Here is a 144,179-nt window from a genome sequence, read left to right on the forward strand (position 1 = left end):
TGCTGGGGTTTGGGGGTGCAGGGGGACATGAGTGGAACATGGGTGGGGGCCTGCTGGCAGGTGCCCCTGACTGCTGGGGGGTGGGGGTGCTGGGGGACATGAGTGGGGGCCTGCTGGCAGGTTGCTGGGGACGGGGGTGCAGGGGGACATGAGTGGAACATGGGTGGGGGCCTGCTGGCAGGTGCCCCTGACTGCTGGGGGATGGGGGTGCTGGGGGACATGAGTGGGGGCCTGCTGGCAGGTGCCCCTGACTGCTGGGGGTGGGGGTGCTGGGGGACATGAGTGGGGGACTTCTGGCAGGTGCCCCTGACTGCTGGGGGGTGGGGGTGCAGGGGGACATGAGTGGAACATGGGTGGGGGCCTGCTGGCAGGTGCCCCTGACTGCTGGGGGGTGGGGGTGCTGGGGGACATGAGTGGGGGCCTGCTGGCAGGTGCCCCTGACTGCTGGGGGCTGGGGGTGCAGGGGGACATGGGTGGGGGCCTGCTGGAAGGTGCCCCTGACTGCTGGGGGGTGGGGGTGCAGGGGGACATGAGTGGAACATGGGAGGGGGCCTGGGGGGTGGGGGTGCTTGGGGACATGAGTGGGGGCCTGCTGGCAGGTGCCCCTGACTGCTGGGGGTGGGGGTGCTGGGGGACATGAGTGGGGGCCTGCTGGCAGGTGCCCCTGACTGCTGGGGGTGGGGGTGCTGGGGGACATGAGTGGGGGACTGCTGGCAGGTGCCCCTGACTGCTGGTGGGTGGGGGTGCAGGGGGACATGAGTGGAACATGGGTGGGGGCCTGCTGGCAGGTGCCGCTGACTGCTGGGGGGTGGGGGTGCTGGGGGACATGAGTGGGGGCCTGCTGGCAGGTGCCCCTGACTGCTGGGGGGTGGGGGTGCAGGTGGACATGAGTGGAACATGGGTGGGGGCCTGGTGGCAGGTGCCCCTGACTGCTGGTGGGTGGGGGTGCAGGGGGACATGGGTGGGGTCCTGCTGGAAGGTGCCCCTGACTGCTGGGGGTGGGGGTGCTGGGGGACATGAGTGGAACATGGGTGGGGGCCTGCTGGCAGGTGCCCCTGACTGCTGGGGGGTGGGGGTGCTGGGGACATGAGTGGGGGCCTGCTGGCAGGTGCCCCTGACTGCTGGGGGGTGAGGGTGCAGGGGACATGGGTGGGGGCCTGCTGGAAGGTGCCCCTGACTGCTGGGGGGTGGGGGTGCAGGGGGACATGAGTGGAACATGGGTGGGGGCCTGCTGGCAGGTGCCCCTGACTGCTGGGGTGTGGGGGTGCAGGGGGACATGGGTGGGGGTCTGCTAGAAGGTGCCCCTGACTGCTAGGGGGTGGGGGCGCTGGGGGACATGAGTGGAACATGGGTGGGGGCCTACTGGCAGGTGCCCCTGACTGCTGGGGGGTGGGGGTGCAGGGGGACATGAGTGGAACATGGGTGGGGGCCTGCTGGCAGGTGCCCCTGACTGCTGGGGGGTGGGGGTGCTGGGGGACATGAGTGGGGGCCTGCTGGCAGGTGCCCCTGACTGCTGGGTTGTGGGGGTTCAGGGGGACATGAGTGGGAAATGGGTGGGGGCCTGCTGGCAGGTGCCCCTGACTGCTGGGTGGTGGGGGTGCTGGGGGACATGAGTGGGGGCCTGCTGGCAGGTGCCCCTGACTGCTGGGGGGTGGGGCTGCAGAGGGACATGAGTGTGACATGAGTGGGGGCCTGCTGGCAGCTGCCCCACACTGCTGGGGGGCAGGGGTGCAGGGGGACATGAGTGGGACATGGGTGGGGGCCTGCTGGCAGATGCCCCTGACTGCTGGGTGGTGGGGGTGCTGGGGGACATGAGTGGGGGCCTGCTGGCAGGTGCCCCTGACTGCTGGGGGGTGGGAGTGCAGGGGGACATGGCTGGGGGCCTGCTGGAAGGTGCTCCTGACTGCTGGGGGGTAAGGGTGCAGGGGGACATGAGTGGAACATGGGTGGGGGCCTGCTGGCAGGTGCCCCTGACTGCTGGGGGGTGGGGGTGCAGGGGGACATGGGTGGGGGCCTGCTGGAAGGTGCCCCTGACAGCTGGGGGGTGGTGGTGCTGGGGGTCATAAGTGGAACATGGGTGGGGGCCTGCTGGCAGGTGCCCCTGACTGCTGGGGGTGCTGAGGGACATGAGTGGGGGCCTGCTGGCAGGTGCCCCTGACTGCTGCGGGGCGGGGGTGCAGGGGGACATGAGTGGAACATGGGTGGGGGCCTGCTGGCAGGTGCCCCTGACTGCTGGGGGGTGGCGGTGCTGGGGGACATGAGTGGGGGCCTGCTGGCAGGTGCCCCTGACTGCTGGGGAGTTCAGGGGGACATGGGTGGGGGCCTGCCGGAAGGTGCCCCTGACTGCTGGGGGGTGGGGCTGCAGGGGGACATGAGTGGAACATGGGTGGGGGCCTGCTGGCAGGTGCCCCTGACTGCTGTGGGTGGGGGTGCAGGGGGACATGGGTGGGGGCCTGCTGGAAGGTGCCCCTGACTGCTGGGGGGTGGGGGTGCTGGGGGACATGAGTGGAACATGGGTGGGGGCCTGCTGGCAGGTGCCCCTGACTGCTGTGGGTGGGGGTGCAGGGGGACATGAGTGGAACATGGGTGGGGGCCTGGGGGGTGGGGGTGCTGGGCGACATGAGTGGGTGCCTGCTGGCAGGTGCCCCTGACTGCTGGGGTGGGGGTGCTGGGGGACATGAGTGGGGGCCTGCTGGCAGGTGCCCCTGACTGCTGGGGGTGGGGGTGCTGGGGGACATGAGTGGGGGACTTCTGGCAGGTGCCCCTGACTGCTGGGGGGTGGGGGTGCAGGGGGACATGAGTGGAACATGGGTGGGGGCCTGCTGGCAGGTGCCCCTGACTGCTGGGGGGTGGGGGTGTTGGGGGACATGAGTGGGGGCCTGCTGGCAGGTGCCCCTGACTGCTGGGGGCTAGGGGTGCAGGGGGACATGGGTGGGGGCCTGCTGGAAGGTGCCCCTGACTGCTGGGGGGTGGGGGTACAGGGGGACATGAGTGGAACATGGGTGGGGGCCTGGGGGTGGGGGTGCTGGGGGACATGAGTGGGGGCCTGCTGGCAGGTGCCCCTGACTGCTGGGGGTGGGGGTGCTGGGGGACATGAGTGGGGGCCTGCTGGCAGGTGCCCCTGACTGCTGGGGTGGGGGTGCTGGGGGACATGAGTGGGGGACTGCTGGCAGGTGCCCCTGACTGCTGGTGGGTGGGGGTGCAGGGGGACATGAGTGGAACATGGGTGGGGGCCTGCTGGCAGGTGCCCCTGACTGCTGGGGGGTGGGGGTGCTGGGGGACATGAGTGGGGGCCTGCTGGCAGGTGCCCCCGACTGCTGGGGGGCGGGGGTGCAGGTGGACATGAGTGGAACATGGGTGGGGGCCTGGTGGCAGGTGCCCCTGACTGGTGGTGGGTGGGGGTGCAGGGGGACATGGGTGGGGTTCTGCTGGAAGGTGCCCCTGACTGCTGGGGGTGGGGGTGCTGGGGGACATGAGTGGAACATGGGTGGGGGCCTGCTGGCAGGTGCCCCTGACTGCTGGGGGGTGGGGGTGCTGGGGACATGAGTGGGGGCCTGCTGGCAGGTGCCCCTGACTGCTGGGGGGTGAGGGTGCAGGGGACATGGGTGGGGGCCTGCTGGAAGGTGCCACTGACTGCTGGGGGGTGGGGGTGCAGGGGGACATGAGTGGAACATGGGCGGGGGCCTGCTGGCAGGTGCCCCTGACTGCTGGGGTGTGGGGGTGCAGGGGGACATGGGTGGGGGTCTGCTAGAAGGTGCCCCTGACTGCTAGGGGGTGGGGGTGCTGGGGGACATGAGTGGAACATGGGTGGGGGCCTGCTGGCAGGTGCCCCTGACTGCTGGGGGGTGGGGGTGCAGGGGGACATGGGTGGGGGCCTGCTGGAAGGTGCCCCTGACAGCTGGGGGGTGGTGGTGCTGGGGGTCATAAGTGGAACATGGGTGGGGGCCTGCTGGCAGGTGCCCCTGACTGCTGGGGGGTGGGGGTGCTGAGGGACATGAGTGGGGGCCTGCTGGCAGGTGCCCCTGACTGCTGCGGGGCGGGGGTGCAGGGGGACATGAGTGGAACATGGGTGGGGGCCTGCTGGCAGGTGCCCCTGACTGCTGGGGGGTGGCGGTGCTGGGGGACATGAGTGGGGGCCTGCTGGCAGGTGCCCCTGACTGCTGGGGAGTTCAGGGGGACATGGGTGGGGGCCTGCCGGAAGGTGCCCCTGACTGCTGGGGGGTGGGGCTGCAGGGGGACATGAGTGGAACATGGGTGGGGGCCTGCTGGCAGGTGCCCCTGACTGCTGTGGGTGGGGGTGCAGGGGGACATGGGTGGGGGCCTGCTGGAAGGTGCCCCTGACTGCTGGGGGGTGGGGGTGCTGGGGGACATGAGTGGAACATGGGTGGGGGCCTGCTGGCAGGTGCCCCTGACTGCTGTGGGTGGGGGTGCAGGGGGACATGAGTGGAACATGGGTGGGGGCCTGGGGGGTGAGGGTGCAGGGGACATGGGTGGGGGCCTGCTGGAAGGTGCCACTGACTGCTGGGGGGTGGGGGTGCAGGGGGACATGAGTGGAACATGGGCGGGGGCCTGCTGGCAGGTGCCCCTGACTGCTGGGGTGTGGGGGTGCAGGGGGACATGGGTGGGGGTCTGCTAGAAGGTGCCCCTGACTGCTAGGGGGTGGGGGTGCTGGGGGACATGAGTGGAACATGGGTGGGGGCCTGCTGGCAGGTGCCCCTGACTGCTGGGGGGTGGGGGTGCAGGGGGACATGGGTGGGGGCCTGCTGGAAGGTGCCCCTGACAGCTGGGGGGTGGTGGTGCTGGGGGTCATAAGTGGAACATGAGTGGGGGCCTGCTGGCAGGTGCCCCTGACTGCTGCGGGGCGGGGGTGCAGGGGGACATGAGTGGAACATGGGTGGGGGCCTGCTGGCAGGTGCCCCTGACTGCTGGGGGGTGGCGGTGCTGGGGGACATGAGTGGGGGCCTGCTGGCAGGTGCCCCTGACTGCTGGGGAGTTCAGGGGGACATGGGTGGGGGCCTGCCGGAAGGTGCCCCTGACTGCTGGGGGGTGGGGCTGCAGGGGGACATGAGTGGAACATGGGTGGGGGCCTGCTGGCAGGTGCCCCTGACTGCTGTGGGTGGGGGTGCAGGGGGACATGGGTGGGGGCCTGCTGGAAGGTGCCCCTGACTGCTGGGGGGTGGGGGTGCTGGGGGACATGAGTGGAACATGGGTGGGGGCCTGCTGGCAGGTGCCCCTGACTGCTGTGGGTGGGGGTGCAGGGGGACATGAGTGGAACATGGGTGGGGGCCTGGGGGGTGGGGGTGCTGGGCGACATGAGTGGGTGCCTGCTGGCAGGTGCCTCTGACTGCTGGGGTGGGGGTGCTGGGGGACATGAGTGGGGGCCTGCTGGCAGGTGCCCCTGACTGCTGGGGGTGGGGGTGCTGGGGGACATGAGTGGGGGACTTCTGGCAGGTGCCCCTGACTGCTGGGGGGTGGGGGTGCAGGGGGACATGAGTGGAACATGGGTGGGGGCCTGCTGGCAGGTGCCCCTGACTGCTGGGGGGTGGGGGTGTTGGGGGACATGAGTGGGGGCCTGCTGGCAGGTGCCCCTGACTGCTGGGGGCTGGGGGTGCAGGGGGACATGGGTGGGGGCCTGCTGGAAGGTGCCCCTGACTGCTGGGGGGTGGGGGTACAGGGGGACATGAGTGGAACATGGGTGGGGGCCTGGGGGTGGGGGTGCTGGGGGACATGAGTGGGGGCCTGCTGGCAGGTGCCCCTGACTGCTGGGGGTGGGGGTGCTGGGGGACATGAGTGGGGGCCTGCTGGCAGGTGCCCCTGACTGCTGGGGGTGGGGGTGCTGGGGGACATGAGTGGGGGACTGCTGGCAGGTGCCCCTGACTGCTGGTGGGTGGGGGTGCAGGGGGACATGAGTGGAACATGGGTGGGGGCCTGCTGGCAGGTGCCCCTGACTGCTGGGGGGTGGGGGTGCTGGGGGACATGAGTGGGGGCCTGCTGGCAGGTGCCCCCGACTGCTGGGGGGTGGGGGTGCAGGTGGACATGAGTGGAACATGGGTGGGGGCCTGGTGGCAGGTGCCCCTGACTGGTGGTGGGTGGGGGTGCAGGGGGACATGGGTGGGGTTCTGCTGGAAGGTGCCCCTGACTGCTGGGGGTGGGGGTGCTGGGGGACATGAGTGGAACATGGGTGGGGGCCTGCTGGCAGGTGCCCCTGACTGCTGGGGGGTGGGGGTGCTGGGGACATGAGTGGGGGCCTGCTGGCAGGTGCCCCTGACTGCTGGGGGGTGAGGGTGCAGGGGACATGGGTGGGGGCCTGCTGGAAGGTGCCACTGACTGCTGGGGGGTGGGGGTGCAGGGGGACATGAGTGGAACATGGGCGGGGGCCTGCTGGCAGGTGCCCCTGACTGCTGGGGTGTGGGGGTGCAGGGGGACATGGGTGGGGGTCTGCTAGAAGGTGCCCCTGACTGCTAGGGGGTGGGGGTGCTGGGGGACATGAGTGGAACATGGGTGGGGGCCTACTGGCAGGTGCCCCTGACTGCTGGGGGGTGGGGGTGCAGGGGGACATGAGTGGAACATGGGTGGGGGCCTGCTGGCAGGTGCCCCTGACTGCTGGGGGGTGGGGGTGCTGGGGGACATGGGTGGGGGCCTGCTGGCAGGTGCCCCTGACTGCTGGGGGGTGGGGGTTCAGGGGGACATGAGTGGGAAATGGGTGGGGGCCTGCTGGCAGGTGCCCCTGACTGCTGGGTGGTGGGGGTGCTGGGGGACATGAGTGGGGGCCTGCTGGCAGGTGCCCCTGACTGCTGGGGGGTGGGGCTGCAGAGGGACATGAGTGTGACATGAGTGGGGGCCTGCTGGCAGATGCCCCTGACTGCTGGGTGGTGGGGGTGCTGGGGGACATGAGGCGGGGCCTGCTGGCAGGTGCCCCTGACTGCTGGGGGGTGGGAGTGCAGGGGGACATGGCTAGGGGCCTGCTGGAAGGTGCTCCTGACTGCTGGGGGGTAAGGGTGCAGGGGGACATGAGTGGAACATGGGTGGGGGCCTGCTGGCAGGTGCCCCTGACTGCTGGTGGGTGGGGGTGCAGGGGGACATGGGTGGGGGCCTGCTGGAAGGTGCCCCTGACTGCTGGGGGGTGGTGGTGCTGGGGGTCATGAGTGGAACATGGGTGGGGGCCTGCTGGCAGGTGCCCCTGACTGCTGGGGGGTGGGGGTGCTGAGGGACATGAGTGGGGGCCTGCTGGCAGGTGCCCCTGACTGCTGCGGGGCGGGGGTGCAGGGGGACATGAGTGGAACATGGGTGGGGGCCTGCTGGCAGGTGCCCCTGACTGCTGGGGGGTGGGGGTGCTGGGGGACATGAGTGGGGGCCTGCTGGCAGGTGCCCCTGACTGCTGGGGAGTTCAGGGGGACATGGGTGGGGGCCTGCCGGAAGGTGCCCCTGACTGCTGGGGGGTGGGGCTGCAGGGGGACATGAGTGGAACATGGGTGGGGGCCTGCTGGCAGGTGCCCCTGACCGCTGGGGGGTGGGGGTGCTGGGGGACATGGGTGGGGGCCTGCTGGAAGGTGCCCCTGACTGCTGGGGGGTGGGGGTGCAGAGGGACATGAGTGTGACATGAGTGGGGGCCTGCTGGCAGGTGCCCCACACTGCTGGGGGGCGGGGGTGCAGGGGGACATGAGTGGGACATGGGTGGGGGCCTGCTGGCAGGTGCCCCTGACTGCTGGGTGGTGGGGGTGCTGGGGGACATGAGTGGGGGCCTGCTGGCAGGTGCCCCTGACTGCTGGGGGGTGGGAGTGCAGGGGGACATGGCTGGGGGCCTGCTGGAAGGTGCTCCTGACTGCTGGGGGGTGGGGGTGCAGGGGGACATGAGTGGAACATGGGTGGGGGCCTGCTGGCAGGTGCCCCTGACTGCTGGGGGGTGGGGGTGCAGGGGGACATGGGTGTGGGCCTGCTGGAAGGTGCCCCTGACTGCTGGGGGGTGGTGGTGCTGGGGGTCATGAGTGGAACATGGGTGGGGGCCTGCTGGCAGGCGCCCCTGACTGCTGGGGGGTGGGGGTGCTGGGGGACATGAGTGGGGGCCTGCTGGCAGGTGCCCCTGACTGCTGCAGGGCGGGGGTGCAGGGGGACATGAGTGGAACATGGGTGGGGGCCTGCTGTCAGGTGCCCCTGACTGCTGGGGGGTGGGGGTTCTGGGGGACATGAGTGGGGGCCTGCTGGCAGGTGCCCCTGACTGCTGGGGAGTTCAGGGAGACATGGGTGGGGGCCTGCCGGAAGGTACCCCTGACTGCTGGGGGGTGGGGCTGCAGGGGGACATGAGTGGAACATGGGTGGGGGCCTGCTGGCAGGTGCCCCTGAATGCTGGGGGGTGGGGGTGCAGGGGGACATGGGTGGGGGCCTGCTGGAAGGTGCCCCTGACTGCTGGGGGGTGGGGTGCTGGGGGACATGAGTGGAACATGGGTGGGGGCCTGCTGGCAGGTGCCCCTGACTGCTGGGGGGTGGTGGTGCTGGGGGTCATGAGTGGAACATGGGTGGGGGCCTGCTGGCAGGTGCCCCTGACTGCTGGGGGGTGGGGGTGCTGGGGGTCATGAGTGGAACATGGGTGGGGGCCTGCTGGCAGGTGCCCCTGACTGCTGGGGGGTGGGGGTGCTGAGGGACATGAGTGGGGGCCTGCTGGCAGGTGCCCCTGACTGCTGCGGGGCGGGGGTGCAGGGGGACATGAGTGGAACATGGGTGGGGGCCTGCTGGCAGGTGCCCCTGACTGCTGGGGGGTGGGGGTGCTGGGGGACATGAGTGGGGGCCTGCTGGCAGGTGCCCCTGACTGCTGGGGAGTTCAGGGGGACATGGGTGGGGGCCTGCCGGAAGGTGCCCCTGACTGCTGGGGGGTGGGGCTGCAGGGGGACATGAGTGGAACATGGGTGGGGGCCTGCTGGCAGGTGCCCCTGACCGCTGGGGGGTGGGGGTGCTGGGGGACATGGGTGGGGGCCTGCTGGAAGGTGCCCCACACTGCTGGGGGGCGGGGGTGCAGGGGGACATGAGTGGGACATGGGTGGGGGCCTGCTGGCAGGTGCCCCTGACTGCTGGGTGGTGGGGGTGCTGGGGGACATGAGTGGGGGCCTGCTGGCAGGTGCCCCTGACTGCTGGGGGGTGGGAGTGCAGGGGGACATGGCTGGGGGCCTGCTGGAAGGTGCTCCTGACTGCTGGGGGGTGGGGGTGCAGGGGGACATGAGTGGAACATGGGTGGGGGCCTGCTGGCAGGTGCCCCTGACTGCTGGGGGGTGGGGGTGCAGGGGGACATGGGTGTGGGCCTGCTGGAAGGTGCCCCTGACTGCTGGGGGGTGGTGGTGCTGGGGGTCATGAGTGGAACATGGGTGGGGGCCTGCTGGCAGGCGCCCCTGACTGCTGGGGGGTGGGGGTGCTGGGGGACATGAGTGGGGGCCTGCTGGCAGGTGCCCCTGACTGCTGCGGGGCGGGGGTACAGGGGGACATGAGTGGAACATGGGTGGGGGCCTGCTGTCAGGTGCCCCTGACTGCTGGGGGGTGGGGGTGCTGGGGGACATGAGTGGGGGCCTGCTGGCAGGTGCCCCTGACTGCTGGGGAGTTCAGGGAGACATGGGTGGGGGCCTGCCGGAAGGTACCCCTGACTGCTGGGGGGTGGGGCTGCAGGGGGACATGAGTGGAACATGGGTGGGGGCCTGCTGGCAGGTGCCCCTGAATGCTGGGGGGTGGGGGTGCAGGGGGACATGGGTGGGGGCCTGCTGGAAGGTGCCCCTGACTGCTGGAGGGTGGGGTGCTGGGGGACATGAGTGGAACATGGGTGGGGGCCTGCTGACAGGTGCCCCTGACTGTTGGGGGTGGGGGTGCAGGGGGACATGAGTGGAACATGGGTGGGGGCCTGGGGGTGGGGGTGCTGGGGGACATGTGTGGGGGCCTGCTGGCAGGTGCCCCTGACTGCTGGGGGGTGGGGGTGCTGGGGGACATGAGTGGGGGCCTGCTGGCAGGTGCCCCTGACTGCTGGGGGGTGGGGGTGCTGGGGGACATGAGTGGGGGCCTGCTGGCAGGTGCCCCTGTCTGCTGGGGGGTGGGGGTGCAGGGGGACATGAGTGGAACATGGGTGGGGGCCTGCTGGCAGGTGCCCCTGACTGCTGGGGGGTGGGGGTGCTGGGGGACATGAGTGGGGGCCTGCTGGCAGGTGCCCCTGACTGCTGGGGGCGCAGGGGCGCAGGGGGACATGGGTGGGGGCCTGCTGGAAGGTGCCTCTGACTGCTGGGGGTTGGGGTGCTGGGGAAATGGGTGGGGGCCTGGTGGCAGGTGCCCCTGACTGCTGGGGGGTGAGGGTGCAGGGGGAAATGGGTGGGGGCCTGCTGGAAGGTGCCCCTGACTGCTGGGGGTGGGGGTGCTGGGGGACATGAGTGGAACATGGGTGGGCGCCTGCTGGCAGGTGCCCCTGACTGCTGGGGGGTGGGGGTGCTGGGGAAATGAGTGGGGGCCTGCTGGCAGGTGCCCCTGACTGCTGGGGGGTGGGAGTGCAGGGGGACATGGCTGGGGGCCTGCTGGAAGGTGCCCCTGACTGCTGGGAGTTGGGGGTGCTGGGGAAATGGGTGGGGACCTGCTGGCAGGTGCCCCTGACTGCTGGGGGGTGGGGGTGCTGGGGGACATGGGTGGGGGCCTGCTGGCAGGTGCCCCTGACTGCTGGGGGGTAGGGGTGCTGGGGGACATGAGTGGGGGCCTGCTGGCAGGTGCCCCTGACTGCTGGGGGGTGGGGGTGCAGGGGGACATGAGTGGAACATGGGTGGGGGCCTGCTGGCAGGTGCCCCTGACTGCTAGGGGGTGGGGGTGCTGGGGGACATGAGTGGAGGCCTGCTGGCAGGTGCCCCTGACTGCTGGGGGGTGGGGGTGCTGGGGGACATGAGTGGGGGCCTGCTGGCAGGTGCCCCTGACTGCTGGGGGGTGGGGGTCCTGGGGGACATGAGTTGTTGATCAGTGGTCCAAGCTGACATGTGGCTTGGCTGGGGAGCATGCCCATGGTGGATGGGCTGCCTGCGGGACATGACCAGGGGTGCGGGGTAGTCCCCTGTGATGTGGGCTGCTTGCAGGGGCCGTGGAGGGTGTAGAGGGAACACCTGGGAGGACCCACACTGCCAATTCACGTGTAGGACTCCCCGCACACCCCTGAAATACACGTACCCCACTCGCACAGGGCCTATCGCGTGTGAAACTTCCCGCGCACCCCTGCAATACACGTACCCCACTCGCACAGGGCCTATCACGTGTGAGACTTCCCGCGCACCCCCAAAATACAGGTACCCTGCTCAAATTGCGTGTGAAACTTCCCACGCACCCCTGAAATACACATACCCCACTCGCACAGGGCCTATCACGTGTGAAACTTCCCGTGCACCCCTGAAATACACCTACCCCACTCGCACAGGGCCTATCGCGTGTGAGACTTCCCGTGCACCCCCGAAATACACGTACCCTGCTCAAATCGCGTGTGAAACTTCCTGTGTACCCCTGAAATACACGCACCCCACTCGCACAGGGTCTATCGCGTGTGAAACTTCCCACGCACCGCTGAAATACACATACCCCACTCGCACAGGGCCTATCGTGTGTGAAACATCCAGCGCACCCCCAAAATACAAGTACCCTGCTCAAATCGCGTGTGAAACTTCCCGCACACCCCTGCAATACACGTACCCCACTCGCACAGGGCCTATCGCGTGTGAGACTTCCCGCGCACCCCCGAAATACACGTACCCTGCTCGAATCGCGTGTGAAACTTCCTGCGCACCCCTGAAATACACGTACCCCACTCGCACAGGGCCTATCGCGTGTGAAACTTCCTGCGCACCCCTGAAATACACATACCCCACTCGCACAGGGCCTATCGCGTGTGAAACTTCCTGCGCACCCCCGAAATACACGTACCCTGCTCAAATCGCGTGTGAAACTTTCCGCGCACCCCTGAAATACACGTACCCCACTCGCACAGGGCCTATCGCGTGTGAAACTTCCCACGCACCCCTGAAATACACTTACCCCACTCGCACAGGGCCTATCGCGTGTGAAACGTCCTGTGCACCGTAGAAATACATGTACCCTGCTCAAATTGCGTGTGATACTTCCCACGCACCCCTGAAATACAAGTACCCCACTTGCACAGGGCCTATCGCGTGTGAGACTTCCCGCGCACCCCCGAAATACACGTACCCTGCTCAAATCGCGTGTGAAACTTCCTGCGCACCCCTGAAATACACGTACCCCACTCGCACAGGGCCTATCACGTGTGAAACTTCCCGCAAACCCCAGAAATACACATACCCGGATCCAATCGCGTGTGAAACTTCCCGCGAACCCCAGTAATACACATTCACTGCTTGCCGTGTGCTGTGTGGCAGCCCTGTATACTGGTACAGGGTTAGCACAGCCCTTTGCGCTGGATTGGGGATTTTGATGGCTTTTCCTTGCGCGAGGGGCGTTCTTGGGGGCGCTACTGGCGCTGCTGCAGGGTCGCTGCGCCACTGTGTGCTACGGCTGGTTTTGGTAGCTAAAATCCATGAATACGCTGTGCGCGGAAATGGATTTTAGCGCACGCGGCTGGCGCAGAGATTTGCACGCGCACACTGTGCGCCAGCCGCGTGCGCCACTTGTGCACGATATTCTATGAATTACCCCCTAAATATTTGCTGTTCTAAGTTCTCGCACTGTCTATGAAGCTGTTTTGCCTCATGACAGAGATTAGAATTCTCATCTCTGACCTTATTGATTGATTGCAATTCATTGATTTGTGTCTGACACTGATTAAGCGCTTTGTCCTTTTTGTCATTTTCTTCCAGTAATTTGATTATCTCCTGTTGCATTGCATGGAATTCTCTGTCTTTCTCCCTGATATCTTCTCTAAGGGTTTGTATTTCCGAAATAGCAACATCTTTGTCTTGTCTTATTTCATCTAAAGCTGCTTATAAAAAGGTTAATTCTTGTTCACTCTCATTAAATTTTTTCTCTCTCTGAGACAATTGAGTAGCCATATTGCTGCATTTAGCTTGCAATTCCATGTCTAGCTCCCTCTGTTTTAATTCTGCTTTTAACTACTGCCCCAGGTCACATTCATTGTCCAAACTGCAGTGTAACTTGCTAATAACGTAACTGTCATTCCCTTGCATCCTTATGGACCTATGTAGCAGGAAACACAATTTTGCGCTTAATCTGATGATGCCGTTTTTCTCCTCCTTGCATTCTGGTGCTCGGAATAGCCTCAGGAGGCACACCTGCACAATGCTACCTTCATCAAAAAATGTTTTCAAATGCCTCCCATTCTACCTTTGTGGTAATTCTGTCTTTCCATATTGTTGCATTTTCTGAGAACCAAACTGCATGGGCATAAAGTTTTGCCTCAAGATAGTTTGCCAATTCAGAAAACTGGATTTGGGACATGGTGACACTATTGTGTGAGTCAAATGAGCACACAGTACTGCACTACCTCAAAGCACTAATTAAATTAATGAGTGCACAATATGGTTATGCTTTAGAATGCAAGGCCACGCCCAGTAACTGTTTTAATGTTTCCCAATGGCCAACACACCAAATATACTGGATTTATTTTGGTTTTATATCTATTACTTTGACGTATTTATTTTACTATGGTGGTATTTTATAATTCTTGGTAATATATTGTGGTAACTCGTTGGGGTATTTTTATTGATTGAATTATTGATTGATTTGTTTATTTTTAGAGAGCGCCTTACACCAAGGCACTGTACAATGGAACAACTCATACAGAGAACAACAACAAACATTGGGAGCAATAATTACATTATGAATCATTCGACAACAAAACAGTGCAAAGAGAAATTAACTGAGGGGGAGGGGAAGTGGAGTGGGAGTAGGATTGGTGAGGGGGGTCCAGAGAAGGATAGAACGAGTGAAAAATGGAAGCGAGAGAGAGTGAAATAGGAGTGGGGAGAGAGGAGTTAGAAGAGGGAAAGAAGGGGGGAGGAAGAGAGGACAGGAGAGGCCTTCAAGGTGGAGAATGGAGGAGAAGGGATTTAAGGGAAGTGCGAAATGAGGGGAGGGTCGTGGAAGAGCGGATTGAGAGGGGGAGTGAGTTCCAGTGAAGAGGAGCAAGGAGTTGGAATCGGAAGACTAATTTCAGAATATCGGCTAATAATTGTTTTTTAACAGGGTCACTAACAACAAGCAAATTACTGGACTTAATAACTGTGGATGAATGGTTCATGCCCCATTGTGATAGCTTATGTACAATACCACACTGCACCCTTTTGGCTGAATTTCAACAATTGTGAAGCATGCAATTGAAATACCGCACATTCATCCAATCTCTCTTGCTAAACAGCTCACGGCAGCTACTTTGTTTTGAGATATCTCTTATCACACTTCTGTCTTTTTATGTATATCAAATAAAAGGGACTAAATGCAGCATAGATGCAATTAGACTATAAGTTACTTTATAATCTGTTTTTTTATCGTAAAATAGAAATATGCAAGTTATAAAGAGTAATAGTTATGCCCACGTTGTATTTCACAGTGCGAGTGCCTTGCAATAGCTTTCAGTGTTTTATGTGTGCCAAATCTTGCCAACTGTCCTTGGCAACGTGACACTTGGCAAGAGAAATACACTTTGAAAAGAATTAAAGAAAAGCAAAACTTTTCAAAACATAAATGCAGGGTTACATACATGTTTAAAAATAGACAGCACCTAATATAAAGTGACCTACTTAATCTCGACTGACTGACCTCATTCAAAACAGCAGCCTTTCACTTAAGCTCATATTTACCTAGATATGTTGGTGATATTTCTGATTCAGTTTGGCATGGAGATCTTCTCCAATCTTTCCGTCTGCCTCGCCCAGGGGTGTTCAGATAAGGACTGCTCCAGCATCAGATAGCCAGCCAGCACTGAGTTCCGTCTCTATCCAGCCCTCTGTTACTTCATCTCCCAGTGCCCGAAGATGAATGAATTACTCCCTCTGAAACCCCTTTTTATTAAATCCCCCTGTCACTCAAGGGAAACACCTCCCCTTGAGCAGATCACTCCTCTAATATGGCACTTGATTTCAAAGCTGGAGAGCAAAAGATACATCTCTCCTTGAGCTTTCTGCTCTACACATTGCCCTATTTTCAGTGGAACAGATCTTCAAATTCTTTTTATCACCCAGCGCAAATTCAGCCTGCATGTTTAATTTCCCATTTAAAAAGAGCATCCTGCATTTTCCCAATCACCTTCAACCTATTTCATCATGGAGTAATTTGCACTAAATGTTATTAAGGGATTCAGTTACGTGTTAACTGGGGTTGGGTTAGTATGTTAATTTATATTAGTATTATGTTCAGTACAACCCAGTCCATTTAAACATCATCCTGAAGCAACGTGCAATTTCAATCATGTGCTCTGTGCATTCGCATCTATTTAATTTTTCCTGAGACTCACACTCTTGAGTCCAGAATTGAGTTGAGTCCAGAAATGAGTTTCACTCCCTGGGCCCCTATTGCAGTTCAAACCCACGCTGACATGAGCATGCTAAAATGAGACTCACTGCTAAAATTCAGAGCCCCTACTCCTACAGAGCGTTATGCAATGTCTTTCTTCTTTCTCCAGTAGCGTTGATACTCTGTTTCCTCTTTGTTTCCCTATAGTTTTTTTATTGTGATGCACAATGGGATCCCGATATTTCCCTGCACGCACTGTGCTCTTTGAGAAGGAACGTAATGGTGTCACCTATCGGGTTCCGTCGCTGCTGTATGTTCCTCGCTCTGCCACTTTGCTGGCCTTTGCTGAAGAGCGACTGAGTGCTGATGATGCCCACGCCAACCTGCTGGTCTTGCGCCAGGGAACGTTCTACAAGACATATGTGGAGGTAAGAAAATCTCCATAGTTGAGGAAGCCACTGAAAGTATAAAGGAAATAATAGGAATGTGGTAGAGTGGTGAAAAAGCAAGAGAATAGGGTAGTGAAAGTGAAGCTGTGATCTTCAAAAATAACCTTACATTTTTCTCTTTCCAAACCTATAATTCCTTACAACAGCCCTGTAGTTTGAGACTCTCCCTAATTATGTCTCCTCTGAACTTCAGCCCCAACGTGGATAGCAAATGGATACTTGGACCGCTTGGCCTCATCTCTCCCCTACCCATCAGCCCTCCTGATTGTGTGATAGCTGGTGGCACTAATCAACCTAAGAAAGCAACAGCCCTGAGACTCATCGGGCAACCTAGGCTTCAGACAGCACTCCACTCCTAGATCTGGCCACACCTTTCACTTGGCGTTCTTCTTAACCATCATGCGTGTAATGCCCCCAATTGAGTAAACACTCCCAATTCTGACCTTCCTTCAGGAATATAACCCTAACTCCTTAGCATGAAACTGCCCACAGACTGAACTGGTGAAGTTATACTATCTCTGGAATGGAACATGCTTTGTTCAACCAACATGATACCAAAAGCTCCATTTATAAAAACATTGTACTCATTACTGACCTCTTTAACTCCCATTCTCCTCTATATTTAATTACACTGATGAAAACCTGAACTCAGCAAAATGACCGGCCATGCCAGTAACTAATTCACCCCTTCTACCTTTTTTTAGGGATTTAAGAATCAGTTGCATCTTTGAAAATCCTCCTAATTTCCTGAATCAACCCTGGTATATTTAAGCAGATCACGGCCCCCATCTCACAGGATATTGCCCTTCATTGCTGCCTTTCTGCTCAATGGGAAATATACACAATGTGAGTTGGTCCCAAATTCCATAACCTCTGCCATTACCTTTCTGGTGCTTATTAAGTTTAATATTGCTCTCAATGCTCATCAATACTCAATTCCATTAGCATAGAACTGTTAAATTGCTTTCAGACCAAGTCCTCACCAACAACCACCCACTTCCAATGATTCCTGCATCCTCCTCCCAGCATCCTAAGCAATAATGCTGTATCAATTGACCCTTGTCCCTCTAACCACACCCTTATCCATAGCTGCATTATTGTACTCACACCTTTATTCACAGCTCCCTCTCCCACTGGTCACCTCTCCTAATCGAACCATAATATCGACCTGGAAGCTCATACATCAGTCGATCCACTCTTTGACTGGTTCCAAAATGATGTCTACACTATCCCCACGTCACTCATTTTTCAAATGTTCAATTAAACTTTATTCTTCAAATCAAATGCCTTAGAGCCCCCACCTCAACCTTGGGCTGCCCCACCATCCAAGTACATGCTACAGACATGGGTATTTCATTTTATTTATGTATCTATATACAGGAGGAACAATGCTTTTTTGATCACAAAAGAAAGTACAAGTGATAAGAAATCAGAAGCTGTGAGTTTATTACAATGGGGTATTTTGGAGGGACATTCTGACCAGGTTGTGGAAGGGAATAAATGGAACAGTCACCGGGGACAATACATAAGTAGAAGTACATATATTAAGGACAATGAATTTTGGGCATTTTTAAGTGCAGATAGGTGGTACTGCAAGCTGTGCTTGGGATTTGACCATGATGGGTGAAGTGTTAGTGTGAATGAAGAGGAAGTGAGTGACAGAGGCAGGCTAGAGGTAAGGGAAACATGTTAGCTAGCAGGCAGATAAGGGGTATGTTAACAGGGTAACTAAAAGGCGAGGAAGTAGGCTTTTAGTTTGGTTTTGAACAAATCTGTGCGGACGGTTTCTCGGATGTTCAGGGAAGAGAATCCCATGCAAGTGGAGCAAGATGAGAGAAGGAGCAGAAGCGAGAGGAAGTTCATGGAGGGCGAGGAGCCACAAGGGTTGTTGAGGAGGCAGAGCAGAGATAACGAGAAGGCTTGTACAGTTGGGTAGAGGAGTGTAGATACAGTAGTGCCTTACCATAGATGGATTTGTGAACCAGGAGAAGACATTTAAATCTGGCCCTGTTTTGCATTGTCAGCCACCCAACATGGTAACGGTACAAGGAAGTAGGTGTGAAGTGAGTGAGTTCAAAGAGAGTACTTTCACCTCTGACCATTGAGAAAGAGCTGCACTCGAACACCTAATGAACTACTTACATGTTGTTTGATACCCTTGGACCAACCATGCCTTAGCCAAGTACTCTCCCCTTACAGACATACTTCTGCCTACCCATGGCAATTTTCCAGAACTCTCTAATTTCCCCTCACCCCAACATACAAAAACTCATGCAATGCCTGCATTCAGTTTTATTAATCACTTTGAAAATGAGCACCCTGATTCTCCCTGGAAACCTTCCTAGCACTCTCGACCCTCATTCACACTCTTGCCCTTTCTACAGAAAGCACCCTTATCCTTAGCTCGGCTAACCCATCCTTTGCCCCTTTTGACACTTGTTTGACATAGTCGTCAATCAATTCTGTAGATGCTTCAGTTATTTCATTATGTGACATTTTGTGATGTTCAGAATGTATTGGGGAAACAGGGAACATTATGGCTTTCTTGGATTGAAATTGTTTCAAGGGTTTGGATTGTGTGAGAGGATCTGCAAGTAATGTTGAAACATTTTCAGTGTTGTCTGTCAGTTCTTGTGGACTTTGTGTGATGTAACAATGCTCTATTGTTACTTTCCATGCTTCGCTCGTGATATTCAATTCAAATTCCAGCCACTGGACATCGGCATCCTGACTCTGGACCTTGGTACGAGCATGCTCAACCTCAAACATTAGTTGCTCCCAATTCACATTGGTTTGGCAAGCAAGATCATTTGTTAGTGGTGTGGTCTGACTCTTCATGCTGTTCTTCTTCGTAGGCCTCTAATTCATTAAACAAGAATTATTTATGTCACACTTACTGAACATATGAATATCAATCTTACAATCGAACACCAACTAAACAATTTCTAAACAACCACTTTAAAAATAACTGAAAAGCATTTATGGTATTTACTCCGGTTTTCATCACCCAACTGTAACAGAGCATTCACAAAAAGTTGTAAACAGTAGTAATAATATTCCATTTCACGAAACATACATACAATTACAACAAGAACACAATTTGAATATGGAAAGCGCTTCACAATCAGAGTACATTAAAGGTACAATAGCTGATAAATGGTGACTATCAGTATTATTTGAATACCTGTGGTCCATGTGTATCTTCCATCTCGACTGCTTCAGTAGTAGACTACTTGAACATAACAACACATTCAATACAAATTGGATAGTAGTTAGGGCATTAAATGTTTGATCACAAATATTACATCTTCATAAGTAAAGTTGCCTGATTGTTCATTTTCCACCATTAGTTATCCATGCAACACAAAAACAGTAAATCGCTTGAAGAGATTTTTAGTAAAAACATTAAAAAAGGTATTCTTTAAAAAGATAAAGTTACACAGTGGAAGTAAATATAACATTTTAAAATTAATTGATTTTGCATGTACCTGTTGAACTTCACAGGGAATTGGCGTTAGAGTTAGCACTATGCTGACATCCTTCAAAAATAAACAGATTCAATTATCAACACTAAAAATAAGATGCATTGTCATGTTGATTTTCCTGACTGGCACTCCACTCGAGATGTCGAGCAACATTATATTAATACATAGGTCATTTTGAGAATAACATTTTCCATGTCATTTTTCCACAATCATAGTATTTTTGATGGATTAAAATAGACAATTTAACACACTATAAATCAGTTCACAGACATGTCAGTATGGCTCACCATTTTGATATTTGAGGTGTCTATCGTTTCCTCAGTGGTAACGGTCTGGACTTCCATCAGTGTTGTCTACGTAATGGCAGACATTGTAATCATCATATTTTGTAAAATAACAATTTTTCATTTACTGATATTTAAGTTTTTAGAAATGCTCGCATTGCAGTGAACTTTTTGTGTATCTCAAAAGTATGGATTTAGTCATGAGCAAAGTGTACAATTTAAAAATATGTGTACATTTTAACACTGTAGATAAATTGGCAATAAAACATATATACCAATATTACACAAAAACCCAAACCAATTCATCTCATTAACTAATTGAAATAGAAGTTCAATAAATTGTCACATTTTTAAAAAAATATATATATATACACAACTGTGTCTATATGCAAGTAGGCCAATCTTTCAACGTTCCTTACTCACCTGCCTCAGTGTATGCTGAAATACAGTTGGAACAGCATTGGAAAGTAATTTGTGAAGGAGCCTGAGGCAACGCTTTTTGGTGACCTCTGCTGGTTTGTACATTTCTTCAGAGAAGTGCATGCTGCCCCTCTCGTCCTCGGAAACAAAAATGCATAACTGTACCAGGAGTTTTGACATGGCTGATATTAGAAAATTAAAATAGTTATGTATGATAGTGATTAATTCAACCAACACCAATCTTTCAAAAACAAAGTGCTGCACAGTTTGGTAACTGCACTATAACATAGTCTGACCAGACAGGCAAACAAAATACTTTAAAGTCAATTGTCTGTCACACCCAGAAATGTATTAGTGGTACACTGATCTTTGGTGCCACCGAAATATAAATGGGATGATCAAAAGATTAAATTCTACACTGTCATGTGACGTGCCAATTCAAGAGATGGTAATACTTTGAAAGGTTGATAATAGAGAAGCCATTCAGATACATGAATGTAAAAATTGGATGGAAATTGAGAAAAAGCACTATAAAAGTACCAAGTTGACCACGACGACACAGCCAAGAGTTCTATTACCTGTAATAGGAAAAATTTGACAAGGTGATTCAGCAAGGGGATAAGAAGCGGTGCGATGATGATATCTGTTTTAGACAGCAGAGAGGTTTTTTTGCTAAGTTTGAAGGAGTTTATAAATGCTTAGAAAAGTGGGTCTGTATGTGAATTTGTAGTGTGAACGGACTGCCCCTAAATTTAGTTGGACTTTTTAAAAGTTTTTTTTTGGGTATGTTTAAAGATTGATGGCGGTAAGGGTTTGATGGCATCAAATTTCAAAGAACAATGTGGGCATCCACAACCAACTATTGCAAGTGCATGCTCTCATGTGATTAGTGCCTTTGATAAGGGCATGGGTGTATAAGGATTAAGTGAGTGGAAGAGTACAGGGTCTTGTGAATGGTCACATACACATGTTGATTGCAGGGACAGGGTCTTCAAAGGGGAGTATGGTAGCAATGGTCCACGGAGGCAGGATTCCTTTGACTTCTACATGGTATTCAACACCATGTACCTTCCCATCCACCGACCTGCCTTGCGAGTGCACGGTCACAGGTGACAACTGCCATTAATACTGGAAGGGGGATGGATGTGGATGATGTTAGCGCAATAGGCCTGAAACCTTGTCAAAGGACGCAGAGATATGTTGAAGATATGTTTGCAGGGACAGGGTCTTCAAAGTGGAGTATGTAGACACTATGGGCCTCATTACACAGAATGCGGTAAGGGTTTACCGGTAAGGGCACCGGTACCGGTAAACCCTTACCGCCTTACTACAAGGTCCCTTTGCCGGACCCGACTTCAACGGCTGGTTTTAGCAGCCGTTAAGGAACGGGTCCGCAAAGGGACCTTGGTGCTAATTATGGTACCGCAATTTGCAGTACCGTAATGAGCTCCTTCCCCATTCCCATTGAGCCGTATGGTGGCAAATATGGGAATGGGGAAGTGCCTTGGTGAATGGGGAATTACCGCCCCCGCTCACCTTGGAGTAGGGCGGTAATTCCGGCATCCATAAAGGCGGACACAGTAAAATATTGGCGGCAACCATGACGCTAATAGCGCCATGGTTACCGCATACCGTGTAATGAGGCCCTATGTCTGCAGTGGCCATGTCGACAATGGTCCCTAGAAGCAAGACTCCTTTGACTTCTACATGGGTTTCTACACAGTGTGCCTTCCCATCCATCCAGCCCCCTTGCGAGCACACAGTCATATGATACTGGAGGCCGGTGGATGTGGATGAGGTGAGCTCAATAGGCCTGGAACCTCATCAAAGGACATAGAGACATTTTGATTGCAGGGACAGGGTTTTCAAAGGGGAGTATGGAGACACTGGGTCTGCTGTGGCCATATGGACAATTGTCATTAGAGGCAATACTCCTTTGACTCCTTTGACTCCTACATGCATTCGGCACCTTGTGCATTCCTATCCACCCAGCCCCCTTGCGAGTGCACGGTCACAGGTGACAACTGCCACAGATACTGGAGGGGGAATGGATGTGGATGAGGAGAGTGCAATAAGCCCCGGAACCTCATCAAAAGACATAGAGATATGTTGATTGCAGAGACAAGGCCTTCAAAGGGGAGTTTGAAGACACACTGTCTGCGGTGGCCATGTGGACAATGGTCCCTAGAGGCAAGACTCCTTTGACTGCTACATGGTATTCCGCACCTTGTGCCTTCCTGTCCACCCAGCCGACTTGCAAGCGCACAGTCGCAGATGACAACTGCCATTGATACTACAGGGGGGATGGATGTGGATGAGGCAAGTGCAATAGGCCCAAAACCTTGTCAAAGAACACTGAGATATGTTGATTGCAGGGACGGGGTCTTCAAAGGGGAGTATGGTGACAACAGGTCCTCGATGGACAATTCTTGATAGACGCTAGAACACGTTGAGTTGTACATTCACTTACAATGTGTTGGACCTGATGGCCCAAAAATAAAAAATAAAAACATTAAAGGCTTTGAATAAATGAGTGCATTGATAAGGGATAACTCTTTAGATACATTATGATATAGTTTGAATATGAAAAATTATTGATTTTAGTAGCAGTAAACTTTTTTGATGTAGAAGGTATGGCATATGTTTTAGAAAATTATATTTGGAGGTGTTGGTTACTTATAAATTACTTCAATTGTCATATTACCACATTGATTTTATTTACTATGACAGTTAAAGTGTTATCATTGTTAACTTGTTAACTGTTTCATTGAATGCTTTGTTTGTTCAGAAATAGAATGTATTCTAATATAGAATATATGTAGGCAAAAAGTAGCGTGTGAATAAATGAAAAGAATACCATTTTCATTTGACCTTTTAATACAAGCACAGATTATTTTTTATTTTCACTGCAGTTTATGCACCCTGATTTATGTTGTTGTCGAAATCTTGAGGTTTGAAAGGAAAACTGAAAAGTGTAAATGAAACACATAGTAAATTGAAATAATTAGAAAAAATCCAATGCACAATTATTATATGCATACTTTTTTTATTGTAAGTGAATCGTGTTAGTAAAATGCTAACTTTTTAAAGGAAAGGTTCATGGAATATACCAACTTCAAATTATACTGTGTTGTGGTCTGTATAAATCCGGTGTAGTGTCCGGAGTCACTAGGAAATTCTTCACAAATGGCCCGAACCACACAGGCAGGTATTATTTGTTGATCTCTGAATCCGAGTATTCCATAAATCCACCATGTGAACGCTCGATAGGCCACAAGCCTGTACCATCTGTGGAACAAATACAGAAAACGTTTTGTTGAATGAATTCAATATATGTATTGATCTTATTAGGACTTTCATCTAAAATGCAAGGGATTAGTATGTTTGAAAAAGTACCTTTGCGAGTAAAGTACTGAAGTACTGACAATACAATTCTTTTCAAGTAAGGCTGATCTAGAATAGTGTACACCGTTTCGAACAATTAAAGATAGGAACATAGGTAAATGTTTTTTTAACTTTAAAGGAAAATACATTTTAATGCTACGTCGGTAAATACAATGTGAAATAGCTTGGCCAAGCAGCCAGAGCTTTCTCTGCAACAGCAGTTCTCGACTAAAGTTGGCATTACCTCACATCGAAGGAAGGCACACAAAGGGAAACGTCTTCAATGCAAATAGGATCAGGATCCTTTGATTGATCTTCACGACTTACAGTGCATTTCCCATCTTTTTTGCCTTCTATCTCTCTCAAGCATTTCCTCTTCTGTACACTCCGGCTCCTATAGGTATTGTTGCCATAATTCTTGAGTATTGAAAAGCAACTGTGGGAGAAAAAGTTAAAGATTTGTAATTTGGCAAAAGTAAGGCAATGAAGTTTTAGTTTAAAATGCAAGGTTAAATCAAATTATTAGAAGAGACAGACATTTTTCCAAAACCCATAGAGAAAAAAGAAGTCATGTAAATATAAAAATGTTAAATGGTTTAATAAAGACATTTGTAAATTATATTTAAAAAGTTTAAATATAGGGGGTGCTGTTGCGCAGCTAGGAAATGGCTACCTGACCACAGGCCTCCATCTCGGGACACATCCTGAACAAGAAAAGATCCTTCATGGTGCTACCTTTTAGCATGGAGACAAGAATATCAACAGCGGAGGACTTTGGACAGGAGCTGTCTCGCTCTGGGCTTCTCCCGCTCTGCGGCGGCCGAAGATTTCAGGTTGACAGTTGCCCGACAGGACAGGGATCAGGGCCCGCATCAGGCTTCCTGCTGGGGGAAAGAGTGCGGCTCTGAAGGCCGGAATGTGGGCGGAGCCAGCTGTGGAATATCACAGTGGAGTCTTGTTTCACCTGCATTGCTGCTGCGCCGCCAGGATTGCCAACATCAACAAAGCTTGGAGAGGTCGGAGGAACAGACTGGGACCCCCTCCGACGAAAAAACACATACCGCCTCCTCTCTCAGTGGGATCGAGAACGGCAGTGGTGCGGGTGCCCTTGACTGCCTCACTGGGGACAGCAACCTACGCAGGAAAAAGTGCGTCCCTGCAGCGCTTCTTGTGTGGCAGGCCTTGTGCTACCTGTGAGGATGCCCCACTGATAGTGAGAGCGGAAAGAGATGCCGCGACTACCGCCCTATAATGGGGGACACGCAACATATTCGTACAACAGACTACAGCTGCGGGCGGAGGCCACTGCTGCTTTCTGACTCCCACCTAATATGACCACAGGAACCCAATACTCTTTGAGGCCCGCTCGGGGCAGGGTACCGGCGAAGTCGGGCACAGCAGTAATCACTGGAGGTATGTTATACGCGCATAGCCTTGCAGCCACGAGGGCAAAGACACCAGATGGCCAGCCCTGCGTAACTGGGAGAGTGCAGGCAAATCCCTATCCCCAGCGAGTCGCATGGTTCCCTAGGTGCTAGTACCCTCCTTATATTGGAATTATCTCTAGAATGGGCTGCTACATAACATTAACCATGGAATCAACGGATTGATCCGTGAGGGGCATAGCCTGAGCCCCCAGGCCTGGGATGCTGAAAGCAACACTAGCGGGGTCAGGAGAGGTGAATGTGTGGCTCCTAGTTCACGGAGCTAAGCTCTAAATACGAGGGAGGTAACAGTCCATCCTACTTCTTAAGAAGTGTAGCAAATGAGACACATGCAAATGGTAGCAGTGCAGAAACTCAGCATGGGCTGAAACTGCAGTAGCGTTCTAATACATAACTAATGTACATTTATCCGACCAGCAGACCCCATCCAAAATCAGCTCCAGGAACTGCGCAACTGTATGCATCTGCAGGGAACTGCAGACTTTACAACACTGACCCCCCAACTTCTTAACATTGTGCTAAACCCAATTGGGTCACGCTGCATGGGACAATTCGGTTGCATGGTGCAGGGCCTCCATCCAAGGGAGACTTCAATTCATCCTGAATTTCATAGTGTTAACCGGAAAAGACACGCACAATGAGCACTGGCTCTAAGGAGAGAGTTACCATTACACAGACGGCTTCCTTTAGCCCTGAGGCTTTATTCAATAACTAGCGAAGTATTGCCCTAAGTGAAAGGTAGAAAAGCCTAATTGTCAACCGGCCACAGAATCTTGAATCTCAAACGGGATAACACACAAGCAACGGCTAGAACACTTTCACCAACTAGACAGGAAAGGAGACTACCTGGTATTAATACTTGAGAGGAAGAGGCCGAACTGGCCCCCTACAAAGCTTTCCACTGTCTATATCCTTTTGGGAACTGCTGAGAAGACCTGATTCGGCCTAGTGGGTCATTCTCTGAACAACCCATTGACAATGACAAAAGGTGCAGGCGACAAGAAGAAAGGCCCCATGGATTCTTTCACCAACTCCTAGAACCCGGCGGCAAGTGTGGTGGCGTCTCTGGATAGCAATGCCCCATTAACATCAGCCGGTAATCCTAGAGGAGACCATCTACTATCAACTGTACAGTCAGGCTTGCTATCCGTGAATGTTAAACTTGATGACATAGTAGCAACAATTGGGTCACTGAAGGCAGAACTGGAGCAGGAGAGCGCTCGGATAACAGAAACTGAAGGCAGAATAAGTGTGACTGAGGACAAGGTGAATCAACATGATCAAGACATAACACACTTAAAGGGGGAGATGTCCAAGATAAGGGGCAAATGTGAAGATTTGGAGTTGAGGTTCAGGAGGAACAATGTACGAATTGTTGGAGTTCCAGAATCTGCATGCAAAAGATGGACATTTCCGAAGAGTCACTTTTGAAGACCCTATTTCCCACAGCTTCTTTTTCAGAACAGTTCTTAATAGAGCGGGCTCATCATACCCTGGCCCCGACCCAAAAACCAGGCCCCCCGCATACCATTATAGCGAAGCTGTTGAATTACTGAGACAGAGACTTAATCCTTAGAATGTTCAGAGAGCTGGGGACGTTGAGATATGAAGAAAGCAACATTCACATATATCCAGATTTTACTGCTGGCTCACAGGCCCAGAGGAGGTCATACGATCCGGTGAAGAGACAACTTAGACTAAGCTGGATTCCATACGCTTTGATCTTCCCGAGGGAAGGTGTGGATACAGTATGGTGGCAGAGCAAATTTTTTTGAAAACCCTACTGAGGCCATGTATTATGTTGAATCCTCTATCCCGATTCCACCTCGAGACTGAAATCTAGACCAAAACAAAAGACTGAGGCCGGATGACTAAAGAAGCAATCCTGCAGATTGAACTATGTCAACTGTTATATCCTTTATGTTTACATTACGAGACTTGGGTAGCACCAATACATTTGAGTCAGAAATGCACGGGCGGTGGCATGCGGCTATGGCTGGCATGATTGCTGCAGCATACGCACCTCAGGAAAGTTCCAAGAGTTACAGGGGTTACATCATCTAGTTGGGGTGGTTGGTGCGGGTGGTGGGATGGGTCCAGACTTTATTCAGTCCTAGCTATAAACCTGAACCGGAGTTTGATTGGTCTGGGTTGTTCATTGGGAGATGTGGCGTGAACAGCTTCCCCAATAAGACGGTTGATACGTTTTGGGGGTGGGAAGGCAGGGGGGGAAAAACAAGGAATTTTGTAACAGTTAAATGTTTAGAAAATAATGGTCATGTTGCAAAGAAATGTATGAACTATAACTGTGCACATATTGCATCAGTTAGGAGAGCTTATTGTAAATGGCATCTGCAGGCCCCGTAGGCAAAGGGCTGCAAATTAAGCTGATGACCTGGAATGTTTGGGGCTTAACAACCCGGGTAAGGCATGGAAAGTTAGTGCATAGGTGTCAAGAAATGGCCCACAGATCCTGATGCTGCAGGAGACACATGCTCTACAGAAAGTGAATACTTCCTTTGCTCACAGTTGGGGTGTGTTGAGGTACTACACAGAATACTCTACACAGGCTAGGGGTGTACTCACTCTTATCCATCCCTCAGTAGGTTTCCGGTTCACTAGAAGCAAGATTGACCATCTGGGAAGATATGTACTCGTTTTTGGCGTGATTGCTGGAAATCCAACTGTATTGGTCAATACTTACGGACCTAATCTGGATCACCCGGAATTTTACCGGACAATCGTGGACATGCTTATCCCATTAGATGAGACCTGGGTAATTTGGGGGTGTGGGGGACTTTAACACCATTCTTAACTTAAAACTGGATCGGTCCTCTGATGCCCCACGGGTACTTACAAAAGCAGCTAACACATTATATCAAATTTTAGTGCAGCTGCCCCTCACTGATGTGTGGAGAACACTGCATCCAGATAACAAGGAGTTCTCGTACTATTCCACACAGCATGATTCGAAGTCCTGTATAGATTATTGTTTTTTATCCACCTTGATTGCCAGTATGGTACAGAGCTCCGAGAGCCTTCCACGTGTCTGACCACTCCCCGGTCTCTGCCTCTGGAGCTTTACGACTCACCACCACAAGCACCACAATGGAGGATGCCGTCAGCCATTCTTAGAGACCCCTGTGTGTCTGAGGCCTTACATGATGAAATTGCGGCAATATTTTGCCATTAATGTTGGATCCGTTTGCACCCATATGGTGCTTTGGGAGACTTTCAAAGTTTGCATCAGGGGTATTACTATGGCCAAGACCTCCAGATCACTCAAAAGTATTAGGAGAGAAGTTGGCCAAATCGAATACCAGCTATGGGAGCACGAGAACAGATATAGTACAACACATAAGGAGGAGACTCTAGCCCGGATCCATGAACTACTAGGTGAATTCCGCAAATTGGCAGATAGAGAGGTATTGTATATGGCCACCCCAGTGAGGGCTCGCAGGTATGGACAAGGAGGTAAATCTGGCAGATCACTGGCTAACCTGTTAAAAGCTGAGAGTTAGCACAACCCCATCACAGGGATTGAAACTGCAGATGGTTCAATCATAACCCATGACAAAGATATAAATGACGCATTTACACATTTCTATTCAACGCTATATTCCAATCGGGACGAGGTCACAGACGATGAACTCGCTAGATACTTGGCAGCATTGGGACTCCCCATGATCTCGCCCGAAGCCAAACTTGCTTTGGATCAACCCATAACACAAGACAAGATTCTTAATGCCATCAAGTTGCTGGCGTCCAGGAAATCACTGGGGTCGGATAGCCTGGGGATCGAATTATATTAGGAATTCCACCAGGAGTTTGCACCTACCCTTCTGAGGGTATGGGGGGAATCAATGGAACAGGGCTTACTTCCACAGTTGATGCGTGAAGCTATCATTACTTTGTTACTCACAGACTCCCACACGATATGGCCTCCTATAGGCCACTATCATTGATTAATACAGATGTGAAAATATTCACAAAAATCCAGGCTGCAGGCTTCACCCAAGTATGCCCCACTTGGTGCATACGGACCAATCAGGGTTTATTCCCGCAAGATTGACCAAATTGAATCTCTGTTGGTTGTTTGGGGTGATGGCACAGGTGAGTCCTGGCGCGTTCGCTGTGGTGGCGGCCTTAGATGCCGAAATGCATTTGATTCTGTGTCGCAGAGATATTTGTTCAGGGTGCTGGGTTGGTTTGGGATTGGCCCTTACTTTCTCAGCTGTGTATGCCGCCTTTATACTAGACCGGGCGCTAAAGTTCTAACAACCCAAACACTGTCAGCATTATTTTCCCTCAGGAGGGGGACCAGACAGGGCTGCCCCTTCTCCCCAGTACTCTGCGCCCTTACCATCAAACCCATGGATGGCCTTGTTAGACAGGTACATGGACATAGGGGGATTGGAATAAGCAGTTCCCCACAGATAACATTGCTAGATGCCGATGATACCCTCCTATATGTCAGAGACCCTGAACACAACCTTGAACCCATAATGAACGACATCCATACATTTTCTCAATACTCCAGCTATAGAATAAATGATTCCAAATCAGAATTGTTCCCTATCACATCCATCACCATGCAACCACCCAGCATAGAGGGGGTTTAAATGGGCACCGATTTGTTTCCGGTACTTGAGTATTATGGTATTGTGTGACAGCAGTCATTGTTTGCAGACACTTATGATACCTATTTGCAACAACTGTCTACAAAGCTACGGTTATGGGCAAAACTCCCAATTTCACTGTATGGGCGGGTGGCACTTTTGAAAATGGTGGTCCTCCCAAAATTATTATATATTTTTTTGTAATATCCCAGTATGGGTAGGAAGGCCCTTCTTCGCCAAACTCAAATCACTGGCTACTACATTTGTTTGGGGACCTGGCGTAGCCAGGATACACTGACATAAACTAGCTGAACCCTATATAAGTGGTGGACTGACAGCACCTAACTTTGAACTCTATTACTTGGTGTCTCAAGCCCAATTTGCAAGATATTGGTGTAACACTGGAGACACAGCTACACACATGCCATTGGAAAGATATGCTGCATCCCCTACTGACCTCAGTTCAGTTATATTTAGTGTAAAACATAGGGACTCCTGTTCATTTGTCCCTGTTAGCAACACTGTCAATGCATGGTCGAAAACCTTTGTGAAAATCAATGTAGAGATGCCCTATGACCGAGGTGCTCCACTGTGGTGCTTTCCGGGGATTTCCACCACCTTCGACGAGATGCTACAAAGGTCTTGGCACCCTACCAAGCAATTGAAAACAGGCGATATGTACTCTGAGGGAGAGCATGTCACTCAAAGGGATTTTGTGAATACTATTGGGGGGGATAGTTGAAATTGCTACAATACCACCGAATGAGAGCTGTGTTCCGTAAGAGGTCGCCATCATTCCAGGAAGAACCAGAATCACACAAATGCATAAGAACCATCATGTCTAATGAGGGTACGAAAAACCGAGTGTCCAGATTATATGGGTTAATACAATCTCATATTCCTCCACAGAACTCCTTTAAAACAATATGGGAGGTGAGTGTAGGAACCTCGATTGGGGAGGATAAATGGCGCAAATACTGTCAACTAACTAAAACGATACCTTTGAATGCAGGGTTGCATTTGATTCTGTTCAAAATCCTGAACCAATTACACTACACCCCCGCTAGAATGACTAAATTCATGGAAAACTGTACTGTTGAATGTTTGAAATGTGGTAGTCTTCAGGCTGATGCCTTCCATATATATTGGTCATGTCCCCTGATTGCGTCATTCTGGGGAAGAGTAGCTGAGGTCATAGAAGACATCCACATCCCATCCTCTCTGGACCTCTTAAGTACTTGTTTGGTGACATTGGCAAATCCTCTGAGACTACAAGAAGGTTGTTTAATGTTGCATGTGTTGTGGCTAAGAAATGCATATTTAAGTGTTGGAAGTCAAGAAATGCACCTAATCTGGACGATTGGCTTCGCAAGCTAACGTATGTTAATGAGTGTGAAGAGCAATTTGTTCTTTCTGTACATATGACATGCCGCCTAAGGAGATTTGGGCCCCTTTCAGAATTTATTTGTGTTAGATGGTCTCTGAAAGTGATAGCTCTTAAACCAAATTTGATTTATATTTGTACATCTTCATGTCTTGGTCTCGGTAGACATGTTGCACACTGTATGTTTATAACTCTGTATCATGTTGCTTGTATCATGACCAATGAATAACAAAGTTTAAAAAGAAAATGTTTAAATATAAAGCGCTAACACAGTTAATTCATTTGAGGTAGTGTCTGTTCTCAGTATGTCGTACTTGGTAGATAGCTGAACATAGCGAAAAGAAGTCGTGGAGGCTCGGAATGAAATAGACTGACAGGAAGGAAGAAGAAACTCTAATGTTGTCTGATCGGAAAGGGTTTGTTGATACTTATCGAGGAAAAAGTTGTCTTGACATTTCCATGGAAACACGTCAATAGATTTGCGCACAGAGGACATTCAAATGAGACATGCAGGAGTTGTGCCAATCGACGTAGGCATCTAATGATGTCAGCTTGAGGGGCGGGTGATCTGATATTACTGCTGTGAGGGCACTTGAAGTTAGGGCGATAGACCAATAGATAAGATTAGCACAAGATGGCAGTTTCGATCTGTAATGAATCAACTTCCGGGGCAGCAGTGTTCCAAGGATGAATATCGGTTTCTAAACCATCAATCAGCCCCACACCTCTAGTACGCCAGAAGGGATCCGAACAGATTGGAAACACAAGCAAATTCTAAACCTCCTTGTCCAATTTTGGTAACGTGGACGGAACAGCAGGCTTGTCTCTGCAAGGTCGTGGATCGATGGTTAGTTGCAACACAACAAAAATAAAATTATTACCCAATTATAAAAGGGACTGTAAAGTCAAGGTTCTTTAAAAATATCTACTTCATTATTATCATAACAGACAGGTCTAGCACACTACAAAATACAACTTACCATGTAAAGGAATGCAGAGGACAGACAGTTTCAAGAAGGAAAGGGAATGCACTCTGGATACTGACAAGAGGGTAGTCGGTAAAGTAACTAATTGCAATAGTTCAAGGATACCTGGTTTCAGCACAAAGGAAGCAATGAGTCTCTAAATGTTACTAGGGGCCTTTGGTATCAGGCGGCAGGCAGTATGGCAAGTAAGGCTTGATGGACGGCTGCAGGATGGCCTACACAGTGGCTTAGGGTCAGGGATCTTTTTCTCGGTGCTGGTTGGCGGGTCTGAAACACTGGTCGAGGCGTCTTGGACAGCGTGAGCGACTGCGGCCTAACAACAGTCACTGGTCCAGTCGTTGTAATTGTAATTGTTTATATGTAAAGCGCTTATACACAAGTGAAGTGCTTCAAAGCGCTTCATGGCGGGAAGGGAACAAGGGAATACAGTTGTCATTCTTAGGCCTTGAAGATTCCGAATGATCTTAACAAAAAACTAGCATACTAGGTCAGAGGAATTTCAACTAGTGCAAGTGCATGACAGGAGGGAATGAGGGAAGGGGGGAGAAGAGCATACTATCAATAAACTAACAACTATGCCTAACGACTAGTCAGATAGTGCAAGTGCATGACAAAGAGTGGGCCTAATGCCAACTTGACCTATTCCCATTTGACCGCATCTTTTTGACCTACTTCGGTAGATCAAATGGTACACTTTAATAAAAAAAATAGTTGTGGGGTGGGGTAAGGGAATAGGTTGAGGTGGGAGGATGTCGGGGGAGAGGTGTGGGGGGTCTCCCCTGCATTAGAAGGGATTGCGGGGGGTCTCCCTCAGCAGTAGGTGAAAACAATTAGGTCAAAAGAATTAGGTCAAATGGGTCAAGTTGTTTAGGTAAAACAACCCATATCCGAGAAGTGGGTGGAGGGGGAAATGACACAGAACAATAAACTAACACCCAGTGACATTTCAGATTGGTAGTTGGCTGTCACTTATACGACTATGGTAGAGTAATTCAGGTACAAACAAGCAAGGGAAAGGAGACAGAGGGAGGACGGAACAGACAAACTTGCTAGGCCTAGTACGTTCACAGTTGTGCAAGTGCACAGACAGGAAGTGCGTGTGGGGGGGGCGTGTGCCCAGTCCAGAAAAGGCCTGAGTTAAGTGCAGAGTGGTTGCCCCTCTTGTGAAGCGTATTCCAAGTGCAGTAGTGCCAAGCAGAGTGTAGAAGCCCAGAGGCAAGTGCAGGACTGGAGAGGAATCCTGGGACCTGTGCGGCTCTGGAGGTGCACCAGGCAACCAGTCAGTGAACTGAGCAGGTTGGGAAGAGAAAGAAGGAGGGGAGCAAGAGAGAGAAAAGGGAAGTTAGCAGGGGAGAGGGTGTGAGAAAGAGGAAGATAAGAGGAACGTCTTGAGGAGTTTCCGGAACTTAAGGAGTTCCTGCTCAAGACATAGAGAGGCAAGGAGGCTGTACCAGAAGGAGGCACCTGCAGAGCATAGGGATCTACCCCCAAATCTCTATTTGGAAAAATGGCTCACCCGTAGAAAGTTGGAGGAGGCCGAGCGGAGGGCTTTAGAAGGAGAGCATTTAGGAAGAGACCATTGTAGATATTATGGGCCCTGTCCACAAAAAGCCTTGTGGATTATGCAGAGGGACTTGAACTTGATCCTTGCAGCCAGTGGAGAGATTTCAGCGCCAGAGAGATGCGGTACCTGTGCTTGAGGCCAAGGATAAGTCTTGCGGTTCTGTTCTGGATAAGTTGAAGAGGTCCGAGAGTAGCAGTGGGAAGATTGAGAAAGAGACGGTTGCAGTAGTCCAGTCTGGAGAGAACCAGGGCTCTGGAGATAGTGAGCCTCTGGGGGATGGTGAGAAAAGGTAGAACACGTTTGAGGAGGTTCAGTTGATAGTTGGACTTTTTGGAGGTGTCCGAGATGTCAGAAGTGAAGGAGAGAATCGAGTCAAAGATGACCCCAAGATTTTTTGCCTCACTGTTGTGTGAGGGCACAGGACCAAGAGAGGCCGGCCATAGTGAAAGTGGGAAAGCAGGGGTCTCAATGAGGATGATCTCTGTCTTACTTGCATTAAGGCAGAGATCATTAGCTGCACACCAGGACTGAATTGCGGACAGACAGTCAGGAATGAGCGAGGAGGAGAAGGAGGCAGAGGGTAGCCTGAAAGATAGCTGTGTGTCATCCGCAGAACACTGAAAGTTGGAGGTGAAGGCAGAGATCTTGTGGGCAAAAGGGGCCATGTAGACATTGGTAAAGCTGGTCTATAGATTAGAACCTTGGTGAATACCACAAGTAGAGAGAGTGATAGCGAAGAGAAAGAACCCGAATTCCACCTGGGAAGGACCATGAGAGAGAAAGGAGGCTAGCCACGCCAAGGCCTGGTCTGTGATGCCAAGGGTATCACGGAGACAGGAGATCAGGATTGTGTGGTTTACCATATCAAAAGCAGAGGAGGGATCAAGAAGAATGAGGATGGAGGGAGAGCTAGAGTCAAGATTTAAGAGCAGGTCTTTACGTGTGTTCAGAAGAGCAGTTTCCGTGCCTCCTGAGGCTCTAAAGCCAGACTGATGGTCATGGAGACAACCAACAGATTAAGTGTGGAGGATAAGCTCTAGGGGCTTGACTGGCTCAAAAATGTCCTTTAAGGCGGACGCTGGTTGATGCTTGTGAATGCACTCCTCCTAGCTTCTTCACTGGGCTTGTGTCGTCCTTTAAGGCAGGCGGCCCAAAGCTGAGGAGAGTGTTGCAGGCACCAACCTTGTCCTGCTTGGGTTCAGAGACTCTCTGGCACTTCCCACCTAGGAAGCTTGCTGCAGAGCCTAGCAGGGCACGCTCTGTGCTGGCTGGGTACCAGTTCTGGAGCTGCTGGAGGGTCCTTTCTTTTCAGTATCTCCCTCTCTTTCCTGGGAGATGTTTAGGTGTGGGGGTCTTGCTTCCCTCTTGGAAATCCAGGCCTTCCTTCACTGTCAAAAGCTGTAAGTCAGACTGCACCTTCAGCCGGGATCCAATGCTGAGTTCTTCTTGCTACTCCTTGCAAAGTCTTCAGATGATCTGCTCAAAAGAGGGGTTCGGCCCCCTTTTAAAGCCAAATAGGCCACAGTGATTGATGTACGCTAAGCCTACCTTGATGAACCAATCCTGGGTCCCCACCAACAATCTCGTGTATGCATGAGGTCATAACCAGAGTGCATTAGCAACAGAAAAGGTAAAGGGGTGAAAGCATGTAATGCTAAGTCCCATTCATTTTCCTGTATGTTGTGGATCAAAAGGTCTCTACTTAATGGAGTTACCTGTGGTTCCTGATTAAAGCGTCAGGTCTCCATTGAAGCTGCATCGAGAACAGACTTTCTGTCTCCATCAATCCACATATTCACACCTTCTGAATGGTGTCCCTCTGCAGGGGTTTGCCTACTGTAAACACATAGTCCCAGACATGACAGGTGATTGGTTTTGATACTGAGAGGCAGGAGCTGGACTTGGATTGGCCCAGTGCATATCAAAGGTTGTTGGGGTTTTCCTGTGTCCTTTGTTTTAGCCATTGCAGCGAGGCCCCATATGGGCCTGTTTGAAGTATACTCTATTAGTATGTTAGTTATGTTAATTGCTGCCACCATCTGCAGGGGGTGAACAAACAGACAGGGCGGATCCATTGATTTTGGGATCCATGTACCTTTATTGTCTATGCAAAAATGAATGGGGAGTAGGCCGAAAGTGTTTTTTTTTTGTTTTCTTAATAACTTTTTTATTTTTTTAACAACTCTTTCCCAAACTTTTCAGTCTGGGGGGACCAGGATGGGGTAGTATCAAGCTTACAAAATTGTCTTCAAAAGTTCAGCCAAATCCATTGCACGAGTCAAAAGTTATTAGCAATTAATTTTTTCTATTTCCTATATAAGTCACGTCTCACCTTAACTATAGAGCGGCGACCACTGCCCTATAATATATAGTATACCAAGATTCTTATTGAATATTGGTGATGGAATAAGATGGAAAATATACAAAAATTCATTTTTTATATAAGAGGTGTGTATGGATATATATCTAATCAATGTTTCTTTATATTTATGATTAAAGACGTGCATTTTTCATGTCTATGTGAGTAGAATACATTATTTCTAAGAGAAATGTCTTTCTAGAATTGTAGGTGAACTTATGTTGTGTCAGTAAATCATCAAGCAATGCGTGTACCAAATCATATGTATAGGGTATTGCATCTCTTTTAAACTTATGCAACTTTGTCTTGATCAGTTTATCTGAATAATCCCTTTGGTGTTTGACTACATTTTCTTGTATCAACACCAACTCTTGCTGTATTTTAAATCCTTGTAATGTTTCCATGAGCTCATTCACCTCAATATCTAGAATTTTAATTGTTTGTGAAATACCCTTTGTGTTAGTAAAAATGTAATCCAAGAAAGAATTGTTACGAATGATGTGCCCCACATTATGTAATGTTTACTGTCGCTGAATAAGGTTGGCTTAATTAACAACTGCAATCCTTGTAAAATCCATTGATTTTAGTAAAATTTGCCAAGGTTGGCAGCTTGTAGCCTGACATGTGTCTATTGTTTCACTATGTATTCCTATTATTATAAAGAATGACTCTGTTTTGTTCTTTAAATATTGCACTATGTTTATTTTTTATTTTAAACAACGATCTAGGTAGCTTCTTCTTCAGAAAAGTCTGAAGTTTGTGCTTGGTCCATGGTGCTTTGTGATGTCAAAATAAAGCTCATGATAATCATACATTTGGTTGAGGTTAATTGTTTGTAATGTTGGTGCTGGTTACACTGTTTATATACTAAGATGCCCCAAGCAGCGACTTTATCCATGGTCAAAAACCTATTGGATTCAGGAATTGATCTACATCAAGTACCATCTTCATTTATCATTGAATTGGCCAAGATTGCACACAGCAAAAATGTCCTTATTTGTAATGAAATATTCTACCAACAAATCTCAGTCACCGCCATGGGGGCAACATTTGCCCCCAGCTTGGCGAATTTATATGTGGATGCATTTGAAAAGGATAACATTTATCATGCAACTAATCCCTTTCTGAACAACATTTCCATCTGGTGTCGTTATATCGATGATGTGTTCATGATTTTTAAAGGGACACAACAGCAGTTATCCGAATTCCACACTTGGATCAACACATGTAACACACATCTGTGTTTTACCATCGAACCAAGCAAAGAAGTTACCCATTTCCTAGATTTAGCCATCACTAGTGAGAATGGACGACTAGTATCAAGGGTGTACAAAAAATAAACAGACAGAAACTCGCTCTTAACGTTTTCCAGCTACCATCCAAGAGCCCTTAGAGAAAACTTGCCCTTTAGGCAATTTTTAAGGTATAGAAGACTCTGCATCAACACGGGGGACTATGTGAAACAAGCCAAGGAACTAAAAACACAACTAGCCCAGAGAGGGTATCCGCAACACATAGTTAATACAACATACAAATGCACCCGTAATATTCCTAGAGCCATTACTTTGCAACAACATCGCAAGCCACCGGCACAGGATAACATTACGGCAGTATTTAGCTACTCACCTCTTTTTAACCAGATCAAGCGTAAAATCAAAACACTTTGGCCTATCTTAAACACAGGAGACCACCCTGTGCAGGAGCCAGCCTTCGTCTTGAAGCGCAGAGCCAACATTTGCGACAAATGGTCAAAATATTACAAGAGCAGCAGACCAGCGACCCAGCACAAATGACCCTTTGGAATACCAACCCCCTTACAGGCCATGCCCCATGTGGCAACTGCACCATGTGCCCACAAACACGCCGGAGCACACAGATAGACGTAGGTTTAAAAACACCCTGGATACAAAGAACGCTGATGTCCATGTAATTTGAGATATGTAGGCATGACACTGAGAAATGTCAAGACCAGGATGATTGAACACAAATCATGCATACAAACTAAAAAGATCACTGCCCCTCTTGTTACCCACTTTATACAAGCCGGACATGGTGCAAATGACTTTAGATGGACAGTGATTAAAAAAATACATCTACCCAGTTGTGGGGGCAACTTGCATAACATGTTACTAAAGAGAGAACAAAGTTGGATTTTCAGACTCAAGACCAATAGAGATGGTCTGAATGAACAGATACAATGGAATGAATTGGCAGTTATGCATGGATGACATAGTTGACACCATGAGCACCCTGAGATCTATGTGCAAGAGAGCTGCCCCCTATGTCCATGTTCTACGAAGATCTCCATCCACTGTTTCTAGAACTGTCAGCAACTCACCTAGTGATTTGGTGATCCTTGTATCACATATGCCAGTGATTGTTAGTTTTTTCAGGCTACGTGCATTCTTGCTTTATGTGCAAATATATGCATGGCTGTATGAAAATCCATATGAAAATCTATATTCCTGCTGTCTTTCTGTGACTAACTGATAGGAGTTTTACTCCATTCCAACACTAGGCATGGGGTCTATTGAGATGCCCTAGTGCCCCTGATAATTCCACTTTCTCGTGTCTTTATTGCTATACCGGCAATGAAATCTCTAATTTGTAAGTACCCCTCCAGCCCCTGTCCCTAGATGCCGATCATCTACACCATGTGACCAGGAGACCAAAGTATATTTTTCAGTTTTCAATGGTAAAACTTCACCAGATATTCTTCTCTTTAACCATCGCGATTCTGGGACATATTCCTGCATATCCTTTTGCAATACTAAGTACAGCATTCCATTTCTCCATCAACATTGGGGAGGCGGTACCCTCACCCAAGATGGGTCCCCATAGAGGATCCACGCAGCCTAGCTTATGACTGCAATGATATCATTTGTACGCGCGCCGCCAGCTCCAACATGTACGTTCTCTGTGGTAGGTCGCAGCGTTAGAGGGTTCTTGCAACGCCTGTAGGTAAGCAGACTGGATCACATTTCAGAGCACGAATGTGCCCAGAGTACTTGCAGAGGCTCTTGCACAATACAATAGACAATGATTAATGGGAGTTTTCTTTCCTTACAGCACTGTAAGGACACGTGCACTCAATCATTGACATCCGTCTGATAGCAGCCCTTGAGAGAGGGATTCCTGCATTTACAAGCCCCTGTCACCTACACCAAAGGTAATTTGACAAGCTTCATTTGAATAGACTGTCCAATGAAATTTCAGTGTTCACAATCAGTATTCGTGTATCTTGATATCTCTGATTACTGTAGATAGGAAGATTACGTCCCACCCCTAGTAAGATCGGATTCTGGCTAATCCACCTGACTGCAACAACTCACTTGCTTTCCAGCCACCTCCAGACGGCTGTTGGGTAAGGACTCCAGTTATCGCCTCTGGAGCCACTGTTTACATTGGTGACACACACACACACACACACACACACACACACACTAGTGCGTTTTCAACATTGAGGCATGAAAGCTACTATAGTACGATTCTGGCATGTTTCTTTCTCTCTTTTCTGGACATGGGAGTCCACTTTTTGAGACTGAATTTAATATTCACACCCCCTTCCCTTTCCCACACGTTACAAGTGGATGATATCGGAGCCAATAGATGGTATCCATTTATTCTATAGAACAGAGCTATTTTATGATTAAGAAGTACACAAATTAGTTGCATACTTTAATATCCTGGAGCATGGTGGCACTTGGATATTTCTCAGGGGTTCTTCCTATCCCCTGATTCTCTGCCTTCTGCTTCCCCCTCGGTAGCTGAAGTGCTGCTAAAATCAATACGACGATCTCTAGAAGGAAGCTTTCCTTGATAAAATACAGGTCCTGAAGAAGATAATCCCAATTATATGTATCATTGAAACCGGTCGACCACAAACGGCATGAGCGACTTTGCTGAGGACAATGTCCAATAGAATTGAATCAGGACATGTCCAGGAACAGTGACATTTTAATCAGAGAGCTTTATTAGCCCGTAGTAGATTTATCTTTTGTTCTTTGTTGAGAGCATTTTATATTGCTGATAACAATTTATAGGTTTACAGTGGCAGTGACTGCCTCCTAGCAATGGTAATTAAAACATATATGGAAATCCTGGTGTGAGCACAGTGCACAACCACTCAGACAGAGACAGATATAATTGACATTGTATCTCTTTAGAATAGTCTTTTTGTAACCTATATCATATTGTTTTTTATTTTTTTGGTTAAAGTCAATGGAATGAAAGAATATGTGATAGGGCAAGCCTCTTCTCTATCCCTTTTAGATAGGCGGTACACCACTCACAGCCTAGGGAGAGAAGGCACCTTTAGACAGGGACCGGGGGTTCTTCCCAGTAGGGAGAGCGTATATGTGTGCATGAGTTTTACCTAGATAGTATATGTATGGGAATTTCTGTTCAATAATTATTCCATGACCGTTCGTTTGTGATATCAGGTTTAGCACTAACGGTCGGACAGTGTTCTGGACCACGTGTCCTTTGAATAGCGCACCCTAGGTGTTTTTCTACACTGTTGTGCCCACACAATATAATTATACTATTTTTGCCGTAGATCTGCACACACATGTTAAGTTGGTGTACATCATTGGTCTGAGTGGGTCGGGTGATCAAATTTTGTGAGTCTTGGAATTAACCACTTTTCCTAAAATATTCAAATCTTGCACTACTAATACTCATAAATCACAATGTATTCAACTGGTTAATTATTCTCAACGGTGGAAAATTACACAAAGTTTTAGGCCTTTTGCCCTTTCTCTGCTAAGCAACTTCAAAGTAAGACAAAAACGTAGTGAACATCGACTCACTTGTATCGTAGAGACTATAAAAACTGCTAATTGGAATCACCTGAATATCAGCACAACCTCCCTGATGAATGTGTGAGACAGGAAAGCGCTAGGAGGAAAAGAAGAAAAACAGAGCAATTGAACAGCAGATGGGATCCATCCATGTTATTACTTTTTTCTATGTTTTGGGATTCAACCCTGTTAATAATTGTTAAATTGATTTTGGGATCTAACCCAGTTACTTTTTGTATCAGGTCTATTTTGACTGGGAACTGGAGTGCGCGCCTCGCCACCCACCTTTTTTTCTAAATGTAAAATTATAGCTTGACATAAAAACAATGATTCTACACTCTTTTACATGGATTGAACATATGGTTTGCAAACAGTTTAGTTTAATCTTTATCAATAAACACAGTACAACTTGACCGTTGTAATTCCGACTGGGTTCTTTGTGCAACTGTATGCCAGATGTGATCCGAATATGCACTATTTCAGACAGAGAATAAAAAACAGACTAATTTGTTCTCGGTTGCAATTACAACCCACCTATATTGTGTGACTTTGTTTTACAAACGCCTAAATAATTAAAAGTACAATCTATTTAATATATTACATGCGTAAATAGTCCAAATGCATTGATTGTTCATTGATTATGTATCCTCCATAGTCAATGCGTGTCGTCCATGTCTGTTCATGGAGTTCTGGATAATGTAGTTGTAACTCTTTTTGCACGCTGTTGCAGTGCCCTTGTTCTTTATGTTACAGCTGCATTCTCAGAAAACAAATGTAATGTTGAATCTCTGACAAATATGTTGCTGGTAATACTCAAGAATGCCCCTATGAGTATGAGAATTTGAGATGTGATGATCTGTGAGTTCCTGGAGCTTGGAGAACATATTGACATCTTTCTTTGTCTGTCCTGCCAGTGTTGCATGCATTAATCAGTCATGAGCGTGTGTATCATGATGCTTTGAGCATGGAATAAACTGACCAGAGATAAAAACTGGTCAATAAACTGATCATAGTGGAAATGTTTCAGGCCAAACATGAGGAGCAGGAATTGATAGTGTTCCTTGCCAATTCTGATCTCAGGTATTCCTAGTGTTCTTTTCTTATAGGGATGTGAAAGTACACATCCTTTAAGTCAATGGATTTCATAAAACTCCATTTTCTATGGGAGAGCACATATCAAATTTGGAAGGTGGGGTGCAGGATGTACTTATTCAGGTATGTATAAGTGGAGACTGGGCTGAATCCTCTTTGAACATGAGAAGTAGGATAGAGTACAATACCAGATTGTGAGATTCAATGGTACTCTTGTGATTGTGCCCATCTTCAGAAGGTCTTCCACTCCTTGGTGAAGTGCTGCTCTTTTCCTCGGGTTCCTCAGTATCTGTGGTGGTCCCTTTACTGGGTGAATGGGTATTTGGGAGAATTCTATCCATTAGCTTGGTGAGTATGCTCCAACACAAATCAGACAGAGATGTTGCCCACTGTTTGTACATTTCTTGTAGTCTCCCTCCCATTCCTAGGTCTGAGAGGGGGGGGGGCTTTCTCCTAGCTCTGACTATATATGCTGATGCCAGTTCCACCGACTTGAGATTGTCACATGCTTTGTCTGATAATAGCTGTCTTTGCTTTTTCATTTTGATGAGGTGTTCTGAGCAATCTGTGCCTTCCTCAGCAGCTATGCACATTGCCAGAGAATCATTCTGTAGGTTCTGGGTAATTTAGGTGGCATATGTTGTAGTTTAATTGCAAAGTAGGTTGAAGTTTCAAGGAAGCCCTGATCTTTTTATCAATCTGATTGAAATAGGTGATGTCCTCAGATGCTAAAGCCATGCACCTTAATGGGGTTGTCAGCAGAGCATCAATTTTAAGTTTCAACAGGTAGTTTTCTTCTAAACCCTAAGAGGGATGTTTTGTCGTTGGGTTGCATGGAACATCAGTCTGTCAGGTTCCCTCCACTCCTTGGATAGAGAATATTCTATTATCATCATCATACTTCATTCAGATTGAAGAACCATCACACAATTCATTTCATATTAATAATCCATCACTATACAACAATTCATAGTAAATGAAATAAGGAATAAAACATCGGCTACAAATTTAGCATATATGTCATCATGCCTCATTCTTTTAAACGTACCCTAGTCTGCACTTCACATGCTATCAATTATATATAATTCCATGCTCAAATTAATAACCATCATAATATACATTTCCTATACACATAATAATAAAATAGTTTAGAAGTAACAATAAAATAGAACTTTATTCTTCTAAAAAGACCCATCGCCACACTACTTTCCAACTAAAAACTTGAAGTGAACAGAGAAAATGTAGGTTTCTTCCCATGCAAATCATAAAATAAATGCAGATGTTCTTCCTCATTCAGAAGCTAGTAGGATAAAAGGTATCCCCTGTACCTTGCCTAAAATCCTTCCTCTACACTTTACTCTTCTGCATTCACTTTGTCAGACATTTACTTCTTGATACATGTACTTCTCCTTACCTTTACTTTATATGCTTCTTCACGTTGTCAAGATGGCAATCAGTATCTTAAGGTGAGCTGTAAGGTTAGGGTTGGTATCAAGGAGGGGGTAGGGGAAATAATTTGGGTTAGAAAAGAAGGGTGTTGCCGGGGTTCACCCCCTGTAATGACTAGGTGAATGTTAGAAGAAGTGAAAGACAGGAAAAGTAAAGGTATGAAGAGGTAAAGGTGACGCAGTGAGTGTATGGTGAAGTGAATGCAGAAGAAGTAAAGACATGCATCCGGAGAGAGCATAGGAGGGCATATTATTAATTGCTTCACCTTTTACTGATGGTAAATTAAGATCTGGTGTTTAGTGGCCCTGACAAAAGAAGAACAACAAAGTAACAATTAGTGAGATCTATTAACCATAACATATACAGAAAATCATATTGCCTTATGGCACTTGTTTTCCATGAAGGGGTCAGCAATATTTCCGTTCTTGCACATACAAAGGGCAAAACACATACATTTCATGCACGTACCTATTTCTCCGTGTTCGCCAAGGAAAGTCATTTTGGCAAATTGAACACTGCTCCAGCTACCCGTTACAGAGTTCAATGGCAGCAAATTGATTTGTACCCACATAAGAATAGATCAAGATTGCTTACCAGGGACCAGTTTAAGAATCTCTGCCATGCTCAGTGTAGGTGTTATTAACATGTATGCCTGTATGCCTGTCTTGTTCTGTGTTTCAACATTTCCTCCTCTCTTTTTTCAGAGAGGGTATTTAAAAAGGCTTCCTTTACTCTTAGTTTTGCATTATTTAGGATCTTTTTGGGTCATCAAATAATGTACTCATGCCAAGTTTGACATATGGGCCTAATTCACAGAAGTGTTTTATAATGGCAAAACACCATTGGAAAACGCTCTGTGGATTAGGCCCATAGTGTTACCTGACTACCTGACTGTATATATGTACATTCCTTAATTGACCCACCGCAATGTAATTAACTGTGTATATTCATGTAAATATGTCCTCCCCCCAGAGTCTACGAAATATAATGCTATGCTTTATAATCACCTGTGCCTTATCCTGCAACTCAGTTTTTATGTAATCTTACTTTCCTGTTCTCTGTTGCGCCCTGTTACCCCTGGGCTTTGAGCGCCATACTAAATAAATAAACAAACAAACAAATAAATAAACAGTGTCACCAGGAGGCATGGAACACCAGTTATGTTGGCTTCCTTTCACTCTGTGAACAGAGAATGTTTTACCTCTTAGAGGACCCAAAGGCCTGATTCAGCCCCAGGGTCTTCAGTTGCTTGATTCCCATATCCTATGATATAGAGTGAGTCTATTGATATGAACTATCCAAATACTAGCATGTATAGGCCCTGTAGCCTGTCATTGCCTCTCTTGATGTGCATTTGCATACATATGTCAGTGCATTGTCATCCAGAGTTGGGCATGTTTGCAGGTAGCTCATCTATCTCTTCGAGTTTCTTTGGGGGAACATTGGGAAAAATGGCCATTTCCATCTTCACTAGTAGTGCTTCTACAGTGGCCTCAATTACTTTCTGAACTTTGTCTCAAAACATGTCAGAAGGGGCCACAGGAGGCGGTGATGTAGAACGTTCTAAATGCCTCATCATATGTTTGTGTTCTCTGCCTATCTTTAGGTGATGGGCAATACTTACATTTACTACTGCAGCATGCCAAAGGCAAATTAGTCTCAGTCAACACTTAGATATTTAGTGAGAGATGTGTTATTAGAGCTCTATGGGGCAAACGCGTTTCTGGTTGGTTGGGTCTGAAGTCAGACCATGTCTTCTTTAGAAGCTGAGCCTCGGCAGAATGCGTTATTGCGGATGGCTAGCCTACCCCTGGTAAGCTCTGCCTATAACCTGGTTTCCTCAGTTTATGCCAACACCAAGGAGAATCACCCTTATCTGCGATCTGTTTGTGAGGTGGCGGAGAAAGGAGTGGTGACCATCACAGCCCTGGCACTCACACGTGCAATGCCAATCTTCCAGAAGATGCAGCCTCAAATTTCAGTTGCCAATAATTATGCATGCATCGGACTGGACAAAATTGAAGAGAGGCTGCCAATATTTTATCAGCCATCGGACAAGTTAGTCTCTAGAGCCTCTAATATTGTAGTTGGTGCCAAAGCTGTATTATCTGGCACAGTAACTGGTGCTAAAGATACTGTCGCCCATACAATAACTGGTGTAGTCGACCTGACTAAAGAAGCTGTGCATCAAGGTGTGGAAATGAGCAAGTCTGTTGCGAACGGCAGTATTAATACAGTTCTGGGGAGCCATGTGGTGAACATTTTTAACCATGGTGTAGAAAGTGCCCTCACCAAATCTGAGAATCTAGTAGACCAATATTTTCCACTTACTGAGGAAGATTTGGCAGAGGAAGCTGCAAATAAAAACTGTTCAATAGAGACAATGAAGCCAAATTGCTATCTTCGACTTGGGTCCTTGTCTGCTAAAGTCCACAAACGTACCTACCAGCGAGCTATCAGCGGTGTGCAAGCTGCAAAATTAAGGAGTCAGGAAGCTGTATCTCAGCTCCACCATACTGTTGACCTGATGGAGTATGCCAGGAAGAACGTGAACAGTGTCAACCAGAAGCTGCACGATGCCCAGGAAAAGCTGTATCAGTCTTGGTTGCAGTGGAAAGAAAACACTGGCCATGGCGTTGAGAAGTGTAACGGCACAGAGGTCCCAGACTTCACCATCACTGATATGGCTTCAGAGTCTGACATGGAGGATATTTGGGATTTTTGATGAAGGGCACCACCAACACGATGTTGTGCATATTAATGGACATGTAAATTCAATACCAAGGTCTGAGTAAATGGTCCTCATGGAAACATTATCAAATCTGTTTTTAGAAAATGAGCTGCTTTCCACGTGAACATAATTTAATTTTGTTTGCGTTACTGAAATTATATTTCGAAAGACACATGCTAATAAGTATGTATGATGTTAACAATCTAAAATGTTACATTTGGAAAGAAACGGCCGAGCTGAACGTGCAATATTTTTGATTTTCCTAATTGTGCAGTGGTAAATAAATTGTGTAACATCTTGGTGTGCAACTGTTAGCTATCGCACAAGATAAAAAATCCTTTGTTCAGGTTGGAATCCTTTCGCATACTGCATTTGCAACAGATAAATTGTGCTTCTAATTTTGTATGCACCAATTTACATGCATTGCAGTTTACTATGCAGCAAAGTCTTCACTGTTCAGTTACAATTCTACTCAATAAAGTTTATAAATTAAAAATAAAAAAAATTAAAAAAAATAAAAAAAGATATTTAGTGAGAGCAGGGCACTGCAAAGCTTACCTGATCTGGAGCTCCCTAATAATGATTGTAATGCCCTGAATTACTTTTGCTCCACTCTGCATGAACGAGGCTCTGACTGCTCGTCGTGCATACACAGTGGCACTAAGTTCAGTGGTGACTTCACTTACAGGAGCTCCAAGAAGAAGAGCAGCTATGTTGGGTCAGGCATGGTATCGATGCAGGATGCAATTAAAATCAGCATGCTCTGGCTCCCCCTGATATTGGTCACCTGGTTCCCTGTCAACATGGCTGGAACGTTCTAGCTACATCCATTCCCAAGGGTGTCCTCAGCAACAATGAGGGATGCCTTCTCTGCAGGTCTCCTTTCTCAACATAACCCTGACAGGATTGATCTGCATATTCTTCGCAGAGGGAAGGGGATACCTACCGTTCAGAGGTCTTTTCGAGAACAACTTAAAACAAGCATTGATGAAGTCAACAGTTTTGCTTTTGTCTAGGCATAAAACAGGCGTTTGCCAGGCACAGACATAATGGCACTACCTAGCCATAAGATAGCAACAGCTGCAAAATGGTGTCAGTGCCTCAACGTATGATAACAGTGCCTGGCAAATGCCTATGTAATACCTATACACAAGCCAACATTGATGGCCTTGCCAATTCTTCGTTTAACGATACGTCACTGCAGGGCACAGATATAAATCAGATGGCTCAAGGTAAACTTGCCTGAGGCTTTTTCATTACAGCAGTCGCACATTTAAAGCCGCAATTAAGCCATTGCCTCTCAGAAGACTGCTTAGAAATAACGCTGGCAAGGCCAACTGTTTGATGCTACTGCTTAATACAGTTACCTCAAAAAAGATCCCAGGAAGATCTGATTTGAGCAGGGAGGGGCAGTGTGGAAATACCCGAAGATGGAGGAGTTCCCTCCACCACACCTGGGTCCCCTGTCCGGGGGACGTCTGCAGAAGGACTTCCTGTGCCGGAGGTAAGCGGGAGGTATCCCCAGAGGGCTGGATGAGGGAAACCCGCTTACCTCAGTGATTACGTGCTGGGACAGTTGGTTGGTCAACCTGAGTGAAGGGATCCGGGTGGCTGACATTAAAGGGGTGTTAGGCAAGTGTGGTGAAACGTATTAGTTAATTGTTTTAGTGGTTTGCAGTGTACGTTAAAAGCATTTGTGTGTCCTCCTGAAAAAGGAGGAGTGTGGCGCTGCCCCGTGATGGAACGCGCACGCGGCGTCGTGACGTTGCACGCCGCCGCGTGTTGTATAAATAAACGGGGCGTTCCCAGCCACAGGAGAGCGACCGGGATGCCAGAACTGTAAGGACGTGTGCAGTGTGTGTTCCTTACAGGATGGGGGCTTACGGGACCGCATGGGGGCCAGGACACACCCCCAACAGGAAGCTCCAGGGGCCCAGCGCTGGATAGAAAATGATTACAAAACAGTTGAGTCAGCTTAAAAGCACTTTGAGGTAAGAAACAGAGCCCAGAGCTGTTCCTTTGCTTCTTGTTTGCTGGGAGACCACCTAAGAATATGGGGAGTCGTTCATCTAGCGCTCTAAGCGAGGAAGGATGTCATCTAGCACTTGCAGTGGCGGTCACCTCCAGTGAGCACAACCCTTGTTAATAGTGTTCAGGCAGCAGGCAGGCCAGGTCCAAACAGCAGTTCACCCAAATGGCCCACTGTGATGGGTTGGGGAAAGGTCTTGCTCCTTTCTTGAAAGAGTTTAGGTTTACTTCAATGGCAGAGGACTTTGGACATACTGTACCCAAAGAAAGCTCCAGATGAAACTTTTTTTTTCTGATGTCCAAAGGTGATTCAACTTAACGGAGTTTCTCAGTCTCCTGTATACTTATCTGGCAACATCGGATGGACCTTTTCAAACCTTCTGTAAGGGTCCAATCCTGACTGATACAACAAGAGTCTTTTAGTGGTGATGTAATTCCCAGAGTGTTTTGTCAGCAGGAAATACATAGGGGGCACAGGATGTGTGAGTGCCCTAAGAGATTCCAAGATGGTGGGATCCTCCTCCTGACTGGACTTCTGTCCTGAGCTATTCTAACTCCTCACTCTCCTCTGCTGCCTTGCATCAAAGAGACAGAATTATTAGAACCCTGGTGTGACCTCTCCATTGTCCTGGCAGAGCTTAACTTTGAAGCACTGGTCCACTCCTTTCCCCGTGGGAGTATATCCTAATACGCAAAATGCCCTGACAGTTTAAAGAGTGACTAGGAGCCCACCTAGCAAAACTACATCAATAACGTTTTTGGCCAGAAGAAATGTATTTTCCTATGGGTAAACATATCAATACAAATACGGGTTATATGTATGTATTGATTAAACTGCCACCAGGCCTTGCAGGTTTATAATTATGTATAATTTGGATCAAGGTTGACCACAGTTAAGAGCAGCCCACGGCTGTTGTAACTTTGGGTTCCAGCAGGCTGTTTACAGGAATGCATATGTTACTCTGTAACAGCCATGTTGCCAAACTACAAGGCAGCTGCCAGAAGACTTTCCCAGCAAAGAGTCATGTTTGCACTATACTGTTAGCCCGGTACATTATGAAAAAGTGAGGTCTGATTAGCAGATCACACTTTCTGAGCTAGAACTAGCATCATCATTTTGTATAAAAAATTGTTAAAAGCTCAGTCTAATATCCCCTCACAGATGGCATTCAGTCACAAGTAGGGATTTGAATCGGCCCTTTAGCCCCTTTAACAAAATCTATGTCAATCCTCCTTGTTTACAGAGTTTTTCTTTTATTGACCGCCTTTTAAATTGCGCACCTGTCCGATAAGACATTTTCTAACCCTGAGGGAGCTATGGGTGAGGAGTGCAACTGTCTGCAACTCCACAGGTAGGGCCCAGGGTGTATACAGTCCCTTTGGGGGCGTGGTCTTTTGCGGAATACCAAGTAGGTTTCAGGACCTATCCTACCTTTGCTGATCCTCGCGTTTCCTTTTGAGTTTGAGTCCCAGAAAAAAAACGGGTTTTTGGATCTTCACTTATGGTTGTTTGAATGCTTTGTTGCTGCCTTTTGTGACAAAATCCAATAGTTCGGGCTTTCTTGTATAAGTGAATGCTTTTGCTTATTATTCACTCAGTGAGTGAAGGATGTGATAAGTGCATGGAACAATGGGTAACTGAGCGGACGTTGGAGTGTTGAGGTGTTGAATGGTTGCTGAATTTATGGGTGGATGGGTGGTTTACTGAATGGATGCAGAGTTTGCATGAGTGCCACTGTGGGTATAGGCTAGGAGATGAATGGTTGGCGAGTTTGCGAATGCGCAGTCGTATGGATGGCCTTGAAACAAAAAAAGCCGTCTAAGCTCTCTTTCAAACTGAATAAGTGCACTGCAGGAATTACCAGTCAATTTACTCTTTATTGCAGAGATAATAGGACTTGTATTTCTAGTGCATGTGTCCCCCACTTGCAGGCAGAACAACGGTGGCAAGTACAGTATCATCACAGCCTGCTTCCTTCATGCAAATAGTACATCTATACCACAAACAGCTACATGAACTCTTCTCTCATTTGTACATAACATTAATAAACATTGGCACTACCAGTGCCTGCTTCTCACGCACACAGACGGAACAAATTCATGGTATAGAAAATCACTGCCAACTTTCCTCAAACACGGAAGAAGAGCTACTACACCTAAAAGGATACAACGCACAGATAGGTGTATAAATGATCACAATGCATTAAACCGTGCTGAACAATTAACAAAGCAATTCTCCCACCTGAATTCTGCTGATTACCGTAGGTATTGTTGGTTTTAACTAGTTTTGCAGAATGTTTATTTTTCTATCTTATTATTAATTATCTTAATTTTCAGATCGAGATGTTATTTCTGACTGTCTACATGTAAGAGTGTAGCTCATACCAAATTATCATTTAAGAACCCAAGTACCTGAATAATTCTTGTTATCTGCCTCTCCAGATAAAAAAGATGCCAGTGAAGTATCTTTCACAATTAAACATTTAAATATGTGATCATCTTCAATACCAATGCCTGTGCTTCCTCAACCTGTCCAATAAACAAATTAGTTTGGGTAAGTGCATATTTTGCACCCATAGCCACTTATCCTTCTTCTGCAGTCTGCCATCAAAAAGAAATACAATATTTTGCATTTTAGCTTCTAACATTTCTATAACCACAAGTTTCTCCTATAATGGGATGTCAACCTTTTCCCATAATGATAGTCCACTGCTTTCATGGCTTTGTCCTCCTTTTACATTCAGTTACCATTAAGTAATAATTAACTAATGCACCTGCTTATTGTATCCTCAATAAGTACGTGTGACATAGATTCGAACTGTACATTTAAATTATGCATCAGATAATTAGATAAGTAGATCAGTAGATCTCTATGAATAGGGACTTCTTGTTTTTCCACAAGAAAGTTTGGGGTTTGGAAATTATTGTTTTGTTTGTTGTTGATTAACAGATTACAACACAGTTGAATACATTGTGAATATTTGTAGTAGTTCGAATTTGACTGTAGGTGTACAAGCGAGAAAGTAGCCCATATAATCCATTGATCTTACCACTCTTCGAACAGCTGACAGTATAGATGCTAGTGGTCAGAACAAAGATTTGGATTCATATAATAATGAAGCAGTTAAAATGAGAGCGAATATTGATATGCATGCTAAGAAACCCTGTGACTTACTCCAGCCCATGATAGAGCTTCTAGTGATGCTGATGGAAACATATCACGATTGCTCTCAGGCGACCTAGAATTGAGGTCAGCTCGATATCAAACAAATCTACCAAGAAACCAAGATGACACACATGATCTACAAGACCAAATTGCCCAAATAGTACAGAACTATATTAAGTCGACCAAAATGGACATTTTGATTAGAGAAAATATAAGACAGTTTGATTTGGCTACACCATCGCGTCTTGTTAAGTTTGATTTTCCGAATGGGCATCCAACTTCCCTTAGTCACCACAATGAACACACAGAGAAGAGAGCAAGTTCGTGATCCTGCCTCTCTGGCTCAAGATTCTCCTGAATTCTAGCAGAAGCTCAACAAGCACCGTAGGCTAATTTTAAAATGTCGTGCTGCTCCATTTCCGACATATGACCTTGAATAGATTGAGTGTGTTAACAATCCTAGAGGAAGTAGCAAGTTTACAGGACATATCCTCATCAGATATTGATCAAGTTGGGTTTCTTAATGACCGTGGTCTTTCTGTTGTACTACATCTTCTGAGTCTCTCATAACCAGGACTAATGTCTGGCAGAGGGACTCCCAGGACCCCCCTTGTTAATTTGCATATTTAAGTAACTTTGGGTCTCACCCTAAGTCACTAGGGGAATCCAGACATGGACCCCCTTGCTCACTATTCTTAGAGAGGCACAGCGCCTCCCCACTGAAGAGGTCCAACCAGACTGAAACATGTGTCTGGGGATGCTGTTGGTGCTCTTGTTCAGAGAAGAATTGCCTGGCATTTCAGTGCTGGACTGCCCCAGGGCAGGACAAAGACTGATATGTTTGGGATATTTCTTCTCTGTGAAAGATAGTGAGCTAAAGACTCTGGGTAAGTCTCTCATAACCAGGACTAATGTCCGGCAGAGGGACTCCCAGGACCCCCCCTTGTTAATTTGCATATTTTAGTAACTTTGGGTCTCACCCTAAGTTACTTGGGGAATCCAGACGTGGACCCCTTGCTCACTTTTCCTAGAGAGAAACAGCTCCTCCCTACTGATGAGGTGCAACCAGACTGAAAGACATTTCTGGGGATGCTGTTGGTACTATTGTTCAGAGGAGAATGGCCTAGCATTTCGGTGCTGTACTGCCCCAGGGCAGGACAAAGACTGATATATTTGGGATATTTCTTCTCTGTGAAAGGTAGTGAGCTAAAGACTCTGGGTAAGTCTCTCATAACCAGGACTAATGTCTGGCAGAGGGACTCCCAGGACCCCCTTCTTAATTTGCATATTTAAGTAACTTTGAGTCTCACCCTAAATTACTAAGGGAATCCAGACGTGGAACCCTTGCTCACTATTCTTAGAGAGGCACAGCGCCTCCCCACTGATGAGGTCCAACCAGACCGATACATGTGTCTGGGGATGCTGTTGGTACTCTTGTTCAGAGGAGAATGGCCTAGCATTTTGGTGCTGGACTGCCCCAGGGCAGGACAAAGACTGATATGTTTGTGATATTTCTTCTTTGTGAAAGATAGTGAGCTAAAGACTCTGGGTAAGTCTCTCATAACCAGGACTAATGTCTGGCAGAGGGACTCCCAGGACACCCCTTGTTAATTTGCATATTTAAGTAACTTTGGGTCTCACCCCCAGTTACTAGGGGAATCCAGATGTGGACCCCTTGCTCACTATTCTTAGAGAGGCACAGCTTCTCCCTACTGATGAGATCTAACCAGACCGAAACATGTGTCTGGGGATGCTGTTGGTACTCTTGTTCAGAGGGAATTGCCTAGCATTTCAGTGCTGGACTGCCCCAGGGCAGGACAAAGACTGATATGTTTGGGATATTTCTTTTCTGTGAAAGATAGTGAGCTAAAGACTCTGGGTAAGTCTCTCATAACCAGGACTAATGTCTGGCAGAGGGACTCCCAGGACCCCCCCTTGTTAATGTACGTTTATGGCTAACATCAAACGTTGTCAGATTCAGATTCAGCAGAGCAGGCAGCAGCACGAATGGACACAAGAATAGCAGCGTTCTGGCCAGGTGGAGGACAAGGCAATGGAGCGGTAGACCTCAGCCACAGTATTCTGAGTTATATCATTGAGGTCAGCAGCATGGAAGAGGGGGGTTTCAGGGTGGTAGGGGGGCATAGGTGGATTTGAAGGGATGGAGCCGAGTGGGGGAGCAGGACCAGTTCAGTGCTTGAGATGTGGCAAGTGGAGTCATTTTGTGGGGGAATGTAGAAGCAGAATGGGAGCGGGATACGATCCATACACCCCCGCAGGCCCAGTACAACAACAACACTTCCCTGTGCCCCCGATGCCGACGTTCATACCAGATGAAATACACCAAGCATACATGCAGTTATCACCATGGCCCCCACAGATGCAGCTGCCTCTCCCATCTACCACTCACATGCAAGCCACACCGCTGAAACAAACATACGCTGGTCCAATGCCCGGAAATAACACCATCCCAATTGGAACGGTGGCTCCCTATCGGGGGATAAGTGTCCTGGGAGGTAACCCTTTCACGTTTCCATGTACCAATACATATCATGACTCGGACAGCCCACATAAAGCTCTTGCAGGCACAGTCATGTCCATGACTACCCACCCTGATGAGGAACCCTTGTTGGGCACTGAGATAGAAAATTAGCAATTCATCTTTATGGTCGACACGGGTGCCACTAATTCATGCATCAGTGAGGGAAACTTCCCACTATCAGGTGAAACTCTCGACACGCAAGGCTTCTCTGGGGCTATCGCAACAGTTCTGTACACAGAAGATGTAGCCATTAAAATAGGAGGAAAAGTGGAGCATTGAATCTTCTTATTATATCCAGTAAATTTGTTAGGGCGTGACCTCCTGAACGAATTGAACATGACCATCTCCTTCACAGATCGAGGAATAATATGTGCCACCCCAGGAATGTGTGCTATAAGGACGATGGTGATAATACAGGCCAGAGATGAGGAGGTGGTGGCTCGTGGCATTCCTGTTGATCCTGATATGTTTTTGTATGGATCACAGTTTTACTTGATGCAGTGCCATAAATTGGTAAAGCATGTTGGCAGATACCATCTGATTTATTCTTTAGGCCCATTGTAACCCCAGAGCTTGTGGCAGGGACCAACTTTCAAAAGATTTGCAAGGCTTGGTTGTGTCGATGAAAAGGATTGTTATTGTTGGAATGGGTTTAGATGGGTGCGAGTAGCACACTGTGTTGTATATTGAGTCGATGCTACCCCTAAAAGAAGTAACAGATGCAGAATTGTTTGAGGATCGGGTGGATGATGGAGAAATAGGGCTAGCTATTTGCATTCCCTGTGAGATCATGATGCAATACTGTTAGGGAGAATTCTCTTATAAGGCTAATTTCCCAAACCTAGTGAGTCCCCCAGCAGCTTTGCTGGATTTTTGGGGTTTGTTTTTTTTCTCCTGCTAAGAGTGAGACTCTTTTTCCTCCCACTCTTAGGCATGATTTGAGGTATGTCTTAGACTTATTGTGTGCTTATGGGCTATGGGGTCTTTTACTCCATAGGGTATCATCTGTTTTGTTGTGTGCATTACACAGCACCCTCAGTGCAGTAACACAGGGGTGTCATAGTGACCCCCAAACATAGACTCCAAACCCTGGGACGGACTACTGTCTCCCTGGGCATGTAAAGTCACCATTGGATTTACTAGTCCAAAATTGTGAACAGAACCAGTACAAACCATCATATTGTGGAAGTACTGGAAGGGGTTAATTAGATTGCCGCTGGGTCTGTTTCCAAGGGGGCACTGTCCAGTCCCCGCTTGCCGAGTTTCTGGCTGGTGGCAGTGGTTACCACGTGAAATATTCCACCGGAATATTTCCTATGGGATTTTCCCATTCATTTTAAACGCACCACTTTTTGGTGCAATGTTAAAGATACCGCTGGTTTATTTATTTAATATAAAATCACTGGTTGGGTCTTTTCACCAGAACTCTTTTCCAAAATGGCGTTTGTGTCCGTCTCTGTAACTCCAACCAAGGTCGGGCCCTTTGTTCCACTTTTTGGCGGGCTTCTCCACAGAAGCCCTCCAAATGGTGCCACTCTGTCTGGGTTCCACAGGATGTGTGGTTGGGCCAATTGGCACCCTGGACTGCGTTGCCTTAGCAACTCAAGTCGCACTCTGTTCTGATTGGCCCAGTGGTGAGCCACCCGGCTCACCACTTAGCATGTATGAGTGACAGCTAGGCTGTTGAATGGGGTTTTTCTGCATAAAAGCAGGGCTTTGGGGACTGGAACTTGAGAAGTCACCACAAGACCTAAGAAATCCGAAGAGGGGAGAAGCTGAGCCATCTGCAACGACGACACCACCGGTGGAGCCCCACTGCAACAACCTCAGCACTTTCCCGACAACAAGAGAAGATCTTCTGCTGTAAGAGTCTTCTCCCTTTGAGCTGGTGGGGACAACCAGTTTGCCATTCGCCTTCCAGGACGTCCCTTGGTCGAATCGCCCATGCCAAGCACCCCGGCGGCCGGATAGCCAAGCTTCACCACTGTGACTGCGAATAAAAGGAACGCACCTTTTAACCGACAAACTCTGCGACTGGTCTCTTCCCTGGGCAGTGCAACGACTACAAGTTTCCTCCTCGATGAGATCTTCTCTTCCCCTGGTCGAAACCACAAACTGCACCCGCTGCCAGGAATAACTGCCACCGCTGGAGCTTCCTCACTCTTTAAGGTACTGTGTTCCGCCTGGCCTCCCTTTCTGCGGATTGCTAAAGGTGACCCTTAAATCCTTGGTTTTCCAACTGGGTTGGCCCCAGACCTTCTAACTTTATCTTTCGCATCAAACCAACCTCCTTTGAACATTTCTGCAAAGACTTGAGTGCTTTCTAAACTGTGTGATCTTGGGCACATTTCGCCTTGCTCCATTTAAAGTGGGCCTGGCCTATGAACTTTGGCTCTACAGTAGACTCTGCCTTCACTAACTTGCTGTGGTCTTATAAAAGTGTTGGGAACTGTTTTATTTTCACGACCTGCCTTTTTCTCTCCCTTTAACTTAATCATTGGAGTGCCATCTAAGTTACGCGCTCACATCTGTTTTTACATATAGTGGTGTTTTGACCTAGACTTGTCTAATAATTATTAAGGGAGGTGTATATACTTTATCTGACTGTGTTTGAGCTTGCTTTGATTTAGAGTGCTTAGTGTATTTCCTAAAGTGTGTTTTAAATAAATAATTATATACTTTTTATACCAAGCTCTGGTCAGGGTTTGCTTGCTCTACTGTGTTTTTAGCCCTATTGTGTATTCTCTGTATACTGCCCTACTCATCTTGAGAGAAGTCTGACTGCTCAGCCACAGCTACCAGGTAAATCTGGGTGGTGCAGACTGCCACCAATTGGGTTTACTGCTTACTCCTGTAGTCTTAATCTTCTTGCACTGTTCCCCAAGGGAACTGCACAGGATTCTGCCTAACAAATACCGTAGATTGCAATGTACTTTGATGGCCCTTGTCACCCTGCAATCCTTCACAGGGAAAGATTTCGAGCAAGTCCCTGGAGGACCATGGACAGCCAGTGCCCACGATGTAGGGCTCTTGCAGGGAGTGGCACCCGTACTGATCACACTCAATCCAGGTGCGGTATTGCCCCGAGTAAAACAATATCCACTGTCCAAATAAGCAGAGGACGGAACACGAGACACCATTTTTGCACTCCTAAATCACAGGAGTATTGTGCCCTCCAACTCCCTGTGCAACACGGCTATATACCCGATAAAAAGGCAAAAGGGGCAAGAAAGAGAATGACCCAGGATCTCTGCCACTTAAATGAAATTGTACTGGTGGAATTTCCTGTAATGTCTAACCCTGCGATCATTTCTGGAAGGTAACCATTTCACAGGGGCAGATTTAAAGAATGCTTCTTTTCCATATCCCTGACCCAGACTCACAATACCGCACAGTGTTTACGTGTGGCAGAATGTGGTTTGTACACCCAAGATTACCACAAAGGTACTGTGAATCACCTAGTATCTTTAAACACATATTACATGCTGATTTAGGAAGCATCCAAGTGCCCAGTACTATCATTCAATCTGTGGACAATCTGCTAGTGTGCAGGGACAAGGAACAACAGTGCGGAAGTGACTCTGTCGGTTTCTTGCAGCTGTTAGCATAGAAAGGGTACAAGGTAGGCAAAGCAAAGTTGTAATAATGTCTCCAGGAAGTTCTCTACTTGGCACAATTGATATCTGTCAGTGGGAAGAAAAGAATACTAGAACGTGCTGCATCTATGCACAGTGCTCCCAAGCCCAAAACTGTCAAGGAAATGCAGAGGTTCCTAATGTTGTGTTAATACTGTAGAGCATGGATTCTAGACTATGCATCTTATACCATGCCCCCGTTTTAAGGCCTTAAGAAGGTACAAAAGACTGATAACAAGATTAGTCTGGACGGAAGACATGCTCACTAGCTTCAATGAATTGAAAGGGCTCATTTCTACTGCTCCAGTGCTAGCAACCCCTGACTATACCCAAGAGTTGTATTTGTTCTCCCATTCTAATGGTCAGATGATGACAGCAGTACTTACCCACAAAGGCACAATGGGCCACAAGACAGTGGCCCTTTACAGCAGAATGCTGGATTCATGCTGAGGTCATTTTGTCCAGTTCAAATATCCACATAGTGCAATGCAAGATAGTAAATCCTGCGTCTTTCTTAACAGAACTGTGTACTGAAGAAGAGCTTGCAAGGCATGACTGTGTGACATTTGAGGGGGAGGAAGAAGATATGCCAAAAGCAAAAGACATCCCGCTTGAAGGAGGTGGGTGGGGTCTTTTTGTTGACGGGTCAGGAACTATTAACCAGGGGACAGGCTTAAGGCATACTGGTGCAGCAGTTGTCTGCCTAGTGGACGGAGAGTATGAGGTGATGGTGCAAAAAAGACTGCCCATGCACTAGTTAGCTCAAGCAGCAGAACTCGTAGTGCTTATTAAAGCGCTTCTAGCGTCCCTGGGGTGCCGCCTAACTATTTACTCTGATGCTACCTATATCACCACAATGGTGCATTTAGGGCTTGCACGATGGAAGAGGGAGAGGGTTTAGAAGGGCTGACGGGTCCCCAGTACAACATGCAGCATTATTGGACAAACTGATCAAAGTGCTTTCCCAGCCGTGCATGACGGCGGTGGTGAAATGCACCGCCCATACCAATGATACAGGTGAGGTTTCACTCAGTAAGACCGCTGCAGATGTGGCTGCCAAACTGTCCACATATTTCTCTTTGCCCAGTATTTCCGAATATCCAGAGATAGCACAGGTACGAGCTCAATTACCAACACTGTGCAACTTATTACCAATTGCACACATTATTGAATTTCAGGGCCATGCACCACAGGATGAGAAGGACCTTTGGAATCCCAAAAGCATACAGTGTTAACAAAGGCCATACCTGACGTTGGAAGGTGTAAAGTTTGTGGAAACAGGTGGCAAGAGACTACAATGAGCTGCATGGCAGGAGGCCTCATGGGATTTGGTGAAGAAGTTAACAAAAGGGTGAACAATGTGTGCCGAGAATATCGGAGTGAGCATGTGGCAAAGCTCGCGTGTATTGAGGCAATGGAGAAGCCAGTGAGGGTGCAGAAGCAAGAAGAATATGAACTGTTTTTCTACAATGAGGGAAGCGTCTTTGTGGGGGCCAACAACAAATGCAACAAGACATTATACATCCCAGACCTCTAGAAAGGGACAGCTGCGATGATGGACAATTACTGGGTGTGTGTTCAGCAAGCATTTCTGCACCTCCCACCATTATGGAGGGGCACCTGCTCCCTGGCAGCGCTGCACTATGTTCCCCTTGCGGTCCTTGAAGTACACTTAATAGTGGGACCAAGGACATTGCTCGCCCCAACGACTACACCAGTGCCAGATGTCTCCACCATGAGTCACCACCACCCCCATATTCCGTATCCTGCCAGAGAAGAAAAAGAAGGAAATATTGTGCAGAAAGCAGAGATCCAATTATCTGTTTTAAGACTCATCACAGCTGCTGAAAGAAATAACAGATCAATAAAGACTGTATAACAAGGAAGAGACATTCTTTGCATTGTTATTAGTGCCAGGGATACAAGCAGCCACCAATGCCAAATGGCTTCAGATAGTCCGCTGAGAAATCCTAGAGTTGGCAAATGACATTGAACAAGGGTTGAACGCAGTAAAGGCTGAAATGATGACACTGCAGAATTGCTACAAGGTGGATTTGCTTACTGCAATGGAAGGAGGTGTCTGTAAAAAAATCTGGTATTCGTGTTGCATGTACATACCCCGAAATGACACAGCCAACGAGTCTCGTACACAAATAATAGAGGCCCTGAACATGCTTACCACCCACATGCAAACAGAGGTCGGCATACAAAAAAGTGACTGGTTTGATTACCTTTTTTCCTGGGCACCATCATGGATGGGGGCGGTAGTGAAAATACTGGTACCAGTGATAGTGTTTGTGTTGGTGATCTTCTGCACATGCCAGATGGGACTTTGATGCTGTGTCAAAACAATGCCTAGCGGTGCAATGATGATGGTTTCAATTGGAGTACATGGCACTCTCGAGGTACAAAAGACAGCCAGGTACAAACAGATGACCCAAGCATGCCCTGCATGGTTAGGATAGAGCAGCGCCTTCACCCCCCCCAGACACGGTCACCATTCCCCCGCCAAATTCCGAGAACTATGATGAACACTGGGTTGACCTAGCAGGAGATGGGGTGTGTATATATCCCACGTGTACCCAACAGCAGTATGCACAAGCAGGGGAAAGTGTGCGCTCTGTGGACAAAGCATGGGTGCCCAAGAAGGGAACATGGCCGTATCAGATAGCTGAGAAGTTTGAAACTGAGAAAATGGAGAAGGAGGACAAAGAAAGACTTGGCAGTTTGTTAATGTGGGATTAACGAAGGGGGCAATTTTGGGGAGCGGCATTGATCATCCCAGGCCCCCAAGAGGTTTTCCAGATGAGGCGAAGGCCTAAGAGTCTGTCGAAGGTGCTTGCGGAGGTCATAGGGAGAGGGTGGTGTTGGTATAAGCTGCATTTTGGGGAGGCTACTATATGTTTGGGTATAGATTACGCTGGGAGTGAAACACCATTTTAGAAGACAGCAGCCATTTTGAAATTGAGGCCTAGCACTGCGCTGCAGCCAGGGCAGTAGGCCAAAGGAACAGAACATTGAGATAAGTGTGTGCATGCAGGGTTGGGTTGCAGCATAGGCAGCAGTGAGAAAAACCAAACCCGGGGAGATCCATAACCCTCTCATTGTTATATACTATTAGCATTTGTATCCCAGAAGGAATGTGCCTGCAAGGCCATGAGGGGACAGAGAGTTCCTGTGAAAGGTCATCCCATGAGAAACCTAAGTTATAGTGCCCAGATGCCCCTGTCCCAAGACCCCAGCATTCCAGAGTACCAGCCAGCCTCAGACCACCAACCATAAAACTGTTAGATCGCCAATTTATCGGGAAGATCACAGCAGAAAGGCGGGTTCACAACATCCTGGATCTCTGTGATTTGTGCTGCGAGGTGCCAGGGGGGGAAAGTACCACACCTAAAACCAGGGTTGGAAGATTTGGGAAGGCGCTGATGCGTCTGGGATCGAACTGGGGTTTGCGAGTTATTGTGACCTCAAAAGTATCCTCTGCGCCCATGTCTGCAGTACCAGGTCACATTAGGCCACAGATAGCGAATGCAATGATTTGTGTTAGTAATTGCCAATTAGGAGCTTTGCGACTAAGGCTATACAAAGAAGAACCCAACGTGGAGGAAGATGGACAGGAGAAGCTGGGAACAATAGCCTGGCATCCCTTATGGAGCAAGCAGTATATGTATAGGGTCACACCAACCAGCCACTTGGATTTGTAACCTATGTAATCTACGTCACTTATGACATTATGTGCCTTTATAACGTGTTGCTTATGCTATTTTCGTCAGAGCGCACCTTGACAGCAGAGTTGTTTGCTAGCACGTACTTGTCTTTTTTATGAAAATAAACCTTGTTCTCCTTCCAAGAGGTGTGCTGGGCCTTTTTTCCCTAGTGGATTGTATTTTCTCTGGTGTGATCATTGAGGGGTTCCTGTACACTTCTGCAGGTTTGGGTGGCCGAGATCCAATTGCTGTACTTTGGCGCCAAAGTACAGCAATTGGATCTCGGCCACCCAAACCAGCAGCAATTTACACAGGGACATTTGGAGCTTTAGCACACAGGCGGCAGACTGAACCCAGAAATAACAGTAGAAAAAGATAGCACAGATCCACAGTTCCAACTAAGCTCCAACAACAATTCAACAGCTTCTCTACACTTTCCTCACCGTTAACAGGTACACCTGTGACAGTTGCAAGCTCATTTAAAATGCTGCACATGCAACAACAGTGCAAACGTGTTTCTCTTTTTTACCCTTTCCTCTCTCTCGTACACCCACATATTCTCAACACACCACCATGTATTTCCACGAGATGCCCTTGTGCTCCTGGTTCATGGCAGATATTTCTATCACATGCCCATATACACTTACCACATGATAATTATGCCCATGTAGGTGCACATAAGACAAACAATACCATCATAACCCCCTCCAGCCATCAGCAAGAGGGTATCCGATATAATGATCTGGTTAGTAGCACCACCTACTCTTTTGATATCCTGAGCACACCTCAAGGCATTACGCATCCACAAGACGTAATGAAATACCACCAGCCTTGTGAAAGTTTTGCTAGCCAATTAGGGATGATCTAGTCCCATATTGTGATTATGTTTTGTTCTGATCAAAACACTGACAATGATACATTCATCCCAATGATCACAATCACTCACCCTTACGTTTTCATTTCTCTAGATGGTCTGAGTTGAGTCGTGAAGTTTTTGCCTTTGTGACTTTTTCCCACACTTCCCATTTCCCCTCTCTTCTTGGCCTTGTTTCCTTTTCACCCCGCAAACCACGATTGGATGCCACCCAGGGCTGGGTCATAAGTTGCCTCTACATGGACAAGGCCCATCACTTTAAGACCACTACGGTGGTGATATGTGGAGTATGAAAGACAAATAGCCTAACATATGCTCTAGAACTTCCACTACATACCATGTACTGTATTACTTACATTTGATCAAATCGTATCACAGAACTGCAATCGCAATCATATATGTAGGTACATGTCATTCGTGCCAGGCATTGCATCATAGGTCTATGTACTCTCTTAATATACTAGTTATGGTCAACATTTCCACAGGTGCTCACCTGACGCCAAGTGTTGCCATCTTATTCCCAGGTACTGCCCTCATGCCCAGTAGTGTCATCATGTTCCCAGGCAGGGCCCAAGTCTCTCCTTGTCCCCAAACTATCCAATGTAGCGCTTTGTCATGTTGAAGAGGTGGCGGTGAGTGGAATGTCTTTTATGAAGAAGATGGTGTGTTGTTCTGATGTTTTCTCGGTGAGCAGGAACAGAGGGGATGTCAGGCACAGCTCATGAATTATGCAGAGATCCAGCAGCTCATGCTTACCTAATGCTGGTGACATGACACAGCCGATGAAAGGTGCCATTGGATAGAATGAACGATAGGGAGGCCTAGCCACTGGCTAGATAGTTCGGCAGCGGTGTTCCGGTCACCATGCCTTCAGGGTAGATTTGAGCACTGCCACTTTTCCAGGCAAATAGAAACTTGATTTATAGTAAGTTGGCTATGATATGGTCGGGCTTAGTGTAGAGGCGGGATCCGGCGTCACATGCCTGTCTCAGGGCCTAGTCGGGTTCCATGAATGGAACAGGCACATGGATGGGCTACCATATTTCCCTCCACTTCTTCTTGCAAGTGTGTGTTCCAAGTCAAGCTCATTTCTTTAAAAAGGCAGCACACAGATGTATTTATTTTCACAGTGCAAGCATAGTAAACCACTAATCCATACATTGTCTGCACTAAACAATCAATAGGAAACAATGCAGCATTAAATAGACCCACTTTATGCATTCCTCATGAAAGAGAAATGGAAACAAAAAGAACGTTGCCATTCAACTGCATTCCAGACAATCTCTTTGCTTTTGGTTTTTCATAGTTACAAGAGTTCGCAGAGAGAACTGAAGTTCTATCTAGTTCAACTATAAAGAAAATGAAACATGCATGTCAGAGGCAAAGTAGGGCTGAGAGGGGTGGTGAAGGGAAAGTGAAAAGACGTACACAGAAAAGGGCACAGATAAGGAGGGACAAAAAAAGGCAGACAGTATGTGGGTCACTATTTAGTGGAAGAATGAAAAAGAAGAGCGACTAAAACAAGGAACCTTTATGGGAACACCATCTGCCACTCATTTCTGTCCTCTTGCTTTCTGATAGTGGGGAGACCTAAGAGCAATCAACACAGCCTTGCTGAAGAATCATCGTTCCATGAACCCCTGCCCACTCTATGATGATTTTACGGGCACTGTCTTCCTTTTCTTCATTGCTGTGTTGGGAAAGATTCCGGAGTCCTATCAGATTATCACCGGCCATAATCTTGCTCGGTTGTGCTATGTGTCCAGTTCTGATCAAGGCAACACATGGAGCGCTGTCACAGACCTGACCAAGCAGGTGATCGGAGGTTCTATCAAAGGTAGGAGGCCTAAATATCTAACACAAGCACTGGAGAGCAACATGGGCACATTGCATGAGAATTAAGCATTACTGTTCTAGAGATGTGACACATTGGGCACTGCAAAATACCTTAGACTGTGGTCTGAGTTGTAGCCATTTTAAAAAGGTGAAAGTTTCCCTCACACACATGATGAGGACAGGCATACTAATTTAACTTTACAGAAATATCCCATAGGTCTCTATTTCTACCAGCCCCATTGAAGTCATTGAATGAGTGACTAGCACTAATGGTCCCATGGATGTACAAACATAAGGTCCCAGAGGTACTAGTGGGGTGTATGTCATGCAATGAGCTCTTCATAGTGATGTGGCATGATTACTATGTTATGCTATGTTATGCAGGATTGCTATGCTATGCTATGCAGGATTGCTATGTTATGGTATACTACATTAGGCTCTCTCATATATTCAGGCCTCAGATCTCTCCCTCTGCTTGCAGTATCCTGGACAGGCCCAAACCGTTCTAGGGCAGAGGACACGTCAGATCTTTCTGCTTATTCTCTATGAATATATCATTAGCCCCATGTATGTATTTATTTACATATTTTCTTCACCAAAGCACTGCACAAATCAATAAGAAATGGTACATAATACTGAAAATACAAATGGACGATGGATAACTACTTTTAAGCAAGAGAAGCTAACAAGTGAGTTTTCAGGCGAGAGTGGAGTGGAGTATAAGTGGGAGAGGAGAAAATAGAAAAAGTCAGAGGATTCCAATACTTGGATCCAGGTAAAGAATAGGAACTTAAGTAAGACTGAGCAAAAGGAGGTTTAGTCAAAACTAAAATGAGATGAAATTGAGAATGTAAAGTATGTGAAGGATGATAAATAGAAACTATCGAGGAAAGATAGGGAGGAGCCAAACCATGAATGCAATTAAAGACAATAGGAAGAAACTGAAAGAGATGGCGAGATTCATAAGGGAGCCAGGAAAGAGAATGGCGTGTGAGGGAAATAGAAGTGTAAGAGGAAAGACAGAAGAGAATTTGAATAGCTGAATTAACTATTGAATGGAGAGAAGAAAGCTGCTTTACAGTAAGTCCACCTAGATAAGATGAGAAGTAGTCCAAGCGAGAAAGGACAAGAGCAAAAATAAGTAATTTAGCAGTATGAAATTAGAGAAAGGAGAGATAATACAAGAATGAGAGATGTAAGAAATGTGGCTAGAAAAGGAGAAAGGGGGCTCTAAAATAACACCAAGGTTGTAAGCAGAGGGAGAAAAGTAAATAAGTGAGGGAGGAAAGAAAACAGCTGAGGGATGGTGCAGACAGGACAGTAGCTTCCGTTTTGGAACCACTGAGGGTTACAAGTGAGAGTTCTCCCAGGATATAATAGCTAAAAGGCAAGCAGAAAGAGTTGATTGGTAGATGTCTTTAAACTCAGAAAAGGAAACAAAGACCTAGGGTGCATCAGTGTAAAAATGATAGGAAAGATCAAAGTAAGCAATAATGGAAGAAAGCGGTTTAGTGTAGTGTGAAAAAGGATGGGTCCCAGGACAGAGCCCTGGGCTACTCCACAGTATAAAGGAAGGGAAGAGAACAATTTACTGGTCCAAGACACAGAAAAGGATCAGATAGGTAAAACTAAAACCATGGTAGAACAGATCCAGAGAAAACCAACGAGGATAGAGTACTAAGAAGAGTGGTGTAGCAGACAGCCTTGAAGCCACAGAAAGATCCCAAAGCGCAAGAACAGAAGAGAGCTTGAGAATGAGCAGAAAGAAGTGAGTTGATGTCATAAAGTAGAGCTAATTCAGTTGAGTGTAGGGGACAAAAACTGGATTGATGTAGCGGAAGGAGAGAATGCTGTTGAAGATAAGTGGAGACTTGGTTGTATGCAATATGTTTGCGCACTTTGGACAGAAAGGGGAAAAGGGAAATAGGATGGAAATCTGAAGGATGAAACAAATCCAGGGAAGGTTTATTTACGATTGGGAAAATAACAGCATGTTTAGAGTCAGGGGTAAGATAAAAGGAGAAAGTAAGGAGTGAAAAGGTGGTCAAGAAAGGAATAAATTGGGGAAAGAAGTTGAAATAAAGGTGCATCAAGGTTTCAGCACCATCCTTCTCCAGTGTCCTGTTGATGGCCACTACTGAGAGTTTGGAAATTCACTTTATCGTGGGCTGCTCCTTTCTTGTGACCTTGCCCCCTTTTTATACATTTTTATGAGGTGAAAAGGAAATTACGTGGTCAGAGAAATATTCTTTCTTAATAGCTCGGTAAGTATTATTATATTGTTTTTTTTTTGCGCAATGGCTAAGGTTTTCGTGCCCAAATTGCTTACACCTTTCACTCCTGAGACTGAAACTGTGTGTATATTTGTCATCTGCACATCAGAGTTTTCAGGACAACTACATCCTGTGGATTCCTCCAATCTCAACACTGCTGAGTCTATTCATATCACTCTTCAGCTTTGTGTCCCAATGGGTATAGAGAATACCCTTCACAGTGAGTACACAAACAGGCATGCAATTGAGGACTGTTGTGCACTGTCCCGGAATGAATGGAAAGGAAAGCTTCATACAGATTCTGATCATCATGTGTGCATTTTAAACATACACTTCTCATTGTTTATTAGCACCTAGGGATATTCTTTATGCCCAACCTACTTGTTCTTTTTTTTTTTTTTTTTTTTTTAGATTTTTATTGTAATTTTTAGTTTAATTTACAAAGAAACAAACTTTTTATTACACAATTCCCTCTGTCTTATTCTTAACAGTCCATCATGTTGCTGCACATTTTAATCCGGTCAAAGTCGCATTAAGTTTTTGGCAGGATTAAGTCCATGTAATTTATCACTGCACATGTTAGTTGTGTGTTTGTTCCAGTGATTATATAGTTCCACCATTGTTCTAGATCGTCATCTATTGGAGCGAATCTTGCGAGGTGCAATGTCCTTTCAGCCTTGATGGCTATGCATTCAATTATCAGGTGTTTTGCTGATTCGGCTGCATTGTTGCAGTATCTGCAGAGAATGTCTGTGATATCAGGTTCCCGCTTCATCATTCGAACTACTTTGGTCTTAAGTGGGTTGAGACGAAGTCTCATGAATTGATTGCAATGGTATCGCAAAGGAAATTTACATAAGTATTTCGGGGTTTCACCGAGACCATGCAATGAAATTCCCATGTCTTGTATTGACTTCAACTTTTTTCGCTTCGCTTCATTTTGGATCCAATTCCAACGGCTCAATTTTGTTTTTGCCCTTTGTGGCATATTTATCACTAGCTCTTCTGTCAACTCTGCAGATCGCATGATTGCATTCAGTTTTCATTCCCACACGCAGATTAGATCCGACTTGTTGGAATTGGTGTTTTTTTGCAATATTTCATAGGGACCGGCTACTTGAGCCATTCTCATTTTCCACCATGCCGAGATAGACTTCCATAGCACTGTGGCATATAAAGGCTCTAAGCCTAGTTCGTAGCGGATCGCTACTATTGAAAGATTCTGTGGTAGACGTAGCGCTTTTCGCCAGAACCTGCCCTCTAGCTTACACCAGAAATCTGCGGGTATATTCCAACCTCCCTCGCTGCCAAACATTAGGGCTGGAACGACTTTTTGCTGGTAGAACGTGAGTAATGGTTTTAGCGTAAATTTGCCATGTGCAGCATGGAGTTTCAACCCTTGCAAGGCAAACATTGTAGTTTGCGTTAGTAGGTCTTGAGTCCAATTCCATTCGCGAATTGAAACATTGAATTGCACTCCAAGGTATCGGATAGAGTTTGTGACATCTATTTTCTCTTTATTGAGGAACCAACTGGAATTTCTTTTACTCCCTTTGTGTCTGCTATTAATTGCCATGATCTTTGCTTTCTTGGTATTTATTAGCAGGTCGTTATTGTTGCAGTACTTTTGAAGAGCATCTAAAGAACGTTGAATTCCAATTTGTGTGGTATCTAAGAGGACTATGTCGTCAGCATATATGACCCAGGACACATGATGGTTGTTTATCTTCGGGGGGAATGTCCTTGGTTCCATTAGGGCGATAGGTAGATCCGATATAAAAGTTTGAACAGTAAAGCTGCAAGAGGGCAGCCTTGTTTTACTCCTCTCTTTGTAAAGATTGTATCAGAGAGGTCTCCTTTTGCATTCAGTCTAACCCGGAAGGAAGTATTTGTGTACAGTGCCATGATAGGTAGCAGTATCTCAAGAGGGCAAGACCATGATAGTAATTTTTCCCATAACTTCTGACGATTGATGGTATCGAAAGCTTGTTTCAAGTCTATGAAGGCGAGGAACACATTATTGCTGCTCTTGATAGATTCCAGTTTTATGGTATTTAGAATGATTAGATTCACTTCTACGCCGACTCCCTTGGTGAATCCTGTTTGGCGTTTGTCAATTACCTTTGCTTGGTCGGGCCTGAGTGCTAGTTTCTTTTGAAGGAAAGCGGCAAATATTTTTCCAATGACATCAAGCAACGTGATAGGGCGATAGTTTGTCGGATCGCTGCGGTCTCCTTTTTTGAAAATTGGCACAAATATTGCTGTATTCCAGGATTCAGGTAGGGTTTTACATGCCGCGATCCTCTCAAACAATGTGGAGATGAATATTACCCACAAAGGGCTATTTGTTTTCAGCATCACGTTGGGCCAGCGGCTCTGGAATTATTTAATTTTTGAATGGCGCGTTTTATGTCCTTCGATGTTTCAGGATTGGGCCAATTACAAATGTTCCCAATGGCTGGTTTTATGCATTCGATATTTTTGCATCAAAGACTGCTGTGTAATGGGAGACCCATCTTGCGTCATTTACCCCATTTGCCATATCATAGGCTGGTTTAACTGATCCAGTATTTATTATTTCCCATAACTGACGTGCATCTTTTTGCAAAATGGTCTTCAGCATGATTTCCGCTTGCTCCCGATCGCGCTGGGTGCTGAATGCTTTTAGCCAATTTCTATAGCGCAGCCGCCGCTTTTTCATTTGGTCGGCACTTTCTTTGCCTTTTCATTTCTTTATCTTTGTTAGATCGCTGCGCAGTTGTTTCTTGGCTGAGCACAGGATTTCGCTGAAAGGATGTCTGTTGATTGCATGATGGGTCTTTTGATTAACAATGTCTGCTCCAAACTGCATCAGGAGCGGGCTATAGTTGATATTTGGAATCGCTGTAGCGGTTGTCACATAATTATCAGTAAATGCAGACAGTTGTTTGGCGTTAATTTTCAGCCTTGATCCTGAGTTGTTTGTCGTAATCGGCTCCGTGTATTTGGCTTCTAGTCGCGGCACCGCCATATCGTGCCATGTCATCATTAATGCATCATGGTCGCTTATTGTCGATCTTACTGTTGTCAGGTGAATGATTTTGCTTAATAGATTTCTCGATGTCCAGATGTAATCTAGAGTTTTATTACTCGATCCACGGTGCCATGTAGGTGCAGCAGGGATGTCTCCATTTGTGCATCCATTTAGCATCGAGCAGTTTCTTGTCGTGATCTCGTTCATCCAGCGAGCGCCTCTGTCAATTGAATAATCGACTGACGGGATGTTTGTTTTTTGATGTAATTTGCGTTTCGTGAACCAGGAGTAATTTAGATCACCGCAAATGATTATTCTTGGCTCATTGTAAGTGATTAGACAATCATCGATCAATGCAGCGACAGTAGTTATGAATTTGATTTGGGAGATCATCGCTGGATTCCAATGCACGTTGATAATTAACATGTGGTCCCCTGGCCCCTCGTTGATCGTCAGTAGTTTTACCGTTGTCGCTTGAATGAAGAGGTTCGGGTTTATGGCTTTTATAATGGACCAGTTTAAATTGTTTTTGATCATCGTGATGAGCCCAGCGAATGGTCGACCAGACTCATTCTTGCCCGCGGCGTTGAACAGTATTGTGTATTCATCGCGTGATGGTTTATGCCTGAGCCAAGTTTCTTGTAGGCATATAAGCGTACAATCATCAAATTGTGAACATTTCTCTTGGAATAAATGGGTGAATCCCCTTGTATTCCAAGAGACCAAGCGGTGAATAACAATCTTTCTGGGGATCATTTCCTAGTGGTCCCTTCTCTTCAGAGCTTTGGAATTCCAGCGTGAGTTTGAAGAGACTGTTTGAACCGACGTGGGTGACGATCTTCACTGGTCTCGTAGATCTGCGCGTTTTCGCTCATCATTCTGTTGGGCGAGCAGGCTTGAATTTGGGTCTCATTGATGGGGGGAACCTTCATCTGAGAACTGTACATCAAAGCCAAAAAATAGCAGGTCCTCTTTTGCGTCGAGTAGTTGTCTGGCAATTAATTTTGATTTAAGGTGTAGAGTAACCCAGTCTAATCTTGCCTCTGACATGTATTCCACGACTACAATGTCGTCGGAATCAATTGTGCGTAGAGTAGGTATTGTATGCAATAGTTTGATGATATTGCGGCGATTGAGGTTCACCTCATTTTGGTCACTTAAGACGTTTTCAAGTTGTAATTTCCAGCTGTTGCACTTTACTGATTTAACAAATTGATGGGAGCTTGTTTTGTTTTGCCCATCACATTTGGCTTTTTGAGCTCTTGTCTGTTTAGGATTTGGATTTCCTGGTAAAGGGGAAGTGTTCGCCGATTTTGTTCTTTACGGTGTTTTTCTGTACTAGCTGCCTTAGCAGGCTTGGCTAAGACCTGGGAATTACTGCTTTTTTCCTTCATCTCTGCGTTAGTTGGCAGAGGGTTTTGTGGCCTCTTATCAGCTGTTGTCTCAATTAATGTGGCCACATCCTTTTTTTTTCTGTTTTTGTTATCCCAAATTATTGCCATGGGTTCCTCGGATCCGTCGTCCACATAGTAGGTCGATAGGTCGCAGAGATCTATCGACTGCTCACTCTTAGTCTCTTCTTCATCACTTATCTCTTCTCTCGCTCTCTTATGGGCCGCAATTACCTCCGTATTTGATTTATTTTCCTCTTCTTTTTTTTTTCCATTTAGCAGGTTTCCCTTCTTCGTCGCTCGATTAAACATACTGAGGGGCGGAGGAGTTGTGATATTCCTTATGAATCTTTTTGCCTCATTGGTTCGTGGTCTCTTTGCTTTTGGTTCAGGTCTTGCTTTAGGACATTTAGCTGTTGGCTTGGATTCAGCTTGGGATTTTTTTCCGTCTGGTACCTTTATCGTTTTTGCTTGCCCTGAAAAAATGCCAAAGGACAATTTGGTAGTCAGGTCGTGCACGTCTGGGTTGATAGGAACTTGAGCATCGAACATGCTTGGTAATATAGTATCTTTTGTCGATACTTTCTCAGTCTCCTCTAACAGTTTGGTATTCGCAGTCGTACTCGTTGAAGTTGGATCCAAGGTTTCCTTCTCATCACGTGCAGAACTCGATCCCATTGATGCGGCCGGTGCAGTCTTTGAAGTCATATGCTTGGTTACGGTTGTATTCAATGCAAGCAACTGTATTGCAGTTTCCATTTCAATGTGTTCAATGATCGAAGACTCTTTAGGGGTGTACATTGGCCCATATGGATTAGGCGCTGACTTCATTATCGATCTTAGTTCAGTCGAACTGCACGCCTTTTCCACCCTAGGCTCATATTTGGATGTCGTATTGTGTCGCATCAATTTTGTGCATTCTATGACAGCCTGCATCAAATCGGCTTTATCATTTGATTCTTGTCTAGCAATGTCACTTAAGCGCGATTGCCAGCACCGTGAGGCATCGGCTTCATAATCGAGTCTCTTGGTGATATTTTGCGCGAGCGTTTCCATTGTGCACATTTTGGTGTTTAGTGTAGCCAGCACTGAAAGATGGCCTTTTAGAGAGTCGTGCAAGGCTTCCTATAACTTCATAAATGGAATCATGGCGATCGACGTTGCTGCTAATACGTTGTTGTGAATTTGTACGCCAGCAGCAGTAGACAAATGAGCTTTGTTCTTAGCATCAGAGTCTGTTTCACTATCAAGAGTGGTCGATGCGTCTAAAGATTGTAAGCACGCTTTGGAAGTCTCGTTTATTTTAGCGAAGGCATTAGATTTCCTTCTGTCGTCATTGGCCATTCTGCATCCTGCAGGAGTTTTCGTATGGGGTGTACTTGTATTTGAGAGCGGAGGATTCGAGCTTGCTCTGCTTCCGCCGTTAATATTATCACAAGATTTTCCATATTTTTGAATGAAGCTGTCTTCTAATCTCTCACGCATCTTTAGGAAGTCGGCTTTCAGTCTTTCAGTTAGGCGCGCTTCTCTCGCGGCCAACTCTGATGCGGACGACTCCTTATGCCTTGGAGTTGTATTCGCTTGGGTGGCCGCATAACCAGGGCCCCCTCCGACTTTTTTAGTCGATTCGTTATTTGGGTCAAGCTTCGCTTGTTTTTTTGCCGGTGAGTCTTTGTGCTTTATTTCATCGACATGCGTTCGTTTTAGGGGTCTTGGGTCGCTTTGCAGGTCCATGTTAGTTCTCAAGCTATCTGAGGTGTGTAAACAGTTATTCCTGTTAGCTGGAATGCTTTGTATAAAGGGAGTCGGGATACTTAAGCCGCGGGCTTGAGAAAATGTAGACACGTCAGGCTCACGGTTTCGGCCTGCCTTATGGGCTTCCCGCACACCCGCGGCTTGCACGTTAGTTGAGCAGCCGGGGTCTGGCTGATTGTGCCGCGTTGGTGAACGTGGCCCAAAGCTCTTCAATGCTGTTCTTGTTCGTCATTCTTAGCGCTAGCAATTCGGAGTCAGTTACATCAAAGGGCGATTCGCTCGCGTCAATGTAAACTGACGGCGACGGTAGAACTGGATCTGGAGCTGTTGATGTTTTATTCGTTTTAGTCGTTTCCGGTGGCTCGCACTGTATGATGGTTCCGGCTGATTTCCCTGTTTCTGGTAAGCGATTGTCGTGACATTGTTGTGCTTTGCGCACCTGTGCTATCTGGGGCTCCTGGAATGCAGTGGGGTCAGCCTTATTTGCTGCCACTGTTGCCAGGAATTGTAATGATGGTATTACTGAATTGTCTTTTTTACAGGGGGCAACATGTGAATCGGAGTTTGCAACATTGCTTACCTCTAACTCCAATCCATTAGTCAAGTTTCGGCGCAGCTGCAATACTTTGAGGCGCGTTTGAGGGCCAGAAGGCAAAGGCCGGGACAGTGGCGGGGGCATAGACTGATTTTGGGGTGCCCTGCCTAGATTAACAATCAAAGCGCCACGTGTCATTTTGGTCGGAGCGTGGGCCGCGGGAGCTGCGGCAGACCACTGAGGCTTTTCCAAGACTCAGAATCACTGTTTGCAATGGGCGGCAGCTCCAAGAATAGATAGCCGTGTATTTAAAATAAGTGCGAAGACGGGGTAAAGCAGCTGAAAAGAATGCCTTATAAATGCTTTTTGAATGTAATATAAAAGTGGCAGGGAGGCAGGAGGAGTGGGGGGGGGGTAGATAGAGTGGATAGAGTGGCAAGCGTGCAGATCTTACCCAGTCTGCCTCTGCTGTGAGCCGCAGAGACTATTTAGGCGATTCCGACACCACTCCTAAACCGCTCCAAAACCGCTCGTTGCAGGCGAGCTCGTAGCAGCAGAACCAGGCAAACCCAGGCGGCCCCTCGGCACCGGTATCAACGCCAACGCTGAGGTCTCCAACACCGCGGTTTCCACCTCCTCGTCTCGTCACTTCAGTTAGAGGAACGGACCCTCGCCAACGCTCATGTCAGCACGTTTCTCTGTCAAGCCGCACTGAATCGCGATGCACCTACTTGCTCTTCGATTTGGTAATACATGTACATAGTTACTACTTTTTTAAAAATGGTTCAGCTGTGTTTTATGCAGTGATCTGCTGTTGCTGTGGTACCTGATCCAGAGTGTGATTGTTTTTTTTCAGGTGTCCTGATCGGTATCCTGCCTGCTGGCCCTCACATTTCCACTTTCATGGACACATTTTAAATCTAGAACTAGTTGAGCACAATTCTACTGCTATAGGGTGTTGAAAAGCAACATACAGTGCCCCTTGAGCATGTGTGTGTGTGTGTGTGTGTGTGTGTGTGTGTGTGGGGAAATGGGTACCAGCATGAATTAAGAAAATAAATAAAGCAACAGTGTTAGGGGTGATGGGTGATGACCTGGAATGTAAAGGGGGGTCAACCAGTACATCAAAGCTAGGAAACTCATGCTATATCTCAAGAGTCATGAAATTAACATCACATTCCTGCAGGAGATTTACCTAGCATCAGCAACAGATGCAGCATTCACTAGCAGATGGGGGTGCCAATGATAATACACATACTCTAAATATGCGAGGGAAGTAGCAATATTTATCCACCACACCCTGAGCTGTAGGCTTACAGAATGGACTAAGGACCAGGAGGGGAGAGCACTCTTGGTATCGGGCGAAATGGAGCTCATGAAAATCACAAGTATTACTAGCTATGCACCCATGATAGATGCCCCTGAGTACTATGATTGTATAGCAAATCAGTTGCTAAAGTTTAGAGACACCATGACAAGATCATTTGGAGGTTGATTTTAGCACAGTTCTAGACACATAATTGGACAAATCCTCAACTACACCCAAACCGTTCCCGGACGTCACATGCAATTGAACACATTAAAAACCTATATGGCCCACTGGGCATCTGGTGAAGCTGCCACCCTGGGGTCCAGGCCTTTACATTTTATTCAACGGTCCATGATGCAGCAACTTGCATAGATTTCTTTTTACTGACAGAAGCATGCGCCAGATGGGTCAGAGATACGTCTATAATAGACAATATCTGACCACTCCCCAATAACAGATATGATATGGCATTTCTAAAGCACCTATACACAAGTGTTTCAAGGCACGGCGCGGCGAGGCAAGGGGGGGGGGCAGAGGGAAGACGGGGACAACGATCTTACTAGGCCAGGTGACATTGAGATCGCGCAAGTGCAGGGGACGGGGGAAGAGGAAAAGTGAGGGGGGATAGAGGAGGGGGAAGTGCAGTACATGGGAAAGACAGTAAAATAAATAGAATAAATGAGCGATAACTAATAGTGCGGCCAGCTGGTGGCAAGTGCAAGTGCAGACATCAGGTGTCAAGAGCTGTTAGGGGGCTATAGGGATACAGAAAACAGTCCCAAAGTGCAGGGTATGGCAGAGAGACAGTGCAGGGGTGCCACTGGCAGGGGAGGGGACCTGGGCCCGAGATCAGAGGGTAGCCAGGTGACCAATGCAGTTTCAGCCACGAGTTCAGCAGGGGAGAGGAGGAGAGAAAGCAGAAACAAAGAGGAAGGTTTTGAGGTGCATCTGGAACCGACAATGGTTCTCCTCACGTTTCAGGGAGTCAAGGAGACTGTTCCAGAAAGAAATCTACCACCAACTCGTTACTTGGAGAAGCGACTGACCCTGAGGGAGTTGGAGGCAGATGAGCTAAGAGCTCGAGAGGAAGACATTTGGGAATCGAGAGTTTAAGGAATTGAGACCCCCTGTGCCCAGAAGGCTTTGTGGACAATGCAGAGGGTTTTGAACTTAATCCCCACAGCCACAGGGAGCCAGTGCAGAGATTTCAGTCCTGGAGAGATACGATCCTTGGGCTTGAGGCCAAGGACAAGTCTTGAAGTCCTGCTCTGGATGAGTTGCAAAGGGCAGAGAGTAGAAGCAGGCAGATTTAGAAAGAGACGGTTGCACTAGTCAAACCTCGAGAGAACCAGAGCTCTGGAGACAGTGAGCATCTGGGGGAAGGGGAGGAAAGGAAGAATACCTCTGAGGAGGTGCAGCTGGTAGTGTAACTTGACATCTCCACAGATAAAACCAATGCTAGCACCTGGAGGTTTAATGCAGTCACCCTGACGGATGTAACATTCCAGTTGGACCTACTAAAAGAAATGTAATTCTTCCAAACAAATAGAGGAATGGTGGACTCTGCATCTGTATTTTGAGAGGTATTCAAGTGCTAAATACGGTGCTTCTGCATCCTTAAAGAAGACAGCGTGCTTCGCTACATCAGGAGGTATCTAAACAACTGTGAAAAAAGCTAAAAGATTTTGAAAAAGGAGTACTTTGCAGATAAAGAAGCTGTCAGAATGGATGAGATACACACCACATTACAAGCATTCAGAGATACAACACAGTGCAAGGTTAAATATTTGGCCAGCCACATGAATGCACAGCAATATTGGGATGGGGGGGCAGAAGACCAGGAGAATATTGACATTGTTAGCAAATGCGGACCGACCCACTACACTTGTTCATGTGATTAGGGCAGATGGTGACGTGCTAAAATATTGCAATTTGGAAATCCTAAATGAGTTTAGAAAAATTATAAACTAAATCATATGCATCACAGGTTCAAAAATCTCCCATCAAATTAGCCAATTGGTAGAGCAGGTGGCTCTCTATTGGCTGGAGGATGAGGATCAACAAAAGCTTAATGCATCGATTACAATAGGGAAAACACAAATCCATTAAGGACAACCTCCCAAGCAGGAAATCCCCTGGGGTGGATGGCTTGTCATCTGAATTTTATAAAGCCTTAGCAAGCATGGTAGGACTGCATCTCTTAAATGTATAAATAATAAGTTATATGACAAGGTAAACTGACAGATAGAGTGTGTGAGGTGCTAGTGATTCTCCTATTGAAGCCACATAAGGATCCCACAGAATGCTCATCATACTGCTCCATACGACTCATTAATATTGGCAACAAGATATTTGTGAAAATTCAGGCAAATAGGTTCCTCCTGCTAATGCCAAAATGTGTTCTACTGGATCAATCCAGATTCATTCTGCGCAGGTTAACATCATATGGCCTATACTGGCTTTTTGACATGATGCAAGATGTTCAGCTTGAACTGCAGGTGGCAGCAGTCCTATTGGATGCCGAAAAAGCCTTCGATTCCATGGGAATGAGTAGTACAATGGGCCCCCTTTTTATTTCAAGTACATTTTGACAGGTGGAACACCCCTTTTGTTTTCTTAGTCTCGCCCCTTTTGATATGAGTTTGATATACACTTCATAAAAATGTAATAAAATGATATCAAAGATAATGTCTATTTGATATCAAATGTATATTTTCAGATAATGTGCTTTCTAATTTTATATTAAAAAGCATATGAATTGAATATACATTTCCTATTTAAATGATTCATAGTGAATATAACATTCTTATAAAAATGTGGGTGGGAGCATGTGGCTGCGGTGCTGACTGGTTGAGGGTTGAGGGCAAAGGGAGCTGTGAAGAGAGAGACTGTGAATATCGGGTTCAGCGGCGTGATGCGGAGATGACGCTGGAGTGGGTTTCCACCCAGAGGTGTTAGAAATGCGGGTATACGTTTGATATCAAATGAATAAGCCCCCCCAAAGCTTTTGATAGCAATTTTATTGAATTCCAATAACTGTATGAAAACTGTATACACAGTTTATATATTTGAAGAATTTCAAGAAAGTTTGATATAAAATGATCGAGCTATAAATAGCTTTAGGACAGTATACTTTTTATGTTAGTTTTATAGTAATTGCTTATAAAATTGATATCAATTTTATTTAAAAATGTGGATATATTTTAATATAAAAGCAGATCTAAATTTTTATATGAACTTGATATTAAATCTGTAGTATAGATGACGTTATGAATTTTATACGGGCTATGAAGTTTGCTGCGTCACTTTGGGACATTGAACCTTGATAGAAATGTAATATAAATTTTATTAATAAGATCGATGACATCATGATTGTATAATCTCAATGACACAAGCAAGAGAGATAGCGAGTATAGATGAATATAGATTTGATAAACATTTAAATATAAAGGGACGGCCAAGGCTGTGATGTCGTAGGGGGAGGGTCTTACAACTCGGATATATAACTTTTGTGGTAGGGATGAGAAACATGTGCATTTTGAGCTATTCAGGGGCTACACAGGAAACAACAACTATGAACAGCTACAGTTACAATGAGGGGATAACACCCGAGGAAGCCCTGGAGGTTATGACAATAGTCATACTTCTGATTGGTTTATGGTGTATGATGGGATGGAAGATGCTTAGGATTTTATAGCCGACTATGAACCAGTAGAGTTTTGGGATGCTGATGATGCGGGTATGGATCAATCAAGCATGGCCGATGCAGGTTCTGAAGACGGTGAATCTATGGCTCTGCAGGTGGATGGAGCAATGATACCGGAGGCTGATTTCGCCCCCGGGGGCCTTGATGAAAAATAGGGTCATGTGTGCCGGGGTGAGGAGAACCAGGCTGCAGCAAATACTGTCAATATTTATTGTGCTTGCTGTTCAAACCAACTTGGAAAACCGGGGTATTTTGAAAGTAGCCTGTGCAAGGCATGTCTTTCGGTGATGGAGACTGATAGCCTTAAAGACAATGCTATTATTAATTGTGCTTGCTGTTCAAAATTAATTGAAAGCCTGGGAATAACAGTCTGTGTAAGGAATGTATTACGCTAATGGAGACCGATTTGGACACGACAGCTTCTCCTTGCGCTGATATTCGGGCCACCCAGGGGATTACGTCCATAGTAGCTGGGGCTTTATAGGGGCTTTACAGATGGTGCTACGGACATAAAATAAATGATGCTCAGCAGGATGCTCACAAATGTTTGGAAAAAGCTTACATGGATAATTCGCTATGTAAAATATGTGTCGTATTGAGCCCTAAACCTTTAGTAGATATGTTGCGCTTGACGCAGCCAATGACACAGAGAAGGACCAGTGCAGGAACTGATTAATGCCTGTCTAAAACATTATGGGCTTTAGAATCAGTGAATAAAACTCTTTTTAAAATGAAGCAGTTTAAACAGGGGTATCCGATGGGTGTTAGAAACATCATTGAAAAAAGTTTCCAACTGGACGGAGATAAAGTATATATAATTAAGCGCATAATGGAATGTTGTCATGGTTGTGTATGAAGCAGCGGCGTGCAATGTGTTTGTGCAGTAATCACATGTATTATGGAATCTATAACAGGCCCAATTGCTCTAGCATTTTAATGTGAATATATTTTTCATAGAAATTGCTGTTGTACATGTTAATAAAAATATGTTGTGTATAAAAACTGATTGTGTCTTTATGTTGAGCGGTTATGGGGCAAACTTTGCCGAAAATATATTATGATGAAGGAGGTGTTGGTAGTTGTGGAGGGCATGACAGCCTGTGCCATAATCTGCAAACCGATGGTGAAAAGATGTCACAGGGAGCCGTCAAGACGTGGCTTTCAGGGGAAGAGGCTTACATGCTACTCAAGCAGGTCTGAAAAAATTTTGAACAGCGAATGCCATAGTATGTGCCATCGATCAACAATGACATCTTGGATTTCAGTCTGTTTCGCAGAGATAACGATGGTTTTCGCTATATTCTAGCTGCCATCGACGCTCTATCAAAGTACACCTATCAAAAAGTGATCAGGGCGCCCGTCTGCATGAAAGAATACAGCATGATAACCTGTTGTGTGGGAATCTACCCACTGAGAGTCTGCAGCCACGTGTTTTAGCTCAATGTACCTTTCACAATGGAGGAATATCCATTTGCATATAAGTCTTTGTCCTGCCCACTCGAGCAGTCCAGCACCGAAAGGATCCTGTGGAGAGAGTCGCCCTTAAAGTCTTAAGCATTCCTAGTGGCAGCTCTGGTACTACTCAAGAAAACCTGTTCCTGGGACAACTACCAAAAATAATCATCATGGGGATTGTTGAAACAACTGTGCTCAGCGGGGCATACAATAAAAAACCCATTTGAGTTCCAACACTGTAACTTGAACTATGTGGCACTGCATAAGGATGGTGTTCTGATTCCTGCCAATCCATGCACTCCGGACTTTCGAACATAATCAGAGAATAGACAGGGCTGGTGGCTGTCAATGGAAAGAACACGCGTGATGCAACAGCTTCATTCACACGCAACGAGTATGCTCTCGGCTATACCCTAATGTCCTTCGATCTAAGACCAGACAGCGCATTAGCGCATCATTTCAACCTCCTGAGAAGCAGGAACCTACGTGCTAAAATAAAGCTTGAAAGAAACCTAACCGCCACATACTCTTTGCTAGTGTGGAGCATTTTTGATAGCGTTCTCGAGATCAATACACAAAGAAACATCCTTTTTGATATTTAATGTACACTCTACAGATGAAAGGATTTCTGTGTAAGCATAGACACGCTTGGAAAACATTTCACAATGTGTATGCTAGCGATACATGTCCCTAGCGCCTGTCCAGAAATCGCCTGGTTAGTCTGGTGGTAAACACCTACCCGCAGGCCCTGGGTGGAACACATTGGATAGCTCTGTGGTGGGAGTGGGATGTGCTAACAGTGTTTGACAGTTTGGCACACTTCCTGCAACACCTCATATATGCCAGAGTTTTACTGGGCTATGTGAAAAGCACTGCAAAGAATTTATTTTGCTATTGGCTGTTTTGAAAATGTATTCAAACAATCGCATGCAAAAGGATCAAATGGTAACCAGATTTATTAACAAGCCTTTACCTAACTTGTATAGATTTCGCAAAATGTTAAGAGTGTGTCAAAAATGTAAATATGGATCGTCTATCTAGTGATACATGCATAATACAATGACTTTTTAAAAATCATCAAGCGTTGTGCATTATTATACATAATAAATAATAAAACAATAAAAAACAGCCAGTTTTATAAATTGAAAACATTAATAAAAAAAGACATTTAATACAGAGAGAAAACATGTTATGCCACAAACATCTTAATAAAAATAGAAAATAAACGTATACATTTAGATGTTTTAGAGTCATGCATGTTGTGGGTGGGTAAAGATTCCTTAAACCAGCTGGTATTCCATTTATTTTCAGTGCTAGGGTAGCAGGGACTGTTTCTAGGGGTGACTAAAGGGCTGTGTTGTTGTGGAGGAGTTACAGAACCACCAGTTTTTATCCGCTCCAGAAGGCATCGTTTGGCGACACTAGCCACAACCGAGGTCGGAATATTTAAATCGGTGATTGCTTGCATAAACACGTTCAAGCTGATGGGGGCATTTATTATAGCAGCGGGGCGTATCGTTCAAATCCAGATATATGTCGGTCCACCCCATGTTGATCTGTAACACCCTGTACTAGATTGTGCAGGTTCAAACCCCTTATAACCCTGCCTCTGTAAATAAACTCCCCCCTATCGGTCCACGTGGCCACCACCTTTGCAGTTCCATCTTATGCAGCAATAGTTCTGTGTTAGGTTTATAGCATTGGCTGAGGGTCTTCACCACATCTGCTACAAATGGATCTGCCTCTGGTGGAGCCTTCACTCTGCTAGATTCCTCGGGCGGCATGCATAAAGTTAGTTTGTTTTTCTCTGCATCACTGTGTTGGGCGTGGTTTAAGTATTTATGCAGAATTTTCAGAATATAAGGCGCTTTATCATGCACCGCTTAATCAGGTCTATTTAAAACAGCCTTCATTTCTGAGTCGAGATGCATGGTAACAACCTTTGGTATATCCCATTCCAGCACAGAGGTGTGAGTTGTCAGGCTTTCTAACTGACGCTTGTCCATCAAATTTATTTTATAGGTGTGTTCCATTACTACCCCCCCGAGCAAGCTGGTGATGAGTGGTAGGGCTATGCCTATGAGCGAACCTTTGAAACTGCCGGCCTGCAAGACCACTTTTCTTTTAGCCCTTAGCGATATTTGCTTACTGCCCAGTTTTTTGATGACGTTCTTTTTCAACACACTTATTTGACGGTGTGTTAGAGGGATGTGTCTCTTTAAAGTGATCAGATCACTCTTCGAAATAGTGGCCACCAAAGCATCAGAGGCTGCAGCTAGAATGGCATTGCACTGTTGAGGGGTGGCATACACAAGCATTTTCAGCAGCACAATGTTTCTCTGTATGCGTGTTGACATGGTGAAAGCATCACCGGCTAGTGACGCAGATTTGCGCTTAATGTTTTTTAGATGTCTTTTTTGGGATATAATCAGCGGGTAAACAATCTATAATCCTCTAGATTGGTTGTTTCTAAATCAACCAGTAGATATCATTGGGGCTTACTGGTTGCGTCTTCAAAAGACTCCATGAAAAAATACATTTTGGTTGGATACATCTGGTGGGCTATCACAGCTAGTTTTGTTTATCACAGGGCATTTTAAATAACACTATATAACTAGCATTTAGCGTTATAGACCTGTTGCTCTTGCCCTTGTAAAACAAGTTTTGCTCAATATTACAAATGCTTAGATTGTGGTGATGGGAATATTAAGTAAAGGCTTTTTCTGGGCAATGCTGCATGGGCATCCCACAAGCGAGGCAGGGTAACTGCTGTTACCATCGGCAGCTTGGAGAGGGGCAGCCCCAACCCCCCGCGCCTTTAGGCTTTCCTAAAGCAGAGACCAGAGACAAAATAGTACATTACCTAGACAATTTCATGGTCATAGGGCCACCAAACTCCGAGGAATGCGGCCAGGCTTTAACAAAACTGGAGCACATGGCCGCTCAATGGGGAATTCCCCTAGCGGGGGAAAAAAACACCAAACCAGACACAAACATAATCTTTCTGGGCATCGAAATAGACTCAGCAAAGGGGCTCTGCAAAATCCCCAAAACAAACATATCAGAACTCCTGGCTAAAATACAAAACCTGATAAAGAGAGAAAAGGGGACTGTAAAGGAAATACAATCCTTAGCAGGCAGCCTCAATTTCGCATCCAAAATAATACCTCAAGGGAGGATATTTTCCAGAAGCCGGGAGTTCAAAATCAAATCACTCACCAAACCACACTTGCATATCCGGCTAGGCAGAGAGGTGAAACAGGACCTGGAAACATGGGGAAAATTCCTCAGAGATTTCAACAGGTCTTTACTTTGGCAAACACCTTTAAATATCCGGTCAAACAGGGTCCTTTACACCGACGCAGCTGGGAGCAAGGGGTTTGGAGCCATACTAGAATCCGAATGGGTGGCAGGACACTGGCCCAATTCATGGCAAACAGCAGGGTGGACAAGAAACATCACCTTACTAGAAATATTCCCCATCTGGCTAACATTACACATCTGGGGCAGGCGACTAGCGAATACGGAACTTTTGATTTGGTGCGACAACATGGCTCTAGTGGGCTCCATAAACAGAAGGTCTACGAAATGCCCTTTAGTACTAAAAGTATTATGAGCCATTACAACAGTCACACTACAAGTAAACGTTGTACTCAAAGCACATTTCAGGGGAAGATAATAACATTGCTGATGCCTTATCTCGCTTCCAGTGGACAAGATTCCGAGAGCTAGCGCTGCATGCCCAAGAACAGATGACGCCAATACCAGCAGAATGCTGGGCAATAATGGGAAGACAAGGATAACGGCATCAACGCCAACGCCAGAGAGCACAGGCCGGGATGCCCAACCAAAACCAGGCACCTATAAAACGGGTGCCAACAACACATTGGCATCAACGCCAGCACCAGAGAGTGCAGGTCGGGATGACCAAGACAAAGCAGGCACCTCTAAAACGGGTGCCAACAACACATTGGCATCAACCCAGCACCAGAGAGTGCAGGCCGGGATGATCAATACAAAGCAGGCACCTCTAAAAAGGGTGTCAGCTACACATTGGCATCAACGCCAGCGCCAGAGAGCCCAGGCCGGGATGCCCAACAAGAATCAGGCAAAACAACAACGGGTGCCAACAACCTCACATGCTTCCTAACAGAGATGGCAGAGAAGGCGGTGGCAAGCACCACAGCAACACAGTACAGTAAGTTTTTGCAAACAGTATTCAAAGCCACAGGTTTAAACCACGTAGAACTAATAACGATTAAAGATATAGAAGTATTTTTAAAATGGGCCCGGGAACAAGGTTTCAAAAGGGATTGGGCTAAACGACACCTGGTGGCAATCTCATACTTTACGAAGATTTGGGGCGATTCAGACCCCACTCAGAACACACTCATTTCTTATGCAATGAAGGAATGGGGCAGATTGGAGGGGCCGCAAGTGGACACCCGCCGACCCCTTGATTTCACCAAACTGGTACAGATAGCAAGCCATTTGGAAGCCATATGTTGGCACCCTTACGAGATAATGTTATTTAAAACAGCCTTTTTCCTAGTCTACCTCTGGGCTTTCCGGGTAGGTGAACTCATCGCTTCCAGCACCAAGGCCACAAACGGCCTGGGCATCATGGAAATCAGGGTGAGACAGGAGAGTGTTAATATAGAAATGCAACAGTCGAAAACGGGTGCAAAAAGAACCATCAATATTTGTTGCATCGATGAGGCAACAAACTGCCCTGTGTGCATCACCAACCTCTATTACGCACAACGACCTAAAGTGGGGGGGAGTTTTTTAATCCACAAGGATGCATCGGCCCTAAGCCGCTACCAATTTAAAGGAGTGCTGATGAAAGCAATCAGCAGAGCAGGGTGGGATCCCAAACATTTCGGAACTCATTCCTTCAGGATAGGTGCCACCACCGCTGCATGGCAAGGAGGTTTAGCACCGCAACTGCTAAAAAACATAGGGGGATGGAAGTCAGACTGTTATAAAAGATATATCAGATCGCAATCGATATAGCCATCCGCCCTAATAATTTGTCTTGCCTTTCCCTCCCTCCCACCACCATAGAAACATCAGGCGAATTGAGGACCACACTCCGATTAGCATGGATAGTTGGCCACTCATTCGTTTTCAGGACAGGCAGATGGGCAGAAGAGACTAAAGATGGGCCACCTTTCAGAAACACCATTACTTCATGGTGGGGATACAGAGGCCTACGTTGGGCGGACGTCCACGAAACATTAGCAGAACTGGTGGCATACAGGGACCCACCAGAATTCCTGATATACATCTAGGGGGCAACGACCTAGTCAACACAGCTAGACGCACCCTATGCGAAGAAATGTGCTCCTCCCTAGCAGGCATTTCGCACAACTGGAGGGGTACCGAAACATATTTCTCAGCCATCTTACCAAGAAAGAAATGGCTAGGGGCCAACTGCTACAAATCTATAGACATATCCAGAAGAAAACTGAACAGGATTATACAGAGATTCTGTATGACTAGAGGACTGGGTTTCATAAAACACCCAGCCATTACACTAGGCAACCCAGACCTTTTTATCGACGACGGCACCCATCTGTCTAGCCAGGGCATGAAGCATTTCTTTCGGGAAATCAATACTCTTGTTCACAGGGGCTGTCTCTAGGGCATACTCTTGGGGGAACACGGCCAGCCGGGAACCTGCCTGTGTGTGGCGGCACAGGTCCGAGGGGGTAACCTCAGGACCTGTTGCCCAAAAATATGATACCATCATGATATGTGATATTGTTATTGTCATAACCCATATCTGTACAATAAAATCCTATGGCCTTTTTATTGCCAACACGTGAAACAAGTTGTGAGCCTATCATTATGGGTGAGGGTTTGGGGTTCGGCCATTACTAATGCATGCATATGGGTTCAGTAGTTAGAGTTTGGCATTCTGGCCCCCCTCGGTCATCAAATCATCCACTATAATCATATTCACCATGCTCGGCGGAAATAAATGATCGTCGTTGAGACGGTCGGGCATACTCTCTACAAACCGAAGGTGTTTAAAATGCTGTTGCAAGGTGTTATAAAGAGGCTGCCAGCAGCTGTCGAACCAGGCAATATTTTCAGGCTATGTGGTATCGCGGTGTGAGTGTTTCCTAAAGGTTTTCTGACAAAATAACTCTTGCTGCAGCTGGAATGTCCAGCCAGCGCACACGCGAAGAGATGTTGTAGCCTGATCTCCATAATGACAAATACTTGAGCATTAAGAAACCATGTACAAATATCTAAGTGCGAGCTTCTTGGGGGGGGGTTCAATCACAGCATGTGGTTACCCATTCAATCGTCTATGAGTTAATAAAACAAAAACTGCTGTATTTGCACATCTATATCTGGCATGTAAGCACTACGTAAAAACCTACAAACTAAATGCACAGCTTTCTTTACCTCACCTAGGATCTGCAAATAACATGATACAATGCACCTCTTAAGAACTGTATAAAACCCATGAATTGTATATCACACACAACATATCTTTAGAAGTTATAATAAGTCATTCAACATATAGCGACCCATCCCATCACCCCTGTAAAAACAATGGGCTACCTTTGTCAGACACCCCATAACACCTGTTCTTGAAGCCCGATGAAAAATCAAAAGAACAACTCTGCTCATCTGGGCCCCCAGGCAATCCTGGCCCATTGATTAATCAAAAAAAGAACAACTCCACTCATCGGGCCCCCAGATAATCCAGCAGCATCAAGATCAATAACGAAGATGCCCCATAGATGAATCAAAAAAATTGAAGAACCACACCTGCTCGTCGGGCCATCAGGCAATCCAGCACCCTTCATGATCAACAACAATCATGCCCCATTGATGAATCAAAAAATAAAAGAACAACTCTCCTCATCGGATCTACCAGGCAATCCAGCGGCTTTGATGATCAACAAAAACATGCCTCAGCATTGGGCCCTGAAAACAATGCTTCACATAGTAGTAGTGTTGCTGCTTGAGATCAGAACCACTATCTGCAGCACCCCATGATTGATATCTTGGTAGCAGTAGCTCCTCCACTGTATACACCCCTTGCAATGATGAAGCAGTTAGGGCCACCAACCCCTCTATACCTTGGGCTTGCAGATAGCAACAGTGTCCAAAAAACCCTGATTCATTTTCTCAAGACATTTCCATGACACTTCTTGTTGGAGCTCCTTAAACTAGCCCAATAACAGTTTTCCATTGGCTCTGGCATCCCAGGCTTTTGTGGCTTGAAGCCCCCTGAGAAACAGCCCCTTCCAGTGACTCATTTCACAAATCCTTGCTATACAGATCCATCCTTGATGATTGCATGAACCGGTCAGCCACATTCATGGGCATTCACCCTGTCACTCTCTGCCCCAACTCTCTCTTTTGCTGTCATCATGGTTCTCTTCAACTACCCTGCAGCCACAGCATCCCTTTAGGCCTAACGGATGGCTTCATGGGGCACTTTGACGAATCTGAACTCCTACTTTTAACTTTCCGCCTTTGTGCTGCTGGCGAGGCTTGCCCAATCCCTCCCGCTTCCTCCCTCCTCCCACCTCCCTTCCGCCCTGCGCTCTGATTTGTTGGGTGTCTTGACCCACGTTTGGACTATTAAGCTGCAACATTTGGTGTTGTGGGCTTAGAAAATCCAAGATGGCGGAAAAGCCCACAGTTGCGCCAGAATCCGGGAAAACCGCGCAGTTTGTGCGCACACCAAAATGGTTGCCTAACCTGCCACCCACCAGGGCAAGCATGATGGGCCAGGAGTGCCATGAGTGAAATGTGTGCCACAGGAAAAACAGCAGTGCCGGTTGGCTAAAAATGCGCTTTAAAATCACCTTTGTTTCCCTGAATGCAAGCTCAAAATGCCTATTTCAAACATTGCAAGATATTCAGAAATCTTACTGAACACCAGCAGACATCTGGCAGAATGAAGTTTTGTGTGCATACAAAATCTGGAAAGGTGAAGAGCCCAAAACAGTGTTTATAACAAAACTGGCTGAGCTGTGGATGTCAGCAGCTTAAGTTAAATGGACAGAAAGCCACTAAAATCAAAATGTTTAAAATAAATTAGTGACCTACTTTTGAGAGTAACATAGGTTGCAATTGTTAAATGTCATAGTTTTGAACTTAGAATCAGCATTCTAGCTGCATGTGTAAAAATTGTAAGTTTGATTTGAATGAAGAAAAACTGGGAACAAAAGTGACATTTAGCTAAAACCTGGCTTAATGAGACTGGATTCTGCCTGACAACTACCCCCGACAGGAGTTGAAGTTGATCAGCAGCTGTGTTCCCAGGCCTGGCTGCATCCTGCTGCCCCTGCCAAAAGGAGATGACACCTCTTTGATTGAATTAGGGGAGTGACACCTGGGGACTACAGGAAACTAAACAAAGCACTGTCCCTGGCTCAGGCACATGTTATATTAGGGGGGTCGTAAAATGGCTTCCTCTTGGAAGGAGAAGTGGGAGGGGCACTGCATATGTGAGCAAGCTGAGCTTGGGGGAAGTGGATAAACCAGAAATTCCACCATATGCTTTGGAAAACCACATATGCTTTGGAAAACCACACCCCTTTGGGGCCAGAGCATAATTTTAAAAAGATGGATAAACCATAGTGCGGACTTGTAAAAATTATATAAATAACATCATCATTCTTGTGATTTTTCTGTGCACATTTTAAGAGGTGTTAGGACCCTGTGGTATGTTCTTGGGGATAGTAGTGGAAAAAAAGGTTGTTTCTCCAAATGTATGCATGTTAAAAATCTGACACTTTATCATCTGAAACCCATATCCCTAGTGCACATTTGTGTAAAATCTGGAAAGGTTTAGAGGTCGTGATCGGGATGAAAAGGGCAGAATTCTGTCATAAGTGGACACGACATCTTACAAAGACAGGGATTGGATGGTTTGGTGCTACAGAAAATATGTTAACTGGACGTATAATATTAGAAAAATGGTACACAGATAAATATGTATTTGGATCAGAAATAGGTTTGTGTGCAATTTGACAAGGGGAGGATCCTCTACCATAAACCTACCTCATCACTCTGACTCACAACCCAGTTCCCCCAATCAAGGAAGAGAGGAGGAACTGGCCAATGATAAGTTGAGAGGGTTGGGCATAGAAGATGAGCCGACCCTCCCACTTTCTAAAGACATAAAAAGAGCCACTGGAAGCCAGATAGGACTTTCTTTTTCACTTTCTGTGGAGCATTTTGACTTCAGACTTCACATCCAGAGATCCAGAATTCAAATCCATCAATCTCCAGAGACCAGAAATTAACTTCAGAATTTGTAGCAGAGAGGCCTGAATCCACAAGCTGAATCCTTTTTCAGCAGGCCTCCAAATCATTTGCAAACTATTCAACAGCCGGGCGAGCTGTTTGAATTTTTGCCAAGAACTTTTGTCAGAACCAGAGACCAGACCGCCGTGCAGTGCCGAGAACTTTTGTCAGAACCAGAGATCCAGACCTCTGTGCAGTGCCGCTAGTAGAGCTGACCCAGAAGGTAGAATTATCCAGTGAGCAGAACCAGGCAGAGACCGTCCGTGGTGAGGGAACCGCAGTCCAATCCTGACCCGATCCGTGGCGAAGTCGCATTCCTGTCCAAAATATAGTGTGAGTACTGCCAGAACTGTGCAAAACCCAATCTCTTAGTTTAAAATAATCTAGTCCAAACTATTTTAGCCTATTAGAACTGCCTCCTAGAATCGTGTCATTCTGTCATCTTTAAAACTGAAAACTGTCATCTGTCATTCTGAGCTTTAAAATTTCAAATCCAAAAAACTACCTTTACTAAATCGGCCGTATCTCCGGAACCGTTTGTGATAACTTTTATTTTGAAGCTGAGATTCTAAGCTTTCCAACAAGCTCTAATCCGACTTGATACTTCTCATACTCCCTCCGTAATTGTGCTCGACGCACGCGACTAAATTTGCCGCGATTTGACATTTTGCTTAATTTCAGCCACGTGTAAAAATATTTGTCCTTGCTTTCCTTTGCTGAAATTCGTTTGCAACCTGACAATCATTCATAGAGCATTGCTAAAGTGATCCTGAATTAATTGAACGTATATATCTCTCTCACCCTGAACCTCCTATAGGGAATTAAAAGCAATTTGAGTATATTTTTCACTTCATTGCCACCACATTTAAAAGGATTTTGCCTGTGTTTAAAACTCCTACCTGTTTTCCTCTAAGCTTGCTAAGGGGGGAACTGAATTATATTTGATTGCATTCCTGAGAACTGTGTGTTTTTCTTCCATCTCTTTACATTGCATAAAGGGGGGGGGGGTGAATTGTCAAAGAAAAGTGATTACATTTTCTTTTGTTGAAGTCATACCAAGTTTATTTTCTGTACTGTATTTCATTCATCATTGCATTGTCCTTGAAGCCATAAAAGCATTCTCAGCTACTTTATCCTCTCTATATCACTTCTAAGCCATCAAAAAGAGTGTACCACTGTAACATTATCCATTGTTGATCACTATCATCTTCACAAGTGTGCTATCAAATATTAATTTACTATAAAAGTGTGATAGATATATATTGTTTAATTTTCAAATAAACCTTTTAATTTGCAAAACAAACCTACTTCTTGGCTCAGTGGGGTCAGGGGGATTCTGAGAGAGGGGTGTTATATAAGGGTTGTCATCCAGAGTAAACGAACTGGACATAAAAATATATCAATAAGGGTTTCCCTCAGCATCCCAGACTAGGCATTGACTTAGCTGTAGTGTTGAATTGAATCCGCTTACAGATTGGCCTCCTGGCCTTTGTGTGTGCGCTGTATCGGTGGGCTCACTCCCTGCTCGCCTCTTTCTCTTTGTGCTGCTGGCGAGGCAGGTGAGTTTTGGCCATTGAAGCCCTTCCTGGTCTGGGAAACTACCATCTAGGCCTTTTCCGATCCCCTTGCCCCACGCTTGCCACTGTTTCCTTTCCCAATCCCTCCCGCTTTCCTCTTCGTGCTTCCTCCCTCCTCCCACCTCCCTTCCTGCCCCCGCTCTGATTGGCCTCCTGGCCTTTGTGTTTGTGCTGTATCGGTGGGCTTACTCCCTGCTCGCCTATTTGTGCTACTGGCGAGGCAGGTGAGTGTTGACCATTAAAGCCCTTTGTGGGCTGGGAAACTACCATCTGGGCCTTTTCTGAGCCCCGTGTCCGCGCTTGCCACTGTTTCCTTTCCCGATCCCTCCCGCTTCCTCCCGCCTCCCTTCCGCCCGCCTCGCTCTGATTGGCCTCCTGGCCTTTGTGTGTGTGCAGTATCAGTGGGTTCCCTCCCTGCTCGCCTCTTTGTGCTGCTGGCGAGGCAGGTGAGTGCTGGCCATTGAAGCCCTTGCTGGGATGGGAAAATACCATCTAGGCCTTTTCTGACCTCCTTGCCCAACGCTTGCCACTGTTTCCTTTCCCGATCCCTCCCGCTTCCCTCTTCCTGCTTCCTCCCTCCTCCCGCCTCCCTTCCCGCCCCCTGTTCTGATTGGCCTCTTGCTGGTCCTCACTGACCTCCCCAGGGCAGCCCTCTGCCCGGCAGCCCCTGTGGCAAAGGGCCCCAAGGCAAAGGGCGGCTCCAACTGAGGCGGCTCCAGCTAGTGTCTGCAGGTGTCCGCAGGGGAAGCCAGTCGCCAGCCGTCAACCATCTGCGACTATGACAGGTAAGAGTGGTCCAGGTTAGGTTCTGAACCTCACTTTACCGGGCAAACTTGACCATTTAGCAAACCCTCAAACTTAGGTGTGTTTCACCTGTTTAAAATTGAATTGTGAAAGTAATTAAAATTGCATTGTGAAACCTAGGCCTTTTCCCCTCTATTGAAGACTCTCAAACTTAGGTGTGTTTTTCTCCTGTTTTAGAATTGCATTGTGAAAGTATTTAAAATTGCATTGTGAAAGTATTTAAAATTGCATTGTGAAACCTAGGCCTTTTCCCCTCTATTGAAGACTCTCAAACTTGGTTGTGTTTTCTCCTGTTTTTAAAATTGCATTGTGATTGTCCTTTAAATCTGAGTGTCTGTTGTCTTGTCTAATTGTTTCAACATGTCTCGCCTCTCTCTATCTCGTCTGCTTGCACCCTGCCCTTTGTCCTTCCCTAGTGTTCTCCCCTTCCCTCTCCCTTCCTCTTCTCTCCTCTCCCTACCTACTCTATGGTGCTCTCTGTCTCACCTATTTTCTCTGACTGCTTCTCTATCAACTATCCTGCTCTCCTCACTAAATCTGGTAGGAAGAAGTATAAAAAGGATATGCTGGTCTCCAACCCAGGGCTCCCTATCGCGGACACTTATACCAGTGCCTCCTCCAGGCAAACTTTCACTGACATCCTCTTTGTCGTTCCCTCTCCAGACATATGGCCTCTGTGCTCTCTCCTTTCTCTTCTTCTCCCATTAATGGTGGCACCCGGTTGGAGGCCCTCCTGGCCTCCTTCCCGTCCTCTAAGGTCATTGTTAATGTTTATGTGAATGGTACTGTCTTGGTCCAAGGCCCTCATACCAACCTTCTCCTCTTCGATAGATGCTTCCCATGCCTCATCAATTTCCTTTCTTCTCCTGCTGCCCCTCTCCCCCTCCATGACTTCCTCGCCTCCCCCTGCTGCCTCCTCCTTGGCTACCTTGCCTTCTGCTCCTTCCCTTTCTGCCTCCCCCTCAGGCTTCTTCTACACCTCCGCAGGATGTACCTCTGATTTGTACTCCTCCCCGGAAGTCTTTCAAGGACGGCAACCTTCTCCATATTGCCACTCTTGACTCTCGCTCAGCTGTAAAACACCCCAACATCTGCCGCCTTCTGGAGGAACTTGACCTCGATGTCCTCGGTCTCGCCGAGACATAGTTCACGGCCAGCTCTGTCATGAGCTTTGACACTCTCCTCCCTGACGGCTACAAGATCCTCTCCATGCCCAGGTCCAACCGCTCCGGAGGGGGTGTAGCCATCATCTTCCCTGAGTGGATTCCTGCCTCAGTCAGTCCTACGCAGGCCTACTCCTCTTTCAAATGCCTCGTCTGCAGGCTCTCTCTCTCTCCTAGCCATTCCCTTACTGTGGCTACTATCTACCGGTGACCTGGTCAGATCTCCTCCTTCCTCTCTAAGTGGGTGGACCTCTCCTCTTCCCTCCTAGTCTCGACCACTCAACTCCTTCTTCTTGGAGACTTCAACATCCACCTGTATGCTTCCTGTCCTTCCTCTGGACTCTTTTGCGACCTTTGCGACTCTCTCTCACTCTCTATTCTCCCCTCTGGCCCGTCGCACTCTGCAGGGCACACTCTGGATGTTCTGATCTCCTCTGACCTTCCCCTTTCTATCCCTATCACCACTGCTCTCTCCAGGAATGATCACTTTCTCCTTTCCTCCCAGCTCACACTCTCCACCGTTTAGACCAACCCAACTCCATCACTGCCACCCACCTTCTCGGTCATCCGACCTATGAAGCATGTGTCAGTTGAGGCTTTCGCTGCCACCTTCTCACCCCCCCTTTGGTTGAATCACACCCTGACACAGCCCTTTCCATGCTCCACTCTGCTATATCTGATACTCTCGATATTCTTGCCCCTGTCATGGGGATCCGCCTGAAGCCCAAAGCCAAGTGCAACTCCTGGCACGACTCAGACCTCGTCACCCTTAAACGCAAGTGCAGGGTGGCTGAGAGGAAATGGCATGCTTCATATACATCCTCTGACAAACTGGCCTGCCGCCTGCTCCAAAGGCAATACCGGATCTCTGTCCGCACCAAGAAGAGAGCTCACATCCAAGCCTGCGTCTCTACGGCATCTAACAACGCGACTGAACTCTTTAAAATCTGCAAGGAACTGGCCAATCCTGCTGCAGTCTCTACCTCTCCTGTCCCTTCCCAGGCCCTCTCCACGGGACTGGCTTCTCATTTAAACTCTAAAACTCAGGACACCCTGTCCTCGCTCTCCTCCTCCCCCTTTCCTCCCTCTACTCCTTGATCTTCCTCTGGCTCGTCTTCGGCCACCTCTCCTCCCTCCTTCTCTGCCTTTCCCCTGTTCTCCCCAGACAAGGTTTCTAGACAAGTCTGATCTAAGAAAGTCTCATCAAAACGGGTTCATCCCTGTTCCTCCAAAACCCTCAAGGACCACATTGACTCCCTGGCTCCTGCCCTGGCCGACTGCTGCAACCACTCCTTCGCCACTGGAGTCTTCCCTTCCCCCTGAAGCACTCCCTTGTGCACCCTCTTCTTAAGAAACCCTCTGCCGACCCGTCCTGCCTGGCTAACTTCGCCCAATCTCCATCGCTTCTTTCCTGGGCAAACTCTTGGAAAAGCTGCCCATCTCCCAGCTCAATCTTCACAATGAATCTGTTGGTTGTCTCCATGATCATCAGTCTGGCTTCAAAGCTGCCAGAAGCATGGAAACGGCTCTCCTGAACATCCGTGAAGACCTGCTCTCAAACCTTGATTCCAACACCCTGTGTGTCCTCATCTTACTTGATCTCTCCTCTGCCTTTGACACAGTCAACAATGCCAACCTGCTCAACCGTCTACGTGACAACCTGGGGATCACTGGTCAGGCCCTGCCATGATTGACTTCTTTCCTCTCTGATTAACCCTTCCAGGTTCAACTTGGGTCCTTCCTCTCCTCTATCTCTATCTCTACCTGTGGTGTTCACCAGGGGTCTAAACTCTCTCCCTGGCTGTTCAACCAATACCTGGCACTTCTTGGCCACCGCATTGCTGCACTCTGCCCCAACTTCCAGTGCTATGCGGATTACACTCAACTCATTTTCAGGCTACCCTCCACCACCTCTTCCCCCTCTCTCATCTCTGGCTGTCTGTCCGCCATCCAGGAGTTGTGTGCCGCCAATGATCTCCTCCTTAATGCCAGTAAGACTGAGATTCTCCTCATCGGCACACCCACTCCCTCCTTTCCTGTCACTCTCTGGCCGGCCTCTCTTGGCCCTCTTCCTGCTCCCACCTGTGAGGCTAAAAACCTCGGGGTTATCTTTGACTCCACACTCTCCTTCTCTCCTCATATCTCTGATGTCTCTAAGAAGTCACACTACTAGCTACACCTCCTATGAGGTATTCTTCCTTTCCTCTCCTTCCCCCAGAAGCTCACTGACTCCAGAGCTCTGGTTCTCTCTAGTCTGGATTATTGCAACCGCCTCTTTCTAAATCTGCCTGCTTCTACTCTCCACCCTCTGCAACTCATCCAGAACAGGACTGCAAGACTTGTCCTTGGCCTCAAGCCCAGGAATCGTATCTCTCCAGGACTGAAATCTCTGCACTGGCTCCCAATGGCTGCAAGGATTAAGTTCAAAACCCTCTGCATTGTCCATAAGGCCTTCTGGGGCCTCAATACCTTCAACTCTCTCTTCCTAAATATCTTCCTTCTCAAGCTCTTCGCTCATCCACCTCCAACTCCCTCAGGGTCAGTCGCTTATCCAAGCAAAGGGTTGGTGATAGATCTCTTACTTCGGCTGGGGCCTCCCTCTGGAACAGACTCCCTGCCTCCCTGAAACTTGAGGAGAATCATCTCCGGTTCCGGATGCACCTCAAAACCTTTCTCTTTGCTTCTGCTTTTTCTCCTCCTCTCCCCTGCTGACTTCCTGGCTGATACTGAAACTGCCTTGGTTACCTGGCCACCCTCTGATCTCAGGCTGAGGTCCCCTCCCCCGCCAGTCACACTGCTGCACTGCCTCCCTGGCAGCCCCCACACTTGGGGACTGTTTTCTGTATCCCTACAGTCCCACCACCAGCACTTGACACCTGATGTCTGCACTTACCCTTGCACTTGCCACCTGCTGGCCGTACTTTTACTTTTGTTATTTATTTTATTATCCCATGTACTGCACTGTCCCCTTCCCCTTCCCCCTGCACTTTCCTCCTTCCCCTTCCCATGCACTTGCGTGATCTGAATGACACCTGGCCTAGTAGGATCGTTGTCTGTCTTCCCTCTATTAGCTGGCAAATGAGCATAGCACCTGAGCAAGTTAGAGTGAGATTTGAGACAGCACCAAAAGTACTTGCCTCCCATAACCCGTAGCACCTCTAGAACAAACTTACATACCGCACGCCAAGCCAATGCATCCTAGCGCCACAGGCACACAATGCTCGCCTTGGGACACAAATGCAGCTTTTTTCTTGACACTGAAAATATAGAAACGGACCCCATTGTAGAGCTCACGGCACGCCTGGTCTGCATGCATCAACACAACTGCAAAGCTATCTAGTATTTTCCCCCTCTTCCTACTAACCTCACCCAGCCCATCTCCCCTTCAGATCCACTGGAGCACCCGAAGACCATGCAAACGGCAATAGGGTGCAGTATAAATCCCAATAAGATAACATAACATTTGTTATATAACCCTGCCATAGCATGATTTGTAATACAGGAAAGAAAAGCTCATCAGAGATTTTGTTAATGTGAATATTCCTAGACTGTTGATGCGTAGTATTATGGAGAATATTGAAAACATGGGAAATAGTGTATTGAAAAAGTCTGATTTTACCAGACTGCCGTCTGGAGTTAATATGCCATTATTGAGAGAATCTGTTTTATTTGAAAAACATTTCTATGGTATTAAACTCATCATATACCTAAGGAAATGCACACTTTTTCAATGACTGTTCTGATAAAGCTGCAGTACATGTGTCAAAGGTCTGCAGGTCACGTGCTCAAGAGCAAAATCCATACCATGTTCTCAAGATATCCACACAAATAGGATTTGAACACAGAGAATATCAATGGGAGTTATTTACATGGTCAATGATTATCCCAAAAGCTGCTGTGGGTAGGCCCTCGGGGCTCAGGCTTGGCAACGCCTGAAATATTTTGCAATGCTAGGTATTGTATGCACTGCATGCTGGGTTTTTTGTGCAATTCCTATCTTAATATTCTGGATTTGACCCGCTTAGTCTTGTTAAGACACCACTTAGTGGAATAGCAACCAACCATTCTTTGTATTGATGTTTTCAGCCCTTGATTGCTTCCACACTTTAAATCATGGTATTTCTTTTACAGAATGGGCCACCTTTGCCTTGGGTCCCGGACATGGGATCCAGCTAAAGTGCGGACGCTTGGTGATCCCGGCCTATGCCTATCACATTGACTGCACAGAGTGCTTTGGGAAATTTTGTAAGACAACACCCCATTCCTTTACCTTCTACAGCGATGATCATGGCAAGAATTGGAAGTTTGGTGACTTCATTCCCAACCTGAAGACAGTTGAATGTCAAGTGGCTGCAGTGGATGAGGAAGATGGGACCAATGTCCTCTACTGCAATGCCCGTAGTCCTTTAGGATTTAGAGTCCAGGCCCTCAGTACAGATCGAGGAGCTGGATTTAACTCAGGACAGCTGGTGCAAAAACTGGTGGAGTCGCAAAATGGATGCCATGGCAGTATCATTGGGTTTCCAGCCCCATTTGACATACCACTCTTCGAAGAGCTTACAAGATTATGTAGTCTTCACGTTGATGGCCAAACTATGGACATTCAATGCCAGTCTCTGGAATCCTTGTGCAGCATACATTTGGGAAATCGGCAACAGCAGTACAGAGCTAAGGAGGAATTCTTGCTTAGTTGTCATGGTGAAAAAGTATTTGAAGATATTATCTGTGGGGATACTCTTCTTAAAGAGAGTGTTCATGGGAGAACTGTGGAAGATGACAGAAGTGTCTCTGAATGCTGCGCCAATGAAGGAAGTGTTCCTAACTGTTCACCTGCCAAGACCCATTGTATATTGGATGGTAACCCAAAACCCAGCCCATGCACCAGACTCAATGCACTGTTCCAAAATCCAACATGGGTGCTGTATTGTCATCCAACCAGTCCAATATCACGGGTGAATTTGGGAGTCTACCTCAGTACATTCCCCAGAGATGCAGACAGCTGGACCGATCCCTGGGTCATTTATGAAGGCCCCAGTGCCTACTCTGATATGGCCTATATTGAATTGCCATCCTCTACAGCCTCATATATAGGGGCCCCCACCATAGCCTTTGCCTGCCTATTTGAAAATGGTGTCAGGTCTCCGTATGAGCAAATTTCATTCAGCATATTCACACTGTATGAGTTGATGCAGAACATTCCCAGGAAATCCACCTCAGAGCTGATTAGCAGCCTCTGTGTGACATCCGCAAATAACTTAACACAGCACATCCCCATGAAGACAACTGCAATGGCAAAGCCAAATGTCCCCAAAACATCTCATTCTAACTTAATCCAAAACATCTGTGTCAAACCCACACCACAGTCGATCTTGAACTTCCCCATGGAATTCTCTATCAAGCGGATTCTGAACACACCTGTAAATTCCAACCATGAACACTCCCAGATCATCCCTTCAAATTGGACTTCAAATGTACTTCAATACAACCCTAGGAATTCCACTTATGCACTGAAACGAACTGTCCCTGTGGGTCCAACCTCTAAGGGAATTGGAAATATCACAATGGATTGCACCTCTGAAGCGGCACAGGGCATCCCCATGAAAAACTCAATGTTCAGAAAGTGTCTCACCAAGACACCCTTCTCTTCTCACAGAAAATCCCAACCAGAGAGTCTGGAAAGCAGGTGCCTCTTGTCCTAAATTGCAAGGTTCGGAACTGACAAGATAATGGGCCTCATTCCGAGTTTGGAGGTAACCACGCCGCTATTTGCGGCATGGCTGCCTCCAAACTCGTTCTGATTCCGCCCTGGCGAATGGAGTAATTACCGGTCCATTCCAAGGTTGGCGGGACCGGTAATTCCCCATTCACCAGGGCCCTTCCCCATTCCCATTTGAGCCCCCATAGGGCTCATTGGGAATGGGGAAGGTGCTAATAACGGTATCGTAAATTACGGTACCGTTATTCACTCTGAAGTCCCTTTGCGGGTCCCGTCCTTAACGCCCGCAAAGGGAACTCGTAGTAGGGCGGTAAGGGTTTAATGGCACCGGTCTCATTACCGGTGACCGTTAACCCTTACCGCCCTACTTGTAAGGAGGCCCAATCAGTCAATGAGCAGTTAGGAGAAGAGTACAACTTGAATAGGCTGAACTACAGGCAGATCCGTAGCTCTTAGCCAGTGTTACCACCTGCAGAATACAGCATCCTAAAGTAACACCAAAGTGGCCCGAATGGCAGCCATTCATGCTGTTAGGCAGAATCACATGCAGTACCCTTTGGGAACACTACATGCAATTAAGACTACAAGTGTCAGTACAATTTCACCTTTGGTACAGCCTGTACTACACAGTAAAGTGGTAGCAATGGCTGAGCAGCCAGACTTATCTCAAGAGTTTAGTGAGCAGTAGAACAAGTTACACAAAGGACCAACAAATACAGTGATTCAAATATACACAGATTCAAGGTTTCTTGGTAAAAGAATATACATTTATTTACACAGTCAGTTAGAAAACATTCCACTAGCAAGAGCATGTTAATATCACATACTAATAAACTACAATACACCACCAATATGTTACTGAACACGTTCAGCTTCCTTGAAGTGGGAGCAAAATGGCACTTCAGTTACTTATAAAGGGGATAAAAAGACAAGGTTATAAGAAAGGCAGCACAAATACATTCATAGGCAGGGAAAAGGGTTTCAGTTAACTACAACCAGCAATTCTTCTCAATAGGCCTGGGCCAAAGTCAATGGGTCAGAGTCTTTGTATAGGATAGCACAGTTCTGGTAGATAACGGTTAAGTCTTTGCCACTGATTTTAAAAGAATTTGGCTAGGCTAAAAGTTTGAGGATTGTTTAGGGAAGGACAAGCCTTCAAAGAAGAGACAAGTTCCACAAACTTTCTCGATGGCCGAAAAGATTTCCGGACCGCGTTTGCACCGTACCTTTTCAATGAAGAAGAGCTGTAGCTCAGGCAGTTGTTCCTGGCAGTTCGGGCAGGCCTTGCTGTTCCTGAGCTTCAGTCATGGGGACAAGAAGGAGGACGTCGGGAGGTTCCTGCACTGTCCAGGGAAGAGGCCACAAACTTGGCTCAAACGTCGGTTTAAGGTGTGAGTGCCTTAAAGTCCACGAGCTGGTTTCCTTCCCTCTGGCTATCCAGTTTTCAACAGCACTCTGATGAAAATTCGACCAGATGGGGAGGATGTCCAGGTGGTTTGCGAGTTGGTTGGTCCTACCAAACTTAAAGGAAGAAGTTAACCTTGAAGGGCTTCTCTGTCGATGGAGTTTCAGGCAATTCAGACCTGCAGCAGGGCTTCACCAGTCGTCCAGGAGTTGCAGCAGTCCTCTTCCTTCAGCTCGTCTTTCGTTCTTTCGTTCCAGTGGTCGACTCTGCTTTCCAAGTCCCAGAGACATGCTTTTAAACAGTTTTCCCCCATTCATTCCAGCCTGGCTGTCACTCACACAGCAGGGTGGCTGTCCTTGCCGGACAGCCAGCCGACCCATCACGCCAGAGTGCATTCAGGTCTCCTAGGAGACTAAGCACAGGGAGTTTCGGGCACCTCCCTCACATCCAGTCCACCCCAGACACCCTGGCGCCAGAGGAGGGCTTCAGCACTGAAGCCCGCCAAAGGCCAACGAACAAAGAGACCAAACCTGGTTTGGGGCGCAGAGACAAACACAAGAAGGACCTTTCCTAAAAGAAATGGTGAAAAAAGTCGACCGGAGTCTGTTTTTACAGATAGATCTTGGGCGCCATATTGAAAAACATGGCTGACCCGATTTTTAGCTACCGTTGTTCGCGGTCAGGAAAAATCTTGGTAGCTTGATCTAAACCACTGCCACCAGCCATTTAAAGTAGGAAAGGGTAACATTTGACTGTTACATGAGTGTTTTGACTCAGGGGAAGCTAGGATACCCCTCCAGCACTCTACAGGAAGATAGTGTGTGCTGGATCAGTAAATTCAAAGAGACTAGTAAAGTCAATTTAACTTTACATGCTCTGGGAGACAATAGTCAGTCTGAGAGAAGGTATTTAAACCTTGGGAAGTCTGAAAGACATCCCTGTGCCACTGCACTGAAGGTGCTGTGTGACACACAGAAAAAGATGATGCACATGGAGTGGTTTTAAAACTCCATAAACAAAGAACACAAAAGTAAAACACACTGAAAAATGAAAAGTTCAAAGCCACAAAATATAGCAAAAGAGCTGGAGGGCTCTAAGATAGAGGGAATTTAGCACTTGGGTGAGAAATCTCCCTAACACATGCATGCGTGTCACATGGGGATTCCAGGGAGAATTAATGCTACATTATATGCTCTGCTATCATTGCATGGCCTCTTGGCAATCTGGTGTATCCAAAAGAGAGAGGGCCTGTGCTTGTTTAGTGGGGTAAGAGGGAAAATGCAAGATAGCTTTGCTGTTGTGTGTGCAGCTCCACAGTACCAAGGAATTGTGTGCGTGTTTATTTCTAGGTGGATCCTTTCAAGAGCACCTGAGGTATGTATGTCCAGAAGGTAGCTTCATGTCTCCATAGTGCTAGGATATGTTAGCCAGGACAGTGTAAAATCAATTGGTTTAAACAGTGCTCAATTCTGATGTTTCAGGGTTCTTGTGATGAGTGTACAATTGCAATGTGTGGAGGGTTAGGTTGAATGTGTATAGTGTGTTGGAATGTAGAATTTGATTGTGTTAGTGTGGAAAACAGTCAGCTTGGAGCTCAGTGGCCCTTTGGGGCATCCACCCATCTGATGTGGCCATGCCAACATCCTGATAGCTATGTGCCTAGGAAAAGGTAATTGGAAGTCATAAGGGCAGATAGGGGGCAGCAACTGTGCTTAAATCATATAGGAGAAGGAAGGTAAGCAGGGGCATAGACCGGGTAGGGCATGAGAGGGCAAAGCCCAACCATAATCTGCAAATGCCCACTCTACAGCGCTCTCTGGACCTTTACAGATGCTAATGTCACTGTGGTAGGCCCAACTACATTAGCTTCAGGCCCCACTTTTGTTAATGCCACTGTGGTAGGCCCAACTACATTAGCTTCAGGCCCCACTTGTTAGACAATCCTGGTTACACCCTTGAAGGGAAGGCATCCCGGAGGAGGCAGCAGTGCGTATCAAATCAACAGTGGAGTGAAATCGCTGGAGGGGAAAATCCCAGTATTTATTTACTTATTTATTTATTGTGATTTATATGAGTGTCACATGTAAAGGACATAACGTCACAGTGCTTACACGGAAAAGGCACTTTTAACATTAGAGATTATGACAAGTTAAATAGGAAAATAAAGGTGACATGAACAAGGTACAGGTGTTCCATTAAGTACACCGAAGTTGCTTCCTGGGTGGCTGCAGGGGCTATTGTGCATACGTGCTTCGTGTAGGGGTTACTGGTGAGGATAGCTGAACATTACTTTTGAAGCACTTGTTGAACCTTATCTGTTTTTTTCTGTCTCTGGTCGAGCATAAGATTGCTTCTGGGAACTTGTCACTGACATTTGAGGGCTCTGATAGTTGATCTGTGTTTTCCTTAAATTGGCATAATCGCTTTTCATGGATGAGGATGATCGTAGGGTCACTGCAGGCGTGTAATGCCTGAGGCGGGTGGATTGGTATAACTGGCATTTTTTTCCTGTACATTTTTTGGGTGGTGCAGAAAGTGAGTAGTTGAATGCGCTTCTTAAGAGCAGTTATTTAAATGTTTTTGTGCCAGAGATGCATGATTATATTGGTTATGTCCAAAGATCAACCTAGCTGATTTATTTCTGCACCACTTGCGATAGTAAGATTAGCCATTGAGGGAGACCCAATGGGAGGCCAGTAGGGACACCTAGGAGCAAAATTGCAGAGGGGCACTCAGGAGCAAAATCACAGCAGAGGAAAATTACAGTGGGGCATCTCAGAACAAAATTGTAGATAGCAATGTATGCAGTTTTTCTCAAATAAAATAAGCATTTTAAATGCAATACAAAGCTGTGTCTTTCCTTCTGCAATTTTCCCTATTGCTCCTGCCGTCATAGCTGGCAAAATCCACTGTGAATGGTCTTGTTCAGTCAAATAAGAAAGTTAACTCTTTATACAATACTTCACCTCCCTCACCATAAGAACAGATAAATCTCTTTCAGTACCCCCACATCCCTCGCCCTCCTCCCACGCCTCACATCACTGGAGGTAATCCACCTTTCCTTTAGTGAATTTTAATATCCTTCTTTCCTCGTTTCGGGCCGCGCATGCGAGGTACCAATAAAGACGTCCGTGCGGCAGTTGCCGCGGGGACCATGGAAAGCATAGACTTGTGTGTCATTACTCTGCGAGTGTATGCATGCGTGTATGAGTACAAGGCGGCCTGAGGCACGGGTGCGCCCATCACATTGGCGACGAAGCGGGAGGCAATGGAGGAAGCGTTCGACACGCACGAGCGTGCCAATCATGAGCATTTTCTTCAGTATGCATCCCGAACCCGACGCGAGCGATGGCAGCCATGTTATTTTCGGCGCGTGAGGCGGTAGCGGCCCGCGAGGGTGCTCGTGCGCTGCCCACATTCTGAGGGATAGCATAACCTCAATTTTTGGAACTTTTTCAGTCCTCCAGCCCATGAGGACTGCAGTTTGACCTGGGACTACAGGTTCTTGGTGGCAGGGTGCCAGGAGGACCAACCAGGGGCTGATTGCCAACCAGGTGTTGGAGGGAATTATCACTGCAGCACCACAGGGAAACAGCGCACGCATCCAGGTACGTCAACATCTGTCTAAGCCAGGTTTGTGGCCTCTACCATCAGACTGAGGTGCCTGTGCGACCTGTGAAGATGACGGACAGCGATGGAGAAGCATCTGCGGCACCGACGGCGCTGCGTAGGCAACATGGCTCGTTGCTACCAATGCAGGAATTTGACACTTCTGGCCCACCTTCGAAATTGGGCCCAAAATGGCTCCTGTGGATCAAAAAATTAGATATGTATTTCACAGCAACTGGAGAGACAAATGATGATGCGAAAAGAGCCACACTGTTCTATTCAGCGGGGATGGATGTTCTCCGCATCTATGATTCCCTAAACCTGCAGGTAATGACGTATGCGGCCGTCAAAACGACGCTTCAAAACTATTTTATTCCATTATCCAATGTGGACTTCGATAGATTTCTCATGTGCGGGGAGAAGCAGCGTGAGGAGGAATCTCTTGATCAGTTCTGCGCACGTCTGCGACAGATGGCAACCACCTGCAGGTGGGACAACGAAGAAGTCATGGTTCGCAATCAGGTGATCCAAGGTTGCAGTTCAGGCAAACTACGGAGGGAGATACTGCGGGAACCAGGTATGACTCTAGCTCAAATATTGGACAGCGGCAGAGTGTATGAGCTGGCCGAGACGAGAGGTGAGAAGATGGATGCAGCGGTGCGCCCCGGAAAATGTGAAGAGGCATTTGCAGTGGGAAACTAAGCTACGTCAAAAGCTTGCTGGAGCCAGAAGCGCCAGGAGGCGGCTCCTGCACATGGGTCTGCAGCCATATGGCAATGCTCCATCGCTACACTGGTGCAGGACACTCAAAGACTCAATATCGCGGAAGAAGAAGAAGAGGAGTAGGACATTTTCTATATTTCGAATCTCGCGACAGGAGTAAAGAAAAGGAGGCAGCCTACGTGCGTTGTAGACATTCAAGGTGCCCCCACCAGGTACTGATTGACAACGGGGCCTCTGTTTGTGTACTTGCCACCGACCACTAAAAGGCCATCCCGGGCCCGCCATCATTAGATGTGTCAAAGGCAAAGATATTCCCTTTTGGGGGTGACACACCACTACCCATTCAAGGGGTGTTCGTGGTGCCCGTAACTCGGGGGGCCAAGACCATCAAGGCACGATTTTTCATCACCGAAGTTAGTCCGCACTCACTGCTAAGCTGTGCTGCGTCAGAGGTGCTGGACATTGTGCACTTTGCCCTCGAGGTGTACCAGGTAGACATAGACCAGCTACTAGACAAGTTTTCCAGCCTTTTTCAAGGGGTGGGCAAGCTGAAGGCTCCCCTGGTGCGTCTACACATTGATGACACCATTCGGGCCACGGCCTTAAAGCATCGACAAATCCCTTTCCATCTTCTGGAGCAAGTAGAGAAGGAATTACAGCTACTAGTCGAGACGGACATCATAGAAAGGGTGGAAGGGCCGACGCCCTGGGTATCGCCCATTGTAGTGGCTCCAAAACCAAAACAGCCAGGTGCCGTCCGCATCTGCATGGACATGCGTCTCCCAAACGCTGCCATCAAACGGGAAAGGCACATAACACCAACGCTCGATGACATTGTGGGAGAACTACAGGGGCCAAAGTGTTCTCCAAGTTGGATCTGAGGTTGGGGTATCACCAGCTAGAGCTCCACCCAGACTCGAGATACATTACAACGTTCACCACACAGGAGGGCCTCTATCAATTTAAACGCCTACGTTTTGGCATCTCTTCTGCGGCGGAAGTCTTTCAAAATGCCATTAGGGGAGCGCTGGCTGGTCTCAAAGGGGTGCTCAATATGAGTGATGACATTCTGTTTTTTGCTGAGTCACAGGCCGAGCATATGAAGAGATTAAAATCCACTTTGCAAAGGTTGAGGGAGCTGGGCCTTACCTTACATCGAGGAAAGTGCACATTTTTCAAGGATCGTATTGGGTTTTTTGGCTTCATCTTCCACGCCAACGGTGTTTCGCCAGACCCGGAGAAAATCAAGGACATCCGCGAGGCTGCAGCGCCCCAAACCCACACAGAGGTACGTAGCTTCCTGGGGATGGTTAATAACTTTGGGCGGTTCATCAGAGGTCTGGCGTCCCTGTCCGAGCCTCTCAGAGCTCTGACAAAGAATGAGGCCACGTGGGTGTGGGACAAGAGAGAACAGGAGGCCTTCCAAGAGATCAAGAGGGCCCTTTCGGATCGGGACACGATGGCTTATTTTGACCCCACCGCAGAGTCCAAGATTGTTGTAGATGCCAGCCCGGTGGGACTGGGCCCAGTGCTTATGCAAGCCGACGCCAGAGGTGACATGCGCCCCATCGCATACGCGAGTAAGGCTCTTACCGACACTGAAAAACGCTACTCGCAGATTGAGAGGGAGGCGTTTGCTATTCTATGGGGCTGCCGACATTTTTGTCTGTATATCCTTGGAAAACCCGTGACAGTCGTGACAGACCATAAGCCACTTCTGCCCATCCTAGCGGGTGTATCGTCGAAGTCTCCCCCGCGGATTGAGCGCTGGATGCTGACGCTCATCGAGTACGGGGTCAAGCTTGTGTACCGGCCAGGAACGAACAATCCAGCGGATTACCTGTCCCGTCACCCGAACTATGAGCAAGGGCAGGGACCCAGTGAACTGGTGGAATGCCAAGAGTTTGTTCACAGCATTGTGGAGAGTGTTATGCCGGTGGCACTTTCTAGGGTAGTAGTGGCCGAAGAATCGTCAACGGACGAAGTGTTCAGAATTTTTCAGGCTGCCGTAAGAAGTGGGGACTGGAAAGAGGTGCTCCAGAACAACACCAGGCGGGAGGTCAGGGCCCAGAAAGATCTTCAAGCGCTCTGGAGAGTAAGGGATGAACTCTCGATATCGGATGATGTCTGCTGCTGCGGGGATGGCAGATTGTCATTCTGCGGACACTGAGGGCTCATGTCCTGGAATTGGCACACACAGGACATCAAGGGGTCGCAAAGACAAAGGTGCGGTTGAGGCCCAAAGTATGGTTCCCGGATCTGGAAAGCCTAGTGGAATCACATGTGAGGAAGTGCCTGCCGTGCCAAGCGGCAAGTCCCATAGAGAGAGCTCCACCCATCAGCTCCATGGAAAGGAGTGAGAGCCCGTGGGGCACAGTCCACGCTGACTTTGGGTCGACTGGGAGGGGCATGTACTTTTTGGCCGTAGTCGATCAGTGGTCGAGATATCCGGAAGTGGAGGTAGTGCAGTCAGTGGTGAGCGATCACACCATCATGGCCTTGTACAAAATGTTTGCGACTCATGGTTTTCCCGAAATCCTGTGCTCCGACAATGGGCCGCCGTTCACAGGGAGCCAGTTTGCGCAGTACCTGAGAGAGAAAGGGATCCACCAACGGAAAGTTTCTCCCCTCTGGCCTCGAGCGAATGGAGAGGCTGAAAGACTCATGAGGACCTTTAACAAAGTATTCAGAATATCGGCAAATGGAGGGGGTGACCTGAAGAAGAAACTGGTAGTTCCTGCAGGAATACCGAACCACGCCTCACCAGTCGACTGGAGTTGCCCGGCTGAGGCCTTGTTTGGACGCTGCCCGAGTGGTTTGATCCTGGAAATTGAGGGCCGTGAGCCCGGGTTTATCGACAACGACAAAGTCTGTGAGGAACGAGCGGCGCGCAATGTGAAGGAGAGTGCGAGGAGATGTGCGCAATACAAAGAGGTTGCAGTGGGAGACTCAGTGCTCGTGCGTAATCGTCGACCTGAAGGGAAGCTGTCGCTCCTGTACGAACCCCATCCGTGGACCGTTACCCATGTCAAGGGGACCATGGTCACAGCGGCCAACGAGAGAGGGACCGTCACCCGCAACCGATCCTTCTTCAAAAAGGTAGATGTCCAAAGTCCGGAAGAGGAATCGGAAGAAGTTTCCCTACCCGAAGCAGTGGCTGAGAACCCGGTAGGGGACTTTCCAATGGACATGTCGCCACAAACTGATAGCCCCGTGTTGACCACACGGAGCAGCAGCCGGTATCCCATGTGACATGATCGCAGACTGCCGGTTCATCTCAAGGACTACGTCCTGGACTCAGGAGACTGAGCCGACATCCGAGTCAGGTCAGCGACCCACATTGGGTCCGTTTACAGTTACCATGTTTAATGTCTTGATACAAGTTGTTTCTGTTTAAAGAAAAGGAGGGATGTGACGTCTTTAGTTAAAGGCGCGCATGCGCAAGCCTCGTTTCGGGCCACGCATGTGTGGTACCAATAAAGACGGTCCATGCGGCAGCCGCCGGGACCTTGGAAAGCATAGACGTATGTGTCATTACTCCACGAGTGTATGCATGCCTGTATGAGTACAAGGTGGCCCGAGGCACGGGTGCGCCCATCACAATCCCCTTAGTATAAATTCAGCCAACTTACCCGTAATGCTTGTGTTTTCTTGTCTGTCCTCCCTGGACAGTGGTTCGTTGTTACCCTGCTGGGCTCAAGTCACTTCAGTCAGTGTTGGATCTAGGCTCTTGCTTACAGGGCAGGACGGGTACCAAAGGGATCATCCCATGTTCAAGTGAGGCAGCAGTTAAGGTGGTGGTCAGGAAGAAACAGGCCCACAATACTTCGGGGTGTACACTGTGGGCCTAAGCTGGACTCCTGGGTGAGGAGTGCATGCTAGGGACTCCTTCCAGATCCTTTGGCAGCCTGAGAGGCAGGGAGGTAGGGTTTCTAGCACTTGCTAGTTGCGCAAGCCACTAGTTGGGTAGGCAACACAAACAGTGATAAATATTTGCCAATGTGTGGAAGAATTAAACCCTGCGCATGCATGCTGTGGGAGTTAAAATGGTGCATGTGTGAGAAGAATGAAATGTATGAGTCAACATTGTTTCCATTGTGTGCATTCTTTGGCAGTGCACAGACATAAGTGTAGACGGGGTCATCCTTCAGACATAATCCAATACAGCCATCCATGAAAAAAGACACCCACATGTGCAAGAAAGATACCTTTATTTCCCAAAGGCTGGGAGTGTTTCTGCTGACTACCAGGGTGTCTTAAACTGACAAAAGAAAGTTTCAAAGTTCTTCTCTCTCTAACATATATTTATAACCAGAAATACATGACACACCAGTCCAGTTCTAACATAAATCATACAATCTAATTGGTCAGGTTTTCATGATTAAAATACATTACCCTCTCTCATTGTCTGCACATGCTTCCTGAAATGCATCATTATTTCGTCTTGCAGTGACCTCATACTATGTTAACCAGCATAAAACATATTATTCTCTTTTTTAGTGAACACAGACCTTATTTTGCAACTCAACGGCTGGATGGAAGCGGTTCTGAGATGACGCAGGCTCTAGCCAACCTTCCAAGGACACAAAGCTTGCTGTCTCGTTCTCATTGGCTCATTTGTCTACCTTATCTATTTCTCACTTACTGCCAATTTAATTTATAAAAACGCTTTTGGGGTGCTGAAATAGTGTTTTCTGCTATTTGATTCTGTTTTATACATGATATATTGCCAGAATCTGCCTGCACCTGGTTTAACCCTCTCCTCCCTTTTGCTAACTACGGTCTGTCTATGATTTCAGTAATTAGAATTCCCATAAGGCTTAAGGCCTATGTTCATTTGTAATACATGCTTATGGCGTCCATTTTAAATGAGATGTATACCTTTTGCTGTTGCATTTCTATGTTATTCATGTTGTGTCGCTAATGTATGCATTTCTCTTTATATGTGTTTCATACATGAATGAGTGCAGTGTAATATTTTTCATGTCTAAGTGTATTTCTTTATCTTATTGTACATGTAGCTCCATGATTAATGACATTTTCTTCATGTCCATTGGACGTGTACATGTACCCTCTATCACTTACTCTTGCCACGTTCAATTTACATTGTATCCCTTGCCTAATGCACCTGCCTGGGATAAGAGCTGTATGGCTGCCTCAATGAATAATGCTTCTCACTTTTACAATGTTGGACAGGAGGGCAGGGCACGGGCCCTGAGTCACATGTTCATCTGTCCATCACAAGAGAGGGAGGGGTCGTCGCTTTTGGTCTACTGCTCTTCATTCCCACCTCTGGTCGAGATATCAAGCATACCATCATTGTTTACCTTCCCCGCATGAGGTATATTTATGTATTCGGATCTCAGTCGCCCATCTCAACTCAGTGCTCTTCTCAATATGGGAGGTGTCATGGAAAACACGCCTAGAGGACCACCAGTATCTCCAACCATGTTGTATTCTTTTTATTTATTATAAATGTATATTTGTGTCAGAGGTGTGGCATATTTTGTCCTCTTTTATTATTTATGTGTATATTTGTATCCTCAGAAAATGTTATTGTTTACTTCTATCTTGTTCCCACCCCTCTTATCCAATTAAACGTTGATTGACATTCACAACAAGTTACCCTGCCACTACAAGAATCGGCATATATCGTTAGACGACACAGCATGTATGCGAGTGAGGCTGACTGACTGTGCCGGAGATTACCATACTGTTTGTTCGTGTGATTTCATCTACATGCACTTGTAATATTGTAACTTTGTTGACAGTGACTTCCTGTGATACTGATTGTAATTGCAGGCAGTAAGGGCTGGTATTTACTTTTGCTCCTCATTAGGTGAGCCGTGCAGATTAGTATCTGCTTCACACTTATCATAACATCTAGATTTGACTTACACAACATTGCCGACTTTTGCTGTTCTTTGATTCAGGCATTGTGCGATCATCTATACAGCGGCTGTAAGCTCTTACACTCTTGTGACCCCTGTAGTTCTTTTGAACTACACATCCCGGGATAACTGTGCCTGAAAACGCTGTTGGCGGCGCATTAGCGCAAGCGCGTTTGTGAGGCCGGTTATCACTGGCATTCATACAGGTGACCTCCCCACTGGCTGGATTCACAGTATGTATGCGAGTGAGGCTGAGTGACTGTGCCAGAGATTACCATACTGTTTGTCTGTGTGATTTCATATAAATGTAACTTGTAATATTGTAACTTGGTTGACAGTGACTTTTCGTGGTACTGATTGTAATTCCAGGCAGTAAGGACTGCTATTTACTTTTGTTCCTCATTAGGTGCGCCGTGCGGATTAGTATCTGCTTCACATTTATCAAACCATCTAGATTTCACCTAGACAGCATTGCCGACTTTTGCTCTTCTTTGATTCAAGCAGCGTGCGATCATTTACGCAGCGGCTGCAAGCTCTCACCCCTTGCGACTTGCTACCCCTTTAGTTCTGCTGAACTACACTTCCCGGGATAACCGTGCCTCAAAACGCTGTCTGCGGCGCATTAGTGCCAGCGTGTTTGTGAGGCCAGTTATCGCTGGTTTGTGCAAGGTGTGCACAGTGTGGGCCAGACCTTCTTCCACCGTACTTCAGGTAAAGTGCTGTATTTGTGGCCTTTCATCTTTCATAATTAGTACTATTGTCAACCTCATTTAAAGTTTGCGCTTCAGAACATCCTCAACCTTATGTCCACAATTCAGCTTCTCATCAGGCCACAAAAGCTAGCATTCTGCAAACTGATCTTAATCGCTCTGAATGTTATAGGGCCTCCTTTATAACCAAAAATACATGTTATGTTAAATGTTAAAAAGTATTTGTACCACGCACCGTCACGAATGGAGTTGGTCCCCAGGCGCTTTGGCGGATCTGCAAACGAGAAAGTGGGATGGGTTAGTAAGGTGAAGAGGGAGTAGGATAGTGAGAGGGGTGGTGTTCTGTTGGCAGCTTCAACTCGGTATACACCGGGTGCTGAGCTTTGGTGCGAATGTCGGATCGATGTCAGTCCTCATGTGCTGTTGGTGCGGCTTATGTGTTGTTGCACTGTTGTGAAGTGCGTGTGGGTTGTTGTGCTAGAGATGGTTGCGTGAGTTTTTTGAGTGAGATAAGTATGCAGAAATGTTGAGCTTTTTTTTTGGTTAGTGGGTTATATGACATTTAACATGTTAACATTCACAATTCTGTCTAAGTGTGGCACTTGCTAACCTTCATAAGTCCATCTAAGTGTGGCACTTGTTAACTTTCACAATCCCATCCAGGTGCGGCGCAGGCCAGCGTTCACAACTCTATCCAAGTGTGGCACATGCCAACATTCACACTTCCATTTAAGAGTGGCACTTGCTAACCTTCACAATCCCATCAAGAAGCGACTCAGGCTAATGTTCACAATTCTATCCAAGGGTGGGACATGCTAAAATTTGCAAATTCCATTTACGTGTTGCACTTAGTAATCTTCATAATTCCATATAAGTGTGGCTGCATGCTAACATTCACAATTACATATAAGTGTGGCACTTGCTAACCTTCACAATCCCATCAAGAAGTGACTCAGGCTAATGTTTACAATTCTATCCAAGTGTGGGACATGCTAACATTCCCAATTCCATTTACGTGTTGCACTTAGTAATCTTCATAATTCCATATAAGTGTGGCAGCATGCTAACATTCACAATTACATCTAAGTGTGGCACTTGCTAACCTTCACAATCCCATCAAGAAGTGACTCAGGCTAATGTTTACAATTCTATCCAAGTGTGGGACATGCTAACATTCCCAATTCCATTTACGTGTTGCACTTGGTAATCTTCATAATTCCATATCAGAGTGGCAGCATGGTAACATTCACAATTACATCTAAGTGTGGCATTTGCTAGCCTTGTGGAACTTGCTAACCTTCATAATCCTATCTAGATGCAACACAGGCTAATGTTCACAATTCTAAGTGTGGCACATGCTAATCTTCATAATTCCATCTATGTGTGGCACATGCTAACATTCACAATCCTGTCTAGATGTGGCGCAGGCCAGTGTTCACAATTCCATCTAGGTGTTGAACATGCTAACTTTCGAATTCCATCAAAGTGTTGCACATGCTAACATTCACAGTCCTATCTAGGTGCGATGCAAGCTACGACACTAAACAGACTTTATGAAAACATCGAAGATTGGATGGACAATAACTGGATGTGCCTGAACGGCAATAAGACCAAATTAATGGTCATTGGCTCCACCCAGGCTCATGCCAAACTCTCCGCTGACTATCTGGCCTTCCAAATTAAAGAAACCCATATTCCAGTGGCAGATAAGGTTAAAACACTAGGCATGACGTTGGAATCCTCCCTCAACTCAGATGCCCAGGCTATGTATGTGAGCAAAAACTGCAATTACTACATCAGGCTCCTTAAATCTATTAGACCACTACTGAGTGAAAAAAACTGCCCCACAATAGCAAGATATACCATCATGTCGCGTTTGGACTACAGTAATGCCCTCCTGGCAGGAGCTAGTAAGCAAAGCATCCAAAACTCCAGCTGGTCCAAAATAACGCGATCAGAATGGTAAAAAAGAAAGCAAGAAGCGAACACATCAGTGAAGCTAGACGGGATCTCTACTGGCTGAGAATAGAGGATCGCATTCTATTTAAGTCCTTGTGCCTAACTCACAAGTGTCTATACGGCAAGGCACCAGCCTACTTGAAGTCCAAGCTAACATTCACAAACTTGTCTAGATGTGGCGCAGGCCAGTGTTCACAATTCCATTTAAGTGTGGGGCGTGCTAACATTCACAATCCTGTCTAGATGTGGCGCAGGCCAGTGTTTACAATTCCATCTAAGTGTGGGGCATGCTAACATTCACAGCCCTATCTATATGTGATGCAGGCTAATGTTCACAATTCCATCTAAGTGTGGCACATGCTGACATTCACAATACTATCTATGTGTGGCACGTGCTAGCATTCACGATCCTGTCTGGATGCGACGCAGCCTGAAGTCCACAGTTCCAAGTGTGGCGCTTGCTAGCCTTCATAATTCCATTTAAGTGTGACAAAAGCTAACATTCATTCACAATCCTATCTAGATGCGATGCAGGCTAATGTTCACATTTCTAAGTGTGGCATATGTTAACTTTCAAGTTCCATCTAAGTGTGACAGATGCTAACATTCACAATCGTATCTAGGTGCTGCGCAGGCCAGTGTTCATAGTTCCATCTAAGTGTGGGTATGCTAACATTCACATTTCTCTCTAGATGCGGTGCATGCTAATGTTCACAATTTCTCTAGGTGTGGCTCTTGTTAACAATGAGAAGTATGTTGGTATGCAATGCAAGGCAACATGAACAATCCTGTCATGAATAGATTCTGGCCGGTGGTCACAAATCTTTCTAAGTATGCATGGTGTAAGTCTATAGCAGTCTATATTATGGAAATGTAAAGCAGAGTGACATGGGCTTTCTGGAGTAGAGTAATTGCTCTAAACCCCACCCCTGCTACACTTACAGTTTTTTTTTGTGTCTGTTAACTTCTGGCTTCGCTGGCTTCCCCTGCGGACACCTGCAGACACCTCTTAGAGCGACGATGTATGAGCCGCCCTTAGCCTTGGGCCCTTCGCCGAAGGGGCTGCCGGGCAGAGGGCTGCACAGGGATGGGGTGTTATGAGGGCGAAAAGACAGCCCAATCAAGTGGGATGGGCGGGCCGGCTGGTGGGCTATGCAGAACCCGGAAAAGGCAGGGGAGAGGGAGGCCACCACGTGCATCGCGCTCAAGATGCTTTTGCAGCATCACAAAGCCCATTTTCGGACTGACTATGGGGCTGGGGGACTGCTTGCACTCACTGTGCCTCAGAAGGCTGGAGGATACATGACACACCAGTCCAGTTCTAACATAAATCAAACAATCTAATTGGTCAGGTTTTCATTAATAAAATGCATTACCCTTTCTAATGACCACACTTCCGATCATAGCCCATGCTGCCTGCCTGCATGCCCCCTGAGGTTCAGACTATTTCCAATCCCCCACTTGTGCCAGAGGTAAACACACAGCATGCCTCCTTTCTATAGCTTTGTCTGCAGGATAAAGCGATCTTAGCCACGAGTCAGGAAGCAGCACTGTTTCCTTCAGAGGATTCAAGTCTGGAAAATATTAAGTAAGTAACCTCTATTGGAAACTCATCGACTTCATGTTCTACTGCCACCACTGTTACACCAACTATAGGCTTGCTTGGGGCCATGATGCACCCCCATCTGACAAACTATGACAATGCTGTGTGCCTCCCTGCCACCATACAAGCTGAGGCACCCCTTACCCCCTTGAGTCCTGTTGCCACAGGTAATGTTAACCCCTGACACCCTTATTGACTCTGGTAATTAAGGGCTTCCACACCATTGGTTACACACAATAGGTCAAAACTCCTACCCATACAGGAGGACATACACTTGACTGAGCTAAAACACACCACCTTTCCCTCTCTGATGCTGAAGTCAGCCCCTGCCCCTGGTCTGACCACTATTTAGTGAACATACATGTCACCCTATCGGCGTCTCCTCCTAGATTGGACTCCCAGACTTGAGAAGAAATCTAGACATTTCAAAAACGACCCACCCCCAAAACCTTCGGCATTGCTGGCGACCAGGCTTTGGCCTCTCAACAGTTTTACTGGCTCTTCTAATCTGGTGACGGCTCTTATGGCCAATAAAACTCTGCCATTTAGACCATCGCTCCATTGAAAGACAAAAAAATGTAAAACGAGACTCACAAGAATAACATAATTTAAAAGAAATGCTTATTGGTAATGTATACGAGCGAGTGGTTTCTAAATGCGGGAACGGGGTTCAACCTGTGTTGCGCCGTGTTGTCTTGTTTCCAAGGCAAACACATTGCCCCTGAGCTATACTTGGACGTATTGAGGTAGCTGTTTAAAGGAGAGCCCTTGTCCCAACTCTTTCCCAGTACAAAAAGGTGTTTAAAGAATTTCAATCAGCTATTATGGTAGCCAAATCAGCCCACCTTAACACCAGAATTGCGACGCTTGATCAAGCTCTAGCGAGTTGTTCAAGATCCTCTCTGAATTTATGAATACACCTAATGCTAACTTGGCTTTTTGCAAAGTCTCAACCTGGTGCCAGTCCGTTCATAATGAATTTTCTACTAAAATACTGAGCCATAGGCAGAATATTAGGGATCTTCAAGACTGCTCTAGTGGGGATAGAGTGCATCCCCCCTCGGTGACTCCATATCAGGACGTTATGCACCTCCAGTCTAAAAATGCCACCTATAACTTTACCCACTGTTCTGATGCTCGCCCTGAAACCCACATCCTGTCTGGGATGCAGCTGCCCGGTAAACATCGTGAAAGGCTCCTTAGAGCTTTTTGTCCCCTAGATAACTAGACTCACCAATCTCTTCTTCAGTGAAGGGACGGTTCCATCATCTGTTAAAGAAGCCATGATTACACCTCTGCTTAAGAAAAGTAATCTCGATCCAGCAGTGGCAAAAAACTATCGACCCATCACTAATGTGCCATTTTCTTGAAAATCACGGATAAAGTAGCCTATTTACAGCTGCAGGATCATATTGAAGAACATGGTATTCTTCGGGCTTGCCAGTCAGGCTTCAGAGCACAGCATGGGACGGAAACTGCCATGCTGGACCTTAAATCCACCATGGCCAGCATAGTGGATCAGGGTCATCCTGCCCTGCTGATGCTGTTGGATCTTTCTGCAGCCTTTAATTTGGTTGATCACTCTTAGTTGGTCACCACATTAAGGGATCAAGCCCAGTGTTCAGATCTAGCGGCTCAATGGATTTCTTCTTTTCTCGGCCCACACACTGTTAGAGTGGCAGTTGGTGAGGCAAGCTCATCATCTACCACACAAGCATGCAGTGTCCCACGGGGGTCATGTATTGCTCTTACACTCCATTTAATATCTATGTTAGGCCCCTTCTCAGTCTCTTGTACCACCTGGGTGTGCAGAATACCAACTATGCAGACGACAACCAGGTCAACCTTGATCTCCCTGGGAATTATGTTAAAGACTCTGATGCTATCAACGAGGTGTATGATGCGGTGCAGACATGGATGGCCGATAACTCACCAGCTTTAAACAGAGAAAAAACTGAGCTGCTGATCGTAGCCTCCGGTCCCATCCTGAAAAAACATGATGGCCTTTTCAGCATTGCTGGCAGTTCTATCAGTGTCCCTAAGAGTGTGAAGACGCTCAGTGTCTTTTTACACTCTAAACTCACCATGAAAACTCATGTGGCTACACAACAATGCTTCTCAGTCATATTCGCCCTTTCATCTCAGCAAGTAATCGCTCTCTTCTAGCCACGGCGCTGGTGAACTCAAAGCTACCCTATTGTAATAGTCTGCTGGCAGGCACCACACAAGCTAACCGACACTCGCCCCAGGTATCTCAAAATGTGCTGTTCGCGTGATTCATGGCATGTTTAGACGGGATCATGTTTCTGATCCCAGAAGAGAACTTCACGGGCTTCACATAGGACACTGTATCACCAATAAGATCCTGACTGTGTTTTATAAATGTTGGACGAACTTAATATCTTAAGGATCGGATCAAAGTGAACTAATTGGTACGCCACTTACGTTCCCAGAACAATCATAAACTGTTTCAACCCAGATACAGGCTTGTCAGGTTTGGCGGCACTTCCTTTGATGTCCATGCCTCCCTGGTGTGGAATGCTCTACCAGGTTTCATAAGATCAGCAGACACTCTTAGTGTCTTTATAAAATTGGTCAAGCACCACCTTTTTAAACTGAAACCTTGCTGAATTGGTATTCTCTCCTAGCAGTTTTCTCCCCCAGCTTTGACCTTTGTATTTCATGTTTTTGTTTTATGTTTCTTTTTGTGTGTCCTGAGACCCTTGGGCAAGTGGCGCTCTTTACAAATTAAATAATAATAATAATATAGATACTTCTTGAGGGGACCCACAAGCCCATTTTTACTTCCACTCCTCGTTCTTCTCTTCCTGTAAATAGAAGTTCATAAAAAATGCATACACGCACATTTATTTTTCTTTCTCAACCCCACAACGTTTCCTTGTCTCTGTCCCATTCGCCAGCTCCTTTTATTTAACTGCCTGGCAATCAACTGGCTCAACTTCCATCAACATCTCTTCCATCTGATTCTTTGTTCTTCTCCATATCAAGTCCAAGGATCTTTCAACAGTCCATTATCTTTCTGGCTGCTTTGTAACAAGTTCAGGGGCCCCTTAGTCTATATAAAAGGCCCTGCTTTGGAACTCTTCTTAAGCAGGATAGTCAGTCAAGGGGACATTGTTGTAAATGGGGACGCAAGGGGGGAGTACATAAAGAGGATTGTTGTTGTTTATTTCTTTCCAGTTCGGTGGCAACTGGGCATCTGGCTGGGTCCCCTAAACCCTTTTTATGAGTTAGGACCTTCATCCCTGCTCGTAGGCTCAAGTGCATAGGTCACTTGAAGTCCAGGTATTCCTGTCCATCTGTAGAATAAAGAAATTGTGTGAGTTTCTTGAAAAATAAGTACATGTTATAATCATCACTCCCTCCTAAAACCTGAACATTACCACTTCAATGCTTTTGTTTTATTTGAAATATTACTACCTACTAAACACTTCCTACTAAAACGTCTTCTTTTAACTTAGTCGAATGGCTGGTCCTCCTCCCTCTTGTACCTATTTTAGTATCAACTTTGATAATCTATGCCGTACCTGGGTGTGTCTGAACACTCCTTTTAGTAATTCTTTCTTTTGCTGTTTTGCATGTAGCACATTGGCCTTGTCGCTGTGTATCTCCTCGAGGTGACAGTGCTGGTGACATTTCTGTTTGTCCATGGCCAGGTAGAGCGTGACCTCATCTTCTTAGAGTGGTGGTTGTAGTGCACTACCTTTTGTCATTTTTTATGGGAACGTGATGGCAGGCCTGCTTTTGACTTTTTTTATTTTGGGGCAAGTCTTCTCTGTATCTCACCTTTCCCTACTGTGTTTGTGTGGCAAGATATAATTAACACTTTCTGTTGCCCTTCCTACTCTAATATACCTACCCCTGATGCTGAAAATAAGCGCATGTTCTATATAAATGTAGGCATGTGTGATATGTATATACAATGTTTGACTATCACTTTAATTTACAATATTTCTCTGTTCTTTTACTAAAACAGAACACATATCCAATACATATTTTCATTCATTAAACATATATACATATTCAATACTTTACATTGACATAATCATAATAAAAGGTCACTCCCCCTCCTTTTTTCCAGCGGTCTCCTTTCCTTTACCTTCTTCATGGATATGCCGATATTACACGGCCACGGTAGTGGCTGTGTAGTTATGGTTAAGTTGCTGTTTCCATAGGAAGAGCACTTTTTGGGCGGCTTATAACTTCGCTCCCTCTGGATGAATCCTCACCAAACTTTGCAAAAAAAGTATGTTGGCCACTCTGATTTGTTTTGCAGAGTTTGGAGATGTTTGGTCCAGGGGGGCAAACGTTATAGGGGGGGTCCCAAAACATCTTTTTTTCCCATAGACTGAATGGGTGAAAAACTTTGCGCTCGGCTACAGTTCAAACCGCTGGATGGATTTTCACAAAATCTGCGGCAGGTACAGGGGCTTGGTTCAGAAAGTGTGCTTTTGTAAATTTGGTGACTTGCCGTGCAGTACTTTTCTTTAAAATTATCAAAAAGTAGGTCTGAAAAAATTAGTGATATATATGTCCGCTTCGCCGTCACACTTCCCTGTTCTGTCCACGGACAAGATACCGATTGGCTAAGGGGCTGGCGTCATGACCGCGGACATGCGACGTCTCTGCCCATTTGCTGCTGCGAGACGAGTTCTGCGTCAGATTGTTTGGATGAGGCCGACATCTTGGATCCGCCGAAAGCGGAGCAAGAACCAGCGTAAATATGCTCTATTTATAAAAATGTTTTACTGTGTCAAAGACTGTTGGGAAAGGTTCAGACAGTAAGACATGGGTGATCAATGCATTTGTTCTGGGGGTCGGTCTTCATGATGTACTTTCCATGGACAGCTTGTACGCACAGAAAATGAGGGTTGTAATAACGATAGCATTTCAGTCCATGCAGTGGACAGGAAACTTCTAACTGTTGAAAGCACACGCGTAGTGGTAGCCAACATTGAAATTGACAACATGTCATGATTGTATTACTTTTCCCGCTGCCTATTATTATATTCATTAGTGCGCCACCATGGGTGTCACTTGAAACAGTGGTTGTGGCAAGGGTCTAGAGTCTTGGATGCATGGCCGTCGGCCGAAGGCCGAAGGCCTTACTTCCAAGACTGTAGGCCCTGGCTACAACCACCGCAGCATGTCAGACCCATGGATACACCCGTAGTATTGCGTTTCCATTGGTAAATTGTGGGGAGTGTGTGCAGTCTTGGGTGCATGGCCGAAAGCCATGCACCCAAGGACAAAGTTATAAGTACTAGACGTGGAAGCCACTGCATACCCATCCCATGTAAGATCTATGGACATACAGCTAGGAGTGAAGCCTCTGGCCAGAAGCACTGAAGGATACCACACCTATAGAAAAAAACCCACTCCCACACATCACTGAGGTGGTTGTGGAGAGACCCTGCACTCTTGGGTGCATGGCCAAAGGCCATGTACCCAATAACACAGCTATAATCTCTTCATGATGTATTTCCTATGCCCACCTTGTACGCACAGAAAATGAGGAGTCCAATAAGGGCAGTATTTCGGTCCATGCAGTGGAGAGGAAACTTCTAACTGTTGAAAGCACACGCGTAGTGGTAGCTAACATTGAAATTGACAACCGTGATTGCATTACTTTTCCCCAATGGCTATTATTATTATAATCATTAGTACACCGCCATGGGTGTCATATGCTACAGTGGTTGTGGCCAGGGCCTAGAGTCTTGGATGCATGGCCGTCGGACGAAGGCCGAGGGCCTTACTTCCAAGACTGTAGGCTCTGGCCACAACCACCGCAGCATGTCACACCCATGGATACACTCGTAGTATTGCGTTTCGATTGGCAAGTTGTGGGGAGTGCATGCAGTCTTGGGTACATGGCCGAAGGCCATGCACCCAAGAACAAAGTTATAAGTACATGCACCCAAGAACAAAGTTATAAGTAGTAGACGTGGAAGCCACTGCACACCCATTGCATGTAAGATCTATGGACATACAGCTAGGAGTGAAGCCTCTGGCTAGAAGCACTGAAGGATACCACACCTATAGAAAACCCCGCACTACCACACATCACTGAGGTGGTTGTAGGGAGACTCTGTAGTGTTGGGTGCATGGCCAAAGGCCATGTGCCCAATAACACACTTAGACCTTCTTCATGATGTATTTTCTATGGCTTCCTTGTACGCACAGAAAATGAGGGGTCCAAAAAGGGCAGTATTTCAGTCCGTGCAGTGCACGGGGAACTTGTAACAGTTCTAAGGACACATGTGGTGTTAGGGAACATTTAAATTGACACCATGCCGTAATTGCAATAATTTATCAGTACGCTGCCATGGGTGGCACATGCTATGGTGATTGAGGCCTAGGCCTAGAGTCTTGGATGCATGGCCGTCGGCCGAAGGCCGAAGGCCTTACTTTCAAAACTCTAGGCCCTGGCCACCAATACTTCAGCATGTCACACCCATGGATACCCACTTACTAATGCGTATCGATTGCCTGGTTGTGGGGAGTGTGTGTACTCTTGGGTGCAAGGCTGAAGGCAATGTCCCCAACAACAAAGCTATAACCTCTTCACTTACAAGTCCACATGGGTTTCATGTAGTGCGGTGGTTGTGGACAAGATGTGTACTTTTGGGTGCATGGTTGCAGGCTGTATGCCATACACCCAAGCATGCACCCAGCAGGAAACTTGTAAGCACTGCAGTTATAAAACACTTCACAACCATATATTGAAATGTATGGCCATACACCTACAATTTTAGGCCCTGCGCACAAACAGTGCAGCATTTCAGAGCTACAGTGGCACCCCTAGTATTGAACATCAGTCAGGTGGCTGTGGGGAGAGTCTGCAGTCATGAGTGCATGGGCGCAGGCCATGCACCCAACAGCACAGCTATATGTAGTGTACTTACAAGGCACAATGGGTACGATGTGGTGTGGTAGTGCATCACTCTGGCGGCTGTGGGGAGGGGCTGCAATTATGGGTGCATGGCCGAAGGCCATGCCCCCAAAAGTACATTTGTTTGTAGTGTACTTATATGCCACAATGGATGTCATATGGTGTGGTAGTAGTGGCCAGGATGCAGAGTATTTGAACAAAGTAATAAGCACTGCAGTTGTAAGTAACTATGCATTTTAAATACTGTATACCCATACATTCATAATGCTATGGACTCAAACTTACCTCTGTAGCCGTGGCTACAAACTACTGCATAATACCACAGCTCTTGGTACACTTGTACTATGCAATATCATTAAGATGGTTGTGGGGAGGGCGTAGCGTTTTGGGAGCATGGTCAAAGGCCATGCTCCCAAAACCAAGTTTGTACATTGTACAATGACAAGGCACAATGGTTCCGATATGCTGTGGTGTTTCTAGCCAGGACCCAGATTCTTGATTGCTTTTCCAAAGGCCATGTACCCAAGACTGAAGTCATAAGCAGTGGAGTTACAAGTGAATATGGGTGTGGTGTAATGCGCTTGTTGTGTGGACGCCCTAGTATCTTGCCTGCATGGCTACAGACGATGGTCCGAAAAGTAAATTTATAAGTAGCTAATTTACAAGGACCATGGTTTTGATGTGCAGCAATGGTTGTGGCTAGGACCTATATTCCTTGTACCTTGGTCGTAAGGCGTACATAGTAGGTTACACACCAAAGATGCAAGGGCCAGCCTACAGGCACTGCAGCATATTAGTACCATAGATTAGACGTGTAGATTTGCATGTGTAGAAAATGACTGCCAATATACTTACTTCTTACTTTGTTCAGAATCCACATACAATTTTTAAATGGTTATCGTACTTGGCGGAAGTATCCCTTTTTCCATTTCTCTGATAAAAGAAACAGGTATGTTAGTCTTTGCATTTTAAAAAAAATTTACTACATTGCTTAATAGACAGTTTACCTTTTTTTTACCCTCATATTTAGTTTACAAACCAGTGTACTGTGCATTGCGCTCAGTTTCTGTGTTTGCTTTTCTAATTCTTGGGTCTGGGGAAAAGAAATCCTTGTCGGATTAAAAAAACCCTTCATTTACTATGGTACTAACTACTTCCTTGTTTCCTTTGAGTGTTTTCTTCATCTTTCCGATTAAATGTTATGTTTGTGGCCTTCCTGCCGCTTTTTACCAACAGTTAGATACCTGTAGGAGTATTCTAACTGTGCATTTGTTCCTACAGCTCATTTGTGTCGTTGTTATATCCTGTTTCCTTCATCTTTTCCATTAATGTTATGTTTGTTGCCTTCCTGCCGATTTTTAACAACAGTTAGATACCTGTAGGCGTATTCTACCTGTGCATTTGTTCCCAACGATCTGTGATATTAATTTATTTGTGTCATTCTTACTTCCTCTTGGGTAGTTAGATACCTGTTGGCGTATTCTAACTGTAGTCTTTCACATCATTTTTTTTTTTTAATCTTGAAGTACACATTATTTCGTAGATTTTGGCTTTAAGAACATTAAATACGCATTTGTAAGATTAGCTGGCAATCTCTGCTTTAAAGTAATGGTGCTATCATTACATTCGAACCATCCACAATTCTTTTTAATGTATGCAGTGTAGTGACCTGCATTGGTTGTAGCTCCTGCATGGTAGATTATACCTACTGTTGTAAAGGTTTTCTTTCCAAGTGACACTTGACAGTGTGTGAATCCAGTCAGTTTGCAGTTGTTTTTGGTGCCATCTGCAATATAACGTAGAAGCATAAGTATTATGTAGGCACTATGTGATTGTATCAGTAAGGTGGAGCGATTGTCTGAATTGCAAATAGTACATAATCTGCCATGGTTTGCATTTTGTACAAGTTGCTGAAATGGAATGCTCTCACAATTTGGTATGGAAACATACACAAATCACTCATTTGGGATTTCCTCCTGTATCACTTTGCTACAGAGAGTGCATGTATGTTTCCACATGTACGAAATCTGGAAGATTTCATTTACAGGTATGCTTTTGTTTTACAATACTTATAGTATGTACATTAGAAATTCTTGTGGACCTTCTTGTGAGTTCATAGTGAATCTCACCATTCCAGCACAGTCGTCCAATTGTTGCCTTACCCCATGAACACTGTTTGTGTTGTGAGGATTGCTTGTTGCATTTCTATGCAGCACTAATATTCATTGCTACATTTGCATAGCAACTTAACCCACTTTTGTTTGCACATTTGAATGGTCCAGCAAGTTCTGTATCTGAGTGCATTTTTCGGAATTTCTGTTGCTTCTTTGCCGACGTCCCTGGTTTACATTCCCTAGTAGGTTCTTCTATGTTTACGGTAATTGATGAAACTTTAGCTTCTTTTCTTTTCTTTCCAGAATTTGCTGTTGGATTCTGTTGCATTTCTGTTTCATTTAGTTTTCTTTTACCACGTTTTAATTTATCTGGAACAGAGTATTGTTTCAGATGAGGGGTGTACAGTGAGCGCAATCTATTGTATTCTAGAATGCAAGGAATATCAGCTTTGACTTTACTTGCATCAAAGTTCATTAGCAATAGACCGTCAAGTGTACGTAAGCGTGATAATGCTACATAGCTCATGCCTTCCTTAAAGACTGTGTTTCCTATATCTATCAATGCTTTGTCTAGGGTAAGACCTTGGGATTTAGTAAGAGTTAGAGAAAATTGCTCTCTATGTAGATACATGTCTTTGAAGAGAAGGAATCGAGCAATTGAGCGCCCTACCCTTTTCACTTCTGAAACTTTATAAAATCGAATATTGACAAACTGAATGTTGCTATCACATGGGTATGACTGAAAGCCAACAACTGTGCCCAGTGCTCCATTAACTAGCCCTTGCTCTATGTCAAGGTTACGTTTAAGCATTACTCTACAATTTAAGTATAATTTCAATATTTTTTCCAAACCAGCTGTGTTGGAGATTGAATTTTCTAAACTATTTAGTCTTGTTGTGGCTTGCTCACACATGGGTACTGTCATACCATGTACGTCTAGTTTGTCTGTGGCGCTAATTTCCAGTATTGGTTGCATTTCTTTACTTAACATTGTTTCATTGAATTTGAAACAGCTTGCAAGAGTATTAAGGCCATACAATTGACATTTTTGTGCGCTATTTGTTCCATAACATCAGTTGCACATGCATTGTCGCCATAAAGTGCCTGTATGTGCCGGTTTTTCAATACAACTTGTGCTTCTTGCGTTAATACACCAACTCTAATACTTTTTAAGATGTTGGCATAAGTGAGATCTGCAGATTGTCGCATGTTCTCAGTTTATTCTCTATATTGTAAATGTTGCCAAAGGTTAACATTACCTATGCTACCAACAGTTTTCCGGCAGAGTTTGTGGCCTAAGGTTTTAAAAATCGGTTCATCTTTCACTGGTGTCAATTGTAGAAGATCTCCGAAAACGATAATTTGTTTCCCTGCAAAGAGTTCTTTGTTGTTACTTTTAAGTACTTCTTGCAATCTGAGATGAATCAAAGCCAACATTAGGTTGGAGACCATGCTCACTTCATCTATTAGTAGCATTTTCATTTGTTTCAATACTCTGCGTTATTCCATTGCAGCTTCTGCAGAAAGTTTGTAGTAGTCTAATTTATTTTGATGCTCTACTGGAAGCAGTAGTAATCGGTGTAAAGTGACACCGCCTATGTTGTAGGCAGCTAGACCTGTGGGGGCCGTAACAACAGCTGACAGTTTGTTGTTTGTCAATTATTGAAGGAACTTGCTGATGATTTTGATTAAGGATGTTTTCCCTGATCCAGCTTCACCACTGACATACAGCAGTATAGGTTTGTAATTTTGGCAGGTACATTCTTTATTTTCGTGTTGTACACCATGTACAATTTGTTTTGTTACATCTTCAAAAATGGTGCTGTTAAGTTTTCCTTGCTGTACAGTTAAGTCTTCTGTATCTTCTTGATACTGATACATGGTGTTTTCTACTTCTGCCATAGCTAATTCAGCCTCATTTGCTATTAGCGGTTGTCCTAGTGGTTCTTGACTTCCTGTTACAGAAGGTTGACTACTGTCAGAAGAGTCCTTATCTAGTTGGGCCTGAAGTTCTTCTTCCTGTTGCTGCTCATTGTGTAACATTGTTTTGTACTGCGTAAAGTTCACATTGGTGATAGTGCTTTCATTTGCTTTGAAAGCATCTTCATAGCAGTCATAGTTATCTAGTATGTCTTCCTCTTTTCTCCATGGTTTGAAAAGTTGTAACAGAGACATGTGATATAGTTCTTTCTGTTTAGGACTTTTTAATGACAATTTTACATGATTAATTAAGCTTTGTTTGGTTAGTTTCACTAAGCTCCCTTCACAATCGGTCACTCTATATCTATGTTTACTTTCATCGGGTTTTACATTATTTTTGTATGCAAAGTTTTGAGCTATGTGGTATAGACACATGCTTTCCAGAGTGCTACTCCTGTTTGGATAGTATGTGTACAGTAAATTGTTTTTCGGAATGTCTTGGCTGTTGGGATCATTTCTGGCAATTGTTTCTATGTCCTCATACAATTTTAGCACTCTTTTTCTAGATTTTTCAGGACCACGACTGAGCCATACTATGTTGTCTAATGTTCCATACAAAAGCAGTACCGGTTAAATGATCTGCTGCTTCATAGGCGCCACATTCTCTATGAGAGAGCATTTTTATGCCTAGGCTGTACAATTTCTGTGATAATGTTTTGTCTGATGCTAGGTCATCCCAGAGGTCTTGAAGCTCTGTTTTTGCTGCTTTTGTTAAGTAGGCTGTAACATATCGTGCAACAGCAGTGGAATTGTCTGCAATGTACTGCACATCTATGTTTGCATTCCATAAGAGGGCAATGATTGCATTGTAATCATTGATATATTTTGATTCTTCCCTTCTTTTTATGTAATACGTGTTCTGAGGTGATTTACCTTTAACACTATGTTGAACTGAAGACATGAAGTTGTTTACTTCACCTGTTTCTGTAACTGGTCTGGGGAAACCAAAGCAGCATTTGGTGTAGTATTTGCCTTTGTTTTTGTATTTGCGGCGACAATATTTGCCACATTTGTGTCTTTGAAATTGTAAAATCTGCCCATGCAGCTCACTATGTGTCTGTTCAGAAGGGATTTCACAAGTGACATATTTTTGGATGAACTGCAAAACAGTGCTGTCACTGTCGTGACCAAATTTCGGTGCACCTTTGATCCATAACAGCATGTGAATATGTGGTGCTCCTCTCGCTTGATATTCTTTTCTCCAAAAGAAGTGCTGCACTTCTCCAAGGGGAGCAACAGTTTTATTGCAAATAAAGTGTAGCATGGCAATGAAACGATGATGGAAATATCTTGACACATTAACTGGATCTAGAGAGCAAAGTTCTCCAGGTGTTAATAAATCTATGTTGTTTTTTTTGCTGTTTGCTATGCGTAGGAACTCATGTAAATCTTCCCATGCATATTCGGCACAATTTAGCATAACAAACCAAGTCGGTGGTCCTAGGTTTCTGATCATACAACACACGTCTCCGTGCCGTCGGAACCAGTATTCCTTTGTACCACGCATGTTTGCAAAGAAATTTGTTATACTTGATTGTAAAACCTCATCTTTTTCCTGTACATTTTGTATTAACTGCGTAGCTGACATATTTTGAAAGTGGGTACCAGATTTAAGAATGTGTGCAACTCCGTAACATAGTGTTGCTAATTCACTTTCATAGAGTAGGTGGAATATGTATTCCACATTTTGTCTAAATCTGGGATCTTGCGAATACATTCGTAATGAATGGTATTCTGATGCCCCAATCTGAGTGGGTCTATCATCGTATCTTCCACCTTTGCCAGTAGGAAATAGCAGTGGAAAAGCACGTGCTTCTATACTTTTTTCCTATATACTCATTGGTGACCCTTTGGTTTGTCGCATTTGGTAAGTTTCTAGTGCATCATCTACGCTTTCATTGGAATGCAATGGATGAATTGTGTAATGGTCCAAAAGAGTGGATACTGTAGCAGGATCCAGAAGTTCGAATTGTCCAGTTTCTGATGGCTCTTGAATTATTTCAGTTGTTTCCCTTAAGCTTTCATCAATATTTATTTCCTTGTAGTACTCATTATTGTCTTTTAGATATTGCAATGCTTGTCTAACTTTGTGTAAATCCACTAATTGTTGCCACATTTTTTTGTCCTTTGTTGGTACTCCATTTATCAAGACTATTAAAGAATGCCCTATTGAGCGTTCCACTCCTAGAGTGTGTACATTTTCCGTTATTTCTAATGGCAAATAAACTACTTTGCCACAAATGCCTCTCACCAATTCAGAGGAAGGTAATTTTGCTGTTTTTGGATGAAGGCGTATACTTGCTTGAAATGGGTGAACTCTTTGAATTATTATGCTCTCATACAAATTGAGCTGCTGCAGGATTTTTGGTAATGGAAACAATTACAAATTATTTGTAATAGCACGTGAAGGAGTGTGGTTGTTGTCTAATTTTGTAGTACAGTAACTGCAACATATTAGGCGTTCAGTTAGTTCATATTTGTTTTCTGCTAAAAGGTAGAGAGCTAATTCAAACCATTTAGAATCTTCATTGTCTTCTATTTTGTATGCTATGTCCACATTTTTTGTGTTCCTTTTGTAAAACGTTCTGCGGCAACACACACACACATGGTTTGGTACTTCAGCCGATGACCTTTTACATTTTACTATTTCTTTTCTGTATTGGTGTAGCAGAAGGTTGCTATATGCAGAATTGTTGCTACTATGTTCTAAAACTGTTGCATTTTGTAAGTGGCTCTCACTTCCAAAATACTTTCTCTGAATACGGTCAATTTCTTCTTGTAAGTATTTGGGTGTACCATGCAGAAGAGTGGTATTTAAGTTACCTAATTCTGAAGCTGGACTTTTTGCATAGTATATTTTATACACTCGATTTCTTACATTGGAATGATGTATTGATATCCTTTTGATATCATGGAAGGTGCTTTTGTAAATAGGCCCAGAAATGCAGGCTAATGAATGTCCTTTTAGTCCTGTGTATTTAAATATCCATATTTTGCAGCACTTTCATTTTACTTTTCTCTTTACCTTTTACATATTGATTAAGGAACTGACGTAAAGATTTGAACGCTTTGTTGGGAATGGCACACATTGATGTGCACAGCCATTTGTATACTACACAGTGTGGTTCTGCTGAATCGAGAGGTAATTCTGGGTTTTCAGGGAATACATTTGTAAGCAGTGTTTCTTGTTCCATGATGGCAGTATTGATTTTCTAATACCCTCGTCCACTGCTATGTATGGCAATTGTGTTTGTTTGATTTTGTTTGTATGCTTCTTCATTAAAATATGGTTCTGTGGTTGTTGTGTGACTCCATTCACCACCACAAACATGTAAGAAATTATTTTTGTTCACATTCCGTTTATTGCTCAGTTTCTTTTGTAGTTTAGTACTTAGTTTTGTTAGTGCTTTCATCCTATTTAACACTAATATAAACAACTTCCTTTTGAGAAGGATTGCACTGTCCACGAGACCTTGTAGGATTAACTTTATACGGTAGGTTTTAAGGGGTGAGGATGATTTCGGTCCTCTTCTTAGTAGATTCTGAAGGACTCTGATGAAACATTTTTGATAAAATATTGTTTTACTATGCGTTGTTGTTACACTATCAGGATTATTGGGAGCAGTGTTAGCTGTACTGGTAGTAGTTTGATTGACAACATTTTTGTGTTTTGTGACACATTTTGATGGAGGAGGTAAAGTTTCGGTAGTTGAGACTGCCTTTGTTTTGCTAACCAACTGCTTTAGCTGGTTTGTTCTAACATTCTCTACAAACTCTACAACAGGTGGATGCTTACATTGGGCACTTTTATTTTTATTTGCTCTACTTTTGCGTTCCTTTCTACAGAGTTGCTTTTTGGTAGGCATTCTTTGGTATCTGTTGAAATAAAAGGTATACTTTGGTCTGTTGCCCATGTCTGTGTGCTGTGTGCATGTGTGCATGAGTCTGATGGGGAAGGTCTTTGTCATGGTGTGTCGATGTGCATTGGACTCGTGCAATGATTTGGTAAGGCTACTTTATTGTTTCTATACTACTACAATGTGCTTCAGATGAGAGTATAAAGTGGCCTACTTGTGACGAAAACCATTATTAATGAACGAAATGCCATAAACTTGCAACAGCAACTTCTTTTCTAAATCTAACCTTCTAAGGATTACGTATGTTATTTGAGTTCCAAACACACAGGGATTTGTGAGCCATTTTGCCTGTTATTCTTTGTTCAATAAATGGATATTTGTAGGTAGAATGGTTTAGAAATCAATGTTTGCTTTGGCGCCCAAAATAAACAAATAACCCACACAGCCTCTTTGAGGAGTAGTTACAATATAACGGTAGTACTGTACTTACTTTTTTTCGCAAAATAACCAGGTTTCTTCGGGTATGTCGTCTGCAGTGTAGATGCTGTTGATTCTCAGGAGAGTAGTCTTCACTGCGGTGCAAAAAAACAAAATCAATGACTTAGTGTGTTTACAGCAGTGATGATACTGCACACATTAATTGTGCTTCTTTCGTCACAGCATTCTACTTTCATATTTCAACCCAGTGCAGGTGTGCATTTCACTTCACTCTGTGCAGTCTTTCCATGGCATTTGCAATATGGTACTTGAAAGTCCTTCAAAATTGCTAACAATTTTAAGTTTATGGAAAAGCCTTGTTTTTTACACTGTGTATTATGTATAGGCGAGAGGTTTGTAAGCGATAGGGCACAGTAGTAGATGGGGAAACATGTTCTACTTGCAAATTAAAAGAACAATGCCGAACAATCGGGAGACCCTCAGAGGGAGATGTTACCACAGCAATCAGGAGCGCTTACTTTTCTCATACGATTACATTGCAAGTAGCATTACTGTAGCCGTACACAGTACACAAGTCCGACATTTTCACATACAAAATTGAGTTCCGTCCTAAATGGGCATGCTTGCAACATATGTATAGGTTATGCGGAAGCCAGTAAGCAGACGTGCGGTTTGTCAATCATAAATCGGACATCTTGCACTTAAAAGGGGAACGTTGATATGTATTGCCGGTGCGCATTTAGCGCCATTAATTTGTCTAAATTAAATCAAAAGGTTTGCACATGTTCTCTGATTACAATATACATACCTGTATTATATACTCATGCATGTGCGTATGCATGGAGCTGTACGTAGAAATTATCAATACTTGCATAGTAGCTTATGAAGTAGGTGCTTTGCAATGATATGCGACTTCCATTCACAATCATCGACAGTAATTTTGAAGTGCGCAATGTTGATGACGGAGTTAGAATTAGCGATGTTCAATGTGATTGGTGGATGGTTGTGTGACTGCTTAGTTGTATCCAATGAGGGACTCGACTTGCTACCGCTGTAGAAAATGTGGAAGGACTGGGTAAGAGTTACGTGCCGCACGTAAGCAATGCTTGTCGGCAGGTAGGGCGTGTCACATACGGGTTTCTACAGCAAATCCTGCATGGAAAGGGGACTGTAGGCATCAGCCAATCTGATGTTCACATTACTCTTTTGTGTGGAAAGATGGTGCATACAGTGAAGATGGCAGAGGTGCAGAGGGTCAGGGTTTTGGTGATTGGAGACATTTTTGCGCATGGATTACAACACTATGCTGAGAGTAGGCATGTGCATACCATTTCGATGTCAGAGGAGTAGAGGTGGTGTGGAGCGCTGACACTGATGGCAATGCTGCAACAATTCTGCAAGTTTGCAGAGACATGCGTACAATGACCACTCCTCATGTGGTAATTTTGCACTACGGTGCTTCCCATTTGGGATACGTGAGTTCACATACTTTGTTGGCCGATTTGGCACATTTGGTTGAAGCACTCATGACCATCTTCCCAACAACGAAAGTAATTTTTTCGGCTTTGCTGCCTAGAATAAAATGGGACAACAATTCTGTTTTCTGTCCAGACCAAAGTATTGGGAGGTGTATCATCAATCTTGGCATGCGTGAATTAATGATACGAGCTGGTATGTTTTTCTGCAGCCACGATAACATTGCTTCAAGCAATGCAGATTATTTCGAAGCAGATGGTGTTGCGCTATCTTCTTTGGGAAATGCGATGTTCTTTTGGAACGTAAGGCTTGCTTTAGAGAAGGTTCTGTAATGGTTGTAGGAGTAAAGCAAGCACAAAAAATACCAAAAAATAAATAAAATAACAGATGTCTGTATGGTATCTGGCCAAAAATAAAAAAAAACGGCTCTTTTCAGAGCCCATCTTAAAGGGGAAAAAGGGGAATGACAGTTGAATGTACCGTCGTCACGCTCTGATCCTATACATGTCCACGACCATGGCGGTACTTTGCAGCCAGCGCGTATCACCAACGGGGATTCAGGGGTGGAGACACATGCAAATGAGAATGAGCGGAGCTAGGGATTGGTCCATAAATTTCAGTAGGTGTGTTCTGAACTGCACACTTTAGTAAGACCGTCTTCTCCCTGACAGGACACCACACAGCCATGGCTTTCCATGCTCGAAAACAGATTATCTGGATTTTGGGAGACTCATGGATACATTGGTTGAAGGTGCATGCAGAAAGCTGCAGTTTATCTTCAGATCTCAGATTTCCTCATGTGGAGTGCACTGGCATGGCGTGCGTGGCATGAGGTGGCTGGACTTGGTACCTCTCTGTGTTACTCTACTGACAGAGCGTCCTCCAGATATACTTATCATTCACTGCGGAGGAAACAGTTTGGGCCATGTCTCTGGAATTTCTTTGCAATTAAGGAAGGACTTGCGAAGCTCATGGACATGTTTCCAAATTGTCACATACTTTTTTCCCGTATTGCACAAAGACAAATATGGCTGCGTTCTTCTGCTTTTGGTCCACAAATGGAGAAAGCGAGACGCAATATGAATAAGACTGTTTGTGCCTTTTTAAGAGATGTTGACATGTCCTCCTTCCACAATGAAAACATTTTGGTTTGCAGCTCCTTCATTTTCCGCAGAGATGGAGTCCACCTCTGTTACGATAGTTGATTGTTTGTTCCTCCCCTACCTTTCTGCACCCCTCTCCCTGACCTTTTGTTTTCCTCCGGCTCTACCAGAAATGTTGTCAGGCCTAGTACGGTAGTCGCCATTTCCTTCCCACTCTCCCCCTCCCTTCCTTATCTATGTATTAGCACTTGCACTATCTGAAATGTCGTCAGGCCGAATACGATAGTTAACTTCACATCCTTACTGTTGATGGCCTGTAAGAATGTTGCTGTATTTTCCCTTATTCCCTCCCTTGCCTTGAAGCGCTTCGAAACACATTGTGTATAGGCGCTATATAAATAAACTATCATATCATATCATATGCTGGCAATCAGATTTTTCTTCGCAATGTACAAAATGTATAACGACCTCTTCTGAATTCACACTAACCTATCTGACAATCCGTTTTCTCCAATCCACAGTTTTTGACCCACACAACACACCACCGAAAGGCTCTTTTCAGAGCCACCACTTACTCCCAGCATCTACTTCATTGTGTTTGCTCCACTTGCACCCTCCCTTTTTCCCCTATGACTGTCCGCAAACCGTTCCACCACTCCGCGGGGGTTTACGACCGTCACTTCATAGTTCTATTTTTAAACTGAGAAAGGCGGCTCTGAAAAGAGCCTTAGCGGTAATTTTTGTTGTTTTCACGTTTATTGCTTCACAGCACACGACACACTAGGAGAAGAGGCCAAAGGAGGGTAAGGAAGGGACACCAGCCACGGGAATAAGAAAGGGCAAGTGAAAAGAGAAAGATATAGGGTGAGCTTTATTTAGGTAAGGAGCAGATCTTCTGGTGCTCTGCGACCGTAGCCTCAAAAGCACTTCGAAAACTCTCCCCCCTGCAGAGGACTGCTTCACAATAATTACACACTATTGTCACCTTTGAAAGGTAAGGGTCAACAGCATTGCGAATGGCTTGTGAGGCCGCTGGAGAGAGGCGCTCCCACAGGAGTGTCTCTTGTGGTGGGAGGATCGGACACGGAGGATGCTGTGGAGGAACTCAAGTGACTCAAGCGACTACGCTCTTCACATGGCACCACCTTGAGAATGTCCGCAGTGTGCAACGAAGTGAGGTGTTGCTTCATGGTTATCGTACCAAAGATGTACGAACCAAGTCTCGCGCGACTCAGCACCACCTCGCACTGGTTACACTTCACCAGGTTCGCACGTGCTTTTGGTACGTTCCCATAAATATTTTATATTGTGATTGTCAGTGAATAAAACCACCAGGGCTACATTTTCAATGCACAAAAATAAGTGAGGCAGACATGTGATGTCATGAGTGATGTCTTCAATGATGTTTGTGATGTCATCTTTGATGTCATGGGAGTTAGTCTTAGCAATGCACGTAGATGGTGCGAGTTATGGTTGCTTAGTTTACCATAATGGGGGAATGAGCAGTGTTTTTTGGTTATGCTGTGAAATATAACATTCCTTTAACAAAGTCTTTTTACTGAATGTACATATATATATATATGGCAGGGAAAGAAAACAAAGGAAATAAACATGTGACATTGTCAGTGATGTCATCAGTGACATTTGAGATGACATCTTTCATGGTGTGGGTGTTAGTGGTAGCAGTGCACAGGGGCGGTGGCAGGCTTGGTTGCTTAGGTTATCATAACTGTCGAATTTCAGGGGTTTTTCGGGTTTAATTTGAACCAGAAAGGGGAGGTCGAAATTATTTTTTTAGTGAACTGCACAGGTTTTTGGTAGGGCAACTTGACCATAACGTCCCCTCAACAAAGTTTTTTTTGTAGTGAAAATATATATATATATATATATATATATATAAGTATATATATATATATATATATATATATATATATATATATATATATATATATTCAAATATATTCAATGCAAAAAGTGCATAGAAGTGTTACAAATTATTCCAGAAGGTGGGAAATGGCAGAGTTTTAAGGTGACACTTTGTAAATAGGACACAAATATTGCTATATTGGGTAAATATGATATTAGTAAGTTGTAGGAAAATAGCATGCACTGGTAAAAAAAACTATGACATTCACTGAAAAAACCTTGTTAAAGGGGCGTTATGGTTCAGTTGGACTAATATAAACCTGTGAAATTCAATGAAAAAATTTTGTTAAAGGGACGTTATGGTTAAATTGCACTAATAAAAACCTATGAAATTCAATGAAAAAACTTTGTTAAAGGGACGTTATGGTTAACTTGCACTAATAAAAACCTATCAAATTCAGTGAAAAAATGTTGTTAAAGGGACGTTATGGTTACAAGTAAAACCGAAAACCCCCTGAAATTCGCCAGTTATGGTAAGCTAAGCAACCATAACTCGCACCACCACCGTGCACTACTAAGAATAACACCCATGACATCAAAGATGACATCACAAATATGATTGATGACATCACTGATGACATCACATGTGCATTTAATTTTCATAGGAAGTCCCTACAAGGGGTTGTGAATGTAATGTTGGCAGAAAAAGTGTCAGGGGTCATCTGGAGATGTGTGATGAACTACATACTTGATTATGCAATGTATTGCTCCAAAGAACATTCCATTGCAGTGTTGTTTCTAGAGCAGGAACCTACTCATACAGAAACATAGGCATTGGCTGCAGCATACACCATAGAGATGTACTATTTCTAATTTTCCCATGTTGGATAGTAAAATGGTGAATGCTTCTGTATCACACTTTTGCATACTGTGAAACATATACTAAGTAGGTAATAATGCATCACTTACTACATGCGTTTACTACTACACGCAAAAATTAAGAGACCACAATGTATACAAATATGCGGCTTATATAGAGAGAGTAAAGTAAGTAAACAAGAGGCAGTATCATGAGCCACTGTGTATAACCAACATGATTATCTTATCTTTACGCATAGAAATGATTGCTGTGTTTCAGGCCTGCTTCTTCCCCTATGTATGTGCATCATAAGATGCGACTGAATTCTAAGGAAAGTACTGTAAGAACATGTGAGAATAGCAACATCTACAAATGTAATACCTTTTGAATTTAAAGTTTTTGACTGTCAGTGAATAAACTCACCTGCCTTAGATATGTCAGTGAACAAAAAAAGAAGGGGCTAGACATGTAATGTCATCAGTGATGTCATCAATCATATTTGTGATATCATCTTTGATGTCATGGGTGTTATTCTTAGCAGTGCACAGTGGTGGCGCGAGTTATGGTTGCTTAGATTACCATAACTGGCGAATTTCAGGGGGTTTTCGGTTTTGCTTGTAACCATAACGTCCCTTTAGCAACGTTTTTTCACTGAATTTGATAGGTTTTTATTAGTGCAAGTTAACCATAACGTCCCTTTAACAAAGTTTTTTCATTAAATTTCATAGGTTTTTATTAGTGCAATTTAACCATAACGTCCCTTTAACAACGTTTTTTCATTGAATTTCACAGGTTTATATTAGTCCAACTGAACCATAACGCCCCTTTAACAAAGTTTTTTCAGTGAATGTCATAGTTTTTTTTACCAGTGCATGCTATTTTCCTACAACTTACTAATATCATACTTCCCCAATATAGCAATATTTGTGTCCTATTTACAAAGTGTCACCTTAAAACTCTGCCATTTCCCACCTTCTGGAATAATTTGTAACACTTCTATGCACTTTTTGCAACTAATTCAACTAGTTTTGCATCCGTAGCCGTCTACGAACATCTGACTTCATAGCGGACCTTCCGGACAGTGCCACATGACAATACGCTGGCGCGCGGCATGATGACGTGTCAGAGAACCCGTCCGCACTTCACGATAAGATCTCTGCTTCGTGGACAGTTCAGAACTGCATTTTCTACTGATCTAGGAACTTTCAACTTCAAAATGTCCCTTGCACAGCTGAAACACCTATTCATACTCATTATCCATTAACAATCTAGAACACAGTACAAACTTTTAGCAAAACTGCTATTTATCTTAAAATGGCATCAGCTAATGCCATCCCTCCTCCCCAAGAGCCACCACCACTGCTGTAATCAAGGAGCATGAGAAACACTGCCCCCAGGCACCCAGGCACCTTAGAAATAACACACATGCAAAATGTTCCCTTGTCCACCTACCCCTCCATATTAGTGTTTGGTTCCTCTTCCCTCATTTCCCTCCCCACCTTTCGTTCTCTGATCTCCTGCCAAAAAAAATACATCCAAAAACAACAAAAGACATATTCCTTTAGGAACCACCTTTCACAGTTAAAAAATAGAAATAAAAAAAACATGTATAGACTCCATCTACTTTATATTTCTCATTAAAGTACATAGACTCAATAAGATTTTCTAACATTTCCATTTGCATTTTGTATTATGCTAATGGTAATATTGTGGCGTTTATCCTCCTTTCCAGGGACTGGTATGGTGGATACCGGCCCAGCAGCCCAAGTTATCAGACCAAGCAAAGCAAGGATGGATAACAAGGTCTCTGGACCATTATCCCCCCATTCCAGCCCCTGAAATGGGGGATGAAGGCCATTAGCAACCTAGGTTCCCAAAACGGGAACCTGGGGTGCTAAAAAAGAGGATTTTTCTTCCTACACCGGGACGCCTGTGGCATCCTGGTGTATGAAGGAAAATCCTTTTCCAAGATGGCCACCATGGAAAGGGAAGGCGAGTGTTCCATACAGGACCCTCTTCGCTTTCCATGGCAGCCTGCAGAAGGCAAAAAGAGAACCCTATGACCATATTACCACAAGCACATTTTTCTTCCCTTTCAGATCTATCCTAATTTCGAATAACTTTACCACAAAGCCAGTCCCAGGTGGACATGGCCACTTTAATCCTATGTTTTGTCCCATGTGGTCATGGCCAGTAGCCAGATTGTGTGGATCATGACCTTATTCCATGACCCGGACAATCTGGTCACTGCCCATGGCCACAGGCTACCCCTCAGTCACTAAAGGTATACCGCTATTTTTTGTAGCTATATTATGACACTTGTCAAATAATAAAACACTGGCACATTTGCAAAACCATGCTTGTAGGTCCTTGCCAATGCTCCTTACGCACGTTTGCTGGAAATGCACCCATGTTTTATTTTTTCAAAATTGCCAAATGTATGCACATACAATCGTCATATAACCTAGCCCCCACTTGAAAAAATCCATTCAGACTTTACGAAAACATCTACATCTAGATCTATAATATTTTTGCAAACCTTTGTGTAGGTTTGTCAAATGGCACCTCATTTATAAGCCTTTACATTATTTTGGGACCCCCCTCTAATTGTGGCCCTCTTCACAAAATCCCATCAAACTTCGGAAAAACATTCATATCTAAATGTTTTATCAGTTTCCCAAATGAAGTGTAGATTCGTCAAATGGCACCTCATTTATAAGCCTCTACATTATTTTGGGACCCCCCTCTAATTTTGCCCCCTCATGACAGAATCCCACCAAACTGTGCATACTCACTCAGTATCAGCTCAGAAATATACATGCAAAATTTCATGCAGTTCCATTAAGTGGCGCCAAAGTTATAAGCCATCCAAGAACTGCTTTTCACCAAACCAGTAATGCAGAGGTGCCCGCGAACTTCACAGGACTTTTGCGAACATCCCAACTGTTTGCGGACTTTCACAGCAAAAACACCCGTTTTTGTGCTTCTTGCAGCCGTATCCCATCCTCATCATCCCTCACCTCCCCAGACATTATTTGATAAGTTTGACAAGTGCAAAGTTGTGTTTTTTTATATGTATTTACCGCGATGTCCGCGGACAGCAGCGAAGTCTGCGAATCCAAGATGGCGGGCATTTCCAAAAATCTGACGCACTTCACGCTCTTCACCATCCAATCAGCGAACACGTTGCATGTCTGCGGACATGACGCAAGCCGATTAACCAATCGGTGTCCTGTCCGCGGAGCGAACAGGGAAGTGTGTCTGCGGAGCGGACATAGATATCACACATTTTTTGTGACCTACTTTTTGGTCGTTTTAAAAAAACTACTGGACAGATTTTCACCAAATTTACAAAAGCACGCTTTCGGGACCGAGCGACTGCTCTTGCCGCAAATCTTGTGAAAATCCGTCCAGAGGTTTGGGCTGAAGACGGGAGAAAAGTTTTTTCCCCATTCAGTCTATGGGAAAAAAATAAATTTTGGGACCCCTCCCTATAACTTTTCCCCCCTGGACCAAACTTCACCAAACTTTGCAAAAAAAATTAGAGTGGGCCATATACTCTTTTTGCAAAGTTTGGTGTGGATTCGTCCAGGGGGAGCAAAGTTATAAGCCACCCAAAAAGTGCTCTTCCTATGGGTTTAGCAACTTAACCATAACGGCCGTGTAAAAAAAAAAAATAATATATATATATATATATATATATATTCATTAAAAAAACGTTAAAAGGACGTTATGATTACAAATAAAATCTAAAAACCCCTGAAATTCGCCAGTTATGGTAAGCTAAGCAACCATAACTCGCGCCACCACTGTGCACTGCTCAGACTAACACCCAGGACATCAAAGATGACATCACAAATATCATTGATGACATCACTGATGACATCACATGTCTAGCCCCTTCTTTTTTGTTCACTGCCATATCTAGGCCAGGTGGGTTTATTTACTGACAGTCAGAAACTTAACTTTCAAAAGGTATTACATTTATAGATATTGCTATTCTCACATGTTCTTACACTACTTTCCTTAGAATTTAATCGTATCTTATGATGTACATACACAGGGGAAGAAGCAGGCCTGAAACACAGCAATCATTTTTGTACGTGAATACAATCATGTAGATTATACACAGTTGCTAATGATACTGCCTCTTGTTTGCTTACTTTACTCTCCATATATAAGCCCCATATTTGTATGCATTGTAGTGTATTTATGTTTTGTGTGTATTAGTAGAAATATGTAGTAAGTGATGCACTATTAGCTACTTAGTACATGTTTCACAGTACGGAAAAGTCTGATACAGAAGCATTCACTGTTTTTTTATATAACTTTGCAAGATTACAAATATAGCACCTCTGTGGTGTATGCTGCAGCCAATACCTACATTTCTGTATGAGTAAGTTCCTGTACTAGAAATAACACTGCAATGGAATGTTCTTTAGAACGCTACATTGCGGGATGAAGTATGTAGTTTATTACACATTTCCCGATAATCCCTGATACTTTTTTGCCAAATTTCATTCACAACCCCTCGTCTGAAAAGTAAATGCACATGTGATGTCATCAGTGATGTCATCAATGAAATTTGTGATGTCATCTTTGGTGTCCTGGGTGTTATTTTTAGCAGTGCACAGTGGTGCAGGCAGTTATGGTTGCTTAGCGTCCATAACTGGTGAATTTCAGGGGTTTTTCAGTTTTATTTTGAACCATAATGTCATGTTTGTATTGTGTCACGTTTGTAAAGTTTTTTGTGTGAATTTCACAGGTTTTTAGTATCGCAACTTAACCATAACATCCCCTTAACAAAGTTTTTTTTAGTGAATTGTATGGGTTTTTAGTAGGACAATTTAAGTATAAGGTCTTGTTAAGAAAAAAATGTTGTACTGCATGTCACAGATTTTCAGTAGGGCAACGTAACAATAACGTCCCTTTAGCAAGGGTCGTTTGCTAAACAGTATACACCTTGCAAAGAATGCTGCATGAAAGTATGCTGGCGTACAGCACCGTGACATGTCCCGGAATCAGTACACACTTAACTGTACGATCTACGCCTCGTGGGCAGTGTGGAAATAGATTTTATATTCATGTAGGAACGTCCACCTTCAACATTTGCCGTACACAACGCCTACACATATTGGTATGCAGCGATAACCAATGCACTACATATTATTTATTGGTAGCAAAAGTTGTACTTATCTGAAAAAGACATCAGCTAAAGGCATCCTTCCTCCCGAAGAAACAGCAGCACTGGTGTAATGTGAAAGCATAAGAAACAGTGGCGTTACCTTGCACATAACAAACGAACAAAATTTTTCGTCATACATCTACCGACCCATATTACCGTTTGTTGCCTTTTTGCTCATTGCCGTTCGCAAATTGCCTTATTACCTGCCGTGCCAAAAAATAAAGCCACCCGTAAACAAAGATAATAATGCGTTAATAACGACCTTTCACAGTGTAATGAAAAAAATAATAATAATTTGCATACACTCCAAGTACTGCATATTTCTCAGTAAATTACACAGACACAATAATCTTTGCCAGTAATAGTCTAAAGTAGCAAAGCAGTAACATGTGCTACTGAAAAGGACGATTACTTGTTGTAATCCGGGGCGGCTTTGCCAGTTCTGAGTACAAAAAAAAATTCTCTTTCAAGATGGCCGCCATAGAAAGGGAAGGCGGTTATTGCATACATAGCCCCTCTTCCCTTTCCATGGTAGGCTGCAAAAAACACAAGTACGTGACCTGACGCAGAACCTGTAAATAGTAAATAAACATACAGCGACGTACAACCTAATAACTTACATTTTGAAATAATACAGGGAATGTAAAAGAAAACGTGAACATTTTAGAGTTTGCAAAGTAGGTTTATTTAACAACAAACTGGCAGAGACCATTGGAGTAATCCGATTTTCAATGCAATCATAACAATGCTTGCAAGGGCGGCATTGCAAATGTTGACGATGAGGAAGACGTTGTTTTTTTCTGATTCAAAATTTTTGGGGTCTTCGTTGAAGCAGTCGCTTTGTTTCCACAGTGATTTCCCAGAAGTCGTCATGACCTTGAGCCTACAGCACCATAAATGATGTGACGTTGCTCTGAATAGCGAGGTCAGCGTATGGACAAAGCAGGCTCACGGTGTCATTCCACATAATTATTATGGACAGGCAACCACTCACCACCAGTTGTATTTGCCGTCTGAAGAAGCCCTCACTCGGCATTAGGAAACCATGGCACGCACAGTACGGCAATATGTACCTAGGTGGGAAAGGTTACATAAAACACGTGTCAATAACCAACCTCTACCAAAAAATTTAAAAAAAAACACAAAAAATGTGCACATGTTCAAACATGACATTTTAGTAAAATGTAAATAAATGTCCATATGTACCTATAATAGGAGGCTACAAACGGTGAGATTTTGCATGCGCCGTTCGAGAAAAAAAAATGCCAACTACACAGGAAGAGGATAATTCAGTTATGAAATGAAAAAGAATGGACAATTAAAAAAAATTACATCTCGTGATTTTAAAGAAGACAAAAAAAAGTGCAAAGATATACACAAAGCTATGTGGACAAAGTTAATGTTTCAAATAAGAACTATTAATGCTAAAAAAGGATGAGTGCAGTCATACCCCACAAATGTGCAACCTGTGCACTCTGCAATATTACAGGAAAAATGTTACAGCGCAGAAAGATAATATGGCAATTACGGCAATTATAGTGGCACAATTAGATGTGCGGTAATGTAACAATAAAGCACGGTTCGCTGTAGAGTGGCCAAAAGTAAACTTACATAACATTTACTGCCTCCATTCTTTTTGTGCAAGTCAGACACCAATGTATTCGCATTGAAGAATCTTCGTAGACTCATATTGTATGTCCCTTACAAACGTTTTAAAACATAACCTTATCAATTGCTATTTTTTCGACCCTTTCATTCCGTGAATTGCTAGTAAGTTTCCCTTTCGCTCAAGGTCAAAAAACAATTGCCCCTTATACATTCACTCGGATGCGCGGGCGTATTGAGCGTTCAACCAAAAAAGCAACTCATGTGGCCTTCACTTAGAAGCCAAATACATTCTTTTTTTGAAGCAATATATTGAAATCCAATTATGAGAACCGCTACTCCCATACACCTCAACAAGCGCTGTTTTCAGCAAACGCTGCAGATGGTGACCTTAGTTTTCAAATCTTAGGACGCCAGTCTGACGGCAATATTATTCCAAAAACATTTTAACCCACACGCAGTAATTGGTTGTGGTACAGTGAGCACGAACTTCCATTTAAACTTTTCACTTTGGGGACAAGAAAACTCCACTTTTTCAGTTTGTGCTTCCACATCCCATTCCGCCCCCCTCAAAGGTCACCTTCTGAAATACTATTACATGAGTGTGACAAGTCCAATGCTGTCTTGTTTTGGATGTGTTTCTGGCGATATCCGTGTACACTAAAACATGAATAAAAGATAGGGGGGGGACCGAAGAAAGCTGACTTACTTCACGCTGTTCTACAACCAATCAGGGAAGGAGCCACATGTTCGCAGGCACAAACTTTTTCCCCCATTCAGTCTAAGGGGAAAAGAGACGTTTTGAGAACCCCTGCCCCCTATAACTTTCTCCCCCCTGCACCAAACGTCATCAAACTTTCCAAAGAAATTCAGAGTGTTCGATATATTTTTTTTGCAAAGTTTGGTGACGATTCGTCCAAGGGTAGCACAGTTATAATGCAGCCAAAAAGTGTTCTTCCTATGGAAACAGCAACTCCGCCATAACAACACAGCCACTAACGTGCCTGTCTAATATGCTGCAGTGGTTGTGGGCAGGACCTAGAGATTTGGATACATGTCCACAGATATTTGAATGTATAGGTGTATATTGGCCTATAACTCCACTGCTTATAAGGTCATTTCTGGGTGGATGGCCTTCGGCCATGCACCCAAGACTGTACGCCCTCCCCAGAACCATCTGACATGCTAACCTATAGTACGGGTGTATGCATTGCTGTAATATGATGTGGTGGTTCTGGCCAGGGCCTAGGGTTTTAGGAGTATAGTGTATGGGCTACGGCCTGTAGCCATGCAACCAAAACTCTACATCCTGCCCACAACCACCTCAGTGATGTGCAGTAGTACAGGTGTATTGATAGGTTTGGTATGCTTCACTTGTTCTGGCCACAGACTGCACTCCTACCTGTATGTCCATAGATATTATAATGTATGGGTGTGCAGTGGCTTATACCTCCAGTGCATATAACTTTGTTCTGCGGCCATGCACCCAAGACTATACACACTCCCCACTGCCATCGAATCGATCATTAATACTACAGGTGTATCCATGGATGTGACATGCTGCGGTGGTTGTGGCTGGGGCCTAGAGTACTGGAAGTATGGCCTTCGGCCTACGGCCATGCATCCAAGACTCTAGGCCCTGGCCACAACCACTGCAGCATGTCACACCCATGGCGGCGTGCTAATTAATAGCACACCCATAGGGAAAAATAATGTAATAACGACATGTACTCAATTTCAATGTTCGCGCACACCACACATGTCAGTTTGAAGGTGTCTGTGCGCAGCACGGGCTGAAATAGTACCCCTATTAAAACCCTCATATTCTGTACGCACAAACATTCCGAACATGGCGTGTATAGAGAATACATCATTAACACCTACCGTCTGAAGAAATACAGTTTTTCACCCATCTCTTACTGTGTGAACCTCCCCAAGCACTATGACACAGCAAAATAGGTTTCGAAATAGCATGTTGCCGCTGGTCGCCGCTGCGCTGTCGGCGGATCCAAGATGTCGGGAGCATCCATACAATCTGACACACAACACGTCTCACTGCAGCCAATCGGCAGAGACGTTGCGTGTCCGCGGTCATGACGCCAGCCCCTTAGCCAATCGATATCTTGTCCGCGGATATCATGAATTTTTTGAGACCTACTTTTTGGTTGTTTTAAAGAAAAGTAGTGGACGGATTGTCACCAAATGTACAATAGCAGGCTTTCAGGACAAAGCTCCTGCTCCTACCGCAAATTTGGTGAAAATCCGTCCAGCGGTTTAGTCTGTAGACGTGCACAAAGTTTTTCCCCCATTCAGTCTATGAGAAAAAAAGACGTTTTGGGACCCCCCCTATAACTTTTCCCCCCCTGGACCAAACATCACCAAACTTTGCAAAAAAATCAGAGTGGCCCATATACTTTTTCTGCAAAGTTTTGTGATGATTCGTCCAGGGGAAGCAGAGTTATAAGCCGCCCAAAAAGTGCTCTTCCTATGGAAACAGCAACTTAACCATAACTACACGGCCACTGCAGTGGCCGTGTAGTATATATGTGTGTGTATATATATATATATATATATATATATATATATATATATATATATATATATATATATATATATATATGTCATCATATATATGATGTCATCAATGATATCTTTGATGTCCTGGGTGTTAGTCTTAGCAATGCACGTAGATGGTGCGAGTTATGGTTGCTTAGCTTATTATAATGGGGAAATGTGCAGTGGTGTTTGGTTGCACTGTGAAGTATAACATTCTTTTAGTGAATTTTATTTACTGAATGCACATATATATGTATGGCAGGGAAGGAAAAGAAAGGGGCTAAACAAGTGATGTCATCATTGATGTCATCATTGACATTTGAGATGACATATTTCATGGTCTGGGTGTTAGTGTTAGCAGTGCACAGGGGCGGTGGCAGGGCTGATGGCTTAGTTTTACCATAACTGTCGAATTTCAGTTTTTTTTTCTGTTTTAATTTGAAGCATAAAAGGGTTGGTGGAAAGTATTTTTGTAGTGAAGTGTACAGGTTTTTGTTAGGGCAACTTAACCATAACGTCCCCTCAACAAAGTTTTTTTTAGTATATATATATATATATATATATATATATATATATATACTTTACCTACACCTGCTACACTCTACGTAGGAGAAATCCTATCAGTTTGAAACCCCTGTATCCCTCACTACCGCTCGTTTGTATATTTCT

The 144,179-nt window shown here is 45.8% G+C and overlaps 1 protein-coding gene and 1 pseudogene across 1 annotated transcript; both read left to right on the top strand.

Annotated features, from left to right (window-relative positions):
* The first annotated feature begins 15,645 nt into the window (after window positions 1-15,645).
* Window positions 15,646-97,912, top strand: NEU4 (neuraminidase 4). Its single transcript, XM_069618092.1, has 3 exons — window positions 15,646-15,860; window positions 63,422-63,677; window positions 96,074-97,912. Exons 1-3 carry the CDS (start codon window positions 15,660-15,662, stop codon window positions 97,639-97,641), a joined length of 2,025 nt encoding a protein of 674 aa, XP_069474193.1. The 5' UTR covers window positions 15,646-15,659; the 3' UTR covers window positions 97,642-97,912.
* Window positions 44,905-51,156, top strand: LOC138492764 (perilipin-2 pseudogene; annotated as a pseudogene).
* Window positions 97,913-144,179: the final 46,267 nt, after the last annotated feature.

Source organism: Ambystoma mexicanum, chromosome 10 (genome assembly GCF_040938575.1).
Source record: "Ambystoma mexicanum isolate Mex_15411 chromosome 10, UKY_AmexF1_1, whole genome shotgun sequence".
NCBI classification, from domain to species: Eukaryota; Metazoa; Chordata; class Amphibia; order Caudata; family Ambystomatidae; genus Ambystoma; species Ambystoma mexicanum.

What these genes read in the sequence shown, in the direction of transcription:
- NEU4 (XM_069618092.1), top strand. Translation starts at nt 15,660, where the DNA reads ATGGGATCCCGATATTTCCCTGCACGCACTGTGCTCTTTGAGAAGGAA. An exon ending in TCTACAAGACATATGTGGAG is followed by an intron (nt 15,861 to 63,421) that starts GTAAGAAAATCT and finishes GCTTTCTGATAG; the next exon opens with TGGGGAGACCTAAGAGCAAT. An exon ending in GATCGGAGGTTCTATCAAAG is followed by an intron (nt 63,678 to 96,073) that starts GTAGGAGGCCTA and finishes TTTCTTTTACAG; the next exon opens with AATGGGCCACCTTTGCCTTG.